The sequence below is a fragment of the Rhineura floridana genome, chromosome 9, assembly GCF_030035675.1.
Source record: "Rhineura floridana isolate rRhiFlo1 chromosome 9, rRhiFlo1.hap2, whole genome shotgun sequence".
In the NCBI taxonomy this organism is placed as follows: domain Eukaryota; kingdom Metazoa; phylum Chordata; class Lepidosauria; order Squamata; family Rhineuridae; genus Rhineura; species Rhineura floridana.
Window position 1 is genome coordinate 78,985,860 of NC_084488.1, and position 144,179 is coordinate 79,130,038.

General features: G+C 42.7%; 2 protein-coding genes and 1 pseudogene across 8 annotated transcripts; all 3 read right to left on the bottom strand.

Annotated features, from left to right (window-relative positions):
- Positions 1-3,308: 3,308 nt before the first annotated feature.
- On the bottom strand, positions 3,309-29,327 carry SLC25A31 (solute carrier family 25 member 31). The gene is made up of 6 exons (XM_061584294.1): positions 29,111-29,327; positions 23,479-23,606; positions 20,497-20,614; positions 11,491-11,645; positions 5,753-5,878; positions 3,309-3,601 (listed from the first exon to the last, which is right to left on the bottom strand). The coding sequence occupies exons 1-6, from the start codon at positions 29,325-29,327 to the stop codon at positions 3,401-3,403; spliced, it is 945 nt and encodes a 314-aa protein (XP_061440278.1). The 3' UTR covers positions 3,309-3,400.
- Positions 29,328-31,439: 2,112 nt separating this feature from the next.
- INTU (inturned planar cell polarity protein) lies at positions 31,440-81,054 on the bottom strand. 7 transcript variants are annotated; one of them, XM_061585080.1, is made up of 16 exons: positions 80,596-81,054; positions 63,458-64,044; positions 54,364-54,449; positions 51,380-51,583; positions 49,261-49,379; positions 48,690-48,779; positions 48,303-48,380; positions 46,722-46,896; positions 43,283-43,336; positions 41,600-41,662; positions 40,439-40,657; positions 39,452-39,916; positions 38,347-38,444; positions 35,403-35,592; positions 32,718-32,875; positions 31,440-32,353 (listed from the first exon to the last, which is right to left on the bottom strand). In XM_061585080.1, exons 1-16 carry the CDS (start codon positions 80,682-80,684, stop codon positions 32,242-32,244), a joined length of 2,787 nt encoding a protein of 928 aa, XP_061441064.1. In that variant the 5' UTR covers positions 80,685-81,054; the 3' UTR covers positions 31,440-32,241. The 7 variants fall into 7 exon arrangements, with proteins under 7 accessions (XP_061441064.1, XP_061441065.1, XP_061441066.1 ...); XM_061585081.1 differs by lacking the exon at positions 80,596-81,054 and adding an exon at positions 71,917-71,999; XM_061585082.1 differs by lacking the exons at positions 46,722-46,896; positions 80,596-81,054 and adding exons at positions 46,946-47,000; positions 71,624-71,832.
- Positions 81,055-97,944: 16,890 nt separating this feature from the next.
- On the bottom strand, positions 97,945-118,441 carry LOC133363668 (uncharacterized; annotated as a pseudogene).
- Positions 118,442-144,179: the final 25,738 nt, after the last annotated feature.

The following is a 144,179-nucleotide window of genomic DNA, read 5'->3' on the forward strand; positions in this document are numbered from 1 at the left end:
CCTGCCAAAAGCAAATAGCTGTGGAAAATAATTTAGCATTTTCCAGAGGCATTAGGTATCAATTGAAAAGAATGTCCATAATTGCCAGCTGATTGTGCTAAATTCTGCCTCCATCTGCTCCCATTTGAAACTGCCTCCACCTCTCCACTGCTATTTTGTTACTGGTGGGCTCCAGTAACTTTCTGCCCAGTGGGTTCAGGGGGTAGAAACTTTGAGAACCCCGGCTCCACTGCTAGATTCTTCCACAGAGTTTCACTAACTTTCTTGTGAAGGAGCCTTATGGATTTCCAATGAGCCATATCTCCAAGAGGAATGAGTGTGCCATTATCTAAGCCACCGTCTTTCTGAGACCTCTGTTGGCTTCCTTCAAAGCAGGCATATGGACACTTGGCATATTGAAATGACTGTAGTTCTGTCCTCTCTCTCACACGCTTTCAGGGTACTGCCAACTGAGCATCTGTTACCACTACAGGTTTACTCTGCAACAAAGGGATACACGAGGGGAAAGGATTCTCTGCAAACTTCTTGGCTAGCATATTGAGAATTCTCACACTGCCACCATCTGTTGAATGAGATCTCCCCACCCCCTTTTCTATTTTAAGATAGTAGAAAGGAACCATTCAGCTTGCAACATTACATGCTTTTCAACATTTGATTTGCATTTGGAAAAAAATCCCGAACAACCTTGACTTCTTTGAAGCCACCACATCAAGTTCATTATCCTTATTTGTCAAATGCTGGCCTTTCTACATTTTGGTTTATCCCCAAAGTCTATGGAACAGATATGACAATATTTGGATCAAGCTGAGCAAAACAATGTCATTTTCTAGGGTTTAACTAAATAATGGTAGCTTTCAACTCTTTCTCAAATACTTCAAGGCAGGGGTTGCCAACCATTTTGGACAAGGGACATGTTTTGAATTTTGAGAGTGCTGAGGGCACCAGTCACAAAATGACTGCTGTGGGGCTGTGGCATAACCCAACATGGCTGCTGTGGGGGCATGGCATACACAAAATTAGAGAGAATAGTCATTGCTGATTTTCCACCCTCAACTGCCAGGCAACTCCATGCATACCTTGGGAAGTCAGCTATGTCCTACTGGTCCTGATTCTGAAGATATGGGTGTTAAAGGCACAAGAACCCTGTTTTCCTCAATGCCAATCCTAAACCAAAGCATAGGCTGCCATCCTGTACCCACTTACCTGGGAGTAAGCCCCACTGAACACAAAGAGACTCACTTCTGAAGAGGACACATATACCATTGTACTGTAAGTTACCTATACAGTGAATTTTTAATGAGTCTCTGGACATGGCTCTTGCACGGCAGGGGACGTGCCTAAGTTCCTTTGCAAAGTTTTCACATTTGGGGAGGGGATCCTTTAACATCCACCACACTTATTGTGTAATAGTATTTGCAGAAAGTAATTTCTAGGGAGTAACCAATCTCAGATGAGCCCACCACAAGAAAGATGCATCCTAGTGGCTAGGAAAAAAGGAAGCAAACTACAGAGATTCCAAGAACTACTAGAAAGTAAGACAGTAGCAGGAAAATTTCACTAAAAGGGAAGAACAAAAGTTCTTTAGGACCCCAGGGATTCCTATTGCCTGGTGTCCAAACAACTCACTTATCAATCACAGCTCTGATTTCATTCATTGGCTAAAAACACCGAGAGGCAGGAGCAGCCATACTGGCTCATTTCACAGCAACTGCTTAGAAGGGTGCCTGCACATTATGCTTCATAACATTCTTTCTAGGTGGGATAGAGACTTACCTTTAACAAAAATGAAAGCTCAGAGCCAATGGAGTCCTTACTGGGTGCCATGGCACTTGTGGACACCAGTGTTGTGGCCCAGGTTGGGAGGGAAGGTTTTGAGGTGCCAGACTCTGACACTGAGGAGTGGTGAGGATGAGCTGGGGGAGGAGACAAGCAGCAGGGATAGTTCACAGAGCACGCAAATCCCAGTCACTGACACCTCAACTCCCCCCAATCCTGGACCCCCTGCTGAAGTGCAACCAGAACTTCAGAGACTACCCCTTTGGAGACTGTTCTGTTAGACACACCCTCATCACCTGCACCTGCAGCAGAGGCACTGCCTGTTTCACCTGACGTTTCCCAGCTGGGTGCCCCACAGGTTCTCACAGTCGAGCAAGCTGACCGCCCACCACTCTCGGAAGGGGAAGCTGAGAGCCAGCACCTGTTGCCCCATGTGCGTCGGCAGCAGAAGCGGGAGATTCAACAGACATTGAGGAGGAGCCAATGGCTTCATGCGAAAGCCAAGCCTTCTTAAGGGGATGCAGAGGAGGGGTTCGTTGCTGAGTCAACGTCATAGCGCTGCAAAGTCATGCTTAGAGTTAGTCAGGGAAAGGTTCCTAGAAAGCGTAGTTAGGTTAATGAGGCACACTGCTTTTGATGTAACTGTAACTTTAATAAAAAGAGGGGGGAAATCACAGCCGCGTCTGAGCCTGGATCTCTCGACTTCAGGCAGGACAACCGGGTTGGCAACCCCATTTCAAGGGATGTTCTCCAAGTCATTCTCTGCCCAGTTGTTCTCACATTGTAACATCTGGGTCACACTACTATAATGCCCCATACATGGGACTGCCTCTGAAAAACATCTGGAACCTTCAACTGGTGCAGAATGCTGCGTCTCTAGATTATTAACTGGAGCTCACTGACATGAACGCACCACTCCAGTATAAATAGATTGTCACTGGCTCCCAGTTTGTTTATGGGTCGATTCAAAGTGCTATTTTTGTACTTTACATTCCTAAATGGCAGAGATATCCACATGAACCAGCCAAACAATTAAGATCTTCTTCTACGGCCCTTCTTCCAGGAACCCTACCATCAGCAGGCAGCTGAATACTGGAGAGAGGGCCATCTTGGTGGTGATGCCCAGATTATTCATTTCCCTTCCCAGACATACCTTCCTGACACCTTATTTGGAATCCTTTAGATGTCAGGGGGTCTTCCCTATTCTTGTGACTTTAATGGCTCATAGTTTATTCTAATTTCCACTTGGCTGGAAAATTTGGGGTCAGTCTCCAGATCATTCATGAACTTTCAAGGACAGAGGTCTTTGTCTCTATTAGCTGCCCATCTGTTAAACAAAAATAGCAACAACCCTGGTTTAGACTTGCTAGTGAAAATGAATACATAGCAAACAGACAGACGAAACAAACCCAGGTATTTGAAAACAATGAACAAGCAATAAAACAAGTAAATATAACTTTATGAAAGGAAACAAATCATGCTTTAGCTGTTTTAGATTCATCAGAGTAAATTAAGAATTAGCAGATCTATGCAAAACCTTTGACTGTCATTACAGTATTCATCATATAATAATGAATGACAAATTTTTCAAAACAGTAGGTAAAGGAGGCTCCCATCAGTGGCTTTAGTCAGATGTTTGGCCTACTGTAGGATCAATATTAAGAAACTCTTTAATTTTGTCATATAGGACCAGCACCAAGGCACCTCCTGTCCCACGAAGAACATTTGAGAAGGCGCCCCGAAAAAAAGCATTTATTCCTTCTTGGTTGTATATCTTGATAAAGCAGTCAATGGTTCCTTTGTACTGACGTTCAGCCTCTCCACTCTGCATTCAAAGAATATTAGACAAAGTCAGATTAATGCTTAATATGTGGCAAATGTCTGCTTTGTAGTATTAGGCATTTTTATAGCAATTTTGCCTCTGTTTCAGGTATTAGAACCTTAATGAGTAAATACTTCCCTGAAGGAGTTCTCTGCCACTAAATTTAGCAAGTATGTGATCTTCTTAGTGATGCTCCTTTTAAGCTTCAGAGTTAAATAATGTCACTGCTTTCCTTAGGATGTTTGGAAGTATGCTGATTCTTGCACAATGTCTGCAGCATAGTTTTAGAACATTGTTCTTTAGTAAATTTTCACTAAACTTCACATTAGGGTTTTTCAACACCAGCTAATATTTATCTATTATTTATTTATTTATTACATTTATATACCGCCCCATAGCCAAAGCTCTCTAGGCAATCAATCCTAGATATCAATCTAGGAAATTTTTTTAGGTTTCCTAAAATTTGGCAGTAGGGCTTCCTCAAGGTTGGAGATTTAAAAATGTGTTTGCATCATACTGGAGAGTTTTAATTTCAGTAAATAAAAAATTGTGAGAGTTTTCTGAACTTTGGTGTTAACATTAAATATATGGTGTTTGTTTTTGTTTTTAAATGGATTTCCACTAAAGTTTATATTGGGAGAGTCAAGTATTGTTCCATGTAAATCTCTTAAGATTTTAAAAATCAATTTCTCCCTCTTCCAAATGGGCATACTTCCTCTTCTAAAGTCTCCAAAACTGAAAAGAAATCTAGAAGTAAGATTACTAACACTATATATATGCATGCATGCCAGTAGTTCTGCTTTCACTTTCAAACTGGTTATAGAGAATCTAATAACTGACAAAAGCAACTGTATAGCTATGAGGGAATACAAGGTTTTTTTAAAAGAAATTCCACTTTTAGCAGGATAAAAATGTCACACACACACACATGCTAACTAGTTCATAAATGGCAATTTCCCCTCGGAAAGATGACTGCATTTAATGACTTATTCAGCAATCTGTGTCTTATTTGCTAACATGGCTGCTCAGTGATAGAGCACATACTTTGCAAGCAAAAGTTCACCGGTTCCATCCCTGCCTTCTCCATGTAGGGCTAAAAAGACTCCTCTGTAAAACCCTGGAGGGCCGCTGCTGGTCAGTATGTAGTAGACAATACTAAGGTAGATGAACCAAAGATTTGACTGGGTATAAGACAATCTCCAACGTTTCTAGCATTCCAGGACATACCTCAGACCAGCTAGCTATATTTAAATATGCAAGAGAGAGAAATGGCCTACCACTACTTAAAAGCAAGTCTGCAGCAAAGGTTTCCCAAAAACCCATTTCAGAGACCCCCTCCTCATTTTTTAAATCAGCTTTAAAATACTGCACTCCTTGTTTCCCCCTCCTCCAAACCAGATATTTTCACCATATTCCTGGAGTTGCACAAAAATACATAAAGCGTTTTTTAAAACTTTATTTGCATCTAAAACAAACATCCAGACAGATCCACATTGCTAAAATACACACCAGAACTTGAGAAAAGCACATGGCAGAGCTTGCATTCTTTGCACCACAAAGGGAACAACACAGTGATTATTATCCTCTCCCCAAAATATATAATAAAAATAAGTAGCACTCTCTCTCTCACACACACACACAGAGGGAATAATATTGCTGCTATAACATGTAATCTGGTAAAGCATCTGGCTACGAACTTTACTGAGCAACACAACAGCCAAATGCATGATTCTGACTGGCTAGCTGGGCAACCAAAATCCCTGCCCTATCCCTATTATTATTATTTCATGCGTTCTGATAGGCTAAAACACACACCTGCCAGAGAGTAGGGTCCAAGTGCCCAGGGAAAATAACTTTTTTTTTCAGCCTAGCGACAGGTTGGAGGGGCCTGGTTAAGGCACTGTTTTGTGATTGGCTATGTGCAAAGAGGTGACTGGCCACATCACAGGAGATTGATAAAAACGTCTGCAGGAGTCCCTGAACTGGAAATCGAATATCAGTATGTTAGGGTGGGGGGAACAGCAGAGAGTACAGCTTTGAGATTTGTGGTAAAAACTTAGTATTTTCCCTCTTGCAATTCCCCCATGGCTCCAGCGAAGTCCCCTCCCATGCCTAGACACCAGCAATCATTGCTTTGTATAACATGTTGTTTACCTGCATCATCATGCGTCTCCTGACGGTGTCAAAGGGGTATGACAGAATGCCAGAAAATACAGTCACAGCTTGAGCAATTGCAAAAGATAACATGAACGATGTTTCTTTTGGATTTGGCAGTAATCCCTATGAAAAGAAATAAGAAGTCACTGAAATGCCTTGAAAATCTAAACAGAAAAACAAATAGTGTAAAATAATTGTATTGATTCAGCATTTCCTGTGTGCATTGTATTCTGAAGAATGTATTATTTCACATATTCAATGTAAGCGAAAAGATTGTTTTTTGCCTTTTTACTTACGCTTTGTAAGTGGTAGACAAACCTATTTTTTTTAGCAATTAACATAAAAGAATGAGAACCAATGTAGTTTAGTGTTGGAATGGTTTACTGGTGGTCTATTGACCAGGTCAGGCCTCCAAAGCAATAATATCTAGCCCAAGTGATCTTACCAAATTTTAACATAGGTAAAAAAATAAATATTGCTCATGTTCACTGTAGGGATGGGAGCGAATATTTGCTAAATCAGATTTATTACCAGATTTTGACATTATCCGACAATCCGCATTGTTTTCAGACCAGCATTGATTTCTTGTGATGGATTGCGGCTGTCATAGGCACATTTTTTTTAAAAAAAGATCAGCTCCGAATTCTGTGTTGTTGTCTTCATAATCAGCTTTTCTCTGAACTGATGCATTCTTAACTTAACTCAGTGGAAAAAGTGCCCACAGCATCAGCATTTTTATTAGCAATTATGTTATTTTTTCCTCTGGGAAAAAAACCCATGAAACAGCAATTGCACAAAAAAAACGAGAACAAAAAAATGGCATATTGGTACTGAAAGCTGGACTGTCAGAATTCAAATGGATAGGAACCAGCTACCAAACCCCATCCTTAGTTCACTCTCAAGGGGAAAAGAAGAAGCAATGTCTGCATGTGTATTTCACTGCCACTGTGCTTTTTGACAGCATCTTTGGGAAGCACATTCCTTGCTCAACACCTTCTATGAACTCACACCATCTGAACACACATGTAATGAAAATAGGAAGTAAAGTGTTCTGTGGCTGGATACACAGAGGGTAGAAATGACTGGGAACACCAGCAGAGAATTAAAAGAGAGAGCAGCAACTATTTTGATTATATCTGTAGTAAGATTTGGCTAGTGTTAAAGTTTGTTTGTTCCACACTATGGTTAGAGTGTCAGACTGGAATCTGGGAGGACCAGGATTCAAATCCCTGCTTGGCCAGGAACCTCACTGGATGACTTTGGGCCAGTCACCGTCTCTCAGCCTAACCTACTTCACAGGGTTGTGGTGAGGATAAAACGGGGAGGGGGAGAACCATATTTGTACACTACTTTGAGCTCCTTGGAGGAAAGGTGAGATATAAATGTAATAATAAAATTAAAATATTTTAATAACATTTGTAATAGCAAGTATTGCAGCATACTTCATATGTGAAGCATTATTGTTAGGTGATGCCAAATTTATTATACAACTGGGTCATCTGTGGTGGGGTTGGATTGTGTGGTCCCTGGACTAGTATCTGGACAAAATAATAACACTCACTCTAACTCACACACTCACACACTCACACACACAGAGTCTATAGAAGATGGTCATCCTTGGTCAAGTGGATGGAATATTGGACTATGTTCTGGAAGACCTACTCAGCCTTGAACTCACTGAGTGGCTCCAACTAAGGCTACAATTCTGAACAGAAACTAGAGTGCAAGCACCACTGAACACAAAAAAATTATTTCTAAGTAAACATGCATACAATTCTTCTGTGAGTCACTTATATTAACCAACTAATTAGTACAAAGTGCTATATCTACACATACTAGCATCCCCATCTCCAACTAATACACTGACATCTTGACTGCAAAGTCTGTCCCATTTATTTTAAAAGTGATAATAAATGCCCATATGCAAAGTAATGGACGTGTGAACCTGGTTTTTCATCTGAAACCAACAGGGCAATCATTGTGAGGGAGGGAGCTTCATATCACATTAGAGCTTTTGTTCCAGTAAGCATTTAGTAGATTGCGATGACTAAATGTTTAGAAATAATTAGCTTTAAAACAAGTGTTATAATTGACCGCTAGGTAACTTTGGGCAAGCCTTTTAAGTCTCACCTCCCAGTTTGTAAAATAGGATTAATAATATCATAGCTGACAAGGATGATCTGTGACAATGAATGAGATTATACAGCCACAACAGTGGCTGTATACTATAGCCAGTGGGGATTTTTCACATTCCGCAATGTTAAATTGAAAATACCCCCCATGCCATTCTGATGCTTCCCATAAACACATTTCAAAACAAAACCTTACAAATCTTATAGTCCTGAACTCAGAAACGCTTGCTTAACAACCTTCTCAATTTTCATGGTGATACACAAAACAGTCAGAGAGAATAGACAGTTCAAAGTGTAAAAATAGAGAAAAAAAACCCAGAGCCCTTTTGGACTTTTTTCTATCAGAGTTCTCATAATCTGTTGAAATTCATTAAATATCAGCCATGTTCACAGAGTACCTGGAATCCTAATACTGACATTGCCCCATACTCTGACCTTCATCTTCTGCAGTTTAAAGGTTTAAAAAATGCCTGGCTGATTTTTAATTAATTTAAGAAATTTTGGCTGGAACCCTATGATAACATTGGGCATGCTCAGTAAGAACCAACTGTCAGAGTTCTAAAAGCCAGACTCACAGCTTCTGGGCTTGGCTAATCAGGGGGCCACACCCACACCAGACTTTGATTTTACTTGAGACAGTCATGGCTTCCCTCAGAGAATCCTGGGAAGTGTAGTTTGTGAAGGGTGTTGAGAGGAGACTGAGAGAGCTTCAGTGGCCAGACTGGTTTAACAGTCAGCCACTCTGATTGAAGTCTGTGAGGGGAACAGGGTGTCTCCTAGCAACTCTCAGCACCCTTCACTAACTACACTTCCCAGGATTCTTTGAGAGAAGCCATGATTGTCCAAAGTGAAATAAAGGCCTGGTGTGGATGTGGCCAGGGACAGCTTTGGTTTAAATTTGGGTGGGAGGCTACATGTGCCTGGTGTAGAATAAAAAGGTGGGGGAAAGGCTAAAAAGCAATGATACTGTTCACAATGTTTTCCTATTGGAAAGGAAAGGGGCTTCCCCTCTGCCCAGTGACCACCCACCCAATCTCCTCCTCCCCCTGCCCCTCCCCCAGGTCAGTGTTGGACTACTACCTGGGAGACCAGGATTTGAATCCCCACACAGCCATGAAGCACACTGGGTGACCTTGGGCCAGTCACTGCCTCTCAGCCTCAGAGGAAGGCAATGGTAAAACTACCTCTGAATACCGTTTACCATGAAAACCCTATTCATAGGGTCAATATAAGTATGGATTGACTTGAAGGCAGTCCATTTCCATTTTCAAACATGATTGCACAGAAATAAATCCCACTGAACTCAAAAAGTATGCAAATGATCAACCCCCCTCCCTTCTCCTTCCTCCTAACCCCCTTGCCCTTTCCCTCCCCCTTCCTTTGCCCCTCCCTACCCATCCCCATCCCCTTCCAATCCCCTCCTTCCCCTTCCCCCTCCTCCCGCTCCCTTTCCTCATCCCCATGGTCAGTTTTATCTATCTTAAGCATGATTGCACGGAAGTAAATGCCATTGAACTCTATAAGCATGCAAATGATCAAACCTGCCCTCCCCTCCCCATTCCTTTGTCCCCCTCCAATACACTCCTTCCCATTCCCCCTCCCCCTCATGGTCAGTGTTTCCTATCCTAAGCATGATTGCATAGGAGTAAATCCCATTGAACTCAATAAGCATGCAAATGATCAGACCTGCTTTTCTCCTCCTTCCCCTCTCCTCTCCCTTCCTCCCCTCCCCTCTTTCTTCTTTCTCCTCCCCTGCCCACTCCAGCCCTCCCTCCCTCCCCGCCGGTCACTTTTACCTATCCTAAGCATGATTGCATAGGAGTAAATCGCACTGAATTCAATAAACATGCAAATGATCAAACCTGTCCTTCTCTTCCCCTCCCCCTCCTGCCTGCTGCCATCCCAGTTCTCCCCTCTGCATTTCCTCCCTGCCCTCCTCCACTCCCCATCCCCTGTAGTCAGTTTCACCTATCCTAAGCATGATTGCAGGGGAGTAAATCCCACTGAACTCAATAAGCATGCAAATGATCAATCCACTCTCAGCAAACTTGCACAGGATCCCATTTCTTACCTCCTGGATTAAAAAGCCGGGAAATTCACTAATAGGAAAAAACCTTGCAGTTTAAGAACATACCTATAGCCAAGAGGTATTTCTATCAAACTTTAAAAAGCAGGGAAATTGGGCAGCTATAGTGAATGCACCAGGGGAGCAGGAGACCTGACCTCCTCTCTGAGATATTGTACTGCCCTACAAATTTGTCAAAATGCAAACACAATCTGGGTTGGTCTTTCACAGTCCAATCCACTTCCTGTGTAGCTTGGAAGAATTTGGTAACATGTTGCTCTGAGCATATGGTGAGTGGTGGCAACACCTGCAACCAGCCCAAATATAATAGAAGGAAGACGTGTGCTGTGCTGATCTTGTTTTAGCAGAGAAGAAGCAATGTTATTAAGACAGTTGATAGAGTTCAGATGGTCACTTTAAATATGTCTGATTTACTTTGCAATTTTAGTGAAGTTTCCTATATGAAATCATGTTCTTTTGTTTCTGTTTCTGTGAAGATGTGAAGTACAGCAACGCTTTGCAAAAATTACACTAAAAAAACTCCAAACCTAATTGTGGATTTATTTATTTATTACATCTGTATACCGCCCCATAGCCGAAGCTCTCTGGGCGGTTTACAACAAATAATGGCACTGACTTCTGCAGAATAGTCTCCAGTGGACCTCAGGAGTGTCTCAATTTGCACAAGATATAACAGTGGGAGGTGAAATATATTCTAGCAAAATTCTAGGTATGCTCTATGTTTTTGATTGAGCCTGCCCACCTTGCCTTAAATGAAGTGGTTTAAACATAGTAGGCTGAAAACATGCAAATTTGTTTTTTTCCAACAGCTAGAGTCATTGCTGAAGTAGCAACATATTGGAATCAGTCTGATATTACATCAAACTGCAGTTTCAGATTCAGCTGTTAATGCACCCAAAATAGAAATAGAACATAACCTCCAATTTGAAACACAAACTGTCTTCACCATCATATGACATTGACCAATACAAAGGCTTTGAAATTAATAAAATTAAATTTGACACAGATTTCTACGATGAATAATGAGGGAAAGAAAATCTTCTAGTTTAGATTCTCTGTAGAAACATTAGTAACACAGGAAAGAAGCAAAGTAGGAAGAACACCAACAAACATACAAAAATATAATTCTCTGTCTTTGGAGATGGCAGGTGTTGCCACCACTCACCATATGCTCAGAGGCACATGTTACCAAATTCTTCCAAGCTACACAGGAAGTGGATTGGACTGTGAAAGACCAACCCAAATTGTGTTTGCATTTTGACAAATTTGTAGGGCAATACAGTATCTCAGAGAGGAAGGTCAGGTCTCCTGCTACCCTGGTGCATTCACTATAGCTGCCCAATTTCCCTGCTTTTTAAAGTTTGATAGAAATACCTCTTGGCTATAGGTATGTTCTTAAACCGCAAGATTTTTCGCGTATTAGTGAATAAATATTGTAAGGTACATATGTAATAAATATGGCATATAGATGAACCTTTTTTGTGATTGGAAAGTGTGAGTTTGATCACAGAACTTACTTTTATGGTGTCATAACATCCAAAATAGGATGCCCGATATACAATGATCCCCTGTACTGAAACGCCAAACCCTTGGTAGAGGCCAGTAACTCCATCTTTTTTTGCAATTTTAGCAATGCAGTCAGCAAGGCCTGTGAACTGTCGCTCTGCCGCACCTAAAATTAAAGAAGAAGAATCCCCCCCCCCCGCAAAACATTTATTCAGAGTGATGGGAATGGACCATTGGTCTCACCTGAAGGGTGATTTTCATAGGAGGACTGCCATCAAGCGGGTAACATAGCTCCACCTATCGTCCAAAGGCAAGAATGTTTTGAAGTCAAGACTAGGGGCATCAGGCCCCTCCCACTCTCCAGTTCATTCGCAGTGAGTCCAAAGACAGATATCTAAAAATGCAGGAAAAAAGGCCAACGGGCCTACCAGCAAGAACATAACACAATAGCAATATTCATAATAATATGACTCTAACCATAGCGATATAACAGTAATAGCAGTCTTGACTTCACTAGTAAATCTAAATATAATAGCATAACAGGAATATATAAAAACCCCAGAAAAATATCTAGGTATCCTCCAACTGGGAGGGTCGTGATGGCAGTCCTCCTATGAAAATCACCCTTCAGGTGAGACCAATGGTCCATTTTCCACAGGAGGACTGCCATCAAGCGGGATGCACCAAAGCAGCCCATAACAGGGAGGGACCACCCACATCCTAATCATCAAGAACCTGTTGCAAAACTCGCCTGCCAAAAGAGGCATTGGTAGAGGCATAACGATCTATTTTGTAATGCCTTATAAACAAATGTGGGGTAGACCAAACAGCAGCTCTGCAAATATCAGCAACAGGAGCGTTGGTAGCAAAAGCAGCCATAGTGGCCGCTGATCTAGTGGAATGAGCTGTTGTTTTAGATGGAACAGGAAGCTTAAGACTAGGGGCATGTATATTTTACTGTTTTTGTAATTTTATTGTATTTTATCCATGTTGTGCACCGCCCTGAGAGCCCCCGGGCTGTGGGCGGTATATAAATCGAATAAAATAAATAAATAAATAAAATAAAATAAATTAAGGGACTCATAAGCTAAGGTAATACATTCGCGCAACCAGCGGGATAAGGTGGACTTAGCTACTTTATGCCCCATAGAACGTGGATGAAAGGATACAAACAAAGACTCAGTTCTTCGTATATCCTGGGTCTGAGACAGGTAGGTCTTGAGAGCCCTCCGAACATCCAACGAATGCCAAGCCTTCTCTACAGGATGGGTAGGATTTGGACAAAAGGAAGGAAGAACAATGTCCTGGTTGCAATGGAAAACTGAATTGACCTTGGGACAGAAGGAAGGATCAGTCTTCAGCACAACAGAGTCCTTGTGAAAAACACAGAGATGGCGGGCAGAAGACAATGCGCCCAGTTCCAAAACTCATCTCGCAGAGGTGATCGCGATCAGAAACAGGACCTTGAATGACAACAGACGTAAAGGCACAGTCCTAAGGGGTTCGAACTGAGGGCGTTGTAAAGCCTGCAGAACCTTCGACAAACTCCATGAGGGAAAACGGTGGAATACAGCCGGTGAGCGTAGAGCGGTTCCCTTCAGAAAATGTTTGATGAACGGATGTGAGGCAATAGTAGCACCAGCGGAGGACACTGAGAGAATGGACGACAGAGTGGACGCATGTCGACGTAAGGTGTTGGGTCTAAGCCCCATCATGAGGCCCCTATGAAGGAATTGCAGCACCTGTTGTATTGTGGCCTGGGAAGGATTGAGGTTCTGGGACTGACACCACCTGGAGAATGCCACCCAAGTATGTTGATATATACGAGTGGTAGATGGTCGTCTCGAGGCCAATATAATGTCAATAACAGCGTCAGACAGGCCAGCAGACCTCAAATGTCCCCGTTCAAAAGCCACGCTGTTAGGTTGAGCCAATTGGGGTCCTGATGCCATATTGGGCCCTGGGATAAGAGGTCTGGCCTGACTGGGAGCGTCCAAGGATCCATCATTGACATGGCAAGGAGATCCGAGAACCATGGTCAACGGGGCCAAAATCATGCTATCAGAACCAGCTTAGCCCTCTCGCTTCGTGCCTTCCTCAAGGTTCTGGCTAACAGTGGTATTGGAGGGAAGGCGTACAATAGGCCATCCGGCCATGGTAGCGACAGAGCATCCACCGCTTCCGCTGTCGTGTCCAGGTATTGTGCGAAGTACCTGAGTAGCTGGCAATTGCGACTGGAGGCAAACAGATCGACTGAGAAGACGCTGAACCGATGCTGGAGAAGATGGAAAATGGTCGAATGAAGTTTCCATTCTCCCGGAAAAACCTGTTGTCTGATGAGCCAGTCTGCTGTCACATTCCAAATTCCTCTGAGATGTTCTGCTTTCAAGGATTGTAGATGTTGTTCTGCCCAGTCGAATATGAGGTAAGCTAGGTTCTGCAGAGAACGGGACCTGGTTCCCCCTTGTCTGTTTAAATGAGATTTCGCACACGTGTTGTCCGTTCAAATGAGAACATGGTCCAAGGGGAACAGAGACTGAAAATGGAGCAGAGCTAAGTGGACAGCCTTTAGTTCCAACCAATTGATGCTCTGAGTCTGCTCTGCTTCGGTCCAAACCCCCTGAACGAACTGGGAGTTGCAGTGGGCTCCCCAGACGAGGAGACTGGCATCTGTGGTGATAACAGTCCTGCGGGGTTCTCTGAACGGAGTGCCCTGGGTGAGATGTTGGACCCTCGTCCACCAGCGGAATGAAAGATGCAGTGCGGGGTTCAAGGGGATTGTTCGATGATTGGACCTGGCAATGTCCTGCTGAAACGGTAACAAAGCCCACTGAAGTTGGCGAGTATGAGCTTGAGCCCATGGCACAATATGGATGGTGGACACCAACATTCCGAGAGCCCTTGCTAGAAGCATGACGTCTGTGGTTGCGTGGTGCATCAGAGACCGTGCGATGTCTATGATAGCGGTTATGCGGTCTGGAGACAGGAACACCGTCGCCTGCAGGGTGTCTAACATCGCCCCTAGATGTTGTAGGCGTTGGGTTGGTTGGAGACGGCTTTTGTCGAAATTGACTAGTAGGTCTGCAAGACATGGAGCGTGAGCTTTAGATGGCGGTGAGCCAGCTCCCTGGAACTTGCCCGTATTAAAAGATCGTCCAAGTAGGGGTAGATATGCACCCCTTGAAGCCAGAGGTAAGCCACTAGGATGAGTAGCACCTTGGTAGATACTCTCGGGGCAGACGAGAGACCGAACGGCATTGCTCGAAATTGAAAATGCTGGGGGCCGAAGGCAAACCGAAGGAATTTTCTGTGGGCTATCCAAATAGGCACATGGAGATACGCTTCCTTTAGGTCGATAGAAACCAGGAAGTCTCCTTCGTGAAGGCTTTCTGTAATGGAGTGGAGGGATTCCATTTTGAATCTGCGATACTTTACGAAACGGTTGATGAACTTGAGGTCCAACACTGCCCTCCATGACATATCTCGTTTGGGCACAGTAAATAGTAGGGAGTACACCCCTTCCGACCTCTCTGTTGTAGGGACTGGGTCTATTGCCGCTGTGTCCAAGAGGTGATGTATGGCTGTTTGCATGATGCAGTGCCTGGATGGTGCCTTGGGACAAGGGGAGGGATGAAATCTGTCTGGAGGGGTTGCCCAAAACTCTAGTGTATAGCCATAACAAAAAAGATCTCTGATCCAGGCGACCTGAGTCAGACGCAGCCAATGGTCTCCAAACAGAAGCAGTCTGCCCCCGACCGGTTTCACATCAGTACTGTCTGTGCTGGCGAGACCCTCCCCAATATGAGGACGTTGAGGTACCTCTGCGTCCCTGGTACTGACCTCTGCCTGGGAAACGTCTGTTCCAGGCTCCCCTGGAGGAACGGAAATCATTGGTTCGGAAATCGCGGCCTCGTCCCCCGGGCCGCACTCCTCGAAAGGGCTGGGTCGTGCAGTATGAGGTGAAACGTCTGAAGGGCCTGCGATCAACGTTCCTGACAGTGGCCAAGACAGGCTTCCGAGCATCCTTGGGGTCAACAAATACTGCCTATAGGGCTTCCTTGCCAAAGAGTAATGAGCCTGAATAAGGTGCCCTTGATAAGTTAACCCTGGCTGTAGAGTCCGCTTGCCAGTGATGAAGCCAGAGGGTCCGCCGAGTGACTACCTGAGCTGCCACAGCTCTTGCTCCCAGCTGATTTGCGTCCAAGGTGGCATCAGCCACAAACTCCGCCATCTTGCGTAATTTCACCAGTGACCTCCTCAGAGAGACAGGATCAGGATTAGGATCATCTAAGAGGTCATCCAACCACATCATCGCTGCCCTGGAAAAGATGGAAGCTGATGCCGAGGCTCGCATGGAGAAAGCGGTGGCCTCATGGTTTTTGCGTAAGGCAAAGTCCAGCCTCCGCTCAGTGGCGTCCTTTAAATGTGAGTCCCCTTCCCTCGGCAAAAGGGATCTAGAGACTAGACTGGAAATGGGCTCATCTATGCCGGGGACGGCCAGTCTACTTGTAAAATCTGGAGCCAAAGAGTAAAGCTTGTCCGCAAGGGCGTTAAAACGGTGTGTTTGGAATGGGTGAGACCATTCGTCCTTGGCCAGTTTGGCAATAGGATCTGGCACAGGAAGGTAGTGCTCTGCTGGTGTGGGGGATTTCAGGACCCTGGCCCCTTTAATAGCGGGAGTGGTAGCTGCAGGTTGTGTAGATTGGAGACCAAGGGTGTTCAATACTCTGCGAGCAAGGGGCTGATAATCGGAGGCATCAAACAGGCGATAAGATGTATCCTCCTCTTGTTCCGACTGATCACTCCACTCGTCTCCTTCGGCTTGCATAGCAAATGATGGATCCTCCCCACAAGAAACGTCATCAACAAACCTGCCCCTGGCAATGTCAAATGGGTTTGGAGAGCATGATGGATCTGCCTCATTGCATGCATAGTGGCTCATATCATCGGGTTGTCTGCAAACACTCCGCTGAGGCATGGCAGTGACCTGTGACTGTGACTGCGTTTGAGAGAAGAACGACAGCATGTCTTGTAGTTGCAATATGAACTCCTGAGACAGCTGCAGCCCCGGTGTGGGAGATGGTTGCACTTGTAGAGGCAAAGATATGGGCGGTTCAGCAGGCTGAGAAGATGAATGAGCCCTAGGTGGTAATATGGGAGGAGGATAGCTGGCTGCTGGCTGGTCAGGAAACCCTGCAAAGTCCTCCTCGGAGGATGCAGCCGGAGAATTAAAGAGATTTGTTAATGGTTCTTGGCCCGCCTCCTCAGAAACCAGGACAGAGACGTAGTGTGCCCGCTTGGTTGTGCTGTGGCTGGATATATGCTTGGTTTTGGCAACCGCTTTGGTGTGCTTGTGCTTGGTTGCCTGAGCTGTCACTGACTGTTCCGCCATCATATATTTTCGAGGGGGTTCAGTACACGGCCACGGATGGGGCAGAATGTACAGACCCAACAGGCTCAGTACACGGCCACGGATGGGGCAGAATGCACCGGCTCAGATGGCTACATATACGCCTGCGGATGGGGAAGAATATACCGTTCCAAACAGCCTTAGTACACGGCCACGGATGGGGCAGAATGTATAATTTCGAACAGCCTTGGTACACGGCCACGGATGGGGCAGAATGTACAGTTCGAAACAGGCTTGGTACACGGCCACAGATGGGGCAGAATGTACAATTTCAAACAGCCTTGGTACACGGCCACGGATGGGGGAGAATGTACAGTTCCAAACAGGCTTGGTACACGGCCACGGATGGGGCAGAATGTACAGTTCCAAACAGCTTCAGTAGTCAGCCTCAGTCAGCAGTTTGAGTTGAGAGACCTGTGTTCTACTCTGCAGCACACACACAGAAACTGACAAAAAAGGCCTTGATAAGAATCCTTTACTGTTGTAAGGGTTAAACAGAAAGGGCGGGAAAAGTGGGAACGGCGCCGGCTAAAAGAGGGGGAAAATAAGCCAATCAGAAAAGCGTAGGGACGAGGAAGAAGCAATGGCGGTCACTGAAGAACACCAGTGAGCTGAAACAGGGCCGACCGAAAACACTGCTGCAGCAGAGCGGCGTCAAAATAAGCTCTACAGCTGTAGGGCTGAAGGACGCAATCGCAGCTTTAAGGGCCAGCCATGAAAATCACTGCCGAGGAGGCAGAACGGCCTGCAGAATCCCTACAGTCCTTAAGACAGTCGCAGCTAGCGGGGGGGGGGGCAATCGGCAAAGAAAGCTGCAAAATGGGAAGGAGCCGCAGCCGCAGGCTCCTGAGGTCAGTCGCGGCGAGTTTTAAAATGCCGCAGAACGAGCCGGGGAGGGAGGGAGACGGAGCAGCCCAACTAAATAAAGGGCCACTGGAAAGGCAAAAAGAGCTGCAGCCGCAGGCTCCTGGGGAGGAAAGACCAAGGGAGCCACCGCGAAAGTAGGCGGCAATCTATAAAATACACGAGACAGCGGAGGCACAGAGCAGGAAGCTGCAGCCGCAAGCTCCTGGATTAAGGCTGCGTCCGCCGCCTGAGGAAGAGAGAGCTGCAGCCGCGGTCTCCCAGTAAGTCGCCGTTCAGGCAGGGACTGAGGAAACAAGGGCGATGAGCAACCCCCCAAATAAATTCCCCAGGACAATAAAAAACAAAGACAGAAAAAGAACAATCAGTCCCACACACACTAAATTAAATAACAGAGGGAAGGAAACGACCAGGAATACATACACAAATCTCTATACCCTGTCACACAGATACACAAAACTTATCTACGCTATCTTATACTCCAACTTGCACAGACGAAAGGCAAGAATGAACTGAGGAGTGGGAGGGGCCTGATGCCCCTAGTCTTGACTTCAAAACATTCTTGCCTTTGGACGATAGGTGGAGCTATGTTACCCGCTTGATGGCAGTCCTCCTGTGGAAAATGCATTGGCATTTGTCACACATTTAGAAATAACAAAACCAGAGGAGAACTTTAGCTCTGACCATTTCCCACCAGGAACAGCGAAACTATTATTTATTTGAGTTTTATTCCATTCTTCCCCCTGAAGAAGCCCAGGGAGGCCATTTAACATCATAGTTAAAACATCTTGATTAAAACGTTCAAAAAATAGTTGTTCAAAAATTTGTATTTCAAAATAAATACAACAATTTCCAGCTGCTGAAACCCTACCACCTTGATGTACTAAATACCTGGGATGAACAGAGATGTTTTCAGATTACATCAAAATGAGGGTATCAAAGAGGTCAAATGCACTTCACTAGGGAGTTCCATAATTGGGGCACTGCTACAGAGAAGGCCCTGCTGCACCCATTGGCAGCATCACCAGCAAGGCCTCCCCTGCTGATCTTAAGACCCAGGCTGGTTGCTATTAGGGGAGGCAACCTTTTCAAGTCAGGATCATTCAGACCATGGTATTCCCAATCTCTATGTATGGATGTGAAAGGTGGACAGTGAAAAAAGCGGATAAGAGAAAAATCAACTCATTTGAAATGTGGTGCTGGAGGAGAGCTTTGTGCATACCATGGACTGCAAAAAAGACAAATAAGTGGGTGTTAGAACAAATTAAACCAGAATTATCACTAGAAGCTAAAATGGTGAAACTGAGGTTATCATACTTTGGACACATCATGAGAAGACATGATTCACTAGAAAAGACAATAATGCTGGGAAAAACAGAAGGGAGTAGAAAAAGAGTGTTGTAAGAAATCAAGAGGAAGGCCAAACAAGAGATGGATTGATTCCATAAAGGAAGCCACAGACCTGAACGTACAAGATCTGAACAGGGTGGTTCATGACAGATGCTACTGGACGTCACTGATTCATAGGGTCACCATAAGTTGTAATCGACTTGAAGGCACATAACAACAACAACAACAACAAAGCATTTAGGGCTTTGTACACTAGTAGCAGCACACTGAATTGGGCTTGCAGCTCACAAAGCCAGTAAAATGCTTTGAGGACCAGTGAAACAAAAAGATAGGTTATGTGAAGGTCTTGGAGAGCTGCTGCTAGAGAATATTGTAATAGACAGATAGTTTGATCTGGTATAAGGCAGTTTCCTATAGTGCTAGAGCTCTGAGCTGAGCATTTTATAGCTATAGAGAAGGGGGAGGATCTGAAGAATGGGAAAGGGAAATGGTGTCCTTTTTCCTTTCCATCCTTTTAAAACATCCCTGTTTCCTGCAGGGAGAGAAGTAAAACTTGCACGGCCTATTCTAATTCAGATGAGGATACTTATTACAAACTGTTAAGAGGTTGAAAAGGCTTGTTCCCTCTTCTTTCCCTTTCCATCTCTAGTTTTTTCCTACTGTACCTGTCACCTCAACATTCCATGAAGCACATCTTTTTCTTTTAATTTATACATTTTTATACTTCTTCCTAGAGCCCTCTGAGGAGGTAGAAAACACTCCCTTATTTTTGAGGGGCCCTCTTTTGCTTCTAACATGATAGATGCTCTACCACCCAAGTATACCATGAGAGAAAATGATGGCTATATTATTTATTATATTTATATCCCACCTTTCCTCCAAGGAACTCAAGATGGTGTATATGGTCCTCCTCATTTTGTTCTCACAACAATGCTGTGAGGTAGGTTAGGTTGAGAGACAAGGCCCAGGTCACCAAGTGAGCTTCATGGCTAAGTGGGGATTTTAACTCTGCTAACTCAGGTCCTAAAAGAAAGCAGCAATGAGACCTGGCTCATTTCTTTTGGGAGTCTATTCTAGGGGCCACAACCAAAAAGGTCCAGAGGCAGTACATTGCCGACTATTGGGTATTGGGTAGCAACAATTATAGAGGGTGGTTTCCTTCAGGACATACTTGTGAACTTCAGAGGCATCTGGTTAGCCACTATTTTAGAGAGGATGTTGGACAGATGGACCTTTGGTCTTATTGAGCAGAGTTCTTCTTATGTTACAAAAATATTCCCCTCCTCAAAGATGCTGTAACTCATGAATGTCTCAGTAGCAGATCCTAAAAAACTGAAACACAAACTGCCAGCCTGGACACACTGTTAAAATATTACTAATATAAAATGCTTACCTTTTCCAATGTCGGCACCTAACCGAGTCCGTGCAAAGTCTAATGGATATACTACACACAATGAAGTTGCTCCAGCTGCTCCACCAGAAGCCAGATTTGAAACAAACCACCTCCAGAACTGAAATGCAAAAACTCTTGACTTCAAAAACAGAGTACAGAGTACAACCCTCCATTTTTTCCTGATAAATACCTGAAGCAATGAGACGGTACTGAGAAGACACAGATATGAAATTTTGCTGGATTTTCTACATTTCCAACAGTCAAGTTCAAATATAAGTAAATGAATAGTGTTCTGTGAATTCAAGACTTGAGTTTCTTCTTGCAAATTTTCATGAGAAAATCCCCAGTGTGTTGACAAAATAAACTCATGATTTGGTGGTGTAACTTGGGCTGTGTGTAAAACAAGTTTTAGATAACATCCCAACACTAGTTCTACCCTGAAATTTGAACAACTGGAACTTCAGAGCGACACTGTGAAATATGAAAACTCTGAATTACAATTAATCAAGAAGTTCAGCATTATCACTTGTAGGGCAAAGGTGTTTTAAACAATCAGGGCAAAGTTGTTTTTTAAAAAATTATTATTACACTATGTATTAATTGGCACATATTACCAAATTCTTCCAATTTACGCAGGAAGTGGATTGGACTATGAAAGACCAACCCAAATGGTGTTTGCATTTTTACAAATTTGTAGGGCAGTATAATATCTCAGAGAAGAGAACAGGTCTCCTGTGCCCCTGGTGCATTCACTATAGCTCCCCAATTTCCCTGCTTTTTAAAGTTTGATGGAAATATCTGTGGGCTATAGGTACATTCTTAAACCGCAAGAGTTTTTTTTGCCTATTAGTGAATTTCTCTGCTTTTTAATCTGCGAGGTAAGAAATGGGATGTTGAGAAAGTTTGTTGAGAATGGATTGATCATTTGCATATTTATTGAGTTCAGTGGGAGAGGCCCTATTCCCCTCACTGCAATCATGCTTAGGATAGGTGAAACTGACCATGTGGGGTGGGGAGGAGGAGGGAGGACGGGGGGAAGGAGGGAGGACAGGGGGAGGAGGGGTATGGGAGCAGGCAGGAGGGGGAGGGAAGAAGGAGGGCAGGTTTGATCATTTGTATACTTATTGAGTTCAGTGGGATTTACTCCTGTGTAATCATGCTTAGGATAGGTGAAGCTGACCATGGGGGAGGAGGAGAAGAGGGAGGGAGGGCTGAAGTGGGCAGGGGAAGAGGGAGAAGGAAGAGGGGAGGGCAGGAGGAAAGGAGGAGGAAGGGAGAGGAGAGGGGAGGAGGAAGTCTAATATATTCAATATTAAATTTCTTAAATTAATTAAAAATCAGCCATGCATTTTTTAAAATTTTAAACTGCAGAAGATGAAGGTCAGCGTATGGGGCAAGGTGAGTAATAGGATTACAGGTACTCTGTGAACATGGCTGATTTTTAATTAATTTCAACAAATTATGAGACTACAGACAGAAAAAAGTCCAATAGGGGTTTGGATTTTTTCCCTCCTGTTTGAACTTTGAACTCTTGGTTCTCTCTGACTGTTTTGTGTATCGCCATGAAAACTTAAGAGAGTTGTTGAGCAAGAGTTTCTGAGTTCAGGGCTATAAGTTTTATAAGGTTTTATTTTGAAATGAGCTTATGGGAAGCAGCAGAATGGCATGGGAGGTATTTTCAATTTAACATTGTGGAATGTGAAAAATACTATGCTGGCTATAGTATGCAGCCACTCTTGCGGCTGTATAATTTCCAAACTGTTTCTTTATAATTCTGTATAATTTCCAAACTGTTTTCTGGGCATACTAGATGATTGGTCAAGTCAAACACGCATGGGGAGCTTTAGGAGATAAAAAAACCATTTGGCCTAATTTAGGGAAAGCAGCATGATACTGGGCTTTAAGTACACATGTCCTATACTAATAGCAAGCTCATTCTTTGAATGTATCCATACATTGCTAGAACAGCACCATCTACACACAAGGATAGGCTCCTGCTGGGAGGAAGAGCAGGATAGAAATTAAATAATAAATAAATAAATAAATAAATAAATAAATAAATAAAGGACGTGGTATCAACAGGTTTGGGTAAGCCCTGAGGTTTGCAGGAGTACAAATTATATATAAACACACAAACTTTAAGTGTGGTAACCAAAAATGAACCCAATGAGGACTGTGCATGCTCAGTGACCATGGAACACTGGCTGACTTGTGGGGGAGGGAAACAGGAATGAAATATCCTGGAAAAGGGCCTGGCGAACTAGAGCCCTGAACAGGAATGCTCAGCACTGCAATATTTTATCGCAGACCCCACTTGTCACGTATAGAAGACATTAAGGTGAGGGCCTCCTGTAGATACCATGTTATCAGGAGGTCCATTCTGCGCAACATAGGAAACGGACTTTTAGTGTGGCAGCACCTACCCTGTGGAATTCCCTCCCCATAAATATTAGGCAGGCGCCATCTCTGTTATCTTTTTGGTGCCTACTGAAGACTTTCCTCTTTCAACAAGCCTTTTAAGTTGAGACCTATCCCAGTCTGCGTCTGTGTTGGAATTGCTTTTTAATATTTTTTTTAAACCTTTCCCCCCCAAACAATACGTTTTTAACCCTTTTTATTTAAGATGTTTTTAAACCTTTTTTTAAAAACATGTTTTTAAAGTTGTTTTGTTTTAATGTATTTTAAGGTCTGTTTTTATGATGTTTCAAAGTGTTTTTAGTGCTTTTGTTTGCTGCCCTGGGTTCCTGCTGGGAGGAAGGGCAGGATGTAAATTAAATAAATAAACATAATTAATTGCTTGTTCATATCTCTGAATCTTAAATGCAAATTCCAATGCCTCTTTCATAAACTGCCTATTGGAACTTTTGCTAGTAATAATCCAAAAGGATATCCAAATTTATGCATGACTGAACCAAGCAAAAAGCTTTTGGGGCACATATGCATTTTTTTAAAAAAGAAAACAAAATGTTAGACCACATTTACCTGTTTATCTTTATCCACTCCAGCCATGAAAATCTGCTTGTATTTGTCCTTAAAAGCAAAGTTTAGGGCCTGAGTTGGGAAATATCGGATAACATTGGCAAGATTGCCACGCCAGAAGCTGCGAAATCCTAGGCAGAAGATTTAAAGATGTACAGTTGCATCACCTAAATGGTTTATATTGCTTTACTACATGTTTATGTGTAACAAATTCAGATCTTTTCATAGGATCCAAATGGTGCTTGCAGAATAAATGGATTCATAAAGAGTGTTGTGAAGTGACTGTGCAATTCTTTCCCCTGAAACCTAGTTCCACTTTATGTCAACCATCATCCCACTCTGGGCAGCTTTGGAGTCATAATTTGAAGTGTAATTTTGATGACTAGAGAAGCAAATCTATAACTGCTTCGCCACAGGTCAATCTTTGCATAGATCTGCTGAACAAACATTCTCAACACATCATTTTGGTTAGACGAATTAGTTCCTTATTATTACCGCTCGAAAGGTGAACTTGTTGTAAGACCTGATGGCTAGCTCTGAGACATCAGCTTAATATGTTACTGCCTCCATCCCATACAACTCCCCATCAAAACCATGTTAAAGGTTATTATGAAAGGCACAGAATATAATGAACACAATGTTACCAAATAAATGTGCATCTCCACATTGAGTATTGTATTTCTGATCAGCCCTTTTAAAAATGTTAAAAAGAGACAAAAGTGATCATGAGGTATAGAATGCCTTTCATAGGAGGAAACGCTAGAAGGTTTATATACAATTGTCCCAGAACAAGAAAAAGGTCAGAACAAACCCTGAACAGAATGGATGGTACAAATGCAACTGTGAGGCAGGAAGTTCAGATCATCCGTAGTAATAAGATGGATGCTGACACTTCATTAGCTAGAGCAGGTAAATAAACAGGAAACAGAATGCTCTGTCAGCACACCGTGATGTTAAAACTTGCTGCAGCATGTGTATTTGATCACCACCAAAGATAAAACCAATCTCAGTGGATGATTGATCTGACATAGTACAGCGCTTTTTAGTTATCCTTTCACCACCAGATGGGGTGCTAAAACCATTTTAATAAAGAACGTTGGAGTAGGTTTTGAAATTCATTGGAGGCATACATGCAGCAAATTTTTAATAACCACAATCCTTTTACTAGCCGAACAATAATTATTTTAGACATTTTTACAATTGTGCTGCCAAGAGGAATGCAGTGTGTTAGTGCCTTACTAAGTGATAACTGGATCATCAAAAGAAATTATTTTGGAGGCAGAGATTTGCAGAGACAGGAAAAGTGAAGGATTTCTGAAGCAAAAACTAGACTTAGGAGGAAAGATCTCAAGAAGGAGAAGATAGTGGACCTGGATTAAACTGTGTATGTATTTCAAGAGGAAATTCCAGCTGTAAAGGGCAGCACTGGAAAACAGAGGAAGTTCAAAGAAGGGACAAATTGAGGTGTTGGTGCCCCCAGAAGCAAAGGTTCCACTGCAAGAATGTAAAGAGAGCTGAAGAGTAGCTTGGAGCTAAGCACTAGGAAGTCTTGTGAAGAACAGTTAACTGGAAGGGAGAAGTAGGAAAGAACTATTGGAAAGATCTGAGAATCTGTGTGAGGTCAAAGAGAAGCATGTGAATTATTTTATAGGATGTATTTAGATCAGCGGAAAAGGGATTTCAAAAGAGAGTAGATATATTCCAGGCAAAATGTAGTCAAAGGATGGACAAACATTGTATCTGTAGGAACTAAGAAGAAAAAAATAGTAATCAATGGACAATCAATATTACTGATGGAAAATGCCTCCAGTATTTATTTATTTATTACATTTATACCCCGCCTTTCTTTTCATGCAACCCAAGGCGGCTTACATATGGTTCCCAGGCAGTCGCCCATCCAGGCACTGACCATACTTGACCCTGCTTAACTTCAACAGGGAGCTGGCCTTATGTGCCTTCAGACCATAGCCTGGGTATTGATTTCTGCAAACTTTCAGTAAGATGAAAGATAATTTTTACTCTTGACCACTACACTTCACTACAAAATTTTAACCAAAATGGCCCATTAAGTATTTCCAACAGTGGTTTCCGATCAAGGAGTTCACATGCATGCTTAGATCTACACACACCTTTGGACAAGGCTTACACTGCAGGACTGAGTACTGGAACTGAAAGTGACAGGGAGAGTATTGGTTCCAAGCTGATCCACATAGTGGCTGACAGATAGGGGTGCAGAGGAGAGTTGTGAATAAGTGACTACTAATGTCTTTTGTGTAGCAATTATTATTGCTTTTTCCTGATAAGAGCAAATAGAGTGTGATTCCGGATTGGTTTAATGATGCAGAAGACCATAAATTAAGGATATAACTGACAATATTTGATGGAGAACAGTAGTTATGTTCATTTTTGTGTTTCATTCATATTTTATTAAAGTTATATGACTGAATGACAGAGAACAATAAAAGTGTGAGCAGCCAGTAATCCATATTTCATTCTACTTATAGAACAAATAAAAACATGTGCCCAACATTTAGGGCTGATTCACACGGCAGGTAGACTTTGGATTAAAGACGCAGCTTTTCCCATCGCAATAGATTTGCAGGCTTCCCACTACCTTCCAATCCGCTGTTTTCCATTCACAGTTGTTGTTCCTATGGAAAGGTTTAGTATTGCTGTTTCCTTGTGGCCCTGCCCCCAAATTTACATGTTTACTCCCTCTGGAGTATTGCTAATGGAGAAAGGGAGGGTTTTTTGTTTCATTGTTTCTTGTCAATTGCAGGCTGAGGGAGACGTGGGGAGTGCAATTGACATGAAAAACTTTTTTTGTCAGTTTCATTTCCCCCTGACATATTTATAGCAACCCTCCTTTTTAATTAAGTACGTATGAAATGCAATTTTTAGTGGAAGAGCGTGTGTGTGTGCATGTGTGTGTGTGCGTGCATGCCTTCTGTCACATTGCTCACACAGTGCACAGTATTATTTTCTAATTATCTTGGGACAGTCGCTCCATGTGGAGCCAGACCTTGCCTTTCTCTTTTGCCATGTAAGACCAATGATTATTCCCCTTCTCCTCCTGTTCTGCTCGCTCTTTCTCCCCTCCTTTCCCCTCAGCCTTGCCTGGAAAGCAAGGTCTTAACTGTGGGTCCCTTCCTGAAGTTTCCCTTTTCTCTTTCAGTTATTGCTGATCTCTGGGAAAAGAACGGGTGATGGGAAAGTGGGCGAGAGAGAGAGAGAGAGAGATCAGCATGATTATGCATGTGTGCATGCTTGTGTGCAGCTGCTGAAGTTGTTAGTTATGCACTCTGGGGTGCCCCATTTCTATTGCGCCAGGGCATTGCCGCTGCCACCACACACTTTGCAGCCCAACATTTGCTTCCTTCCTGCAGATCGGTGGCGCTGTGCGGGAAAGTCACAGGGGTAGTTCAGCTTCGCTTTTGCAAAGCCCGAGGGAGTTTGGGTGGAAAGAGTTCGAACTATTCTGAAGTTTACAAAGAAGAAGAAGAAGAAAGAACAGTGTCAGTGATAGTAGTAAGTGCTAGTAACAAATCACTTCTTCCTGATGTGGGAGGACAGAGCAAGTCGTAAGTGGCTGTTTGAGCCACCAGAAAGAAAATAGAATTCATGGAGAGTTTACTGGGCAGAGAAAGAGGAGTATCTGAAAGTGATGATCCACCCCCAGCAAAGAACATTGGGGCAAAGCACCTACACATGAGTAATGCTGTGAAGTGGAGATGGTTTTTCCTTCACTTTTCGCATTATCCCCAGATTGATATACTGCGGATTTAAAGGGAAAAACTGCGTTCTATATTCTCTTTGCCTGCAGCATCATATGAACAATGCAAATTAAATGGGGATGCAAGTAGCATCTATCTCACAGTAAGTCACTGTGTGAATGGGCCCTTAGTATAACAGCCTTCAATTAGTAGTATTTTACACAAAGACAATTAAGGGCAAGAGTCAATCATCCTCAGAAGAACATATTCTATCATGTAAAATAACTGTAAAAGAGAAACCAAATGTTTCAAGGTAAATGCACAAAGACTTTAGAGTCTGAAAGTAGTCATCATGGTAAGAACTGCCAAATAATGTTTGAAATATTTTCAAAATACGTATTCCTTTACCAGCTCCAAAAGCTCACTTCAATTTAGGGATAACACATGATCACATTTGTATTGCCCTGTATCACTTTGCTGCCAAAACACTAGCAGTCCAGTCCTACACAGTTTTATTTATTATATTCCACTGAGTTCAGTTCAACATCTCTTAATGTTGTTTAGGACTGCAACCTAAAATGCTCAGAATCTCTGCTTTGTGATGCAGACTCCAAATAAATCAGGCTACATAGTTCTCTGGTGAAATAGACACTGAAGACATGCTTAATCGTTAACTACAAATTCAGTATACTCCAACATTCTATGCACACAGTAAAGAAACAGATACTATGCCTACTGAATGACAGAAGGTATATGTAGGTAATATACTTGAAACCAATTACTGTTAACCAAGTTATTTAGTGGACGTGCAACTTTCAATTTGCTACTTCCCTAATCAAATCAGCACCGTGATATGAATCCATAAAACAAACTGCTTACACTGAAAATTATTGTATAACTCAAAAAAATGAACATTCATGCTGTACCATTTATTATAGAATACACTTAACATTCGCTGTACATAGGGCAGCTTCTCAAAAATACATGCCATTAGCTGATAACATTATAATAATTATTTGGAGAAAGATAACCAGTTATGGAAACCTCAACTATTATTCCAGGAGATGGAAAAATATGATTTAAAGGAATTCAAGTGCTGGAGTTGGAATATAACAAAACAAATTTATATTACTACCCTATGTACTTACCTGGGAATAAGCCCTAATGAACTCAGTGGGACTTAGGATCAGGCTGCGTGTGTAGGGTAGTGAGAGTTCTTGTACTTCTGTTGGGTAAGAGGTAGGAGGATATATTACAGGGGAAATCCTTGCTTGAAGAATGAGGGAGTGTATTCCGTTAGCTGAAATGTGTAGAACATGCCAGAAAGAAGTTTTGTACAAGATTTATTCATTCTGCCCAATTTGCATGTGTAGAAAGGGAAGTATGAATTAAGGGAACCTGGGGAGATGGAAGCAGATGAGGTGTGTGCGTACAATAGGAAAAAGAGCCATAGCAGGATATTATACCCTATATGCTCTGGAGTGTGTATCTATTTGTTTGGAATGGAGACAATATAGGAATAATGGAAGTGGCAAGACCCTGTTTATTGACAATGGCATTGGAACCATACAGGCCTTTAAAATAATAATTGGAAAATGTGAAGACTGCAATATTGCTTAAGGATGCATATATATTTGGTACTGGGAATAATAGTAATAAGCATTTGTATTGTGATGAATGTTCAAGAGAGTTCCATATAAATTTCTCAATAATCTTTGCAACAATCCCAAAAGGTAGGCCAGTACCAAAAGATAGGCCAGCTGAGGAGGAGGTTGGCACAACAGAATTGTCTTTAAGGCCACTGATTTGCTTCATGCTGGAGGCAATATTTAAACCAGGGGCATCCTTGCTCATAGCTCAAGCTGTAAGCCTCTATACCATGCCAGCCCTTCAAGGAGGGCTATCCTTTGGGGAAGACATACCTTGCTCCTGAGGGATGCGCACAAAGCAGTCTATCATGCCTTTGTATTGCTGGTCAGCACGGATCTGTTTGGATGAGGCCTGGACCTGCAGCAGCAGTTTCACACGCTCAATGGGTGCTACTGCTGTCTTGGAAACAGCTGCAGCCACACCGCCTATCATGAGGTCTTTCCCAAAGGAAACGGGATCAAAAAGCTGCTGTCCCTCTGCGGCCTGCATGCTGCTGACTGGGTAGACACAGAGGCTTCAGTCGAACTGGACACTCTAAGTAGCATCACCCAGCACCAGGCAAGACTTCTAACTGCCACCGCTCAGAAAGAGCTAATGGATTCCCCCTCCCCCAACCAAATCAGTAGCATGCATTCTGAAGCCACATGACCTAGGAGGGTCCAATCACAACAGCCTCTCCTTGGGCATCCCTTCTTAAAAGAAAATTATGGGCCTTCTGGAGGTGGAGGTTAGTAGTGGTGGTTAGCAGGCTAGAGCTAGGCAGGACTTAGAAATGAGCAAGCAGACACCAGGAGAGGGACGTTGTCGGAAGAAAAATATATGGCTAAGGGGTGCTCAAGCTTCGCCTGCTAATCATTTCCCATTAAAATGAAAAGTGTGGCTGGCAACATATCACACAAGGGCTTATAGAATTAATATTAGGAAGAAAACATATCAGGCCTGCTTTTAAAACAGCACGATAACTGTAGGGCCTCTGCCAATTCCTTCTTAATTCAGTGCTTGTTGTTTTCTTGGAAGAAACCTTTAGAGATGGTGTGGGTTCTGCAGTGTCAGAAATAATTTAGTGTTCATGAGTAACTTACAGAAGAGAGGCCATAAGGTGTTTATTTTTATTATTTTGGAGAATTATGAGCTTGAAACACACACACACACACACACAGAGCTATTTAGATTGCCTGAAGCAATGATAGGGAGCCTATGACCCTCCAGATTTTGTTGGACTACCGCTCCCATCATCCGTGATCATTGGCTATGATGGGAGAAGCTGATGAGAATTGTAGTTCAACAGCTTCTGGAAGCCACAGGTTCCCCATTCCTGACCTAAAAAGATACATTTCTATAGAAAGAGAGGCGAGACAATGTATTTATGCAGTAATTAGAAGATATTAAAAATGTGTGCAAGATTCAGTAACAATTCCTGTAAATTGTAAATTTACAATTACAATTTACTTTGCAAGAATTTGAAAATCTGAATGTGGAAAAGAATTTGAGATCATTCTAGAGTTCCTGAGTGTCTTTATGTGGGGAAAAAAGTTTTCTGCTTCAGGAAAGAAAAAGATCCACCCCCCCACCCCCCACTCCATATAGGTGGCTGTTGCACAAGCTTTCTCCACTCCAAGATGACGATCAGTTAAAAGAAAATGCATCAAAATATTGGTATTATATTAACATTTTGTGTATAGATGTGGGAAGTATATGCCTTGACTCTCTTCATCTTGGATCAACATAGAATATTGGTAACTCCACAAGTGCAGAATCAGGGTTGTACTTCTGTTGTGTATAGTATAGTCCCACTATAGTCCCCTTGCACTCAGCAACATTTAAACATATTTAAAAAGATATGCAAAATTAAGAGTCATACGTCGACTTCAGGATAGGTGTTTCTTTCTCACAAAGACACTGTTTTACTTGCACTGCATCAAACTACTAGAATCCTTGTCTATAATAATCCACAACTGAATGTATATAGATATAAAGAAATCAAGGCTATAATCCAACAAACTCCTTTAAATGTATTCAGGGATTAAATGAAGTAGGAGTTTTTTCCTCCACTGATAAGCCCCATTCCCCTCAAAGAGAGTATAATAAACCAAACTGCTTCATTCAGTTATCCGCTGAAAACTAGACACCAGATCCAAATGAAGAAACTGATATAACACTCGGCATGTTGCAAGTTTATAATAATGAAAACCATGTTAAAAATGGGGAAGCTGGAAGAATGTAAAGATATGAAAGCTCAGCTTTAAAGTAAAATAGAAGATTGAAGGGTCATTTCCTCATTAAGGGCTCCCTGATCTGAATATAGACTGCAACAGGGGGAGAAAGGAATAAAGCCCCCTACTTCCTATGCCAGAGTCCCAGTCCAGATCGGGTCCCCTACATGGATTTATTCTTAAAAGGACATTCATACAACCATTGCATGAATGATTTCTTGTCTAATTTGGTGCTTAGATTGTGAATAAATTGTGTGACATGGCTTCTGCTTGTGCAGTGTTGAATGTAATCCCACAAGAAAATACAAAGGTACAAGGGAAATGTTGTTTTACAAATATATGCCTTTATTGTAAAAAAACATATATAAATAGTTTATATGAAGTTTTTGAAAACAAAATGGTTAATTTCTCCTGTTTGTGTGCCACAGAGCATCAGTAAATAGATCGATTTTACAATGTGACAAGTAATTTTTTATTTACATAACTATACATAATATCCTTTTATAGTATAAATTATTATTATAGCCCTTTAATGTAAGGTAGTCTCTCCCCCCCGTTCCACTCTGTAAGATACAAATCAGAAAAAAAATCCTTTGCTTTTCACTGAACTTATAATACCAGAATTCCAAACAGGTCACATACTGTGTCTTGTACACTATGTAATAATATGTTAAATGCTACAATACATGCGCTTGGTTGAAGTCCAAAAGAGCGTATGTGAAACTAAGTCCTCTGCAGCTGTTCATTTTCACAAGGTGCCCCATAAATCCCCCCCCCCGGTTAAACTGCATTTTGAACTTGAGGAAAGTTTATCAGATGTTTGGAGCTTATAACATGGGCACCTTGCAAGGAAGAAACTCAGCTATGAGAATACTGGTCCACATATGGTTCATGTGTACATACCATCCTTTGTAACAGCCCTTATGTGTAAAGTTTGTCGCTAAATAGTAAATCATCACAACTCGCTTAGATTTTTAAAAATTTTAAGAAGTCAGTCTCCTGAGAAAACAGATGATGACATCCAAGTGTTATTATAACTGTTTGAAAAATTATTACATCAAGGAGGCTATTCTAGAGGAAAACCTCCAAGAGAATTCAGGACGAAAACCATGGTTTAATTCATATTTGTCAGCCTTAGTGCCTTGGAAGGTTTGCAGTTCTGCTTATGATGGTTATATAGCTAAATGGATTTACAGAGCTAAACCAAAGGATAGTTTAAAAGCCAGTTCAACAGCAACCTCCGTAACAGAGTCATGAAAACAGACATAAAACTCCCGAGGCTTTGGATCTACGAAGAGTCTCCTGCAAAAAACCCACAAAACTTTGTTTCAGAACAAGATGTTTAGACGATTCTAAAAACAGTCTGTGTTTTTATAAGGGTTTACTAAAGAACTAAAAATAGAATAACTACACATCAGTACCCGCTGAGCTTTCAAAGTGTTCCTCGCTAGGTCTATTTATGCACATTGAATTGATCCTTTGCTATATTTTCAGTCCTATGTGGTACAAAAGTTATCTTAGAATAGATAGCTGCACTGAGGAAGAGACAGACCATCCTTGTGAAAGCTGCATTTGCTGAATTACAAAGTTGGGACAACAGAGAAGTTTTGAGGTTTGGGGCTATGTATGAAACAGGAAAACCAAAAAGGTATTATGGCTCACTTACCCTACAACCCAGTACATTATAGTTGGTGGGGGTTTCTTTTGGTCAGTCCAGTTGTCAGGAGAACATTCAAACAACACTCCATGTTCTTTCACTTGATGAAAGCCAGAATTCGCTTTTTGGGACTCTGAACATCTCCCAGAACCTGCAGTCTTTTTAGTCTGCAATGAATATGCACAAAATAAGTGGGCAATGAAATCTGAATTGGCATTATGGGCAAGGAATAGGAACATTGCTTTTACTGTCTGTGATAATCCACACATCACCAAATATTCCCTGAAATGTTATGATTAAGAGGAAGGTTTTACTCCTCTTGAGAAATAACTGTCTACTCAGCTACGCTGGTCTGATTCACACATCACATTAGTTTGTTTTTAACTATGGTTTAATGTGATATGCAAAGCAGGCCTCTGAGAAACAGCTGTCTCCTCAGCTCTACCTGTAATTTCAAAAATATTTTCAGACTCAGAGACATAATCTCTCTCATTTTTCTTCCAAGTATGTTTACTTCCAAAATGACTTTGCTATAGACAGAAAGAATCAAACTAGGCATGGTGCCACAGTTAAGGATATATAAATATTGAAGAATTATAAAGAAAATGATCAATAAATATACTTCTCAGCTGCATTTTCTGCTAAAAGCAGCTGAAATACTTTGCTTGAACCACATTTTATATACTTTTTTGCTCTTAGTTTATACCAAAAAAGGTTTAATCTGTGTTATTTTAAGACATTATATATAAGCACAGGTCTATTTTTTACATAACCACATGCATCAAACTTCACATAAAATTACATATAGTAAAACTGATTTAACTTTCATACATTGGTATTAGCAGTTGTGCTAAAACAGTCTCAACTAAGGGGAAAATATAGCAGCCTGGTTTTATTTATTTATTTATTTAATTACATTTCTAGACCGCCCTATAGCAGAAAGCTCTCAGGGCGGTGTACAACAAATAAAATCACAATTAAAATATGAGCAAGTGTGGAAAAATATATATATATATAGTACAATTATAAAACATTAATAAAATTGCCATTGAGATTTATAAATTAAGATCATATTAAGTTTAGAATGTTAAATTAAAATATTTAAAAATTTACAAAATTTAAAAAGCCTGGGCGAAAAGGTAAGTTTTTACCTGGCGCCGAAAAGATAACAGAGAAGGCGCCAGGCGTATCTCGTCTGGGAGGGCATTCCATAGTTCGGGGGCCACCACCGAGAAGGCCCTAGATCTAGTTGTTGATCTCCGGGCCTCTTTATGGGTTGGGACCCGGAGAAGGGCCTTTGACGTCGAGTGTAGTGAACGGGTAGGTACATAGCGAGAGAGGCGCTCCATCAGGTATTGCGGTCCAATGCCGTTTAGGGCTTTATAGGTAAGAACCAACACTTTGAATCTGGCCCGGAAACATATCGGTAGCCAGTGCAGCTGCGCCAGGACAGGTGTTATATGGTCAAATTTCTTTGTCCCAGTGAGAACTCTGGCCGCAGCATTTTGCACTAGCTGAAGTTTCCGAACCGTCTTCATAGGTAGCCCCACGTAGAGTGCATTACAGTAGTCCAATCTAGAGGTTACCATAGCATGGATAACTGAGGCAAGATGCTCCTTGCTCAGATAGGGTCGTAGTTGGGCTACCAGCCGGAGCTGGTAGAATGCATTCCGTGCCACCGAGGCTACCTGAGCCTCAAGTGACAGGAGCGGATCTAATAAGACCCCCAAACTCAGGTTCAGGTGTAACATCGGACCGTGATATCCAAAACTTCTCTTGATTTCATGATAGTCGTCTCAGTCTTTCTAAAGAGTTTCAATTCTGAGTCTCAACCTGACACAAACGGTTGCATTCAACTAACTCCTACTCAGAGTAGACACATTGAAATGAATGAACCCAAGTTAGCAGCGTCTATTAACTTCAGTGGGTCTACTCTGTGTACCACTAGCACTGAATACCACCCAAACACCTAGGTGGTATTAAATACTAGTCCTATTCAGAGTAGACCCACTGAAGTTAATAGACATGACTGATGTAGGTTCATTCAATAGGTCTCCTCTGAGTAGGACTAGCATTGAACACCTAGGTGTTTAGGTGGTATTCAATGCTAGTCCTACTCAGAATAGACCCATTGAAGTTAATAGACATGACTAACTTAGGTTCATTCAGTTCAATGAGTCTACTTTGATTAGAACCCATAGGTTTTTGTTACAAGAACAAGCCATGACAAACTCCAGACTTTGTGCTCCCCCTCCTCCTCCTTCCTGCAGCTGCTCTTGCATGTGAACTGGGGGATGATGTGTGTGCGCCCAAGACTTGCGGCTGCTCATTCTTGTAACAAGAAACCATGGTTTGTTGTCATGTCTGAACCAGGCCAGAGTGTATTACTTGGCACGGAATTGAAAAACTCTCTGCAAAGACTGGCTCTATCATTACAGAAATCAAGAGAAGATTTCATTAGTAAGCAATAATTTTTGGCATGGTACTGAAGTCAATGAATTAGATTTTTTTAAAAAGGGCATATATCCCCATTTTAAGAGAGGCTGCAATCCTATACTCACTCATCTGGAACAAAGTCCTGTTGAATTCAGTGGGGCTTACTTCTGAACTGATAAGCATAGGATTGCCTTGTTAGCCCCCACAATAAATAAATAAATAAAAATCCGCATAATAATGAAAAATAATGGTGCATACTTCTTTCATCATGGTCTGCTGGAAAATGGAACGGATAGAAAGGCAACAGCGATAGAAATTCTTGACAAGTTGGGGGTGGATAGTTCCACTGAGCTGTGCTACTTCAGCATGTGTTGGAGTGATAAAAATTCCATGCATTGTTTCTAAAGAAATATAGTGGAAGAGAGTGTTTTCAGGACCAGATGTCAACCTTCAAGAGCAAAAGAAAATAGTTATTTGACTATCTGCTTTTAAAAAATATGAAATTAAACCCTACTATGCAAAGCAACCCCCATAAGATACAACATAATAAAAACGTTTACAGGGCTTAACTTGGTTCTATAGAAATTAATAGTGAACACAGATGGTTCTTTATGGAACTAGTCTTGGGCCATAGCCAATTCATTGAAAAAACATACAAAAATATTCAACAATATTTACTATATCTAGTTGTTGGCGTGTGCGGTGATTTGCGTGTCAGCGCATTACTACTAAAGAGCAAGACGTCCAGAAATCCACAGACAAAGAACTTGGTTAAGAGTCTTTTACTCCAGACATTAAGGCTTACAGCATGCAAGCGGTTTCACTTTCCCCCACAACACCTCCTAACAAGAACCTCTCCACTCTGAAACAAAAACCCCCACGGAAGGCTGGCAGAACTTTCCCAGCCTATATCTCTGTCTGTTGCCTTGACAGCAGGTGTTGGCCTTGACAGGCCTTGCAAGCAGCTTAACCCCTGCTTTGCTCTTCCTTGCTTTCAGGCTTGATGGAAAACTACTAGTGACAGTCCTGCCTATGGGTCAACACTAGTACGCCACATCTAAAAGTTAGCATATTCCATAAAAAATTGACAACTGATAGGATATTTCTGTGTCTTTGCCTGAAATTGATTTCCAGCCATTAATCTCTATATCAGTCAGAGAAGAGAGGCTGTTACTTTTTTCAGCTACTAATAAAAGCAGAGGAGGCTGGAATCAATCTTAATAATCAATGAAGTCTGACTTCCATGCACTACTTGGGTCTGAGATATATATTTGCTACACAACTATGAAACACAGGAGCAATTTAATGAACTGAAATGGATTCAAATTTTCATTAGCAATTATACAACAATGGAATATGGGAATGTTCAATGCTATGCACATTGGAATCTATTACAATGTATTGGAATCAAGGAATTTAACAGAACTATGTAAAAGTTTGTTTTCTTTAGCTTGCCGAGGCATTCATTTCGCACATTCTATCATAAGAGGCTGGTGTCCTTTGTTGAGGCTTTAAGCTATTCTCCTTAGCTGAAATTAAGTTAAGTTTTTTGTAGGATTTGGCATTTGAGCCAGCTTGGAGCAGGAAGCAAAGTAGGGTGGTGGTGAGAGAAGAGAGATGGAACTGGGTTGCAAGAGGTCACAACTTTAAAGTTTCACTGAATTTGGCTAATCTGAGCAGGGACTCTCCAATGCTGATAGTTCATCTGCTGAGAGTAGAAACAACCAACTCGCCTGCTGGATTGTCTGGGGAGGAAGAGTGGTTTGAGGCAGCAGATGACATGAGCTTTTCATTCTACTTGTCGCTACCAACATGGGGCTAAAGGTCGCCTGTCCTTGTGTGCCGAGGCCCTCAAGGGTCCTTAGTTTTTTTTGGGGGGGGGGAGGAACAAGTCGATTCCCAGCTATGGCCCATGCACAAGACAATAGTAAGAACCACTCCCACAACCTCCCACATTGGAACTGGGTTTATCTCAAGTGATTACTCAACTGGTCAAATGTTTAAAGCATTAGTATATAAGAAATGTAACAAAAGCAGCTTATATTGATAACAATTAACAAGTTCTGTTTCCCCCCCATCAAATTAAATTCTAAACATTTATTTATTTAGACTATTTCTATACTGCTTAATATATAAAAAGATCTCTAAGCGGTGTACAGAACAGTAAAACAACTACAACAGGATTAAGATTTAGCAGAGGAAGTATTGATCACATCATAAGAAGCCACCAGGGACAAGATGAAATTGGCTTGCCTTTCAACAGATCAATAGAGTGAAATGCTGCCCATAAGTAGTAGTCATTTGGAATGTTTAGGTGTATTGTCGTGCATGTAAAGGATTTCCTCTTAGGTGTACACATTGTTATGATGGAAAGATGAATCCAAGTTAGCTCTCTGTCCTTCGCAGCCAGGAACGGAAAGCAAATTTACCTTTCTTAAAGGAGGGCTTATTGCTGAAGAGTTATTCCATGTAACATAGGCTGAGTTGTTGGTGACACACAATCCAAACAAGTCAAGGTCAAGCACAGGGAATCAGTTGAGGTCCAAATACAATCCAGAAACAAGGTCAGGAAATTGTCCAAGATCAATGTCAGGGATTTCCTCTAGCAGATTAGGGAGTATTTGCTCTAATGCCATGTATACCTCATCTCCTCAAATAGATTTTTCTTTGACTGAATCTTTCCTTTTCCTCAGGGAAATTCAGGTAAAAAGAAAAACCCAACTCTGCACAGATTTCTTTTATATTATCTACACCTATTGTGTGGGATCAAGGCTCTGTGATTGGATTATGATTCAATTATTGTAATAGTTTGCACAATATATACAAACAAGTGAACAGTTCGTGTTTTTACACCAGACTTCCAAGGAAATCTTAGCAAAGAGCTCTTCCTGCTGCCCTACAGAGCTTAACTGGGGACAGTGAAGGAAGCATGGGGAATTTCCCTGTACAGAGGTGTATAGTGCACTCTAGAAGAGAGAGAGTTATCCAATACCTGTGCACCTTAGTGCAATTATAAAGTTGGGCTAACATCTTCACAAGGACATTCATGGCTTCATAGATTGACTACTCTCAAATAAGCAATCATCTAACTAGCATGCCAACCTTATTTTTTATTTATTTGCATACATCCACACACAAAACAACAATGTAGCCAGAAGATATAGTGCTAAAGGAAAAACAAAAAACCACAGCAATGCCTTACTTCATAACATTATACAGATCAGCTTCCTTATCCGAAAAGTTCTTTTTGAGGGTTCCTAAATTAAATGGATTTAGAAGAACATTCTTCTTTTTAGTTACCTGAAAAACATGCAGAATTCAATGCTCACAGTATGAGTATGAATAGTCAGAGTCAAATTTAAGGTGTAAGTACCGAGGATGTTTTCAAAAATTGGTTTAGCAATTCACATGCTTTCTGAACGTATGCTGAACTGTCAAGGCTCAAGTGACGTGCCATGTTAATTTTGAAATATTTATGGTTATTTTATGTAATTTGGTTTTCAGAACCAACATGAACAAATCTTTTACCAGAAATTTATTTGTGCTGTTTATTGGAAAAGGATATAGGATTGTATTCAACAAAATGATAGAACAGACTCTCAGAAATTAATAGACATTATTAACTTAAGTGCATTGATTTTGCTGGGTCTACTCCAAGCATGGTTTTGTTGGATAGAACCCATACCTTTCAGCACAAAGCCATATTCTGCAGATTTGATGAATTATGCTGATCAAACTCAATTGATTTGATGGTAATTAGATTTAAATGTCATGCTTAATTCTAGTTGCTTATTTTGGAATTTAGAAATACTTTCAAGTTTATATTATACCACATATCTTTTTGGTTGAATGGTGAGGAAAAACTTTTGTAGGATAGGAGCTACGGGGTGGGGGAAAGCTACATGAAGGAAATCTGACCCCAGTGGGATATTCCCTTGAATACTGGCAAGAGCCAGGAACAAATTAATGACCTCATGCTGCAATGATTGCACACAGGGCACCCTTGAAACAAGATTATACAATTATGTCAAAAACTTTCCCATTGGAATATGTGACACTCCTGTGTTGCAAATTCATTTTTGGCAAGTCTCACTTGTTCCCAGCTGTGCATATGGGTGGAAAATGATTTAGAAGTTTACTGAAAGCCAGCAAGAATGGCAAAGCACATCATGGACATGCACCACTTCCTCCCCTTCTCACACTCAGAAGGTAATGCTGCAATTTGTTTTAGCTGTTTGTGCCAACACAGCAGTATGTGAGAAATAGTAAATAAGGAATTATTTAGGGAAAGAAAGAAATAACATTACCTTAAAGAGACTGTTACTTCCATCAAGTCCACCAAGACCTTTAGATTGTGCAGAATATGTATTAAGGTTCCCACTTCCTGCTTCAGGACTGTTACTACCATAGTCAGACACTCCGCTATTACTTAAGGGACTAGGCTTATGTGTCCTTAAGGTAGAATCACTAAATGGCATGTTTTTGTTTGCTGGGGAACTTATAGTGCCTGTCGTATACTGCAGTTTGTTGAGAAGAGACAAGTTGGCCAAGCTTTCCAGTTTGTCCCGTGATGAAGGGAGAAACCAGTCAACACAGGACAGCAGTGGAGTAGAAGGTGATTCCAGTGTTTCATCTATGCTGAGATCTATGCCATCCAACTGAAGGATTGTTGCTTTGACCTGATCTACATATATGCAATCTGGTCCTGGATTTCCAATGGCCTTGGAAGAACAACCTCCTGCTTCCAGCAAGACACTCAACACGAAGTGCCTCTGAAAGAAAAAGGGGAAAAGGTTTTTACTAGTGGGATTTCATTTTTCAATACCCATGGTTTGTGTAAAAATCATTTTTTAAAAAAATCAAGGCACTACAAAGAAAAAACCTAGAATGAACAAAGTCAAACTATCAGAATTCAAATCCGAGATCAAGGCAACCAATAGATAATGGACATCAAGAAAACACCCCAAGGAAAATGAAAGTTAATATTCAGTTTACAATAAAAACAGGGATGGTGGTGACCAAACTTTTCTAGAGGTAAGTACTGCAACTGAGAATGTCCCATATCATATTAACACCTACCTCATCTCTAAAGTGGAGTATATGTGCATGTGACTGTGTGTGCGCGCACACATACTTGAAGCAGAGCTTGACCAGACAAAAGTTATTTGAAATATAACTTGAGCTGAAAGGAAATGCTCATAAATGACATATGTGGAACATGCTCATTACAGCATGCATTTCATCACTTAACAGGAAAACAGCTTTATGCATACCAAAAAACCCACAAAACGTACCAGACCAACTGTGAGTAGAAAGTATCTTGCTTTAGGTTCTCCATATCCTTCCAAAGAAGCTTTACATCCCTGAAGATGGTGTTGTGGAAACACTTCTCGCCATATTACTAATTGAGCAATACACTGTTCTGCTGCCAAGGGCAAAAGGCAATAATGCCTGCTATATAATGCAATATCAAGTAAATCCTCCTTTGGCAAGTGACTACTAATTAAATATCCCTGAAGCAAAAACAAAGACAGCAGAGATTCAAAATATTATACATAACAAGTTCCTTTATTTTGGAAGTTTTTTTACATGCAAGGGCTTGGTTCGCATTTGTGAAATAAATAATAGTAGCCAAGGAATATTGTTACATTGCCAGTTCCCAAGCTATGGATCCACTGGATTCCCAAGAAACCCAACTTCCATTATTTTTAAAAACCAAACATCTACTCTTGAAGGCCGCAAAGTTAAATTTTAGAAAGGTAAAGGCACTGCTTGATCAAGTTTTGCCATTCCACACCAAACTGTTCCCACTTCTCTGGGCTTAGACTAAGGATGGGGGACTTGTGGCACTCTAGATGATGTTGAACTCCCATCATCCCCAGTCAGTATGGCCAATGACCTAAGATGATGAGTTGGAGTCCAACAACATCAGGAAGACTACAGGTTCCTCGTCCCTGCTATAGTGGTTTGCATGGTGCTCATGTTGTAATAATCTTTTTGGTGCATGGCTAAAATATTTTTGTTTACACAGGCATTTTAAACCTGTGTATGTTTTAAATGTTAGGGGTTCTCTCAGTTGCTTTATTATTGTCTTTCATCTTGTATTCTGTCTAGGAATTCTAAACAGAATGAAAGGCAGTATAAAAATGTTTTAAATAAATAATTTTAAGCAGGTGGAGAAAAACAGTCTGAAAACTACTCCCACCATCTTCTTTTACATTATATTATACTATTAAACTTACTAATGTATGTGCCTGGGGGATTTAAAATATGATGTGAGGTCTTCATTTAGTTAGAATATGAAGAGAATCAAACTCTCAGAAACTCCATAGCGGTTGCTTCTCCTTAATTACCACCTTTAGAAAAATAATCAGATTGTTCTTTGATTATAGCTGGCACTGATAATTTGGGGTTAACCATCTTTTCAAACACCATGATTTTTTTCAAAGTCTTACCTTGTAGAAGAGACATGAGCCCAAAATTGTATACTGCCGTCTCATGTCATAGTAATCTTCAGACTGTAAAACAAATGAAGTCGCCATTTCAGAATTTAGCTGATCCAAGTCAAACAACTTAAGTACTATGATATCCTTTAATTCCTCAGGATGTATTCTTTAATTGACTAGCAGTGTCTTCCAGTAGTGATACACATGCATTGCAGAAGTTCAAAACTTCATTCTAAAAGTTCATTTTTTTCACATAATTACCAGTTATGCCCAGCTGTTTATAATTATGACAATCAATTTAGATTAATTTTCAAAAGCTATTAGATTTCATATAAGAGAGTCCTTTTGGTTTCAAAGTTATAACACTTTGCTAATTTGAGCACTGCTCTTGCCACCAGAGAGACTTCTTCCACTACAAACAGCAAAACCATAACCTTTTATATTTAAAGTATTTTTGAAAACTAGTGAAAAGCCTTAAGAGAATGTGAGTAAAAGAGGTCTAATAATTCTGCTTTCTGTATGACCCAAATGTATATATGTACATTTACTGTTGACTAAACTGTTTCTATTTTAATCAAAATGAGCATTAACCATATGTTACTTCAGAAAAGTTAGATTACTTTTAGTGTATTTAAGTTGCCTGAAGCAACTTTTAAAGTTTACTGGAGGAACTGTAATGCTCTATTATTTCATAGAAATAATGTCTATAATAAAATATGTATGCAGTATAAATAAAGTAGCAGAATGATTACAGGGGACATACACACTCACAGAGCTAATGTCAGTGTATGTAGTACAGCCGCATATTATTTACTAGTAATATCTGATGCAGCAACAATTTACAGGGGATAGTTATAATAATCCTCAACTTTTCAAAATTATATTTCCTTCTTACTGTACCAATTATAATGCCTTCCAGATAAAAAAACCATAGATAATTATACTTCAAGTCATCCTATTGCCTGGGGAGAAATGCCAAATGGGTACTTTGTACTGGAGTTTCAAGTTCAACAGTTGAACTTGCAGTTTTTACACATACTTAGTAACTATAGGAACTTTGAATGGAAGCTAACACTGTAGCTACAAGAAGAAATTGAAGCACAAATGAAATATTTTCCAGAAATAAATATTGAAAAGGTAAAACAAAAACATTTCACTTTAGTACTTCTAGTCTAGGAAACTATGAACCACTGCTGGCTCCACTTTTCAGAATAGCAAGGCACCTCCACCTTGCTGTGATCACTTGGACTCATTCCCCTATGTCGAATTTTCTTTCCAGCCCAGAGGCAGAGTCAACCATGGACTGGCTCCTGCTCTTGTTTCATTCTCTCTCAAAGGCAATGACAGGAAGGAGAAGCATAAATCCTTGCTTGCTTGCCTTTCTCTCTAGGTGGAAGTCAGGTCTGCGCTCAGGGGAAGGGAAATAAGCAGGAAGTGGCTGATCCTCCTCTGCACTCCTGTTGCCATTCACTCATCCTCTCCCTCCGTGTCTGAGGAAGAAAGCAGCAAGAGCAAAGAAAAGGAACAGCTGGACCATGGGGCTTCCTATCTCAATCAAGGGCCCCCTGCTGTAGCATAGGTCTCAGTGGGCTTCCAGTGACAATCCTGACTCTGGCCCTGAACGCTTGATATCAACAGGTGAGCTCTGAAAGGCCAGATATGTGGGAATGTGCAATAAGAATATTTCCTTACTAGTTCTGCGAAGTCTGCTGCCTCCAAGTCACTCAGAGCTGTATCAATTTCTACCTGAAATATAATACCAAATGAAAACTTGATGTTTATTCTCAGTAATGGCAGAGCCCCTCTTGTGTCTTTCAATACTGAGACAATGCCCCATAGCCCATAGAATTTCATATGGCATTTCAGAACCCTAGCAAAATTAAGTATCAAGCTCCCACTGATTGCTATAATAAGGGCCAAAAGGATTAAATATAATCCTTGTGTTAAAACTTTATTTACCATGTGGAATAAATACAAAAGGAAGATTAGCTCTGGCCTATCCTCAAGCACAGCAATATACTATAGTGGTGTAATGAATGATATTACTTATCTGGGAAATTTATCGTTTGGAAAAAGTATAAGATGACAGAGACAGGTATATTAGTGAATAATGGACAATTTAAATCTTATGGAGAAATAGGTAACTTGATGGAACAACACTGGCCCTTGTACTCCCAGTATTTTCAATTTAAAAATATTATGAATAGTATAAGGACTAATAGTATAAGGACCATTACGAGAACAAACGGAATTTGAGAACATCTTAATAAAAGAGGAATTATCAAGATCTTTGAGCAGAACATTCAAGATAATGAAATTAAATGAATTACCAAATACATATCAAATTAAGTGGGAAAGAAATCTGGGCCATACCATTCCTTTAAATGCATGGAAATGGATATGGAAAATTCCTAAGCAAACAATAAGTGTCATATTAAAAGAAACAAATTATTTTCAAGTGGTATTTGACTCCCACGAGATGAAACTGAATATATCCAACAAACAACAACATATGTTAGAGATGTAAATACCTGCATGCTGACATTTTACATATATTTTGGTCCTGTTCAAAAATAAAACCTTTCTGGGTCAAAGTATTAGCCGAGGTAAGAGTCATAACAGGATATACCAGCAGACCCTTTAATTGTGCTTATTGGATATGTCTCAACAGAGAGATGGCCACTTACAATAGCTAGACTTACAATTACTTCACACTGGAAAAAAGTGACCCTCCATCACTATACGAGTGGATAGCAAAATGATGGGAACATTATCAATGTTAAAACCAACATATATCATATGAACAAGAGAGGACTGCCAAAAAGATAATCAATTCATAGAGAGATTGGCATTATTAGTGATGTATTGGTCAAATAAAGTACAAGAACAAGCAGAACCGCAAACTATGCTATGGACACTCTGAAAATAGAGAAACAGATATGGAATTCTGTAATGTAGGGGAAGGGTGAGTAAGGATTAGTGAGACTATCAGATCAGATTTTAGTATGCTTAGTGTTAATGCTGGTTGTCTCTAATAATTGTTACGTTTGGTAAAGTTTTATAACAATACATTTTGTCTCTTCCTTTTTTGTTGGTTGGTTTTGTGCAGTTTTTTCCCCTCTCATATTTATTTATTAAATTTTGGAATTGTTTGTTCAGTGAGACAATTGATTGTTTTGACCTTGAATGTGTATATCACCTCCTGTATCTTATTTGCATTCAACTGATAAATGATTTTCAATTTGTAATCTTATTTTTAATGTAACAAAGTTTAATAATTACAAAAAATCAGGGTCAAAAGAAAAGCATCTAGTAGTTGTATACTTCCCCCTTCACAAATGAAAGAAAAACATTCTGTCTCCTAAACCAACTGTTTTACATAAAAGACATTGCCAACTTCACTATTTTCATGGATAAAACAAGGCATAAGGTTCCCTTGAAATCTGGCAAAGCTTTAGTATCCAACTGAGTTATTAGAAAAATCTTTTTCACTCAGGATTAAGTTTTAGTCTCTATGGAAGTCTTCCAAAACATTCTTACACATTACCATTATTCCACCTAAGAAGTGTTAAACTTCCAGACTTCAGCATCTAGTGGGTTTTAGTAAGTTTAATAAAAAATAACTTTTATTTATAGACCCTGGCAATCATCTGAAAAGGTATAAGCCAAAAATATGTCCCACAGTGAATACAACTTAATTTGTAAGAAGGCTTGGGTGTTCCCCGTAGAGTATGTAAACAAGATGTCTTGGTAAGAAACACTAGTTTTAAACCACTGCTGCCAGAATTGCCAGCCACACAATTGGTGTTCAAATTGTTAGTTTTTTCTGTTCTAATATCTAACTGAAAATGCTTCCTGCCCCACAAAGGGCAATCAAATTTTCCTCAGTTTTTATAATGAAGAGTTGCTAACCTTCCACTTAATACAGTAGGGCCCTGCTTATATGGTGGGTTCCGTTCCGAACCCCCGCCGTAAAGCGGAAATCACTGTAAGGCAGAACCCCATTGACTTTAATAGGGTGCGTCGCACAAAAATGACGTGAAAATGCCGCAAAAGCGGCAAAATTGGCTTTTAAAGAGGGGAGGAAAGCTGCCGCATTAGCGGAATGCCAGTAAGCGGAGCGCCGGTAAGTGGGGCCCTACTGTAATGGGATAAGGCACTTTTCTGGTAAATTTATTATTCAAAAATATGATACTTTGCACTGCAGCAGAACCACTTCAAAAATATGCTTTTAACAGACCACATTTTAAAGCTACCCTTACCATTTTAAAACTACTTCTATCATGAACAATAAAGTTAGTCAAAATCAGGGGTATTCTGCAAAGAAGGGGAATTCCAATGTATCATTTGCCTATTAGGCAGAGCCAGATGGATGATGACCAGTATTCAGCAGCACATAGGAGGCAGCTCAAGGCTGACTTCCCACAAAGAAGTAACTTTTGTGTATTACAGCATTTCTACACAGAACACATAATACATTAAAAGATAACTGAGAAACATATAATCTATTAGAAATGTCTGGCTGGAAATGGGGGAGGGATTCTTATAGTGCACAAAGACAGTAATAGATGTTATGATAAACATTTTTTTCAAGTAGAAAGCAGTTTTCCTGTGGATTGCAAAGAAAATTTTAGAGGCAAAGTCCTGGTTTTCTGTAAACCACCACTGTGTCTCAACTTCAGGAGCCTAAGGGTGCTAATGTGCATTATAGGTGATAATGCTTTGCATTTTTCCCAATACTATTCTGGAAGCTCAGATCTGCAAGCTTTAAAATATTCTGCTGGCAATTACTCTTTTGAGCAAATGTTATGAGAACTGGGAAGTGAGCTGCTCATAGTGGCCCTTCTTACAAACCATTAGACGAGACATTCACTTCACATGGCTGAGTATTCAGAAACTCAAGCCCAAATAGGTTCTGAGCTACATATTTCTTTAGAGCTGTCCCTTAAAAACTTGTGTTCCTACTGGGTCACTACTGAAATTCATACATATGCTAGGTTGGCATATGCACTTTAGGCAAGAGTTGGACCTCAAAACATATAATGATTTCTGCATGCACCTAGGGAACTTTAGCTACCCCAATTTGATGTCTTCTGCTAATATTTTGCTAGAAAGCCACAAGCACGGTTACCTTAATTTCTTGTGGCAGCAACAACCACCGCACTCCTGGAAAGTTGTATAAAAGCGATGAACTGCACTTATCATAGTGTTGAGAATTAGGGAGTCTGGCAGGGTGGAGGGCTTGCTGGAAGAACAGGCTGAAAAAATGATCCAACCGAGAACCATTTCCTGCCTGACAAAAAGCACTGAGCAAACATAAACCAGAAGTTAGAACAAGAAATGTTCTTGTATAACCTGTGTGCGAGGCAGCAGATATTTTGTAGCTGGAAACCACAATTTGACTAAGCTTCTGGAAGGCAGAAAGGAGAAAAAAAAGAAACTGAATGAAGCAGGAGTCAGCCCAGTTTGCACATAACAGTAAACCATAGTTTCCCCTTTCATGCCATGTATGTCATAGTAAACCACAGTAAAACTTGGTTGGATATAATACACTAGCATGAAGCAAAAAAATGGATGAGATTGGCACATTAACAGTAAACCATTAATCATGACATTTAGAGCACGAGACTCAAATGGTATGAACGGGAAAGAAACTGGAGCAGGTTTTAGAATGTTGTGCAAGTCATTTTAACTAAGATTCTTTTCAGTCACTTTCTCTGTAAGATGCTTGAATTACAATTAACCCAGTAAAGACACAAACTTTGATGACAAGGACACATCTATGCTCTTCTACTACAATAGTGATGCTGAACAGGAGAAAAAAATCCACTTAGAACGTTTGGTAATTAAGTGGTATATAAATAGCTGAAATAAATAAAAATGCATCTTTTTCCCAATATGTTTTCTAAAATTTTACTTGAGAATATACTTTATAATATTCTGATTTTGGTCAGGTTCCAAAGAACCATACAACTAGTTCTGTGCACCTTTGACATCTGCCTAAGTTATGATAGGGTTTCATTTGACAAAGCTCCTGGTTGAAATGATAACTCTCGAATCCAGAAACAGGTGACTCTTATTGATCAAAATGTGCATAGGAAAACACCTTTGTCCCCCACCCCTCCATTACCCTCTCTATAGTTACAGCACCCAGTAGGACGTTGGGACTTTTATTTCTTAAAGTGGAGCTCCCTAACTCACATAGTAAAGCATTCAACAGAAGTTTGAGATACAGATTGGGAACCTGCTGTTCAAAGAAAGTGCAAACAATGTCAACAAGGCACATGCAAGAATTGAACAAGCCTGGAATCTCTTTCATCCCAGTGTTTTTGTTATCTGGCTTCAGGAAAATGCAGAGGAATAAGAGTAATTATGCTCAGAACACAGAATTGATTCTGCCATTTAGAGCTGAAGTAGGATAATATTTAACAAATTATGCCAAAGACACAAATCAGTTACACATTGTAGCCTGAAACTGTCTAACTAGTTCTGTACACCAAAAAGAGCTTTGAACTGGAGTTTCTTAAAACAGTATCACTATGCTGCTGCATGGCAAACCACTTTTGAACCTGTGAGTTTGCAAATAAAGGGACAGGGATTTGTCATCCTAACAAAAATCCTTCTGAAATCAAATCTCAAGCAACACAATATCATATTCAAACCACAGATATGCAGAAGGATTACAAAACAGAATCTGTTTAGGAATATTTACCTGTCCAGAGAGCTGTACATGAATGTTAGAGTTTGGACAACATCTGCAATCATGTTCCTTAGCTGAGAAAGAGGAACGCTGAAAATCAAAGTAAGTCCTCTGTATTATGTTAGCACAATTCTCAATGAATACAGATACAGCTGAATGAAATATCTTATGTTAGCATGCACAATCCAGGAAAAGTTAGTTGAAATGAAGTGTCACTGAAAGCAATGGAATGTCAGGTCTAAATTTAGGATATCCAGCCAACAATAATTTTGTTACATTATTTAAGAGAATATCGACATTTTCCCAGCAACAACATAAGAAAGCTGATGGCAAATTTCAGACAATATTTATATTTCTCTTTTAAATGTCATTTATAAAACATTTCTCTTGCAAGTTTACCTTTCAGCAGGGAGGCCAATTACAAGGAGGTTATCAGATTCCTTCCAGTAAGCAATATGGATCAGTTTCCCACATAAAAACAAAGATGAGCTATAAAACATCAACACACAAGGGAACAATCTATCATGAAATCATCTAATACAGAAATATATAGGATAGAGTACCTTCCCCATAATTTTGATTAGCTGACAGTAGTGGCTACAGAGCAAATTGCTAGTTCTGTGATTTTGAGCTTATAATTAGAGGAGGAGGAGGAGGAACTCTAACATCACCAGTAAAAAAGCAAGTTTCTTTTTCCTGATTTGCAATCTGGATGTTTTTAACGACAAAGTTATATGCTTTAATTTTTCAATCAGCATTTTATTATTTCCTTACATGCAAATTTCGCAAACAGCCAATACAATCGATGTAAGACAGTTAAACATTACTGATGTAAAACTAATAATCTGTAAAATGTGTGCCTACCAGGCATCTGATATACCTCATAGTTAAACCTTGTATATAAAATGATGAAGCCATCCAGTTTTTTAAAAAAAGGTCAGAGGTAATAAAATAAATAAAGTACTATTACCTGATAATATGAGTTGCTGTCATGTTTTCCAGTATGTCACACAGCGTGATAAATATTCCTCTTATACTTTTCATTTTTTGAGAAGCTTCTGATATGGGATATTGGTAAAGAATTTCTTGCTGTCAAAAATGCCAGTTTGTGTATCAGTTAAGAAACGATTACTGAAGAATTATCTGTCACTCAAGGCATGAAAGCTTAATTATAAGGGGTTAATAGTTTTCCAGAAATGTTAGATCTCCTATATGAAAAACTGCAAATAATGTGGCCTTAAATTTTTTCTAAGGGAAAAGAATATGATATCATATCAAAAGGTAGTTCTATAACTAATGTTTTCTCTTTCATTAAACTGTCAAGAATTCACATATGTACATTTCTAGAGACAGGACCTTTTCAGTTGTGGCTCCCTGATTTTGAAACACCCTCTCCAGTGAGACCTCCCAAGGACCTACATTGTGTCCCCTCAGATGCTAAGTAAAAACAATTCTGTTCTTTTGGGCTTTTTACAATTGTGTATGAGTTTTAATGCTGAATTTTATGGGTGATATCCAATGTTAGTTTGGAATAAACTGAAACATGTTACTTGCTTCAGGAAGTTCTGCCACTCAGGAGACATGATGCAATTTAGAAAAATCTTTGTAGCTTTTACCTTCCAGAAAAAAAAAATCTGGATAACATTGCATCACTACCTAAATATTTTAAAACAAGATTCAAAGTTAGGACATTTCAGATTTAAAAGTCAATCCTATGCATATTTACTTGGAAGCTAGTTTCACTGTGTCCTAGTAAGCATATTGAGGATTGCAACCCTAATTGTTATTCTTAGCTAATTCAACTATGTCCTCAATGTTCTTTTGCATTTTCTATCAAGGCAGTGCCAAAACCCTGTTGGGGAATTTTTCTTTTCAAAGAGATTAAAAAGGACCTTGAATCTCACTATTGAGAGAACTGGCAGCTCTGTGCTACTTTCATTCAGTTTAATTATCTATTTTTTAAAATGTCCTACTAACAGGATTTTATGCATCAATCGGTCTCATCAAGAGCAAAAATGGTCTTGTCTTATTACAGCACTGCACAAAATAGAGAAAAAAGATCTTTTTAATGAACAAAAGAACTTTTACAACGTTCATTTATGAAATATCTATACCCTTTCCCAGGAAAAGAAAAACAAAACAAAGATCTTAGCAGCAGCCTCTAAACATGAATGTGCTGTTATAACATGTATTGCTGCACAAGATTACACATTTTCAAAGCAAGCTGAAAGGGGCTATTGGATTTAATGAGTGCAAAGGCCAGGGATAATGAATTTAATAAAAGAAAAGAAATTGTAGTTATAAATACACAGGTTTTTTCACTATTCTATTAACTAGTTTGACAGTAAATACATTACATTTTAATTTTGATTATTTCTAATGTAATGAACTTTTCCTCCAATCAACACAGCCTTGGCACTATGAGAGCACTGAATGGAATTCTCGACATAGAGCTGAGCAGCTGAAAGGCTCCAAGAGTCTCCAAGAACTGGACTCTAAGAAAGCATCCTTTGTTGAAGGGTGTCTTTTCATAGAAAAAGGAGATAATAGTCTGCTGCTCTGTGGTAAACAAGAAACCGTGACCTCTGTGAAACTCATTCAAATTCATGATATTAAAACTGGAGCTATTTTATTAAAAGTTCAGAATTTGTATACCAGACATTGCTTATGAAACCTGAGTTCTTGGTTTAGATGAGCAGTAAAATTCTACTGGCATTGGTTGCCAGTGGTTGCTCTGTTAATGCGCATATCATATGAAACAAGTTCCGATACATCAAGTCAAAACAATGTCTTGAAATGTTCATATTAAAAATGCAAGACAATCCAGACATTAATTAAAAATAGCTGCATCTGTGATTTTATGGCAGATTAATTTTCTTCAGAGGTGTCTCTGCTTGCTAATATATTTTAAAGCATGTTTTACAACAATAAGGACAAGAAAGTTGCTATTTAAAAAAAATGAAGCTAAAATTCACACAGTCCTGAATATTAGATATTACCTTTTCTTGCTACTCATTCATTATTAGTGACTAGTAAGTTTCACAATTAGGATTTGCACCTTTCACTTTAAAAATAAAGTACATACCTACCTCATCCTTAGATGTATCAGAATCCAGTTTGAGTGAAAGGTACATAATAATATGTGGTACACTTTGGATAGACAACTGCGGGTCATTGTTATGGTCTCTCGACAGCATTTTGAGCAGGTTATTCATGGAGGATTGTGTCTGCTTATGTCTTTGCTGGGATGTTTCTTTTGACTCAAAGAATGATGTTTCAAATGTAAGTTTCACCTATTGTAAGAGTTAAAATATTTTAACATTTGCATAATTTGGGGCCCAATAGTCTTTCCCCTTGTAAGCTAGGGAAAGAAAGTTTTCTAATGAACACAACATTTGCAAGTTATCAAAACCGAAAAATCCATTTGATGTAAAGGAAATTTATATGGTCAATGTTAAGTGTTATAAGCTGGTTTGTTATAAGCAAGTAAACCATACTTGATGATTATATGCAGACTGTTATTTTGTTTGAACCCAGCAGACTAGTTAATCTTAACTATAGTTTGTTTGAAACAAGCCATAATTTATTGTGAAGGGAACAAGCTGCAGTTGCATGCTCCCACTTCCTCTGGCACAGCGGTGAGATTAGAACCCTTCAGATATGGTTTTGGTAACTGCAATTTAGCATTCTGTCCAAACCCTAAATGTGGTTAATCTAAACTATGGTTTGATGGAACAAGCCAGCTTCATAAACCATGGCTTGAAGCTGGCTTGTTTCAAACAGGCTATAATTAAGATTAACCAGCCTGTTAGGTTTGGGTGAAACAATGCAACAGCAACACTTAACTAAAAACTGACACGAAAGCTTCTGATCTTCTCCTTGCAGCCATGCTGGAGGAGGGGTGGGGGACTATGAGCCTGAGGTTACCTGTGGTTCATTCTCACCACAAAAAAATGACTTATTGTGATATCCAAAGTGGCCCTATGGATTTCTAGCTAACCACTGAATGATTTCAATCTGGGGCTCCCTTGGACAACCCTCTTGGGACCCACCAAGTCTTCCCAATTTTTAATTGAGATTTTTTGGCTTTTGCTGTTGTTTGGGTGTGTGTGGCAGATTTTATTGTTTGTATTTTATTTGTTTTTTTGGGGGGTGTAGGTGTTTTGCCTGTTTGAGATACAGTTCTGAGAATCACCAGTTCTGCCCCCCCCCCCGGTTAAATGGGTCTTTTATGGTGTCCACATTTTCTTTGATTTCCAAATGTGCACCAGGCCCCAAAACGTTGGCGACACCAGCTTTAAATTGATGATATTCAACCTTTCCAGATGCAAGACCCACCAAAGCCTTCTTTTTCTACAAAACTATCCCGGCCCCAAATTGCCAATCAGTGTAGACAATACTAAGCTAGATGGACCAATGCTCTGATTCTAAGGCACCTTGCTATGACTGTAAGATGACCACTACATGTAGCCCATGTACCCGCTAGTCGAAGACCAGTTCTTTAAACTGCTTTTAAATTTAATCCCAAAGTGTTAGAGAGTTGCTGATACTGAGCAAGGCATCACTGCTTGCATGGGGTTTATATGCAGATTAGGAATCTGCTAGAATTCTGCCCAATTAGGATTTGGTACTGAATTTTCTATTAATTCACTCATTCTCTGTTGTTGCAGATCAGATTTGTATGTAGTGATTTTCTACGGTTATTTGGGAAAACGTGGTTTTTTCAAAAAAAATCAGTATCTAAAATATCAATATTTAGAACGCTATTTATCATTCATTTATCAATATTTCATTTCAAAATATTGATATTAATATAATTATTTTTCTGAGGGGGAAAAAAAAGATTGGAAAAAGCAGGGACTAGCCAACAAAGAACAAAGTCTAATTGATACTGGCCTATTAGTTCGATGGAATGTTTTCAAACCAGCACCAGCCAAAGGATCCCACCCTTAATGCAGACAACACAATTGCTAGATCTGAGCAGCTTAGTTTGCTTATTAATAACTTTTTGGTATTAATTTGAAAAATAATTAATTTCTGCTTCAGTATAAGAATTAATTTCAGTTGCAAACCATCCAAATTAAAGTCCTCCAGAGGTTTACCTTCAGTGATCCTGTTTCTCTTTTTGCACAGCTTGTACAGTACAGGAAGAATAAGTGAAATATAACATTTTGGGAAATTTATAGATTTAGCAATGTGGGAAACAATTCATATTAGTAACAGCTGCTATGAAAGTTTTATTTGGAATGTTTGAGCAACATGCAAGTCACTGCTGCAATTATAAATACACAGAGAATTTACTAAGCAACATTGCCTCTTCCTGTTCAAATTGCCAGCATACTGCAGTAACTACAGCAACTCTGAGTTTAACTAAAAGAAGGCAGCGAACTAGGTTCTCACCGTATACCTTCCAATGTTTAACCTTAGTTTTACTAACAAGCACAGGCAGGCATAATACAATCCCATATCCATGGTCAAAAAATCAGCAGACATACTGAAATCAATGGACGATTTCAATGGGTCTATTTTTATGACAGGCAGAGCAATCCAAACTAGAGGAAACCCGATTAATTTACACCAGGGTAAATTAAGATAATGTTCCTTAGTCCTATTCCAAACTCTGTTCAGGAGTGGGCTATCGCTGGCTGAGCTGGCCTGAGCCTGGTAGAATGAAAACAAGCCTTTAAGATAGAGGTTCCGCCAAGGCTCAGCCAGAGACTCGCCTATTCCAAATTCCACTCATCCCTGCAGTTCTTGAGTTTGGATTGCTCCTTCAATTGTTTATCACCCTTAGAGTGGAATCATGTGCTTCCTTTCCTCCAGCTCTTCCACTATCTGGAACCAATTTCCTCAATCCTTTACTGCGGTAAAGCATTAACCATGGTTAACAAAGGGTTTTCCTTGTTACTAGAAATTCAAGCTGGCTTGTAAATTTTGATTACTCATTTAGATACTTTTATTGTACTCATCAGTAAAAATAAATAAATGTAAAAGCTCAGACTATAAGTTTGTATGTTTGGTCTTAAAACTTTAAATAAATAAATAAATAAAAACCACCCCCAGTGTAGCATACCTGTATGGGACCGGGAATGCAAGACAGAACCCTTTCTATATTTTCAGCATTTACATCAACATCATTTACTGCAACAAGAACATCTCCTGAAAGCAGAACAAAAAATAATGATTAAGAGAGCAGCAGGCAGACACAACATAAGAGACAGCAGCTTTTCAAATAACACACTATCCTAAACATCAAGTTGTGTTTTTTCCCCTTAAAAGTTGGTCAAGCTACCTCTATATATTTAAGCTTAATGGTTCAGTTATCTTGTTAGTTGTGTGTTGATAATTCACCCACATCATATGATGGATATGCCATGGACAAAATGGGGTCAGTATAATTCCACAAAGGGGACTAAAGTTTTCTTGGACTAATCATATAAAGCAAGGGTGGGGAACATTTTTGGCCTGGCAGGCCAGATCTTTACCTCCTCCACTGCAGAGGGACAACTCATCAATGAAATATGATGTCATAATGACATTTGACATTAGGTGATTGGCAGGTGAGTGGTCCCACCCACCAGTTAAAGTTGTCTCAATGTGTGGAACAAGCAGAATTAAACTCCTCACGTCAGCTGGTGCAGAGGAAGTTCAATCCAACGTTCTGCAGGGATCAGCTACGCGAGCATCTGATCCAACTGTATCTCTACCTGCCCCACACCTCACATATGCTGTCAGGTGTGGGGGCAGGTGGGTGTCGTTTTTGGAAAATGGTTTGGTGAGACAAATGGGAAGGCCTATTGTAAACCAGCTCTTATGAGGCAAAGTGTACAAAAATTCTTCCTCTTCCCCTCAATAGAGGTTTCTTATTTTGCCTCCTTGCACAAAAGTTTATACAGAATTCTGATTGACTCTTGAATTCATCTGTCAATCACATTCCTATTCTAAATACACAGTCATCACTGGAACCAACAGAGGCAGCCTTATTACAACATTGCTTATAGAATAATATGTGTTTTAACACAACTGAGATAGAAGAGCATTGTTACATTTGAATGTACTAATTCTTGATTTCTCAGGCAAGCTGCTACAAGGTAACAGCAAATTTCTCCGAGACATCCTCCAGGCCAGCTTCTGTACTTCTCTGTTGGTCCAGCAGACATTGATCCATTTGTAGTAAGTGCAGTTCAGAAAGCCTTGCCCCAAACACATATTGGAAGGGACAGAGATGGGACTGTAGGGCTCCTCTTTCAATTTCCATCAGCAGCCATTCCATTGGAAAGGAGGAGGGAAAGAAAGAGGAGACTGCAGGACCTCTTCATCTGCTTTGCTGAAAGACCAACAGCTTTTGACTCCTCCTCCCTTTGAAGTCTTTCAATTTCAGTTGGTCATTACAACAACTCTGTAACTTAAGAAATAGTGCCTGAGTTCGCTTTTTTCCTTCTCTCCCCCAAAACTATTTTCCTTTAATGTCATATATTTTTAGAGTGTAAGCCTGATGGCAGGACGAACTATCAAATCATTGAAATGTGTAAGCTACTCTGGGAATGATTTTTGGCTGAACAGAAGAATAAAAACACTTTATATAAAGATTATCAGTGCCTAGGGCCAATATGACATCATCTTGCTATTATAGGCTTTTTTGGAAAGCCGTCTGAGAAGCGTAGCATGAGCTGTCCCTCCTTTCCTTCTCCTCCCATTTATTTGCTCCTATGCCAAGACAAAATAGCCATAGTCAGTTTGAACAATGTCTGTTTTGTTACTGCTAATGTAAGTTGTGCACCTCCCAACCCTAATTTTTTTTAACAGAAACAACCACTAATCAAAGAGGCATCTCTTGAAAATTAGAGAGAAAATATAGAAATAAAGTTTCTTGTACTCAGCTGTGGGAATCCATTTTTATTTGTGTTTGCAGATGTAACATTGAATGTTTTCATTGTGGCTGGATATAAACTAAATACCTAAAATCTAAATACCAGAGTACTAGTTATTACCTTTCCTTTAAATGATTCCTTCATAATAACACAGTACAAGAGTAATTAACCCTTTTTTAAAGTTGTTTTTTTTAAATGTTTTTAATGCTGTCTTGTTTTAATGTATTTTAAGATCTGTTTTTATGATGTTTTAAAGTGTTTTAGTGCTTTGTTTGCCGCCCTGGGCTCCTGCTGGGAGGAAGGGCAGGATACAAAATAAATAAATAATAATAAGTGGTACAAAAATAATGACAGAAGTTGTAAGGGATGCCAATTTTCACTGAACACACAAAATCTCACTTCTTTATGAGGCTCTTGCAGCTCCAAACTTCTTTACCCACCTGGTTAATGGGCCAGGTGGCTTACTTGGAATACAGACAAATTAATGGGGGGAAATATTATTTATTGCCTGCCATCCAACAAGTGAAGAATTGAGTTTAGAATTTCTTGATGTACTTTAGAAGTTAACTGGAGTATAGGAATGCACTAACATACACTCATTATAAAGAAAGTTGTGCAATCAAAAATGCTTATCCACTACAGGAATACCTCTCATTAACGTATCTAATGGGTCCAGAGCGAGTACGTAAACCGAAAATGTACTTAAAGTGAACTACTACCTTTTTTCACTTACACCACCACTGTGCCACCTCTCCTTCACGAGGAGCCTCAAAGCCCTGCACTAAAGCCTCTGCTGCTGCGCTGCCTCTGCTGTACCTCTCAGCTGATCGCTATTGTGCCTGCCAGCTGATCGCAATAGCGCCTCCCAGCTGATCGCGATAGTGACTCCCAGCTGATTTGCGGTCGCGTGATCGCATCTCTTTCCACACCCCCACGCACCGAAAGAACAAGCCACAACCAAAGGTTAAGTGTCCGTTCTTGTGAAGTGAGCATACGTAAACAGGGGAATGGTGCTACTGTAAGTATGTCAGTACTCGTGAGTGTCCTTAAAGTGAAGGTCCGTATAGCGGGGTATTCCTGTACACACTTTATATGCAATGATAAAAACGGCTGCTTTTATATCATGAATAAAGTACATCAGTAGTTTTCACAAAAATTGGGCAAAATATGTTATGCCTCTTCAAAAATTAGAGAAAAGGAGGGAAATGTCAGTTTTCAGCACTTTTAAATGTGCTGTAGCTGTGCCTTTTTTATTGTATTGGTTTCAAATTTGGCACTTTCGTAGACCTCATGAGGTAGATCATGTATACCAAGCTCAACTGCTGACATCTTTATAAGCTAAAGAATTTTGAGGCTTATGACAGAACCTTGTTTTGCTACTTGCCTTAACTAAAGGAGCACTCCCATGTCCCTTTAATGATACTGAAGTATCATTTAAAGTATATTTAAAATAAAATTTTAAATATGGTGCACAACAAAAATATGCCATACAAATTTCAGACAGATAGGATAGATAGGAGTTGACTATTAAAAATTATTTCCATAATGAAAGAACTGTTTAGATGGTTGAACTATCTATGTCACTATCTTATATGCTAACAAAACCTTACCAGCTAAGTTTAAATACTGTAAAGTAGCTACTAAGTATGGTTACTAAAGTTGGCTAAACAAATAAGATTACCAGGTTTGCACACCTGGCTACTCAGTGCAGCACCAGCACAGGCTGCAGACACGGGGGGAGGAATTGCTGTAGTCTACAGAACTTCCATCTCTGTCCCCAGGAATCCACTCTGTCTTAGAGCTGGATGTGAGGGCCTGCACCTCGTGCCGAGCCAAGGGGACAGTAAACTAGGGTTGCTGCTGCTGTACCATCCACCCTGCTGCCCGGCAGCTTCTCTGACCGAGCTGGAGGAGGCTGTCTCGGCTGTCGCATTAGAGGAGTCCAGAACGATAGCCCTGGGTGATTTCAATATCCATGCTGAGGCTGGTGTTCGAGCTCGGAACTTCACAGCCTCCATGACCACCATGGAGCTGTCTCAAGTTGTCACCGGCCCGACACATAGGCAGGGCACACTCTCAACTTGGTTTTGCTCCAGATGGAGGAAGGGGTAGTCTGGAGATAAGGGGGGGTGGATGTCACCCCATTGTCATCGCCAGACCACTTCCTCGTTAGAGTTAGGCTTATGGCTTTGATCCTCCCCTGCAGGAGTGGTGGAGAGATTAAGATGGTCTGCCCCCAGAGACTAATGGAATCCACTGGATTCCTGAATGCCCTGGGGCAGTTCCCAGTAGACAGAGCAAGTGACCCTGTTGAAGCCCTTGTCATCCTGTGGAACAGCGAGGCGCATCAGGCTCTTGACACGGCTGCCTGAGTGCCCTCTCCAGCATTGTGGAGCCCGGTTTGCACCTTACTACACCAGCTAAGGGCAATGAAAAAAGGCTGAACGATTGCTAGAGGGCAAGTGGTGAAAGATGTGGTGCGAGACTGATCAGGCATGAGTAAAACATAACCGTGCCCATTGTGTGGCGGTGAGGGTGGCAAAGAAGGCCCACGTCTCTGCCACCATCACATACCCCAGTGGAACTTTTCTGTATTGTCTGGGGTCTGTTGACATCAACTCCAGGAAATGGAGTTTTAGACCCTTTGGAGGCCCACTGTGAAGTGTTTGCAAGGCACTTTGAGGGTAAAGTTGCTCACTTCCATAGCAATCTTGATGCCCCATCCACATATAGTGTAGTCCCCAGTGCAGTGTTCAGTGCAAGACGGAGACACTGTGGGTTGGTGGTTCCTGAGTTCGATAATTGGTCAGTTGCCTGTTTGGATGGGGTTCTACTCCCTCTGAAAGAGTAGGTTTGTAAACTGGGGTACTCCTGGATCCATCTTTGTCACTAGAGGCCCAGGTGACCTCAGTGGCTAGGACTGCCTTTTATCAGCTTTGGCTGGTAAGACAGCTGCGCCGTTTCTGGATCAGGATAACCTGACCGCTGATGCCCATGCACTGGTAACCTCCAGGTTGGATTACTGTAATGTGCTTTATGTGGGGCTACCCTTCAGATTGGTCTGGAAGCTGCAGCTGGTGTAAAATGAGGTGGTACGACTGCTCATGGGGGCAGGGTATCGCCAGCACGTAACCCCCGCTGATGAAAGAATTGCACTGGCTGCCCATTAGCTACCGGGCAAAGTTCAAGGTTCTGGTTTTGATGTACAAGGCCCTATACAGCTTGGGACCAGGATACCTGAAAGACTGAGTTACTCCTTATATACCCAGTCGATCATTGCACTCTGTACGTGAGGGCCTCCTGCAGATACCATTTTATCAGGAGGTCCGTTCCACACAACATAGGAAGCAGATCTTTAGTGTAGCAGCACCTACCCTTTGGAATTCCCTCCCCTTAAATATTAGACAGGCACCATCTCTGTTATCTTTTTGGTGCCTACTGAAGACTTTCCTCTTTCAACAAGCCTTTTAAGTAGAGACCTTATCCCAGTTTGCATCTGTGTTGGAATTGCTTTTTAAAGAAGTTTTTAAAGCTTTTTTAAAAACATGTTTTTAAAGCTGCTTTGTTTTAATACATTTTAAAGTCTGTTTTTATGATGTTTTAATGTGTTTTAGTGTTTTTGTTTGGCACCCTGGGCTCCTACTGAGAGGAAGGATGGGATATAAATTTAATTAATAATAATAAATTAAATTAACGAATGTCATAATTAGTCAAGGTGGCATAGTGGTCCACTGGATGGTCTTGGGAAAGTCTTGCTTTGCCCATCTCATAGTAATAAGGACAATACTGTATAAGTCCTGATCCAGCTAAGGTTACTTTTGACAAAATTCCACTGCTTTCCCTTGGACTTAGCTACAAGTAACTTTAGCTGGATTGGGGCCAGAGGATATAGTACATAAGGGAGGAAAGAAACACGAATAAAGAAAAAAGAGTGATTCAAGTTACAAATATGCGAAATCATTAACTTGCAGAACCCTACATCGCAAGAAGTAACTGGTAGATGCAATAGCAAATACAATGAAGTTTTAGCATTGCCAAACATGACTGTGCTAGTTTACTGTCTTATATAGATCAAGCTTCACTATGTTCATGGCTACTTTATCCTGGGCCCTATGCCCTTCCATGGGAATCTGTCCTGCTTGGAGGAGAGGCAGGATTGGTGCTGCTTCAGGGGTATTAGCACAGAGGCATAGAACATCATATCAACTTTGCTTTAAAATGTATGTATATTTCCACTGTGATTTCCTCTGGTGTCCAGTTTAACAAACAGCTTGTTTCAACTGCAGTGGCAAACACACAAAGCAAAGCTGGTTGCATGATTCTCATGCATGCATGCTCGCTCACTCTCATCTTCAGATTCCACTGAAGTCCGATCCTGCAGTTACTCCTGCAATACACTGGACAGAAGTTTGTTTAACTCTAAGACAAGTTTTTTACCCAAAATCTTCTGATTATATCACTTTGTCAAAATAAAACCAAAGTGTTCATTTTAAAAGCAATTTGTTAAAACCTTTTTCCTCATTCTAAATACACTACCCTAACATATATTTTATTTTTGCCAAAAAAACAAAATCTGATCAAGATATTTGACTAAAAAGAGATGCATTTGGGCTTAATTATAAGTTATCTCTGCCAATTGCAATAAAACCCATGACTTTTATATAACACACACATTTTGCTGTATGCCACATTTACATCTAAAAGTACCCAGTGTTCGCTGCACATCTATAATTTTAAAGTATTTTAAAAGGAAATTATATACTTGTATATGAATTGGCAGAAGATGCATCTCACTTACCAGTTCAAAGCTCAAGGAATGAACTATGATAGAAATAAAAACAGAATGTAATATAAAATAGTTGATAGTTTGGGATAAGATGTTATGCTTTCCAAACTTCTAATTTGCTTTCGAACAAAAATTAATTTTAATTCCTCACTTCCTTTTTTCCAAGTTGTCATATGCTTAAATTAATCTTTCATAAATGTAATCATTGATGCAATATTTATCTTTTCTGGCTCAGTAGCCTTCATAAGAGATCTGTTTTGGTAACATTCAGGAGAATGAGCATTACATGATAAGAGTACAGTATAACCAGCAGAGGTGCCCTTCCAAGAATAGCAAATGGAATTCAGAGGATACGTACACAAAAGGATACATATGTACATTGTGTGTGTGGGGTGTAATTATTTTAAAATGAACAGTTTTTACTATATGGACATGTGTGTCAAAATGCACATTACATCTCCTCATAATACAATGTAAAAAGCAATAAAGTATTATACATTAACATGCTTTATGAATGCTAGCAGAGATTTCCTGTGACAATATTTGCTCTCACATAGCCTGCTCAGAATATTCTCAATCATGTATGATCTTCCGTTTCCCCCTAACATCTACAGAGTAGTGGTCATGCTGTTTTTCATTTCCTTCTTTCTATGCTTCTCTCAGTCCTTTCTATTCTTCTCTCAGTTTTGCAATATTCAAGTGTGTGGTTCTTTGCAACATCCAGATCTTGATTTACTGTTTGGCTGGGAAATAAAGAGCCATTTCTGGCATCCTACCTATCATTTTTATTATTGTCTGTGACTACAAGGAGCCCCAACTTACTGCATTATCTAGTACTCTTATGATCCCTCATTACAAAATCAGCAATAGATTCTGCCTGCACAAACTACATAATGTCATGTCTGCAAACAGTAGCCAATTCTTTCTGGTTTATCATCTGCAGATCACATGCTTCGTATCACTGATACACAGAACACTCTTGGCTAGCATTATATGTGTTCCCAGCTTCTCACTGTTAGTATCCAGACTTTCAAAAACCTTTTGATAATGTATCTCAGCAAAGACTCCTGAGTAAGCTTAGCAGTCATGGAATAAGTCCTCTTATGGATCAGCAACTGGTTAAGAAACAGAAAGCAGAGAGTAGGAATGAATAGGCAGTTCTCACAGTAGAGGGAATGTAGAAAGTAGAGTCCCCCAAGGGCCAGTACTGGGACCTATGCTTTTTAACTTGTTTGCAAATGGTCTAGAGTGAGGGGTGAGCAGTGAAGTAGCAAGGTTTCCTGATGATACTAAATTGTTCAAGGTGGCTAAAACCAAAAGGGATTGCAAGAAACTCCAAAAGAATCTCTACAAACTGGCTGTATAGGCAGTAAAATGGTAAATGCAATTAAATGTAAGTAAGTGTAAAATGATACACATTGGGATAAGTTTCCCCCCCTAATTTCACATATACGCTAATGGGGTCTGGAGTAGGTGACTGGCGAGGAATGAGACCTTGGACCTTGTAGAGGATAGCTCAATGAAGATTCTGACCCAGTGTGTGGCAGCTCTGAAAAAGGTGAATTCCATGCTAGGAATCGTTATGAAAGGGATTGAAAATAAAACCACCAATATCAAAATGCTGTTACACGAATCCATACTGGGAGTACGCTTGGAATATGTGTACAGTTCTGGTCATGTCCCTCAGAAGGGATACTGTAGAGCTAGAAAAGGTTCAAAAAATGACAGCTAAAATGATCAAGGAGATGGAGCAACTCCCCTATGAGGAAAGATTATAACATTTAGGGCTTTTTAATTTAGAAAAAAAGCAAGTAAGGGTGGGGAGGATATGACAGAAGTGTATAAGATTATGCATGTTGTGGAGAAAGTGGACACAGAGAAGTATTTCTCCCTCTCTTGTAATACTAGAAACAGGGGCCATCCAATGAAGCTGAACACTGGAAGATTCAGGACAGACAAAAGGAAGTATTTCTTCACACAGCACATAGTTAAACTATGGAATTCACTCTCGCAACTTAGATGGCTTTAAAAGAGAATTAGATGAATTCATGGAGCACGCGGCTATCAGTGGTCAACTGAATACAAGTTGCTAGGAAACACAAGTAGTGGAAGCGCTGCTATACTCATGTCCTGCTTGCAGGCTTCCCATAGGCATCTGGTTGGCCTTGTGGGAACAGGATGCTAGATGGGGCCTTTAGCTTGATCTAGCAGGTCTTTTCTTAGGTTATTACTACAATGCATGCTAGGGCTGGAGAATTACCACCACCAGACTTTTGCTCTCAGAGAAAAATCATCCTAGGAACTAAGAAGGATCTTCTACTGTATTGAAATTAGAAAAATATTTAAATTGTGACTGATTTCCTAATATTTACTGTTATTAGTATTCATGCCACAGAGCTGAGATTCCTAAATCCATGGCAGGACCATGTGCATGCCAGCCAATTAGTAAACCTTTCACCTCCCACAATACTGAGAGGCACTGCCAGAATTGCATAAACTGTAGCACTTACCAATCAATATGTGACCAGACTTTATTGCTGAGCTGCCTGGTATCAAACCATGTATTATGAGTTTCTCTTCGTCAACACTTCTAGATTCAAAACTGTGTGGATGTTTTTCAGCTTTTCTCCATGGAGATTGATGGATAATCCCTATTAATGATTCCAGAAGCTTGAGTTGCTCCCCTGTCTCAGCATTTGATAGCCTCTTTGGATTTACATAAATGTAGACATTTTTGTACTGTTGCTGGACTACATTTTCCATCTTCTGACAGGAAGGGTGTTTCAATATGGATGCTGGGCCAGAGGCATGAACATCACACTTGCTTCTTGTTGTCTTCTTACTAGAACGTTTTGATAAAACATTTCTATATTTTAATATTTTAGTGAACTTTTCCAGTCTGTGTTCACTCTTTCTATTTTTTCGAGATCCATCATGAATAACCTCAGCTTCATTTTCACAAAACCTGACATGGTTCACCATAGGCAGATCCAGAGAGGTGTCTTGAAGGAGAGTTTCTGCCTCATCTTCACTCAGCTCTAGATAGAACAATTCTCCATTTTTCTGTACGCTATCCAACCATTCAGGTACAAGGTCACTGTGAAAGACAAGGGTAGTATTAGAATGACAGTAAAGGGTGAAAAGACTTACAGTGTGCTCAGGTTTGTAGCCCTCTGGAGCTTGTTCATAATGAACATAAAAGCATTTACAAGGAGGGGAACGGGATGAAGAACCTCAGTCTAAAGCAGCATTCACTAGACTTACTATTCAGTCTCAACAAAAGCATCCATCATAGAAACCAACATTATTGAAGCATTCTCTTCACACCCATGCCTGAATAAGCAACCACATGCATATGAGTGAGAGGTCTCCTTTTGATCAAAGGAGCAAGGCAGCTTCCCCCCTCTCCCTGTTCAGTCTAAGAAATGGAAAGAAAAGTATTTGCTGTGGCATTATGAACAACATGCAAATTAAAACTATATAGCTGGTCTACATTAGAGAAGATTTTCTATTGTTGCCACATCCAAAAAAGTTCTCTATTTGACCAAACTGAGAAAATTACTTCTGTGTTTTAAACTGATCTCATTCTTGGATTAGTTAAGCAATTCAATTTAGAAATAATGCAGATTTTCTGTAACATAAAGTGACAAGATTAAGTAGAAAACTATCAAGATCAAAATTCTAGGGTGCAGCAGCATCAGTGTCTGAGGGCCTATCTGTTTTAGATGTTTAAACAGTATCATACCACTTTAAGCAGTCATGGCTTCCCCAAAGAATCCTAGGAACTGTAATTAGTTAAGTGTCATGGCCCCTTCAGAGGACTCGGAGGAAGAGGCAGAGTTGGCAGATCCAGGAGAAGGAACTAGTGGAACCCCTGAGGACACAACTCTGGCCCCCAGCTGGAGAACGTCCAGGACCTGGCTGAAGCCCCTCAATCGGATTCTGGGTATGAACAGGAGGTTCCCCTCCCCCCTGCGGAAAGGAGACACCAGCGAGTAGCACAGCAATGAAGGAAGAGGTTGGGTCATTTAAGAACAAGCAGCTCTGAGCAGCTGGGAGACTAATCATGGGCACCTGGCTTAGGGAGTCTGTTATAAAAGGCAGTTCATGGCTGCAGTAGACTGCCGACTACAATGTCGGTTGTGACCCCTCGTGTGTAATGCTGTTGCTAGCCTCTAGACCTTTGGACTGGACCCCTGGCTTTCTGAACTCTGCTTCCCTACCTGGACAATGCTCTTGGACACTGCTACTGGTTAGTTTGTCAAGCTTTTCTTCTGCCAGCTGGTCTCTGTTATCTGCCTGGCCTTCACTGATTTATTGCCCATCTAACTGCCGGCTGCTTCATTACTGCCCAGCCCCCAGCCCTGAAGCTGACATTAAGGGTGCTGAGAGTTGTTAGGAGACCCCTATTCTCCTCACAGAGTTACAATTCTCAGAATTCCCTAGGAAAAGGGACTGCCTGTTAAACCGCTTTGGGAACTGTAGCTCTATGAGAACAGGGGTTTCTGAACAACTCTCAGCACCCTTAACAAACTACAGTTCTTGCTATGTGCTTTCTTCATCGGACACAGCAAGGTTGCTAGACAACCAGTTCAGGAAGTGCTGCTACACACAGCTTACACAAATAGGTTAAATGGCTGTCTATCCAAAGTCAGAAACTGATCAATTATCAAAATGGGAAGTGATAAACATGGACTTTCACAAGGACCTGTCATAACTTTATTGATGTTCAACGTTTTTATTATCAATTTGCATGAAGCAGTGACACACAAGTTCTAAACTTGTAGATGAACTAGTAACAAGTTTAAATGCTAGAGGCAACAGGATTAGAAGTGAGAACTGAGCAATCTCCCTTGCAAAAATTCAACCAATCAAACAACATAGAGGATATTTCATAAGTCATTTGATCAGAGCTTGGAAGTAACTAGTTACAAGTAACGAATTACTTGTAATTTATTACTTTTTTGAGTAACGAGTGGGTAACTTCATTACATTTTGCTGGTAATAGAGCGAGTAGTAACTTCATTACTTTTGAGGAGTAATTGTAATGTTTCCTGCATTACTTTTGCGCATTACTTGGGGGTGGTGGAGCAGGGGAAGTCTTCTGCTCCTCTGATTTGTGAATAAAAATCATGTGCTTCAAATTGGGCTTCTGTGCAGCGTTGTTCTTCCTTCATGCTCTATGGGTGCTTAGGAGGCGATGAGGGAGGAGGTGGAGAGCGAGACTGGGTGGAGAAAACAATTGTTTAAGAATTGACAGGAGTGGAAGGAGAAAAGAGCTGGAGGCAATATATATATATACAAAAATATGTGTGTTGGGGGTATCATCATTGCTGGGGGTGGGGTGAGGGGATGTGAGATCCTGTTATGCCATTCTGTTAATCTTATGGATAAAAAAAATATTCTACTACCCTCTGTTTGTGTGTGCTTATTTTTAATGTTGTTTTAGGCTACTTAGATGTGCAGCAGCCAAGGCCAGCACCTTGCAGGCAATTTTTTAAAAAGTAACTGAAATGTAATTGTAGCAATTACTTTTGAGTAAAAGTAATCAGTTACTTTCAGAGCAATTGTAATTTTAACGGTAATTACTACTTTTTGGGGGGTATGTAACTGTAACTGTAATTTATTACTTTTTAAAAGTAATCTTCCAAGCTCTGCATTTGATTCTGACATGAAAGACTGCTTATTCCCCAAATGCCAGATATCGTCATTATTCTAATCAAAGCCTCCAGAAGAATAGATTCCAGAGTTTCATAGCCTAATTGTTCCTACTGCTGGGAAGGTTTCCTAAAATTCATTTGTTGCAACATATATAGGGCTAAACTAGACATGACCCTGATTTGTGAATAAGATCTCTTATGATTTAGAGTGCTAGCCCTCCTATGCTACTGTAACCCCAACAACTGTTTGAAATATTTGTTCAAAAACTTTTAAAGCAAACCTTAACCACATCATACTTAATATGCTTCCCCATATTTAGGGGCCAGTTGTCCTGTGGCATTTCATCTCCCCCCCACACCACTTTTCACTTTTTAAAAAATGCTTAACTTACTATGCTATCAGGGTCCAATTTGCCCCTATTGAAATGACTGTAAAAGTGAAACTAGCAAATGCCAAAGCTAACTGACACCAAATAGGGGTGGGAAAGATAACTCAGCATTTAGCCTCTATGATAAATTCCATGTTTGTGTGGTTGTACCACTTCATGAGCACTAGTACAATTATTTTTCTTATAGTAAAAAGCCAGACAAACTGCAAGGGTCTGCTAGACCCCAGTAGTAAAATTTATCCTAGGGGAAAGATGAGCTACTTGTGGCCTTCCAGAAGATATTGGCCTACAACTCCCATAGGTCCTAAACACCGACCATACTGGTTTGGGCTAAGGGGAGCTGAGAGTCCAACAACATCTAGAGGACCATAAGTTCCCTCTCCCTGCCCTATGGGGTGAATTCTGCTCCATGTTGGCTTTATCTTCACACAGACGTTAACACACTCATAGTACAAACTTGAAACTAATACTTGGCTCTTTTTTGGGGGGCTATTAGACTATTTGGATACATCTGGCTTCCTCCATTATTTACTATATGCGAAATATGTCACATAGGTTTTTGTGCCACACTCTGTTTTTGGAATGCAATGCCAATAAAATCTATTCCCTCCCTCTTCAGTTAAGACTTATTTTGAAATACGTCATAAGCTTTGTTTCCAACTGGGACTATGGAGTCCATTTGACCCCAATAGCAGATTGATAGTATGTATTTTTTAAAAAGTGGTGGAGGGGGATAAGCCAGTCTTCATGGTCAAACTTGAATTAATGTCTCAAAAGATTATCTGGTTCATATTAGGCCACGCTTCTTTCTTTTAAATGCAGCTTTGCAAATGTATCCAACTAACTCATACGTATAGTCCTTTGAAACAATGACCAAGTATGAATTAGTTGAATACAACCCTACCATTTGTGCATAGTTAGGAAATTAAGGTTGCAATCCTAACCTCTCTTAACTGTGAATAAGTCCCAAGAAATTAAATCTGACACTTTTGCATAGACATGGTTAGAACTCCGCTGTAAGCCAAGAGCCATCCCCCTCCCCAAGCTCCCCTCATGGCTGTTTTTTGGGGGGGGATGGTGGTGGCTACAATACATATTTATATCTACATAAAGGAAGAACTTTTTTTTTTGTCAGAGACAACTCAGACAACCATGTACTGTGACCAGTAAAGCCTTACTCTTTGGATACTGAAATAGTTAGTTGGATATGGTACTGATCCAAGCACAATATCAAGTTTCATATTTGCTTGAAACCTACAACTTATTGTGTTATGCTGCTACTGGTGTGCTTTTATTCAAAGTCACCAATAAAAACATCTGTAGAAAGTATGTGGTAAAAATGTTACCAATAAAGACGTCCTGGAATTTAAGAGTATATAATCTGTGTTCCATTACTAAAGCCAGATAGAAAGCTTTAAATACATTAGGATTCTTCACTATTTTTTAGAGCAAGAGCAGGACAGATTACCAGGAAACCTGGGGAGGGACTGATGGTAATTAAAATCCTACTATGAATGGCAAAATCACAAGGAACAGAAAGGGATTTTCTATATGACTGAAAGAAGGGATAGGTTGGAAGCAAATAGCTTAGATATTTAAATGTACACACTGTTTCTGGGAAAGCCAGACTTCAGATATATACTGTGGAGAGGAGAGCCTGGCTGGGAATCCAGAGTCTGTGAGTTCAAATCCCCACTCATGTCTCCTGGGTGTCAAGGGCCAGCTAAAGATCACCCCCTCAGGGGTTATGAGCCCTACCACCTGTGCAGCCATGGGCAAGCTGCATAGTCCCAAGGAGCCCAGTTGCCCCCCAGCTGGCAGTTGCGGACAAGGAAGGGGCTGACTTGTGCAGCTGTGGCAAGCTGAGCAGGCCCTAGCCAGCTGGGGGAGGACTAGCCTCAGAGGGAGGCAATGGTAAACCCCCTCTGAATACCGCTTACCATGAAAACCCTATTCATAGGGCCATCATAAGTCGGGATCAACTTGAAAGCAATCCATTCCCATTCCATGCCAACAACCTTGGGATCTAGCACTGCTCCTGGAGGAATTGTATGCATTAGGACTTGATGTGGGGAGGCAAATAAAGGGAAATGTAGATTTAATATAAATTGTAATGGGAAGCAAAGGTCTGTGAAACAAAGGAGTGCAGAGAAGGAAGAGCAGCACAATGGGCTAAAAAGGTAGCAATGATACCTTTAACTCTTTCCTACTCTTCCTCTATCTCAGGCTCTTTACAGTGCCTATGATCTGTTGCCCCTGTTGGTCAATATGATAATTAGAAATAACTCACCATGATCTAACACAGTAGAGGCTACTAACCTTATCAGCGTTCCTAATACTGGTCTTAATGAGGTGCAAAAACTGTTGCTACATCAGGGCAGCCATGTGTGCTGTGTATGTGTTTGTCAGTTTGTGTTCTGTGCTTCAAAAAAACATTTCTATGACCTCTGTTGATGTCAGAGTATAACTGTCAAGGTTCGAGGCCTTGTGCAGCTATCGTTCAGCAGGCCTGTTTAGTGGCAGCTGTTTGGTAACAGATTCTGAAAACAAAGGAAGACAATCATTTTTAAGCTGGGCCTAAACCAGGTAAATTTATTGTAATTGGTCCGAGAAACAATAGACTCCAGCTGAAGGTTCTGGTCAGAGAGGACCTGGTAGTTAATGGTCAGTGAGGAAAGTCAGTTGATGAGGGAGGTATGAGGCAATGACCGGAGAAAGTTGAAGTGAATGCGGACAATAGAGGCCAGAATATTAAGCTATTCATCTCTGGTGCGATATCTATACCTTGCTGGTAACAATCAGAAGTAGACAGCCAGTGCAAAGAGGCTGCCCTGTGTAAGGATCTTACCAGAAAAAGGTTACATAAACAGCTTTTTAAAAAAAAAAAAAATCAGCTAAACTGTCCGAGCAACTAGAATGACAACAGGAGGAATTCTGAAGTCACAGGCAGATTGTGCCCAGTATCTGGACCGGGTTGTGAAGGAATTTGGCTGGGACAAAAGTCACTTAGAAGCTGGTGTCAGCAACAGTGTCTCTTGACTCCTTAGAAACTGTCAAATACATGCATGACCCCAATATAAATATCTATTCCATTTGTAAAAAAAACGTATCTTTGATAAACAGTCTTAATTAATAGTTCATCCTGTCTCCAATGTTTGTGTCTGTCTCATGCCTAAGCCTGTTATAGCAAGCTATTAGAAGGATTTAAAAGCATTCTAAGGGAGCTGGTGGCAGCAGATAAGGGTTACACTGAGGAACTCTGAGTTACTGTGGCGAGGAGTTCCATGGACCCTGAAACATAACAATTAAAGAATCACAAATATCTGAAATTGTATTCATACAAAGTGGTACTGGGGGAACTGTTTCTTTAGATCATGTTATTCTGTTGTACCAAAAACAAGAATTTTGTGGCACCTTAAAAACTAGCAAATTTATTATAACATAAGCTTTCATGGACTGAAGTCTACTTCATCAGACACCTGAACTGTAATCCTGAATTGGCAAGCATATACATGGTAGTGAGAATGCAGAGAAGTATTTCAAAGGGAAATGCAAAAAGTACAGGAACAATTCTATAATTGTCAGTCATTTCTGCATTTCACTAAAGTTAACTGCTAAGATATATATATCACTTGGTCCACCCTGAACCTGGATAATTGTTAGAAAGAAAAATGTTATGGGCTTGTGCTACCTGGAAGGTCCATTGCTTACATGTTGGAATTGTTTAGTATTTCACAAAATTCCTGCACACTGCAGAGTTCTCAGGCATGACCTACAGCACACACAGTTCATGCAGGCATTGATTTTCCAGAACTGTAAGGCTATGATGCACTGGGACTACTGAAAGCAAGCATCAGCACCCTGATTACCTGGCTGCTTCAGGCCTTGAGGCTAGAGAGAGGACATGTAACCCACCAATGACAGAAGTGGGATAGAAGAACATATGCAGAAACTGGACTAGTGAGTAAAGGCTTACATGTTGTACTTATACCCTGCCCTCTGTTAGCAAAGATTCAAGATAGGCAATTGGTGAAAGGGGAGGAAAATCTAATCACTTTCTGTGCTTGAGACAAGAAAGATACTTTGTCTGCAAACTAGAATGCAGAGGCCTCTGGAACAAATGGGAGCCCTGTCTTCGGCAAGCCTAGCTAAGGCATCTCCCCACTCATTCAAAATCAACAAAAATGACAGAAATAATCATCTATCTCATTATGATATATTGTAACGTGGTAGGGGGCATGAAAGCTGCCTCAATGAAGAGAGAGGAAGGCACAGAGATGATGATGCCTTTATTGCAAGGCCTTCACTCTCCTACCCTGCTACTGTCGTTCAGGAAGAATGGAGTCAGGGATATAGGAGCTTAACAAGTACACACAGTACATCTTTGAGGATCCTACTTCTGCAGGAATCCAATCCACTCAGTTTGTGATGGCTTATCTTCATGGGATGGGGGTGGAAGCATTTTAAGATGCCATAGACAGGGTCTCTATCTTTTCGGGGCAACACAGAATAATAATCTGGCTATTTATTTTATAGCCTAAACCCCAACATGTGGAAGTAAGAAACAAAAAATGCTGCAGCAACCGGCCCATATTACACACCCAAATCTCCCCCTCCCCCTCCTTACTCGGAGCTGCTAGACGGAGAGGCAGAGCATGACGTTCCGCTTTCTGTCGAAAGACGGCCTTCGCACTCGTCACATTTCTCAAGCGACTCTACCTCTCGAGGAACCCCAAAAGGCAACGACGACATAGCGAGGAAATAATCAGCTTCCTTAAAAGGCCCTGGCGCAATCCGCCGCCATGACAGCGAAGACCGAGAGGCAGCACGTGACCCACAGACGGCTCCCCTATTGGCGCACGTTAGGGAACCATGGTAACATAAGAAGCTCGAGGCCGAACTTGCTCGGTGGGTTTTTACCTGAGTTGAACTCTTCGCATAGTAAAGAACTAGGGTTGCCAGGTCGGAGCCATCCAAAAACCTGAGAAAATGGGGGTGGGCCCTAGTGACGTCATGGGGCGGGCCCTAGTGATATCATTAAGCATGATACATTGTATCAACCACAGTTGCTTGGAGCATGCCATTCAAAAAAAAATCTCTGGAGATTAAAATAGAAATCTTACCTAAAATAGGGTGTAAAATAAGGTCATTCTTTCTCACAAGCTTAGGGTGATGCAAAATGGAAATGGACTGCCTTCAAGTTGATCCCAGATAGGGTCTTCATGGTAAGCAGTATTCAGACAGAGGTGGTTTACTATTGCCTTCCTCTGAGTCTGAGAGGCAGTGACTGGCCCAAGGTCACCCAGTGAGCTTCATGGCTGTGTGGGGATTTGAACCCTGGTCTCCCAAGTCACAGTTCAACACCTTTAGGGAACATTTAATCTAGCTTCCTTGCTTCTGGCAAGAAGGGTTTACGTGCCCTCAGGCCAGGCCATTATTGGAAGAAAGGAGCCTAGTGTTGCAGAGATGTTAGATGGGAGCACAGATGGATGCTCCTGAAGGCAGCAATTATAAACATGCTTATTAAGGAACTAAGCCCCATAGAACTCAACAGGACTTACTTCTGAGTAGATAGTTTGGATTGTGCTGTTAGTAATGCTTGACTAGGGATCCTCTGCAAAGACATCCATATCCAAGCAGGGTTGACAACCCCCTGCCTGGAATGCCCTGGCCTTATCTTTTAATGTGGCTGCTCCAAACTTCTTTACAGATTTGACCCTTCACTTCAGAAAGAGGTCTGAGAAATGTGTAAGAGAAAGAAGATTCTCTACCCTTTCTGTCTACTCTGTGGGGTGCTATAAACTCACTTGGACAGCCAATCCAATTCCAGTGAGTAATAATTGACAGAGAAAAAACACCCATGGTTTAGTCTACCTTCACAGGCAGCAGCTTGGGAACAACAACTGCAGCCACACTTTCAAATATGTGAATTCTCTTTTACCATTAGTGGGCAAAAAACAAACCATCATGCAACCAACAAGGCACATCATCAATGGGTTTTAGGGGTTTAGTTGACCACATGGAACCACTGTTGTTGCTTCTATGGATGTAAGGGAGGAGGGTCAAAGGTACATGAAATGCAAACAGAAAATGAAAAAAGACAGTGATGCTTCCCTAAATGCAATACCATACCAACCACAGCAACACATACCAAAGGGTCAGCGTAACCCTTCAACTTCTAGGTAGAACTCTTACTAGGACATTAGGGACATTTCTTGGGAGGTGCAGTTCTGATGCCTTCTAGTTTACTTGCTTCTGGCAAGAAGGGTTTACGTGCCCTCAGACTTGGCCATTATTGGAAGAAAGGAGTTTAGTGTTGCAGAGATGTTAGATGGGAGCACAGATAGATGCCCCTGAAGGCAGCAACTGTAAACATGCTTATTAAGGAACTAAGCCCCATAGAACTCAATAGGACTTACTTCTGAGTAGATACGGTTGCAGCCATGTTAAGGACAAGGGAGGACATTCTAGGCAAAACAGACAAATAATTGGGTGTCCGAACAAATTAAACCAGAACTATCACTAGAAGCTAAAATGATGAAACTGAGGTTATCATACTTTGGACACATAATGAGAAGACACGATTCACTAGAAAAGACAATAACGCTGGGAAAAAAAGAAGGGAGTACAAAAAGAGGAAGGCCAAACAAGAGATGGATTGATTCCATAAAGGAAGCCACAGACCTGAACTTACAAGATCTGAACTAAATAGGACTTACTTCTGAGTAGATATGGTTGCAGCCATGTTAAGGACAAGGGAGGGCATTCTAGGCAAGCAGTTGGCAATCACAATTATACAATTACCTCTAGTATTAAGGTAAAGGTAAAAATGTGACAGAAATAAAACCAATAGCACCAGGTTACAAACAATTTTTTTATTAACAAACACTATCTTTAAGAGAACAAAGGCAGGTTACATCACCAATCAATCTAGTCCCAACTAGAGTAGAGACCCACTGAAGCAATGAAATTGCAGCTGGTTTTAGACATTTATCTCTCTTACAAAAGAGAAGTGGATGACATCCAAGGGATGTTTTCAACCATTATAAACATTATAAACAGTATTACTCTTTATAAAAGAAAAACAGAAAGAATGAACAAGGTGCTTTCACTGTAGGAACTGGTGTTAAATAACTAAACAGGCTGAGTTTAGAATTTGTACTTCTCATTTGAAACACAAGCTTTAAGCAACCTTTGTTCTTCCTTCACATATTTAAAAAACTCAGCACAGTTCATGCCAAAGTTTAATTTGACACAAAGCTCTGCTTTAACAAGGGAAGGTAACATACGGTTCCTGTTGTCAGTCCATACATTGCCCATTAGTGAAAACGCTCTCTCCACGAAAGCATTGCTTACTGGGATGGCAAACACTGCACTGACAACCTTCACCAGAATTCTTGATCTGATGCTCTTTAGCAACTGCACCCATTTCTCATCCAGAGGAAGATCAGATGTTCTGACCTCAGGCACAAACTTTTTAACCAGGCAAAGTTAATCAAAAAGTCCATCAACAGCCGAAGCTCTCTGGGAGGTTTACAGTAACTAAAAACATTAAAAACAAATATACAAATTTAAAACACATCTTTTAAAAACAATTTAAAACACAATTTAAAAAATTTAAAACAATTTATAAGCAAAAGTTATTATTAGACAAAAATTACTAAAGAAATTGAATATGGTTTATCAACAATGAGCATTTGACAGCTTTTATAGTAGTGTCAGTCTCACAATTAACCAGTATAGTTGTCTAAACAAGTCTACCTTCTGAGACTTTTGGAACTACATCATGCAAGAGACAAAAGTAGGGCACATACATTGACCATGGTGGGGGATGCTGAAGCTGAACTCAACATTACTCTTCATTTAACATGGATTCCACCTAGTTTGGAGTATGGTGAAACTCAGTGGGATCACATGGCAGGTAAGTAAACTGACTCCTTCCTTCCCTGGTCAATGAACAAATTGTTCAAGAAGCAGTGTATCATCATGTTTTGGGATGTTTTATTACAATGCCCAATACTAAGGTTGTAACCATATGTAACAACTACTTTTGAATAAAAGTGGAGAGGATTGAGGTGTATGTCATCCTATGTGCTAGCCTGCAGACTTAAAGATGTACTTTTAACTCGCCAACAATTAACTTTAGACCAGAAAAAGATCGTTCAATTTACTTTTTTATGGTTAAAGTATGTAGAAACCGCAATTAAAAAATAAGAAAAAAAGGGGTGGGGGAATGTTGCCAAAGCCATATTGCTCTAATAAAATTATGGCTCTATAAAAATGCAGCTTTCAAACAGGCCAGTTTCTTTCTGTTTTGATAATATTGAACATCTGACAGCTGGTAGTACACATGCTGTCATCATTCAGGGTTTGCAGACAGCAACAGATAACAGAAAGCTTTTTTTAAAAAAAAGAAGGGGAGAAGAAAACACAGACTATAGACTGTCTTGCAAAGTTTAATACATGAATTCAGATATGAAGCTAAAGTGGGGAATTCTACAGCCAGATTTAAATCTAACCTGGCAAGAAATAATTAAGTCCCTGGAGGATGGAAGCACTTAAAAACACACAGTAACACAAAGAGGAGAGAAGAACACAGGAGTCCTGCAGAAACAAATCCTTTCTGCCCTTAACTCTACTCTTCTTATGGCCCATGTATTTGTATGGAGGCAGCCCCAAGCTAACAAATCCCCAATTTTAGTTTAAGGCAAGGGTCAAGCACAGTAATACCCCAAGAAACACGCTTTCACCACCACGGCTCAGCCCAGAAATGAAGAAGTAAAGACAGTATCGCCGAGCATGTGCAAAGTTATTTCAATAAACAGCGCTTCAAGCACCTGAGATTAAGTTAAAGAGTTGCAGGTGCAAGAGTGTGACATCCAAACAGGCCCTCAAAGCCTTTCAGCACGCTTCCTTAACAGACGTACTAGAAGTGGGCCGGTCAGCCTACCTCCGAACCGGCTGGACTAAGGAGGAGGAGCCGGCCCAGCCTGCCCTCCAAGGCTCCTGCTGAGGCTGAGCCTGCAGGCCTCCGCATCGGCCCTGTCTCGGCAGCGGTTGCTAGGAGACGGGCGTCGCGGCTTGTCAGCCTCAGCAGGAGCCGTGGAGGGCAGGCTGGGCCGGCTCCTTTTTAGCCCCGGAGCCGGTTCCTCTGCTCCGGAAAGGACGGCCGCCGGCTTCACCCCTCCTGCTGTGGGCACCCCTGGGCGGCAGCGGCCGCGATGGGCCCCCCCAGCGGCGCCAACAGCAGGAGGGGTGAAGCGGCCGGCCGTCCTTTCTGGAGCTGGAGAACCGGCTGGACTAAGGAGGAGGAGCCGCCCCAGCCTGCCCTCCACGGCTCCTGCGCTGCGGCTGCCAGGCAGGCCGCAAGCTGCATGGGATGGGCCCCGGCCCCCGTCTTGGCCGGGGCTAAGAGGGAGCCGGCCCAGCCTGGGCTCCACTGCCACCCCACCACTCGCCTCAGTCCACCCACGGCAGCGGCTGCGGCCATGGCTGCGGCCGCGATCGCGATCGTGATCCCCCCCCCACCAGAGACTTCAGCAGCCTGAGCCCCAGGGTGGGGAACTGGCTCCGGGCCGGCCGGGGCTAAGAAAGATGGAGCCAGGCCGGCCCAGCCTAGTCTCTGCTGCTGCCACCGCTTGCCTCCACCCACCCATGGGCCATCAGATCACCCTCACACGCCCGGGCCCCGGCCACCTGTATGTTCTCTCTGTGGGTGGTGGTGGGAGCGGGCAGGGGCTGCTGCTGGAGGAGTCCCTCCCTCACTGTGTCGGCTGCTCAAGTCCTGCCTGCGGCCTGCCTGCCTGAAATTGTAAAGAGCGGAAGTCGGCCAGCCGCAGCCCAACGTATGCGTGGTCAATCGCGCATGCGTGGCTGAGGGGGCCAATAAAAAGCCGGAGATCCACCTTTTAAACTGAAGTATAGCCGGAGGCCGGACACGGCCCCCTTTTGCCAGACTCTCCGGCAGATTGCCGGAGACCTGGCAAGCCTATAAAGAACATAACCCCCTCCCCGCTGTTGTTCTCGATATTAACAGAAAATAGTCTCTTTTATATATCATTTTAAGGCACCCGCTATAATGATCTAGGGCCTACTCTGCTCAGTAGGACTTACTCCTAGTTAACGTGTGACGACTGTAGCCTTGCAGACCCATCTTTTGCATACTTTTTCTTCTGTAAATAAACTGTTCCACTCATCAGCTTCCTGGATAAATTGAAAGTAGTAATAGGGATCGTTGAACAAATGGGCAAATAACGTGTAATTTTAACAAATGCCATTCCTGGCTTTAATTCCTTCGTTATGGTTGTGTTGAACTGTGACTTGTGTATGCAATATTATTCCTGTTACATAGACGTTACTGTCTATTCCTCAACAGTACGTCCAGCACCAGGGTTTATAAATGAAACCATACAAGAACAAGAAGAGATGATGCCTTTATTGCACAATCTGTAAGAAAAGCTCACTGGAGTTTCCCTGCAGTATTTCTGAGTCTCTCTGTCTTGATTTCTAGGTCAGGAATTAAAGGCAAGTTATTACCACACTACCATTTGCCATCTTAGTCTGGGAGGAAAGCAGTGTGCATACCATAACCAACACAGTGAATATTAATCCCACTTACCTTTTGTCTGTATTTTCAGTATAGCAAACTATGGAAGTACTGGGCTGCAGACACACATTTTGAAATGACTCTGCCCAGGGCTGGACACATCTCCCTTTCCCACTGCTGAGTAGGACTATCCACAGCAAAGTATTGGGCCTGAGCCGACAGCAAAGCATTTTCATTGGACACACTTGGAGTGGCAACAGGTTTGAGGGCCAATCACTTTTGACATCTGTGTGAAGCTGACTTCAAGATAAAACAGGCTTGAGCTGCAACTTCTGAGGTTTAGAGTAAAAGGGGGTGGCGTTTTACTAGCATTGTGTATCCCCGCATTCAGAGGTACACAGCTGCAAGTGTACCTCTATCCTTAATCTGTCAAAGAGAAGTAAACATCCTTTACACAACAATTGTGTTTACTGTGGCTACAAAAGGGGCAGCCAACACAGTGCCCTCCAGAGATTGCTGGAATGCAACTCCCATCATTTCTGATCATTGGTCAGACTGGCTAGAGCTGATGGGAATTACAGTCCAACATCATCTGGAGGCACCACACTGGTGATCTCTGGGCTAGACAAACATTACTTCAGCATTTCTCGTGTAAAGTGTGATGGATCAATGCACATTCCTAAATGTGTATCCCTAAAATGTATGCGGATACCTGCTGAGAAGCTACAACCAATCTACAGTGTGCAGCTGGTCTTCATACTTTCTGTGTACAGTATTCTGCAGGAAACACCATTATAACACTGGTATAGGTACAGCAAACATAGTCTCTGCAGAAAGTGTGAAGCCATTGTGGGCCTGCTTCTGAGTGGAGTCTCTTCTAAGGTATGTGATTTCAGCTGATCCTTGTGTGGATCTTTGCTTGTCCAAACTGGAACACCAGGAATGAGGAGGAGTGCTAAAAGTTCTTGGATGAAATTCACACACTAGTTAATACCTATTTCCTCCAGTACTCACTCCCTCTTTTCTGCCCCCCTTCTGATTAATGATATATTTAGCTGATTAATGATATACCTACTGGGGTCTGCTTCGCCAGTGCATTCCTAGGGAACGTGCTAGTAAAGCAGACCCCTGCAGCCAGCAGAACTGAACTCTCCACTCAGCAGCTAGTGAGTGGAAGGTTCAATCCTACTGGGTGCTGCTGGCGAAGCAGACCCTTCATCCCACTGGTAACTTTGACAGGTGGGCGGGACTGCCACCTATCAGTCACCAGACACCATCAATGACATCAGATGATTGACACATGGGTGGCCCCCATCCATCTGTCAAAGTTGGCCTGCAGGGGTGGCAGGAGATATATGTCTGGCTTGCTTGACAAAACTGTTTCCTACTCCTGATACAGCACTAAGTAGCCATGAGGAATGCTGTCCTCTGGACAAGAACATTGAGGGAGAAGGATAGTAAGAGCTGTAGTGAAATCACTTGATGGCAGCTTTCAGAATGTGGTGTTAGCCCTGTCTTCTTTCAGAGTGCTCCTACAGAAAAGCTAGTTGTCTACAGTTCAAAATTACACATTTTCATATTATTTAATTTTGTGTATGGAGAAAAAGAAAAGAGTGTATCTCTAAAGAAAAAAGAACCAACCATTTTTGCCTTCAGAAAAATTACCAATCTGTTAAAGATGATGTCTCTCAGTAAGAATAAAGATAGTTGTGATAATTCAGTCTAACAGATATTTAGCTGCTAGGAAACATAGGTTGATACAGACACAACATTTTAACTCAGGATTTAAAAAAAATCCATGCATTTAAAAAAAATTGAATCATTTTACATGTGATTAATCTCTAGTAACTATCAGCCCATGATTCTGATTAATAATAATTAATCCCCACATCTTCCTCCACTCCTACGAAGAGTTGGTAGGGGGAGACTCCATCTACATGAGTACTTAAAGTACAGATTTTAAGAAAGATCATTACCATTTTCACAAGTATGTGTGTGTGTGTTTCACATTACAATGTGCATGGTGCTGGATGTGTGTTAAGTCAACATTAAGCCCAACAGGCCTGGTCAGTGACATGCAGGAACTGAGGGTGTGCCTCAGAATATATCACAGAACCCTCTGCTATATACAGAGGATTCTGTGACATTCAGGGTTTTCCACATGGAAATTGTGGGAGAACACTTAAGAATCACCACATTAATCAAAGGTTTGTGTGGAGGAAGATTAATCCTTGAGAGGGCCTGATATGACAGGGTGTATGATGCAAGTCACCCCAACTGCATGTAGGAAAGAAAGTTGAATCCAACCCACAGTTTCACTAACTTTTACTCAGAGGAGACTCATTGAAATTAATGGTCATGACTTACTTAGATCCATCAATTTCAATGGGTTTACTTTGAGTAAAGGTTAGCTGAGTACAACCCTGTACGTAGCTTATCAGAAAAGAGAGAAACTCTGGAACACATCTATGCTCCAATGCACTAAATCTAGGGATGGGGAACCTCTGTGCATGCCAAATGTTGAAGGACTCCAGCTCCCATAATTCCTGATCATTGTCCTTGCTGATTGGGTCCAGTAGTGTAGTGGCAAATTCAGAAGTGCAGGCAAGGTCCCTTCATGATAGTCACACCCCCTCACAGCCGCACTCCCTTTTCAACTTTCCCTCATCTCCCTTGCTCTCCATGTCATCTCTGAGTCTGCACTCCACTACCCTAGGAGCCAATCAGCATGAAATGGGAGGCTGTATGTTAGCTACTGAGAAGAGTCTTCTCAGTGGCTGATTCACCTCCTTTCATTCATCGAATTCAATCAGCACAAAGGACAAGGACTCTTCTCAATGGCTAACATACTTTCCTTTCATACTGATTGGCTCACACATAGGGACCTGGCTGGAACCCGGCTCTCATAAAAGTAAAGGGTCTACGACACACCCACCCACGACCCTGGACTGATGGGAGTTTGAGTTCAGCAACATCTGGGAAAGGCACTGGTTGCCACCTCTGCACTTTTCCCTAGTTGGGGAGGGGCCTGCCCCGCAAAGGTGCACACTGACCTGTGCAGCAGGATGCTCTGAACCGAATCCAAATCCTCCAGGTTCCTGGTGACAGGTCTGGGAATGCTGTGCTTCTTAACGCGGAACATGCCGCAGAAGCAGGCGGCGCCTTTTCCTGCTCATTCCCCGGGTGCAAAGCCGTGTCTGCTGAGTCCACCGGGATTCATGCAGGATCTTGCAGATCAGGCAAAGCTAACAGCGACCAGTTGGGACGTCAGCGAAACCTTCAATGCTTACTTAGCAGCCCCTGGCTCCGGGAGGGGGTGGCAGCTGGTTACTCCCCAAGCTCCGGCGTCTGTAGAACTCAGCGACCCTCGTCTCCTTCGGAAATCTGAGTTTCCCGACTTCTTTCCACGATCAAGGATCTCTGACCATCCGCAAATGGGAGAGAGCCCTAACCTGCGGCTACAGCCGCAATCTCTTCTGCCGAGGAAACTTGGTGGGCTGTTGCTCTAGACAGTAGAGCAGGTGGGAGCCTCTCCGCCCTCGCTCCCTCCTTCCTTCCTCCTGTCGTATTCCCCTGGGTCTTAAAGTCCCTGAAAACTAGGTAGGGACCAGGGCATTTTCAATCATGACACACACACCCAAAATGCAATCCTATGTAAGTGTATATGGAGGTCGGTCTCATACACAGAACTCAGTGGCATTTAAGCTCCGAATAAACATGCTTGATATCAGGATTCCAAAACAGGGCATCTCTAGTGTTATTTATGCACTGCGTGTCTGAAAGGTGTTAATGCAAATACAGAAAACAGTGTTACAAGTGCTTTAAACAAAAGTAATTACAGACTCAAACAGCTGTTATAGCACAGTGGAGAGGAGAGCCTGGCTGGGAGTCCAGAGTCTAAGTTCAAATCCCCTGGGTGTCAAGGACCAGCATGTCTCCTGGGTGTCAAGGGCCAGCAGCTGCATAGTCCCAAGAGCCCAGTTGCCCCCCAGCTGGCAGTTGCGGACAAGAAAGGGGCTGGCTTGTGGTGTTGCGGCAAGCTGAGCAGGCCCTAGCCTGCTGGGGGGCACTATCCTCAGAGGGAGGCAATGGTAAGCACCCTCTGAATACCGTTTTCCATGAAAACCCTATTTGTAGGGTCGCCATAAGTCAGGATTGACTTGAAGGCAGTCCATTTCCATTTTTCCCCCAATTACAGACTCACATATGAACATGTAAGTGCATATGCGTACGCCATATGGAATGTGTAAGAATCCACGGCCAGTCCCACATATACCCAGTCACATTCCATACCCTCTTACTGTCCCTATTTTTTTTTTTGTATCTATCCCTGGGTAAATCCATTGCTTCTGTTTTGCCTTGTGGAAAGTTGTTGTGTGTGGATCTTTTTTGTGTGTTAAGTGCTTATTCCCATGCACTAGAGGTCTTCATATTTCAACTTGTCCCCTAGGTCTGTAGAAGTTTAATTTCTGAAGTGTGTGTGTGTTTGGAAATGGGGATATGTATCCCTAAGTCTGCAGCAGAGGGTGGGAAGAGGGCCACTTCATTGGTGTAACTTGATAAGCAACTTTTGGCTCCCCACTGCCACCACCTCCTTGGAGCATTGCTAGGTACTTAAAAGGCTCATGGCACAAACTGGCCTCAGATGGTGGGTGCATTTTTTAAAAAAAAGTGGTTAAAAAAAAAGAAAGAAGGGACAGGAGATCAGGGGACCAGTGCAAGAGACCCAGGGCTTGCCTGAATACCCAAACCTTGAACCATTTCCATTTCAGTTGGTCATGAGAAGAACTTGTAACTATCAACTTGTACTTGAGCTTGCTTATTTCCTTCTCCCTCCTAATCCATTCCCCTTTTCTGTCATATCGGTTTACTTAAATTATAAACCTGAGGTCAGGGACTTTGTTCATCAGTAAGCTGCTCTGGGAGCCTTTTGTGGCTGAAGAGTAGGGTAAACATGTTTAAATAAATCTTGACTAGTGCACACAGAGATGTATGTAAATGTGTGTGCATGGATACAAAGCAGCAGTGAACTGATTTTTCCTATCATCCTCCATAATGTGTGACACCCCCTACTACAGAAGCCATTTCAGATTTGGCTATTGCAGAGTACTGCCATCTCTGTTGTCTTTTCAGAAGCTACTGAAGATCTATCCTCTTTCAACAAGCCTTTTAAGTAGAGACCTCTTTCCAGTCTGCATCTGTACTGGAATTGTTTAAGATGCTTTAAAATATTTTTTAAAATATGTTTTTAGTGTTTTATCACTTGTTGTTTGCTGTCATGGGTTCCTACTGGGAAGAAGGGTAGGATATAAATTTAATAAATAAAATAATAAATAATAAATGAAGAGCAGGCAATGAAAGTAAGGTGTAGTAACATGCAGCATTGTGGGTCTCAGGTAGTAATCCTTCATATGAAAATAGGAGTATTACAAGCACACTCTTGAAATATGCACATTCATATTTTATAGGTACACACCTTAAACCAAGCAATGTGTGCAGCATGACCTTAACAGATGTCTTTAAGGTTCTTTTGTGATGTGTATGTGAATTCTATTAATGCAGGATAGAATGTCATATAGGAATCAATTTTTCTTTTTTGACAAGCCAATGTGGCCTTAACAGCACTGTCACATGATGAAATAAATCTCAGTTGATAAATCATGAGTGTTATCCAACATTTTCATATTGACAGTAGGCTCACTGAAATCATTGGAAGTCCACTGATTGGGACTACTCTGACTTTGTTGGCTATCACCCATTTTAATTTTAGAAGATTCATCCACTAAGGATGCAATGCCTACCAGTCTGGGCGTAAGTACTATTGAACTCAGAAGGGTTTACTTCTAAATAGACACATATAGGATATTTGTGTTAGCAAAACCAGTAGTTTTGAACAAAAAGGCATGTTCTGTCTGATTTTACATGATTCATGAAGGTTGTCATCTTAGAAAATGCATTTTTCCTTCTGTGTATGAGAGAAGTAATAATGTTTCTTATATATATAATTTGCTGCTTGATTAGTTGGGGCATCTTTTTAGTTAATCAAAGCCCAAGGAGGAAAAGCTGGCTTAAGCCTTACCCTGGCAAGATTCTATCATGTGAAAACTCTGCATGATAGAACTGTTAGTTGCAAAAGAAAATAAGAAGTATGCATCATGCTGTGTTCAAACCAATTTCCCCAGCATAATCTCATAGCAGTCTTGGGGACATTTGTGGCTGAATGTCTGCGTATAAATCTTCTGAACAAACAATAAGTAAATAGTATCAAATTACATTTTGGAGGGGAGGCATAGTCTGTTATAGCTATGCTTCTCAAGATGCAGATCTCACAATATGTCAAATATTAAATATTTCATAAAACAGGAGATTATATTGTTTTATAAAATAGTAGAAATGAAAACAATATTTCTGCTTATTTGGGCAAAATTTAGGGTGTTGCACAGTATAAACTAATTTGAGAAAGAAAACTGGTGTATGACCTGCATATGAAAATGTCCATAGGCAGCAAACCTGAAATTGTTCCTGGCAATAAAATTTTTCATGGTGCTAGCATGACCTGGACACCTCTTCAAGCATTAGCTGAATGGTGAAGCATATTCTTTGTATGCAAAAGCCCCCTGTCCCCATTTCATTTATTGGCAACTCCAGTAAAAAACAACTTTTTTAAAATAAAAGAATTAAATAAGGGCCAAACTAAGCAGTACACTATCTGATTAAAAAAAGAATAGCATACTTTAGGACCTGCCATTATGGATTCATATGGAAAGCAGGATTGGGCCAAGATGATATGATTCTAAGACTGAGCTATTGAGCTACCGGGCCAAGTTCAAGGTTCTAGTTTTGGTGTTCAAAGCCCTATACAGCTTGGGACCAGGATACCTGAAAGACCGTCTTATCCCTTATATACCCAGTCAATCACTGTGCTCTGCAGGTGAGGGCCTCCTGCAGATACCATCTTATCAGGAGGTCTATTCTGCACAACATAGGAAATGGACCTTTAGTGTGGCGGCACCTACCCTGTGGAATTTCCTCCCCTTAAATATTAGAAAGGCGCCATCTCTGTTATCTTTTGGTGCCTATTGAAGACCTTCCTCTTTCAACAAGCCTTTTAAGTTGAGACCTATCCCAGTCTGAGTCTGTGTTGGATTGCTTTTTAATATGTTCTTAAACCTTCTTTTTAAAATGTTTTTAATCTTAAAAGATGTTTTGAAAGCTTTTTTAAAGAAACTTTTAAAAAGATGTTTTGTTTTAATGTGTTTTAAAGTTTGTTTTTATGATATTTTAAAGTTTTTAGTGCTTTTGTTTGCCGCCCTGGGCTCCTGCTGGGAGGCAGGGCGGGATATAAAGCAAATAATAAATAAATAATAAATGAAATAAATACCTCTGGTGGATGGCTCCTATCCTTCAGATGTACTAACAGTGACAGTGCTATAAGAGTGTACCTTTACTGCGAAGGCGCCTGTGCCACCTGGCAAGGAGCACCATTCGAGCCACACATTTATTTATTTATTTATTTCATTTTTAAACCGCCCATAGCGAATAGCTCTCTGGGCGGTGAACAAAACAAGATTAAAATACAATATTACAATAAAATTACAATAAAATCAGCAACAAGTTAAACGGAAAAAAAAATTAAATGAAACACATTGAACATTAAAATGCCTGGGAGTATAGCCAGGTCTTAACCTGGCGCCTAAAAGAAAGTACCGAAGGCGCCAGGCGTATCTCCACAGGTAGGCTGTTCCACAGTTCGGGGGCCACCACAGAAAAGGCCCTAGATCTAATAACAATCCTCCGGGCATCCTGATGAGTTGGTACCAGGAGGAGGGCCTTGGATATTGAACGAAGTGAACGGGTAGGTTCATAGCGGGAGAGGCGTTCCACAAGGTATTGTGGTCCCACACCGTGTAAGGCTTTATAGGTCAAAACCAGCACCTTGAATCTGGCTCGGAAACAAATAGGCAGCCAGTGCAGGCGGGCCAGGACAGGTGGTATATGCGCAGACCAGCGGGTCCTTGTTAACAACCTGGCTGCCGCATTTTGCACTAGCTGAAGTTTCCGAACGGTCTTCAAGGGCAGCCCTACGTAGAGCGCATTACAGTAGTCCAGTCTAGAGGTTACCAGAGCGTGAACAACTGAGGCGAGATCGTCACTGTCCAGATAGGGGCGTAGTTGGGCTACTAAGCGAAGATGGTAAAACGCATTCCGTGCCACCGAGGCCACTTGAGCCTCAAGCGACAAGGAAGGGTCAAAAAGGACCCCCAAGCTACGAACCTGTTCCTTCAAGGGGAGTGTAACCCCATCTAGAACAGGATGAACATCCACCATCTGGGCAGGTAAAGAGCTCACCAACAGTGTCTCAGTCTTGTCTGGATTAAGTTTCAGTTTATTAGCTCTCATCCAGTCCATTATCGCGGTCAGGCAACGGTTCAGCACATCAACAGCCTCACCTGAAGAAGGTGAAAAGGAGAAGTAGAGTTGCGTGTCATCAGCGTACTGATGGCAACGCACTCCAAAACTCCTGATGACCGCACCCAGAGGCTGCATGTAGATGTTAAAGAGCATGGGGGACAAGACCGACCCCTGAGGGACTCCACAATGGAGAGTCCAGGGTGTCGAGCAATGTTCCCCAAGCACTACCTTCTGGCGACGATCCGCTAAGTAGGAGCAGAGCCACTGCCAAGCAGTGCCCCCAACTCCCAACTCCGCGAGCCTCCCCAGAAGGATACCATGGTCGATGGTATCAAACGCCGCTGAGAGATCAAGGAGAATCAACAGGGTCACACTCCCCCTGTCCCTCTCCTGACAAAGGTCATCATACAGGGCAACCAAGGCTGTTTCAGTGCCAAAACCAGGCCTAAAACCGGATTGAAACGGATCCAGATAATCGGTTTCATCCAAGAGCGCCTGGAGCTGGCCGGCGACCACCCGCTCCAGGACCTTGCCCCAAAAAGGGACATTCGCCACCGGTCTATAGTTGTTCAAAATATCTGGGTCCAAAGAAGGTTTCTTTAGAAGAGGTCTCACTACTGCCTCCTTGAGACTACCAGGGACTACTCCCTCTCTCAAGGAGGCGTTTATCACCTCTTTGGCCCAGCCGGTGGTTACAGCCCTGCTGGCCTTCACCAGCCAAGATGGGCAAGGATCAAGGGCAGACGTGGTCGCCCGCACCATTCCAAGCACCTTGTCCACTTCCTCGAGCTGCACCAACTGAAACTCATCCAACAATGAAGGACAAGACCGCGCTCTGGACACTTCAATGGAGTCATCTGTCATAACATCAGAGTCTAAGTCCCGACGGATGCAAGCAATCTTATCCTGGAAGTGCTCCGCAAATTCGTTGCAGCGAGCTTCCGATGTTTCCTTAGTATCAGGAGGGCCAGAATGTAAAAGCCCTCGTACCACCCTAAAAAGCTCCGCTGGGCGGCAAAGAGATGATCTAATGGTGGCAGCAAAATATGACTTTTTTGCCGCCCTAACCGCTTTTACATACAACTTAGTGGAAGCACTCACCAAAGAATGACTACATCCGTCAGGAGTTCGCCTCCACCTGCACTCTAGCCTCCTTCTCTCTTGCTTCATCACTCTCAGCTCCGGGGTATACCACGGTGCTGTTTGAGTTCTGCACCGAAGGGGGCGCGCGGGAGCGATCATGTCAATGGCCCGGGTCATCTCCGCATTCCACAGATCGACCATGGCCTCGACAGGAGCGCCAGTGCTATCAGCCGGAAAAACTCCCAGAGCGCTCTGGAAAGCAACAGGATCCATAAGCCTCCGGGAGCGGACCAACTTAATAGGTCCCCCACCTCTGCAGAGGGAAAGGGTTGCCGTGAGTCTAAAGCTCAGCAAGCGGTGATCTGTCCATGACAATGGAGTAGATGAAAAACACCCCACCTCCAGATCACCATCTCCATGACCAGTGGCCAAGATCAAATCAAGAGTATGTCCTGATACATGCGTCGGGCCAGTAGCAACTTGAGACAGCCCCATGGTTGTCATGGAGGCCATGAAGTCCTGAGCTGCCCCGAACAAGACAGCCTCGGCATGAATGTTGACATCCCCCAGTACCACAAGTCTGGGGGATCTCAACAATACCTCCGAGACTATCTCCGTCAGCTCAGCTAGGGAAGCCATTGGGCAGCAAGGTGGGCGGTACACCAATAGTATTCCCAATCTGTCTCCTTGGCCCAGCACAAGATGAAGACACTCCAAACCAGTCGCCGTCTGGACAGGGTGCTTAGTGAGAGAGAAAGAACTCCGATAGACCACAGCAACCCCACCTCCCCGGCCCTCAGATCTACCACAGTGCCGCACCGAATACCCAGGTGGGCAAAGCTGGGAAAGAGCAACTCCTCCCTGCTCACCCACCCAGGTTTCGGTAATACACACAAGGTCGGCACCCTTCTCCACAATCAAATCGTGGATAAGGGTTTTTTTATTAACGACCGACCTAGCATTTAAAAGCAGCACCTGGAGATCCGAGAGCTGGCTGACAGTACAACCAACAGTCCTGTGGATAGGAGGAGAACCGGAACAAGGCACAGACACAACTTGTCTGGGACGAGTTCCCCTTACCTGGCACGTTCTCCTCCCAACGCCATACCTCCCATTACCCGTCACAACGTTAATTGGGCCCCCCGAAAATCTCCCTGCGAGGCCCAAGGCATGTTCTCCCAGGCACATCTTAAAATAAATCTAATACAGCAAAACACTTAAACAACATAAACACAAACACACATTCACTCAATCTCATTCACACAACAACATGAGAGAGCTGCCTGCAGCCGCCGCAGTCCAGTAGACAATGCCACATTCTGGCTATGTCAGAGTGTGCTCCCCCCCCACGCTACCTGCACCCCAAAAAGTCTTTAAGAGGAGCTTCTTTCCTGGAGGATTTGTTAACTGAAGTATTACTGTATTTTACAGATCAATATGTACTGAATAGAAAATCCAGAACATAAAAGAACAATCCAAAATAACATAGTGAACATATTAAAGAAAAAAGTGCATTTTCTTTTTTATGCATGTGTTTATATATCCCTAGCTGCAGAAAAGTTCCTTGGAGTGAAAAGAGCAGAAAGTTCCAAGTGAGTGAAAAATGAACACTCAGAAATATTTCTTGCTAATCTTTTAACCTTTGACATTGACAAGAATTATTTTTGTTAAGTCTTGAACACATAGACATGGGGTCATTAAGTCACAGAGTTAGCAATGGGGTGCTATTTTATTATATTTCTGCAGCATATAACAACATGCCCCCACAGCATAAGGGAAGGATGCAAAAGTGCCATATCTTAAGAGAGTGTTGAGCTTGGATTCAAGATACCTGGACTCAGATCACACTGTCAGGCTTTTTTTGAATGTAATCAAGTTCCTACATGGAAAATATTTCCATATAGGCAATACTATGTAACCCACATGTTGATCACGTGACAATCACATACAGAGATTTTTATTGTTGCCACATATGAATGTGTAGCATGTTCCCAGCATGTACATCTGCAGCCAATCATGGATTTCCCTAATCCATGCACAAAGCAAAAAACATTTTGTGTGATCACAAACTATATTCTGAATGCAAGTGTCTTCTTCATAATGTGTGAAGCAGTCCTTTGTCTCAGATTCACTGGACAGCCTCTGTAATTAAATTGTAAATAGGAGTAGCACTGGTGAGTTCCAAGTGTTGTTACAAGGTAAGAAGACACAAGCAAGCTAAATGGGTGGGATGATTCAGCTAAGTTGGAAAGTACTTTGTTCAAGTGGAAGGTAGGTAACAGTCCATCTCGACTTTTCTCTCAGATAAAGAAGGACGGGGACAGTGCTAGCATTGTACCTTTGCTACTGGCCAATTCTATATTTATTCTGGACGCCAAGGCAGGGAGGCAGGGAGTTCTGGGTCAGCGCTACTTAGGAATGGGGTTCACTGTCTAGTTCCAATCCGCTTATATTCTGATAGTCCTTTGTTTGATCGCAATCCACCCTTTTTTTGTTCCCACTTCCTTTGGTGCTTGCCGATTTGATCCACTGGTGGGTTTTTTTGCTTGAGATTTTTTTTGCCCATAATTTTAATGTAAATGCCTATATAAATTATCAGAGTGTTCCACATGGTTTATTTTTTCCTATTTTTCACACCTTCACACAAATGCATCAACTTAGATGAAATTACAAAGATAATTATGTAAAATTGGGGGAAAAATTGAAAGAAATCTGTGCCAATTACAGCCGCAGCCTGCTGCAAGAGATCAGTACCAGTCTGGAAAGATAGCGGGCTGTTGAATTCAGTCGGAATCTGGTACTGTCTCATTTAGCAGATATTCTCCCCCATCCCTAGTGCTATCAAAAGGTGCCTCTGGCCCTGTGCAGGGTGCACAAAATGTGCTGCTGATGGGCCTCACGCAGCCTGCAGGTCTTCTGTTGTGCACCCACCTTGTCCATTTTTTTGCAAGAATCTTAGCAACCCTCAGACACTAACCCACCGGAAATTGGCCAGGGATCAACCATCCGCCTGCCCGTGATAAAACATGAGAGCTGCAAACCTGTTTGTGCCACCTATACAGTAGGGCCCATCTTTTTGGCGGCCACTTTGGTGTTCTGCTAATACGGTGGCTTTCAATTAGAGTAAGGCCCCACTCATGCAGCACTTCTTCCGCTTTTATGGCATTTTTCGGGTGTCTGGAGCCATTTTATTGACGGAGTTCCGCTTTTCGGCGGGTTTCACTTTTCAGCAGGGGTCTGGAACGTAACCTGCCAAATGAGTGGGGGCTTGCTGAATTATTTGCCTGTGCCTTGGACTCAGACCACAGGCAAGACACGGAGGTGGGAGGAGACCTAAATAGACAGTGAAGCATACACTAGACTGGTATTCTGTATAGGTATGGATTTATGTGTTTTAAAATGGAGTCCACTCCTATTCAGCTTGTATTCCTTTAGCTAGCCTAGTAGCATCACCAAGACTCAGACCAAAAACCAGGCAATATTTTGGGGAAGTGCTCTATTTCAGTCTTTGGCATAGACCTTTGAAAGAGACAAAATTGCATACTTACAGGCACCTGCCAGGCTGCCAAGAACTTTTGCAGCCCCTCATCAGTTATGCATTCCAACATTATACACTAATGTATACACTAAGGTCATAACTAAATATCCTCCTCTGGGTGCCTGATCTCCCTAATCAGAACTGATATGGGCATTGACAGGGAGAGGGGGGGAATGTTCACAATTATAGAAAGCTCTCTCCAGAGAGACCTGCCTGGTGCCCCTCCTCTAATGCTTTTCTGGATCAGAGACCTTAATTGTTTTCCATAGGGTTATGGACAACTTTTTATAAAAATGCTTGTCACTGTTTTCATTTCTACTGCTATTACCTACTGCTCAGTTTTAATGGTTGCTTTTGTGTGTAACTCTTTCTTGCACTTGGTTTGTAAGTGTGACCCACCCTGGGAATATTTTATGTTGAAGGGCACATAAATAAAAAAGCAGAAGAAATAAAACAGTTGAAATAAAAATACATAAATAAAAAACATTGCAACCTTACTGTCGGTTGGTAGCTCATCTTCTGTCAGAGCCTCTGGGGAACTGGGAGCACTTAGGCCCAAACTAGATGAACATTAATGGTGAGAATGCAATTAATGTGTATGTTGTTAAAAATGTGAAGAGAAATTGTTGGATGGCACAAGAGGCGGGGGGGAGGGGGAAAGTTTATTCTTCTCTGCCCCCTCTCCATGTTTGCCACAAAAATCATTCCCCTGAAACCGCTCTTTCCATTGGGAGCAAAATCTTCATTGCCAACTATGGAGGCTTCCTAAAGGTGACATATTTAAGCGTATTGGCCTTCTTGGCTTGCCATACCAGGAACTGCTGAGTCAGCTCTCAGGTAGCATGTTGTTTATTTTCAGATCTATATTCTAAGCAGTAATGTGCTGCATGGTTTGTTGCCTCCACAAACTGTTTTATATTAAAGTTGTTATGCATTCTCTGTTTGGCTTCTTCTTCATGATACTTTACAGCCTACTATTTACACAAAATGGAGTGTAATGGAGAGGGTAGCATTGCACTCTGTAGCTGTAAGCCAGTTTTAATTAGCACTTTAAAACTACAGAGCCTAGTGTGAAGTAAAGGAGGGGGAAGGTTCATTTCCCTTCTCCGTGCACTCTAAAAGATTAGACCCCCCCTTTATATGTGAATGTGGCAAACAAGTGTTTAATCTGCACCAAGTGGCTCTGCACATCTAGTTTGGCCTTTTTTGCCCTTACTTGGCCTTTGCTTTTACATATTGACCTTTTGTGGTAAGCCCTTTGTTTAAAATACAAATAATTTCAGTTTAATTTGGTTCATTATTGATATGCCCTTTTTGAAGAATTAATAGATCAAGATCTAGGATGACACAGGATCTATATTCTAAGCAGTAATGTAAATTTTACATTTTTACTCCCTCTGGTTGCTCAGTTACTGGGCATGTGCAAATATTTTTGTCCTGTGTAGTATTTCTACTCCCTCCTGCCCCCCCCCACTTCCTGAAGTTTGGCGGTTGATAACCAGGCTTCAGTTGTCCATGCTCTGGTGACCTCCAAGTTAGATTACTGCAATGCGCTCTATGTGGGACTGCCTTTGAAGACGGTTCAGAAGCTGCAGCTTGTGCAAAATGCAGCGGCCAGATTGGTAACAGGGACCAGATGGTTCGAACATATAAAACCGATTCTGGCCTGCTTGCATTGTCTGCCTGTATGTTTCCAAGCTCGATTCAAGGTGCTGGTTTTAACCTACAAAGCCTTACACGGCTTACGACCACAATACCTGATGGAATGCCTCTCCCAACACGAACTCACCCTTACACTACATTGAACATCCAAGGTCCTTCTCTGGATGTCTACTTGGAGGGAAGCTGGGAGTCTGGCAACAAGGGAGAAGGCCTTCTCAGTGGTGGCCCCCAAACTATGGAATGATCTCCCTGACGAGGTGCACTTGGCGCCAAGACTGTTATCTTTTCGGTGCCAGGTCAAGAGTTTCCTCTTCTCCCAGGCATTCTAGCATGTGTTTTTCAATTGTTTTTTTATTTTTTTAAATTAATAAATAAATAATAATAATAAATTTTATTTTTCAGCCGCCTATCTGTCCGGGTTAGGGACACCAAGCTGCCCGGCTCACTGCTGTAATCTGAGCCTCCATGGACAGCTGGGAGTCAAGTATGACCCCAAGACTGCGGACCTGGTCCTTCAGGGGTAGACTTACCCCATCAAGCATCAGGTCAGTAATTCCTAACTTCCTTTTATCTCCCACAAGTAATACCTCAATCTTGTCGGGGTTCAGCTTCAGCCTATTCTCTCCCATCCATCCACTTACGGATTCTAGGCACTTGGACATGGTATTCACAGCCAACTCCAGTGAGGATTTAAAGGAGAGATAGACCTGAGTGTCATCTGCGTACTGATGGCACTGCAACCCAAAACTCCTGATGATTGCTCCCAGCGGTTTCACATAGATGTTGAATAGCATGGGAGAGAGGATAGAACCCTGTGGCACTCCACAATGAAGAGGCCAAGGGTCTGAAACCTCATCTCCCAATGCCACCCGTTGCTGCCTATCCGAGAGATAGGAACGGAACCACTGCAAGACAGTGCCTCCTATTCCTAATCCCTCTAGGCGGTTTAAAAGGATACCGTGGTCAACGGTATCGAAAGCCGCTGAGAGGTCCAGGAGGACAAGGAAGGTGTATTCACCCCTATCCAATGCCCTCCACATATCATCTACCAGAGCGACCAAGGCTGTTTCCGTACCATGACTGGTCCTAAAACCCGATTGGTATGGATCTAAATAATCCGTTTCCTCCAAGTGTGTCTGTAATTGCGCAGCCACCACCCTCTCAATCACCTTGCCCAAGAATGGTAAATTAGAGACTGGGCGAAAGTTGTTTAACTCTTGGGGATCCAAGGACGGTTTTTTAAAGATGGGCTTTATTACCGCTTCCTTGAGGGCTGATGGCATTGCACCCTCTTGCAAGGATGCATTCACCACCGCCTTGATCCCTTCGCCCAGTCTCTCTTTACAGCTCATGATGAGACATGATGGGCAAGGATCAACCAGACAGGTGGTCGGCTTCATAGTACAGAGCACCTTGTCCACTTCCTCAGAGAGAAGAGGCTGAAACCGATCCCAACAGACCGGAATGCAACTGGCCGACTCTGGCCCACTTCCTGTCTCCACGGCGAGCGGAAGCATGCTCTTCAGACGTTCGATTTTATCGGCAAAGTGTTTAGCAAAAGTATCACAGGAGATTTTAGAATGTTCCATGGGTTCCTGAGCAACTGGACCGACCAGGCTTCGGACCACTTGGAACAATCTCCTGGGACAACACTCTGCCGATGCAATAGAGGCAGCAAAGAAATTTTTCTTTGCTGCCTTTGTTGCCACCTGGTAGGCAGCTATTGCTGCTCTAACCCGTGTCCGATCGTCTTCAGTGCAAGATTTCCGCCACCGGCACTCAAGTCGTCTCACCTCCTGTCTCAGACCCCGCAGCCGTGGTGTATACCAAGGTGCTGTCTGAGTTCTGTTCAGGGGGAGAGGACGTTTCGGAGCCACCCGGTCCACCGTCCTGGCGATCTCCTTATTCCACTCCATCACCAGGGATTCGACCGGGCGACCTTCAGTCAGCTCCATATCCCCCAGTGCATTCAGGAATCCTTTGGGCTCCATCAGGCGTCTGGGGCGGACCATTCTAATAGGTCCTTGTCCCCTGCGGAGGGCGTGCGGCATCGAGAGATCTATATTCACCAGATAGTGATCTGACCATGACACGGGGTTAGAAGAATTCACCCCCATTTTCAGAGCACTATCCTCCCCTCCTGAGACAAACACAAGGTCGAGAGCATGACCGGCTACATGGGTAGGCCCTATATTACTAAGGTGCAGATCCCAGGAAGTCATGGTTTCCATGAAATCCCGAGGGGCTCCTGTGAGGACAGCCTCGGCATGTACGTTGAAATCCCCCATCACCACAAGATTGGGGGAGAGCAATCGCACAGCCGAGACTACCTTGAGCACCTCAGTCAGGGATTCTGTTGTGCAGCGGGGTGGGCGGTACACAAGCAGAATCCTAAACTGCCCTTTGGACCCAACCTCCAGTACATGCAATCAACAAACTTGGTCTCGTGGAGAGGGGGTCTGGCGAAACACAAAGATTCCCGGTAGATAACTGCCACTCCCCCTCCCCGCCTACCAATCCTCGGCTGCTGTGCATATCGGAAACCGGCTGGACACATGGCCTCAAGTATAGGAGCTGAGGCCTCATCCAGCCATGTCTCCGTAATACACACCAGGTCTGCGTCCTCATCCAGGATCATATCCTGGATGAGTGATGTTTTCTGTACCACAGACCTGGCGTTACACAACAGCAATCGAAGATTGGATGGAGTTCTGCTTCCCCCAGTTATCTTCTGGTGGTAAACAGGCCCGGAACAAGGGATGGATATTAAGCATCTGTCCCTAGTTCCCCGATGCCGGCTTGGCCTGCTACCCACGCCCCTACAGAATCTGCCGCCTAGCCTTTCAATATTGTGGCCCCCCACCACCCCCCACTAACCCCCTCTGATCTACACATAGCTCCCTCTGGTACGCCGACAGGCAGGCCTTCTCCTTCGGTACAGTAAAAACAGTAAAACAACCCCCCGCCAAAAAAAAAAAAAAAAAGAAGCAGCAAAACAAAACAAAAGACAAAAACCCAGGCCACCTCAGCCAGCCGGCTTATGTATCCCTCCAAAGAGGGACAGGTGATGGAAATTAGTCACAGCTGGCTGGGTACCTGGGACCTGGTCCTGCAGGAGACACGTCTGCCAGGCAGCAGTCCCACTGGGAAGGGTGGTGGAGGTGGTGTTCCAACAGCAGCGGCAACAGCAGGCTCTCCTTCCCTGGGTGGCGATGTTCTCTTTCTTCCTGCAGGCACTGGGTCTCTGTGTTTTTAAATTGTTTTTTGTGTTTTAAAATGTGTATATTTGTTTTTAATGTTTTTAATTGTAAACCGCCCAGAGAGCTTCGGCTATGGGGCGGTATATAAGTGTAATAAATAAATAATACTATTGCCAGAAGTGACAAAGGAAAGGCGCTTGTGAGTATGCTTGCAAAACACACAGTGGTCACATGAATGGTGCAGAAGCACCCCTTAGGACTGGCTGCTGTGAGCCAGAGAGGAGGCTACTGTTACTGTGAACAAGTCAGTCTTTAAGATTCCTTGAGCGTTTAAATGCAAATAAGGGATGTTTTGTACATCCTGGGATCTCTACCAAGTGCCAGTACTTTTTAATGCTGGTGCAAACATGTTTGTTAACTTGATCAAGTTAACATGTGCAAACATGTGCAAACATGTTTGTTAACTTGATACAGACAAGCCTATCTTGTGAGGGATGAACTCTGGTAACCAAGAAGTCTCATCTATTTAGCCTTCTTTTCTGCTATTTCTAGAATTGTTGCTGGATAACCTCTGTTACATAGTATACTCATTGCTTACCAAACCAGTAGTGGGAGCGCACTGGATGCAGAGTAAATGGAAGTGTGCACACAGCCTGATTTGTTTGTGGAGAGGTTATATGATATTGTGTCGAGCAATTGTTATCCCACACTTTCCAATGCTTTTCCCTGTCACTTTCATTGTAGCAAAAAGTCCGATTTTGGGAGGAAAATGATTTGTTGTTCAAGAGTGCCAAATCAACTTTAATTGTACAACTTGAATTCGATGGCATAAGATTGAATCCCACCTGAAAATAATGACAATCTAGAAGTGGCCCAGTGGTAAAAGCAATTGCATCCAGAATTTTTAAAAATAGTAGTTTGTCCAAATCATTAGTACTGGCTCACTTGTTTGTTTTCATTTTCTGCAACACCAAAAGAGCAACTAAGGCTGCAATCTTATTGCTATTTACCTGGGAGTCTGTACTGTTAACTGCATGGGGACTTACTTCTGAGTAGATATGTATAGAATTGTGCTGTATGGCTGTGGTCTTATGCAAAATACAGGAGAGTAAGCCCTATCAAACAAGCAGGGCTTACTTTTGATTAAACATGCATAGGATTATGCTGTTGTGTCACAATCCCGCACACATATTTGCAAGTAAATCCTATAGAACTCAGTAGAGCTTATTTCAGAGTAAACATCCATATGACTTTGATCAGCTTGCCATAAAGTCACACATCTATAATCCTTTAGAACAGGGATGGGGAGGTTGTGGTCCTCCAGATGTTGTTAGACTCTAACTCCCAGGCAGCATGCCAGTGGTCAGGAATGATGGGGGTTGTAGTCCAGCAATATCTGGAGGGCCATAGGTGCTCCATGCCTGCCTTGGAGGCTTAACTGCGAAAGCGTAAGCACAGATGAGAAGAATCAGATGATGAAATTCACAGTTTTGTTGTGCTTGAATATTACTGTTTTAAGAAGTTCTTAGTCAGCTTCATATTTTCTTTTTTTTTTTAAAGTGAGCCAGCACCACCTAGTGTTGAACTGAAATGCAAAACTTCAGTATAATGTTTAGACTTTTAAGAGTTGCCAGGGAAATTGGATATCATGCCGGAGAAATTACATATCCTATCTGTTAGGTTTGTTATGACTCCATCAGTATCTTTGAACAGATTATAGATGCTGCATATGTTTAATATTGAATAAGACATGGGATTGAAATAAGCATTTGATAGTGCTTGAAAACATATTCCGTGTTGTACAATGATAATTGATTACTCTTTTTCTTGAATGGGGGGGGATAGCAAGACGATATAATTAAGATTAAATTATGCAATAAAATGAATTCCATATTGTTCAGATGTTTATATATTGTAGTCTATCTATTGTGTGATTCACTGAATAAATGCTGCTCTTATACTGGTGTTTGTTGTGGTCTCCATTTGATAATTCTGCCTGTGTTATGTGTAGGGTTTTTTAAAAAAACGTAAGTGCTATTTTTTATAATTATTTCTAATAATATTGCTTTAAATGAGTAAGCTGTAAACTGTGTTGGGGACCATGGCTGAAATGTGCAATTTTAAAAATAAAACAAATAAATATGTATATATGTTATTGTGTTTAAGGTCACCACTACCTTGTAGAGACAAAGGAGACAGGGGAAAGGTTCATTTCCTCCATACATATACCCACAGTTTGTACATGTTCAAAGTGTCTGTCACATTTCATTTCAAGCATATGCAAAGGTTTCCATCAAGAATTTTTCTTCCATATCTAACGATTCCTGGGGACAGGTTAAATTCAAAAGTAGCATGCACCAAATGCCACAAATTTCACTGATAAGGTCTAAGGTCCTTAGACTCCTTCTGGGAGGAAGGGCTGGATATAAATTTAATTAATAAACAAATAATAAATAATAAGCAAGTGAGGTTTTGATATCCTGGTATACATAAATCTTCTACAGTTTTTATACCAAAGTCAGTTCTGCTTTTTTCAGTTCATTCTCTGTTAGAGGCTTGATGATGTGAAGGAATTCCATAAAGTTTAGTTCTTCTATCAAATGATGAGAACTTCCCTTGGTTGTTCAGGAGATAAGCATACTTCATCTTGTTGTTTTGAGACATTCTGCTGTAGTTAAATTGACTGCTGCCATTTAAATCCACTTGAAATTAGCCAGTCAAAAATAGTCCTGTTACTTAAAATCCCATTTCAGTAAACTCTTAAAAAAAAAATTTCTTATTTTCAGTAAAGGGACACTAGAGGGCATTAACAGTTCTATCTAAATTGAGCTGCTGTTCCCGCTATACTATATATAGTGCACATTAACCTCATCAGCTTTGCCATAACTTCTTTTCCTCCCTCCTTTAGTAGTCAGTAGTCATTCCAACATCAGCATCCCGTGTGATTGACAGTGCAGGAGGGAAAGTTAATATGCAGCCCAACTTTTAAATAATAAGTAAATAATAAATGAAATTGACTCAGGCAGAATGCAGAAATTCTAAAGCAGGGGATAGAGGAGCCTGTGGCCCTCCAGGCATTGTTGGACTGCAACTCTCATCATTCCTGACCATTGACTATGTTGTCTGGGTCATTCTTTTCCCTTTGGCTTGCTAATACTGTATGCAGTCCAGGATAAGAGCAAGTACTGTGTCACCACCTAGGGCTATTGCCTTTGCTTTGCTCTGGGTTTGCGGCCTATTGCCGAAATAAACACAGACACCATTCATTGGGTTAAATCATGGGCCACTTTATTAAAACAGAGTCAGTTATAACCAATGAACCTACAGAGGGACAATCAAGTGAGGGGGAATTCTGCTGATCCAGGCGAAGCCTGCTTGCAGCTATAGGGCAACCAAACCTTGCCTGAGCCTGGGGCTGCCCTGTGCCAGGCCCCAGCTCTGGCCACACCCTGAAGATGTGTAGGGGGTCCAACCCGCATCACCGCCCCCTGGAGCCCTGAAACTCCGAGCGGATGAGGCACGTTGGCCCCAAAAGCGGCCCGTGTTCTGCTCCCGGGCCGTATAGCCCTGAGGTGCAGGCTCCCGGACCGCCAATCACCCCCAAAGGTGCCTAAAGGTGTCACCTAGCTGCCCTTTCCCTTTTAACCTTTCCCCCACGCTTCCTTGACCAGTGACCATTAAACTATTAAGCCAAAACAAACCAATTAGCCTATTAGCCCCTGCAGGCACCCGTGCTAACCCTTGACCCTCCCCTACAGCCACAGTGTGGAGTAGGCAAAAGAAACCTGCCAGCAAAGTGAGGCAGGCAGGCCAAAAATTCCTAGTCGGCCCCGTAGCGACCAAATTAATCACATTGCAGCCAAGGGAGGGTCGGGCAGGTGCCGCCAATCTTGCAGTGAGGGAGGGCGGCTGGCGGCACGGCCTTAAATGGCCATCTGCCGCCCCGCCTCCTTGCTGCGTGCTACGTCAGCGCGCCTGCGCGCTGCTTGCATGCACACACCCCAAGATGGCGGCCCGGCTTTGGCGGCGGCCGCAAACACGCCCCTTCACCCGGTAAGTGGGCACGGAACGGGGTTGCGGCCTATTGCCGAAATAAACACAGACACCATTCATTGGGTTAAATCATGGGCCACTTTATTAAAACAGAGTCAATTATAACCAATGAACCTGCAGAGGGACAATCAAGTGAGGGGGAATTCTGCTGATCCAGGCGAAGCCTGCTTGCAGCTATAGGGCAACCAAACCTTGCCTGAGCCTGGGGCTGCCCTGTGCCAGGCCCCAGCTCTGGCCACACCCTGAAGATGTGTAGGGGGTCCAACCCGCATCACCGCCCCCCGGAGCCCTGAAACTCCGAGCGGATGAGGCACGTTGGCCCCAAAAGCGGCCCGTGTTCTGCTCCCGGGCCGTATAGCCCTGAGGTGCAGGCTCCCGGACTGCCAATCACCCCCAAAGGTGCCTAAAGGTGTCACCTAGCTGCCCTTTCCCTTTTAACCTTTCCCCCACGCTTCCTTGCCACAAAAGGGGGACAAGCCTCTGCTTAGTCTCCCTTTACCCCACACCCGATAAGAATCTGGTGCACACCCCTCTGCAGGTCCATCAGGAAGATGTCATTGCCCCCGTCAGTCAAGTGCACGCCATCTGGCCTGAACAACTCCAGCCTATCGTGCTTGATCTCTGGGTGGTGTATGACAGAACCCCCCAGGCCCTTGATGGCCCTCTGAATCTGTCTATTAACCTTCTTCTGAGCCCTGCCCATTCCCCGTGGGTCACCAGCACAATTCCACGTCCTGCGCGGCAGGATGTCAGACCATACCAAGTGCACCCCCGGCCAGCGCAGCGCAATGGCCTGGAGGTCACTACATGCCTGTTCGATCAGGGCCTTGCCCTTCAACAGGCCCAAGTCATTACCTCCCAGGTGGAAGACCAGCACCTGGGGCACCGCCCGGTCCACAGCCGACTGGAACAAGGTAGGCAGGAGACCGTCCCAACGCATCCCCTGGTGCCCAAGCCACCGCACTGAGGCCCACTGACTGAGCCCCAGCTGCGTTCCAATGCGGGACTTCGCCGCCCTGCGGCCTGCCCAGAAAATCATGCTGTGACCGCAGAGGAGGATGCTCACTTGCTCTGATCTTTCCCAGCAGCCTGCCAAAAATGACAATAATTGCCATTAGCTGCTGGCCTCCTGCATCTCTGTTAGTGGTCTAACATAAGTCTTATATGCATCCGAGGACCACCTGCCCACTGCCTGTAGCTGCCTCTTGGAAAAACCCAGGTGGGCGGCCGTGGAGGCTGCTCCTATCCGGAAGGAGTGTGTCCCGAACTTGCGGGCATCCACACCTAGCCTATGGAGTGCTGCCTTTGTCACCGACCAAAATTGATACTTGGTAAGGGGCTGGAGGTCCCTATGCCTGAATAGGTACCCTGGCTGCATCCCCCAGGCTGCCAGAAAGATGCGCAGGGCCCTCACCGGGCAGAGTTCCTCCTGTTAGCATGGGGATAACACAATCAGACGACCCTTGTGGTGTTGGTCCGTCTTTGACTGCCTGAGTCGCAGGCGGACCCCCTCTGGCTCCCAGCTGAGATCAGAAACCAGAAGGGCCCGGAGGGAGCCATCCGTCTTAGAACCTGCCACTACCTCGCCTATTCGGAAGGCCCCAAAGAACAAGGTGAGGGCCGCAGCATGGTATAGCAGTGCCTCAAAATGGGAAGAACATAGAACCCTCCACTGTCCCTGCAGACCCAACAGTAGCTCTGGGAAAAAGGGGGCGCAGGCATCAGGTGTGTGTGGGCGCTCACGGGACCACCCCTCCAGCATCCGGCGGACCCTAAAGTCACCGGAGTAGTCCTGGAAGCCCCGTGCTTTCCCTAGGAAGGATAGACCGGAGAGCTTACCTCTGATGGTCCTGACTGAAAGTCCCCTCCGCTTCCCTTCCACGCAGAATTCCATAAGATGCTCCATGGGGATGGGCCACTCCTGGGTGTAGCCTCTGGACTCCCTGAAGCTTGCCAGGTCCCTACCTGCCCCCTGGTAGCTGGCCAAAGTGCTGGGTGCCACAGACAGGCTTATGGCCCGTTCTGATTCGGTCCTCCAATCTCCCATAGCGCTGGGGGTACCACGTCCGGCTGAGCCCTTGCCCACGGCGCCAGCTGGTGAAATCTCTCCATCTGGTTCCGTGATAGAGCATCAGCAATACTATTATCAATACCCGGGACATGGCGTGCAAGGAACTGTATATTATAGCGAAGACATTGGAGCACGAACACACGAACCAGCCGCATAACGCTGGGGTTTCTAGAGGACAGGGTGTTGATGACATGCACCGTAGGGGGGTTGTCGCACCAAAAGTGGACTGAGGAATTGCCCAGCTTGTTGGGCCAAAGGTGTACGGCCACGACAATGGGGAAGAACTCCAAAAAGGTCAGGTCTCTGGTCAGGCCAGCCTGCGCCCAGTTCTGTGGCCAGCTGCCATGACACCATGAGTCATGGAAAATGACCCCAAAACCGCGGGAACCTGAGGCATCGGAGCTCACCTGTAGCTCCGCTTCCAGCAGGCGATCCCTTCTCCATAAGGAGACCCCATTGAATTCCTGCAGGAAGGTGGACCAAACTGCCAGGTCCTCCCGGAGAGCGGCAGTAACATGCGTGTGGTGGTGGGGGCGTGATAGGCCCTCCATGGCATTGTACACGCGCCACAGGAATGCGCGCCCGGGTGCTACCACCCTGCATGCAAAGTTCATATGGCCTGCCAGCTGTTGTAGTGTGGCCAATGTCACCTTCTTTGCCCGAACCACCTCTGAGATTTTCCCCTTAAGGGCCACCAGCTTATCCTGTGGGAGCCTACAGCACTGGGCCACTGTATCGATCTCTATGCCCAGAAAAGTGAGGGTGGTGGAAGGGCCCTCAGTTTTCTCAGCCGCGAGGGGAACACCCAGTTCCCCCGCCATCCCCGCGAACTGCTCCATAAATGCCTGACAGGTGCCCGAGTCTGCAGGGCCCGCAAACAGGAAGTCGTCCAAATAGTGCACCACTGATTGCCGGCCTGCCCGTCTCCTGACTGCCCACTCCAAGAAAGAACTGAAGCGCTCAAAAACCGAGCATGAGATGGAGCAGCCCATAGGCAATGCCCTATCCACATAATATTTGCCCATGAAGGCAAAGCCTAACAGCTCAAAGTCCCCTGGGTGCACAGGGAGGAGACGGAAGGCAGATTTGATGTCACACTTTCCCATGAGGGCGGCCATCCCGCAGTCCCTAACCATACGAACTGCGCAGTCAAATGACGTGTAGCGGACAGAGCAGAGGTCTGATGGGATGAAGTCATTTACTGACCCACCCTGGGAAAAGACAGGTGGTGTATAAGGCGAAATTCGCCTGGTGCCTTCTTGGGCACGAGGCCCAGCGGGGAAACTCTGAGTGAAGGGATGGGTGGTGCCGTAAAGGGGCCCAGAACGTGGCCTGCCATGACCTCCTTTCCAATTTTCTCTCCCACAACTGATTCCATGCCTGCCACTGATTTGTGGTTGCGGGACATGAAGTGGTGCCTGGGGCCCGAATAGGGGATCCGAAAACCCTCTGTAAAGCCCTGGAGCAAAAACTGGGCGTCTTGGACTCGGGGGTAAAGGCAGAGCAAGTACTGGAGTTCAGGGAGTTTAACTGGACTGGGGCCCCTTTCCTTGAGCTGCGCTAGCAGCTCCCAGTCTCCTTGCGCCAGCTGAGTCCCTGTTCCCACCTCTGAAAGGGCGGCCCCTGGGGCAGGCAGCGCAGGAGTGCGGACCCCCGCAGATTGCGCACTCGTGTCGGAACCTGCAGGGGGTTCTGTTAAAGGTTAGGTATGCGCAGGTGCCATGATATATTATTTTTGATGTCTGTATACTCATTAATCTTTTATGTAATATTGCAGTTGTGTGCCAGCTTTTATGCTATAAAAATGTCTCTTGTGCCCAATGGGAGTGTTCAGTCTGACACTAGCTACTGCAGAGCTGTGTGGCTGATCCACTTTTATTGGGAATACTTGGCTGTATGCTTGTAAGTTTATTTATTTATTTATTTATTATTTCGATTTATATACCGCCCTTAGCAAAAGTAGCTCTCAGGGCGGTGAACAAACAAAGTAAAATACAATATATCATAATAAAAACCACAAAAACATATACAAACAAACAACAAAAAACACAATAAAAACGAAATACAGCACAAATTAAAGAAAATACAGATTAAAAGATTAGAAAGGTTAAGAAGATTAGAAGATTAAAATGCCTGGGAGCATAAAAAGGTCTTTACCTGGCGCCGAAAAGATAGGAGTGTAGGCGCCAGGCGTACCTCTTCGGGGAGGCTGTTCCACAACTCAGGGGCCACCACAGAAAAGGCCCTAGATCTGGTAACCACCCTCCGGGCTTCCCGATGGGTTAGTACCCGGAGGAGGGCCTTAGATTCTGAACGAAGTGAACGGGTAGGTTCGTAGCGAGAGAGGCGTTCCACAAGGTATTGAGGTCCCACGCCGTGTAAGGCTTTATAGGTAAGAACCAGCACCTTGAATCTCGCCCGGAAGCAAATAGGAAGCCAGTGCAGACGCGCCAAGACAGGTGTTATATGCGAAGACCGACTGGTCCTCGTCAATAGTCTGGCAGCCGCGTTCTGCACCAGCTGAAGCTTCCGAACTGTCTTCAAGGGCAGCCCTACGTAGAGCGCATTACAGTAATCTAATCTTGAAGTTACCAGAGCATGAACAACGGAGGTGAGGTCGTCCCTGTCCAGATAGGGGCGTAGTTGGGCTACCAGACGAAGATGGTAAAATGCATTCCGTGCCACCGAGGCCACTTGGGCCTCGAGAGACAAGGAAGAGTCGAAAAGAACCCCCAAACTACGTACCTGTTCTTTCAGGGGGAGTGTAACCCCATCCAGAACAGGGTGAACATCCACCATCTGAGCAGGGAAGGCGCTCACCAACAGTGTCTCGGTCTTGTCTGGATTGAGTCTCAGTTTATTAGCTCTCATCCAGTCCATTATCGCGGTCAGGCAACGGTTCAGCACATCAACAGACTCACCTGAAGAAGATGAAAAGGAGAAATAGAGCTGCGTGTCATCAGCATATTGATGGTAACGCACTCCAAAACTCCTGATGACCGCACCCAGCGGCTGCATGTAGATGTTGAAAAGCATGGGGGACAAGACCGACCCCTGGGGGACTCCACAATGGAGAGTCCATGGTGTCGAGTGATGTTCCCCAAGCACTACCTTCTGGTGACGATCCGCGAAATAGGAGCGGAACCACTGCCAAGCAGTGCCCCCGACACCCAACTCCGCGAGTCTCCCCAGAAGGATACCATGGTCGATGGTATCAAACGCCACTGAGAGATCAAGGAGAATCAACAGAGTCACACTCCCCCTGTCCCTCTCCCGACAAAGGTCATCATACAGGGCGACCAAGGCTGTTTCGGTGCCAAAACCGGGCCTAAAACCGGATTGAAACGGATCTAGATAATCGGTTTCATCCAAGAGCGCCTGGAGCTGGCTGGCAACCACCCGTTCCAAAACCTTGCCCAAAAAAGGGACATTCGCCACCAGTCTATAGTTATTCAAATTGTCTGGGTCCAAGGAGGGTTTCTTTAAAAGAGGTCTCACTACTGCCTCCTTGAGGCTACCAGGGACTACTCCCTCCCTCAAGGAGGCATTAACCACTTCCTTGGCCCAACCGGTGGTCCCAGCCCTGCTAGCTTTCACTAGCCAAGATGGGCAAGGATCCAGAACAGACGTGGTTGCCCGAACCATTCCAAGCACCTTGTCCACTTCCTCAAGCTGCACCAACTGAAACTCATCCAATAAAGAAGGACAAGGCCGTGCTCCGGACACTTCAATAGATTCATCTGTCACAACATCAGAGTCAAGATCCCTGCGGATACATGCGATCTTATCTTGAAAGTGTCCAGCAATTTCATTGCAGCGGGCTTCAGATGTTTTCGTAGTATCGTGGGGGCCAGAGTGTAAAAGCCCACGCACGACTTTGAAAAGCTCCGCTGGGCGGCATAGGGATGATCTAATAGAGGCAGCAAAATAAAGCTTCTTTGCTGTGCTTACCGCTTTTGTATACAACTTATTGGTGGCACTTACCAAGGCATGATTGTATCCACTGGGAGTTTTCCTCCATCTGCACTCCAGCCTCCTCCTCTCATGTTTCATCACTCTCATCTCCGGGGTATACCACGGAGCTGTATGAGCTCTACACCGGAGGGGGCGCGCGGGAGCGATCAAAGTTTACTCAATAAATTTTAACTCTTTGTAAGCAAACCTCACGTCTGCATCTCATTTCTGGTAACCCAAACAACCTGAAGGTACACAATCTTAGATCAGCCTTCCAGGTGTTCTGGTGCCCTCCAGATATTTTGGATTGCAACTCTCATCATCCTAGGCCACTGGCCATGCTGGCTGGGATTTATTGCACATTTGAAGGGTACCAGGTTGGGGAAGACTGTCTTAAATGCTATAGAAAAGATCATTTTTGCACATCTGTACCTGTTTCTGTATCCCACACTGTTCTAGATAAAAAGACAATAATGGTCAAAGTCAGCCACCAAGCGGTTGATGACATGACCATGTTTAGTTCAAAGAGTCTTCACAGGATGGCACATATGACATAGTCTATTCAGGTTTTTGCCCTGTTGCCAATAATGAAGATATTCCACCTAAGAAAGAAGAAGATATTCAGGATGGAATAAAAAATGCAATGGCAGGATCTAAGGACCAATTAACACAATGTTTTTGTTTATGTGCTCTGACAACCAGGTGATGCACCTGCTGCTCATGCTTCATGTTATATGTGAAGGTGAAGTTGCATTGAGAGTGGCAGGGCAGAAGGCAGGGAGCCCAACAGTACGTGGAGCCAGAGTCAATGACAGGCGGAGGCAACTCATAAGTAAATAAGAAGACAGGCAGGTGGGAACAGACCAAGTTTGGTGGAGCAGTGCCCTGTTTGCCCTAATGGACTAGTTTCCTCTACTTGGGAACTGGGAACTGTAGTTTGTTAAGAGTTTCCTGGACAGTGGGATTGATTGTTAAACCACTCAGAATTATAGCTCTGTGAGGGCAATAGGAGTCTCCTAACAATTCCCTCTACCCTTTACAAGCTACAGTTCCTAGGATTCTTTGGGGGAAGTCATGACTGTCTAAAGTGGTATAATACTGCTTTAAATGTATAGTGCAGATGGGGTCATTGCACATAAAATGTAAGTTGTATTCTTTATCTGGCTGCTTAGGTGCACTGTTTACATTAGATGGGCAATACATATATCACCCTTCTAGCACTCATGTACCAGTCAAGGTGGCTTTCAACAGTTAGGGACTTACAAATCCATAATTGGGGATACAGAAAAACAGAACTGGATGGAACTGGAGGAGGAGTTCTTGAGAGAGTTGACAAAATGAGAAGGGAAAGAGATAGAATACTATAGGCAAGGACTCTGAGGAGGCAAAAGAGGCTAGGAGTAGATGAAGAGATAACACGAGAAGAGGTGTGACAAGGGAGGCCAACTTCGCACGGCCAAATTTCAGGTTTTGGTGGACTCCAGGCAAGAAACCTGTAGTGGGCTTCTCCCGCAAACACACACAATCCTTTCCTTCATACACACACAGGTCTTGGCTTGTTCACTACCATGATCATTGCAGTGGATGGCATGGTTGAAAGTTGTAAGAAGTACTACTGTATAGATAGGCTGGCTGGCCTGGAGCTCACTCCTTCCTAGGCCTCCCCTTCCTTGGCCGTGCTGGTGGTAGGGAGCAGCCACAGACTGGGGAAATCATAGCTTCAGTTGGGGTAATGGAGAATTTTTATATATCCACACATATAAACATAGATATAAGAAGATATAAAATCACAAGGAACTAAGCAAAAAAGGCCCACAGACTTTTGGGACCCCTACAATCCAGGCTCATAGAGAAGCAAGTTCAGCTTGAACTTCTCAACCCTTGAGATGAAGCAAGCAGGCCTGTGTATGATTAACTTTTGATTAATGAGCATATTGTTTATGAGCAAGCACGGATGTAGTAAGAATGCAACAAGTGCAGGATGTGCTGGTTAGATCTTCCCATGGTAAAGATGGAAGGTTTTAGTTAAAATTTTGGAGAATTCACATATTCCTATTATATGTTTTTTATATAGGTATAGATATATAAAATATATTCAGAGAACCCTAAAATCCTGTACCTAAGGCCTTGATAGCAGGCAATGATCAATTCACCTTGCTCCGAACTTCTGCCTGTGCCAAAATCAGCTTGTGTGTGACTGAGTTTAATTAATGAATATAGTGTTCAAACCAAATGAGCACATAATCTATGATTGATATATTATACTGTTTGATCCTGGGAAACTAATTGTTAGTGAAAGAAAATGGTTGGCAAGTATATTTTTGTTTTAGTATTCGATAGAGCAATAGCTCTGATTACTGGAGTAACTTTGTAACAGTATTAAAGTTAGGAATGAGAAAAACTCAGAGTTTTAATAGTGATTTCTAAAATAACCCAATGTGCTTAATTTCACTTTTGATAAATAGAATACAACTTTGGAAGTGAGTTTTCATGGTAAAAAGGTATTTTTAGATAGTTTGCCTTTTCAATTCTTCTGGGGCTGAGAGATAGTGGCTGGCTCAGAATCACCCAGTGCTTTTTATTAAGTGTGTGATTTTCAGTCATAGTCCAGCATTATAATCATAACTCTTCTCTATAGCTATGCAGTTTCTTTAAGCAGGAGTGGGATTTCTAAGAAAATATAAGAAATAAGAACCCCTATAGCAAACTAATAAAACTGTGGTGCTCATGAACTTCCAGTCACCCTAAGTTGACCGAGCCAAACCCAGCCTGGTATCGTTAAGGAACATGTTGTAATATCTCCAGGTGTACCTGGGTTAGCCTGGCCGATCAAGAACAATGGTAATAGAAAGTACTGGGTGCTTGAAAGCCCATTCACAATAGTAGAATGTAGTGCATGGTAGTAACTGGTTTCAACTGGCCTGGAAAAAGCATTAGTCATGGGGGACAGCAGAACAATGGTGATATTAGTAAGACAGACAGAAAATTGGAATAAGAAGTATATTAAGACAATTACAAATTACCTGTACATGTGTTAATGTAACTAGAGAGTAGAATTACCTAATGTTTTCTGATCGGTTTGGAAAGATTGCAGAGAGGAGGAACTGTTGAGTTATGTGAGAAGGAACTTGTGGGATTGGTGAACTAATGTCACATGCGTATTTAGTACTGTATAAAAGAGCCATGCAGACTGTGCCTCACTGCAATCCTATGCTGACCCTGCCTACCTTTTTGCTTCAACCTTGTGTCTTCAAATTTCTTGAAGGACCCCAGTCTAAAGAACCCAAAAATTCTTCAGCAGGGGCAGCTGCTGCAGAGTTCACTTCACATGCCCTCTTCTCCCCACCACAATAGGAGCAGTGGTGGGACTGACAATAAAGGCAGCAGTGGAGACACCATCAGTATTGCTGTGCCACCAGGCTTGTGAGACATGAGCAGGTGGGGGGGGTTCTGAGGAATGAGGTATCTGGCTTTCCCTCCATATTTAAAAGAATTGGTGGGCATTGCAACATGACACCTGCTTCCTACTGGCTGCTAAGTAGCTTCTGGAGCAAGTGAGAAATAAGAGCCTAACAAAGACAGAGGTACTTAGTGTGGTGCTTTGTGGTAGGCCTCTTGCTGGGCCAGACCTGGAGAATCCAGCAGCTGCCCAACTTTGCCAACTAATGAAAATGGGCCTGAGATACAGACCCCTTTCAAAACTAGGGCTTAGTTTGGCATATTAGTTCTTCAAATAACAAAGGGATAATTCAAATCTTATGGAAGTGGGTGTGAGCTGTTTACACATAGATGCAGTTAGGAAGGAACCATACGGGTTGGGCAAATTGTATGGTTCCTTCTCATGTCAGTATTGCCAGCTGATATCATCATCATCATCACCTATGTGTATGTCACCTTTCCATAGTAAATCATGCTCAAGGCAAATTCACTAAATTGCAAAATATAATGAAATTTAAACAGCCAAACAATTTAATGAAAATATCTCACTAAGAAAAATATAACAAAACTACACTCCCCTTATAATTAATCATATATATGTAATTCATCCATCCCATGTTATTCCTTCTACAGATATTGCCACAAGGAACTGGCTTCCATGTTTCTGTGGTAATGTATGAATTGTCTCTTAGGCATCATATCAAATTGAGTGGCAAAAGCACCTTGTGACTTCAAATAATGTTAATCAGGCCATTGCTCAGCTGGGGAGAAGCAATAAACAATAAAGACCAGAAGAATAGCCAAGTCAGGAATTCATTATAATGATACAGTCAGTATAATGATCTATGGAGATGGGTAACCTGATCATAGTGACAGCAATGTGAAAAGCGTTTAGCAGAGATGTTTTGAATAATTAGGGAGGGAAAACACTGTTGGAAGATCAGCAAGCAAAGTAGAGATTACTAGTGAACTACTTTCTGTAGAATAAGTCAGCTTCTCATTTTTCCTTGCCTTGGATAGAAAATATTTTAAAATTTCTTTTTTTTAATGAGAAATGCAATTAATTTTGTAAATATAGGTGTCAAAGCCCAGAGGATGTAAAAGCCTCACTGTGGAAATCAATCCTTTTATAACTGTACTTGTCTACACAGTTATACGCAAAGATGTTTCCTTGTCTCCTTTCATGAATATGAAATAGTAAAAGATGCTAATAAATTACTTATAAAAACAGTTCTAGAGTATATTTCTGATCTCTGTTTTCAGTTTAGCTTGTCAGTTTACCTCTGTATAGATAAAATGCCACCATATGTTCCCTAAAGGTCCTGCCAGCTGACCAAAAAATTATTTTCAGATTAAGAAATTAAAGATGCAATCCTGATCCAATGATCTAATGAAGTCAATGACAGAAGTGCCTTTGATTTCAATTGAGCCAAAGATTGCACACTAAAGCCTTGGCAAAAATTCAAGCCAGTTTCCTTCTATAAAAAAGGGTAATAGGGAATATAAACTAAATAGTATTAGTATTATTAGTATTGTATTGATTAAATTCCAGAAAGTGCAGAGACTTCCACCTTGTAAGATCAGTGAGAAAGAGATATCTATATGATACGATCATGACTAAGATGTCTATCATTTATTTAAATATAAACATGGCATTAATGAAATGCAACAGTTTGGTGTCACACTAGATAACTTTCAAATATTGGCTACATTTCATGGAGTGAGTTGAGATAAAACCCTTTCAAGATTTTTCTTTGCATATTCCTTTCTTCTCTATAAAACAAGGGGAAATTGCCTAGAATCTGGGATCTTGGCCAAGTAATGATAGACATATATTGGTCTGAAATAACCATTTTGTGCATTATTATTCATCACTGATGTGATGCACACAATAAATCAACTCTATCATTATCATACTGTTCAGTACAGTTACTTGGATGTAGTTTCACAGAGATCATTGGGACTTGTGTCTTAGTAATAGTTTAATATCAGAGTGTAATGGTATATCAGTTCCTACCTTTCTTTTCCAGAAATACTGGTAGCTCTGGATTATATCGGGTAGTAACTAATCTTCTGTCAAGTCTATATTACACTGACATTTGGTAAAGTGTACTACAAAGATTGGCAAAGTATCCTGCTTTACAGAAGTCAGTCCTTGATTTGAATGGCTGTCCAGTCTAAGTCCAGTTTAAAGATAAGAACCATAAGAAGTGGGGTGGTGGTGGCTTGTAGATGTCCATCAATGGCTACCAGCTGGGCAGTGGACTGAGCAAGACACACAGGTCACCTGATTACAATATTCTCATCTATGGTATGTATTGCATTTCTATTTAAATTATACCAATTATTTCTGAATTTGCATCTATAAAGTGTCATTTGCATAACATTTGCATATCTGTGTCCTCTTTTGTCCTTTTTTGTGTGTGATGCATTTCCTCTATTTTGGCCATAGGTAAGTGACCACCCTAATAGAATTCCTATCATGCTGCTGCTAATATATTCCTCCTGAAAGCAGGAAGTCAACTGCTATACACAATTGTTTGCTTGATCATTAGACATAGGAATCAGTCTCTGCAGATTGTATTATAAGTTGTAGAGAGCAAATGTGCTTCTATGGCATTTTGTCAAATGGGGCCCTAATTCTGAATCAACTATTAATGTATGTAAAAATGATTACAGTAGTCATTTATTTTACTGTCTTTCTTGCAGGGAAAATTAATCTCTTCAATAGATAGCGCTGGTATATGTAGGGCTAATTGCCATATAATACCAAGACTTTTACAGAAAGTAACCTTTTCCCTTTCTACGGTTATTTATTTATTTATTATTATTTATTTATTTGTTGAATTTCTATACCGCCCGACTAGCATAGGTCTCTGGGCGGTGTACAACAGAGGAATATAAATATACACAATAAAATCCAATAATTCAGTGCAAGGAACATGTATGTAGGCATCCACAAATCTAAAATCAGTTAAACATATTTAAAAGACTAAAATAGACTAAAATGCCTGAGAAAAGAGGAAGGTTTTATTGTAGAGAAAGGGCAAATGGAAGATCCATATTTTGAACCAGGCCAAGATTGCCTTACCCAAAACAGATAGGTTGGGTAACCCCATAAAAATGTGCAATAGTAAAAGAAAAGGCTGGTTGTCTTTGATTCACTAGGAGAGTTAAACATCCATGATCTGAAAAGAAAAACAAAAAGATGATGATAATGGTCTTAGTATCTCAGTCACATAGCAACTGTGTTGTATCCAACTGTGATGTTATGCTAGCAGAAAGCAGTTCTGTTTGCACAAGACATGGCACTTGATTTCACCCAGTTCACCTTATCAAACACAGTCTCCCATAGCACCCCAAATCCTGCTGTTGAGGGATTCTCTGGAACAGTATAGGATATGACATAAAGGGCCTCTGTAGGGGGGATGGGGAGCTGGTGGAAAATGAGTGCTTTACCTATATGGGCAGAAGCACTGTCTGCTAATACAAAACCAGGGTTGGATATAACCCATATTCATAAAACAATACTCCAATTTTGGAACAATTTTAACTAAAGATGTTCTGTCAATAATAAAGTAGCAAGAGGCCCACCAAAAGTTGAGCAAGTATATGAAAATATGGCCACAATCAGAAATGTGTGAGTTCTACAAATAAAACTAAAATGCACCTAGGCAATATATATTCTCTGGAGAAAAAAGAGGGGGGAGACCCCAAGATGCTGAAAAAAGGGGATTCTTGAAATGAAAATCCAAATAAGTTTTATTTTAAAAAAAGCCCATTTTTTAATAAAACTTATTTGGATTTTCATTTCAAGAATCCCCTTTTTCAGCATCTTGGGGTCTCCCCCCTCTTTTTCCTCTAGTTTTATCTTGGATGCTTACCACCCTCGTTGCTTAATATATATTCTCTGCCAAGAAAAACTGGTTTCTGCTACCTTATCTAAAAATGTGTAATTTCACTTATTTTGCACAATCTATGATGGTTACTATCTTGATTTATTTGGTTTTGTTAAGTGCGTGGAGGGGGGCAAAAGAGCTGGTAAAAGGCACTCCTAGCCACGGAGGTCACCTGGGCCTCTAGCAACAAAGATGGATCCAGGAGCACCCTCAGACTACGAACCTGCTCTTTCAGAGGCAACACGACCCCATCTAAAGCAGGCAACTGACCAATTATCTGAACTTGGAAACCACCATCCCACAGCGCCTCCGTCTTGCTAGGATTCAGACTCAGTTTATTGGCCCTCATCCAGCCCACCACCGAGTCCAAGCAGCGGTCCAGGGCTTGCATGGCCTCTCCCAATTCAGATGTTACAGAGAAACAGAACTGGGTTTCATCAGTGTACTGCTGACACCTTGCCCCAAATCTCCTGAAGACTGGTCCCAGAAATCTAAATTCTACCAAAGCAAAGGGGAAAAAAAAATATTTAGCTGGAATGATAAGTATACAACATTTAATATATACACAGATTAAATATATTGTAGAAAACAATATAAATACAAATACAATGTTGAAAATAAACCCACGAGGGGCAAGGCCTTTTTAGTGGTGATGCTATGATTCCGGAACACCCTTCCAACTAGATTGCATCTCTATGCTCCTTTTGTCAGAATCTGAAAACATAACTTAAAAAAAACTTTTAATGTTTGTTTTATTCTTATTTTGCCTCTGTTTTAGTCTTAGGCTGCAATCCTAAAGCCACTTACCACAGAGAGTAAGCCTCATCAGACATAGTGGGATTTACTTCTGAGTATATAGGATTGCACAACATGTTTTAATTGTATCTTGTGAGTTGAATGGCTGCCTTTGATTCTATTTCTTTGCTTTAATGGTATTTTATGGCTCTGTATTTTGTTTATATTGTTACCTGCTCTGATTACAAGAGTAGAACAGTGAGATAAAAATATATATTATTGTAATTATTACATTAAATCATGCATTTTGAAGTCAGAAATGTGTTCCCACTTTTTCACTTAAAATTGTCCACCTGCTGGTAAAGCGCAGTGCAAGTGTGTGCATGCCTCAAAGCATCAGTTCTAAGATTTCTTTGCCCTCATTCAGTTGGATGTGTCATATGGTCTTTGGCTGAGCCAGGATGTTTCTTGTTTAAAAAAGCCCATTTTAGCCAGACCCTCATTTTCTTTCCATAGTCTTGATTGGCCACTGACAATACCATTACAGGGTGATGCTAAGTAACTATGGTAAATGCTGTCTTTATCAATAAAGCTCAGATGAATGACTTGAGAGAGGCAACAGCAGATAAAGGAGTAAATGATGTCCATGGAAACCAATAGGATTTCCTCCAGCTGGTTGATAATAATCCTTACTAAAAGAGCTTGCAAAAAAGAAAGAAAAGTCCCAACCCCTTTTTGCTTGATTTATGTTCTCACGTATAACAGGTTTGTGTTCATTAATGCAGGCATGGAGAACCCTTTTCAGCCCAAGGGCCACATTCCCTTCTGGGCAACTTTCCAGGGGCTGCATGTCAGTATTAGGCAGACCAGAAGCAAAAGTAGGTGGAGCAATTAATGTAAGTTTAACCTTTATACAGTGGACTAGTTTCTCTACACACTTATACACTCCTTTTCATTCTTCATCCAGGCAAGCAAAAGACATTATCACAGTTCAATTTTAGTCAGATTTAAACACTCAAAGAGGGTGTGAAGTAGGGCCAGTGCAGTGACATGGCCTGGGGAGAGGGGCTGTGGTTATGAAGCAGTGTGGTGCAGAGAGAACTCCTAGGGCCAAATAGAGAGGCTGCATTTGATGTCTGGGGCCTGAGGTTCCCCACCCCTGCATTATTTCATCTTCATAGACCCTATGACAGAGAGCAATGAGTCACACTGCAATATTGTGAGGTTTAAAAAAGAAAACTATTTGGAAATGTTGGAATCAGATGGACTGTAATGCGCAGCCCACTAGGACATTCTCCTGGGCAAACACCCAAATAACAGGGAGCCATATAAGTGTTAGAAGACAGCTTCTTTACAACATAATGTATGACAACAGCATATGTATCTATTTGGACATACTGCTGGGAAAATTCAGTTTCCTCAGCCTCACTTGTATAAACAAGTTTACGTATTGCGCTGGTTTAATTTCCCACTGTTCTCTCCGAATGCTTTTAAAACCTCCTAGTAACTGGTGTAGTAGGCTTAGGCCTATACTAGAGAGAGGGTGAACTTTTAATTCAGATGGTTGGCTTACTAAAGGGATCTATGTACATAAGATAATACTGCTATTTACATGGGGGTCTTCAGAGTGCTTGATGACAGTTTTTGAAGTCTCAGGAGACGCTGTTGATGGTACTAGCCTTTAAGTGGCTTTCACCTCAGATCAAATTCCCTAAACCCACGCACCAGCCAAATACAACCACAACCCAGTCCACTACTGGGGACAATCTGCCTCTGAACCCCAAAGCTCCTCTGGTTGTACTTGGGGCTGCTTAGACAGTTTAGCCAACAAAACCCACTTGTGTAACCTTTTTCTGGTATGACCATTACACACTGGCTCCCTTCTCCTGATCTTCATCAGTCACATATTAGTAACACATTGGATATTAATATTCAAGCCTCAGTTTTCTCTTGTCTTTTTCCTCACACCTCCCTAATCAGCTCTCTTTCCCAACTCCTCAACTGACAGATCCCAACCAACTAAATTCAATGGTCCTCTTTGCTGACAGCACTCTCAATGGAACCTCTAGCCAATCAGAGTCTCCTGTCACCCAGACCAAGCAGAATTAATTTACTTGATCTAGCTCCCCACCTAACACATTCTGAAAGCAATCCCCCCCTCCCAGAATTTGTCACCCAGCAGTTACTGCTAAGCAGGCAGTAACAATAAAAAGCCTTGAACTTGAAAGGACAGTCATAGAGGTCACAAAATATGTTTTCTTCAAAACACAAACATAAACAGACCTATATACAACATTTCTCCATACACATGCATATTCTATGATGCATGTCAGGAGGTTATGAATTGATCATGGCTTCTTAATGTGTGTAACACAGCTAAATGGACAAGTGTATGCTAACTGTACATATAAATGTACATGAAATGTACATGTGATTTCTTACTTGAAAGTCATATCCATTAGGAAATTGTCATATGTAAAGATTACCTTAAGGTCAATTTATATGATTGCTTTTTTGGGGCTGACATTTTTATGTGGTAAATGGTCATATGAATAGACATCACAACCCTCCAGACTCATGATCAACTACAATTCATTCACATTCTTTTTCTTCTTTATTTCCATGTTGCTAAGTCCAGAGATCCACATATTTTGACCTGCATTGGTAGACAAGCATGATTTCTGCTTGACAGGGATCCTGCCCCTCACTCAACTTGGGGAGGGGTCAAGTCTCATCCCTGATGTAGCTCTGAGCTTTGGAGACACTCTGAAAGCTTCTGTAGCTCAGAATGATGTTGGGAGAGTGCAAGACGTTCTCCTGAGCCTGGAGAAAGGTAAGAGCTCTCTCTGACCTCATGTTGCACTTGTCTCTGTAGATTAAAACATGTGCTTATCAGTGGTGAGCTGGCAAGTGTACTTGGGACCCCCAGCTATTTTTTTAAAAAAAGGCTGCAAAGTTAACAGAAGAGGTGCTAATGATATCTTTCAGCATTTAGCTCAATGGACCATTCATGCTTCAAACTCTATTCAGACATATAAATGAATGATGATTCCTTGCATTTCTATTTAATAGTCCCTGATACAATTTTGTATAGTTAATATTTCATAGTTTGTACAGCCAGGTGATTTATGTGCACAAAAAACCTATTGCCCCCCTTATATTGTCAGCTGGATACAACACACAGATTTAGATTCCTTTCTTCTTTCTCTTTAATCTTTTAATCTCTCCTCAGAATCTCTTAATATCTGCCAGTGATTAATCTCCCTGTTAGAGCACACTTCTTTCTCCCAGCGCATGAGAAGACAGCTCGGCTCTGTTACTAATACATAATTTAGTTTATGCTTGTATGGCCATTATAATGAAATATAATCACTATGTTTTTTCTTTGAAAATGGAGGGATTTTCTTCTACTTTGCCTATGCATATTTTAGTTCAGTCACTCAGCCTCTTCTAGGATCTTAGACCTTAAAAAATACCTTTAATTTTTTTTAAAAAATGCTTTATTTCCTGTCAACGACACCTTTCTCCCCTTCCCCAATCCTGACAGCTGCAATGCTTTCAGACTATTTGGCTTGGTATTTCTAGGCACTCTTTAATAGCCCTCACTGAGTTGATTGTTTTTGTGTGCAGAGAACAAAAAGGGATTGCGAAGAGCTCCAAAAAGACCTCTCCAAACTGAGTGAATGGGCGGAAAAATGGCAAATGCAATTCAATATAAACAAGTGTAAAATTATGCATATTGGAGCAAAAAATCTTAATTTCACATATACGCTCATGGGGTCTGAACTGGCGGTGACCGACCAGGAGAGAGACCTCGGGGTTGTGGTGGACAGCACGATGAAAATGTCGACCCAGTGTGCGGCAGCTGTGAAAAAGGCAAATTCCATGCTAGCCATAATTAGGAAAGGTATTGAAAATAAAACAGCCGATATCATAATGCCGTTGTATAAATCTATGGTGCGGCCGCATTTGGAATACTGTGTACAGTTCTGGTCGCCTCATCTCAAAAAGGATATTATAGAGTTGGAAAAGGTTCAGAAGAGGGCAACCAGAATGATCAAGGGGATGGAGCGACTCCCTTACGAGGAAAGGTTGCAGCATTTGGGGCTTTTTAGTTTAGAGAAAAGGCGGGTCAGAGGAAACATGATAGAAGTGTATAAAATTATGCATGGCATTGAGAAAGTGGATAGAGAAAAGTTCTTCTCCCTCTCTCATAATACTAGAACTCGTGGACATTCAAAGAAGCTGAATGTTGGAAGATTCAGGACAGACAAAAGGAAGTACTTCTTTACTCAGTGCATAGTTAAACTATGGAATTTGCTCCCACAAGATGCAGTAATGGCCACCAGCTTGGATGGCTTTAAAAGAAGATTAGACAAATTCATGGAGGACAGGGCTATCAATGGCTACTAGCCATGATGGCTGTGCTCTGCCACCCTAGTCAGAGACAGCATGCTTCTGAAAACCAGTTGCCGGAAGCCTCAGGAGGGGAGAGTGTTCTTGCACTTGGGTCCTGCTTGCGGGCTTCCCCCAGGCACCTGGTTGGCCACTGTGAGAACAGGATGCTGGACTAGATGGGCCACTGGCCTGATCCAGCAGGCTCTTCTTATGTTCTTATGTTCTTAATGATTCCAAGTACAAAGGACTGTTATTCGAATACTCCTGTGAAGCACTGTGGCTTTGAGCTACATTTTAATAACCGTTTTAAACCTGACTCACTATCAATCTCCCAGCATTCTTTGCTGTACCATGGCAACACCAGAAACAGTCTCCTATTGCAGTAGTGTTGCTGTGGGATGTGCTGGTGGAAAAGGTGACAACCTCCACAGATTTACTCAGTGTATGGTCGTCCATCCTAGGGCTTTGTGTATGAAGTACTGTATTGTGACAGTGGGCTTTCATTGGCCATTGTGAAAGTTTGAATGAGAGGTGAAAATGGGATATCTTCTGTCCAGGAGACGATATGGTTTAGGCAGGCTACCCACTCTCAGCTTATTTGAGGGCACCCTGCTCTTTGGGGGGCTGAGAAGAAATATTTTCAAGCTGGGACTGATTGGCCTGCATGTGTTGGATTTTTCTCCTTCCCCTTGGGTATTTCCCCCTGGTTGGTAAGCTGACTCTGATAATCTGACTGTTTGGGTTGCACAACTTGCAGATTCTGTCATGGGGGGAGGAGTTAAGAAGGGGCCCTGTGCTATAATTAGGAAAGGAAAGAGCTGGAGAGCAATTTAGCTGCTTAATTTTTGCTACTCATTGAGCTTGCTGCTCCTTTCATTAGTTTTTTCATGAGAAACGTCTTCAGATGTTTGGAGAACAAGAGGAGAAAGGGTGTCAGTTTTTGAGAAAAAATGTGATTGAGACAAGATCAATGATTCTGAAAAGGTTTCCTACACAGATATCCATGATGCATGTATTTAAGAATCTGACTTGGGTTGAAAAATGTCAAACTGCAACTTCACTCAAAATATTCTCCAGGTTAGCTGTAAAATAAATCCTGAGCTATAAGCCTAAGCTTGCAAAGGAGTAAGTACCACTGAATTCAATACAGTTGGGTTTTGAATAAAAGGATTTAGGTTTAGGATATAGATTTTGGTTAATGTTCCTTTCCCCTTTCTATTCTAGGTCCTGATGACTATAAGCCCCAATAAATGCCACCTTCTGGCCTTGAATGTCATCTCAGCAGGAACTGCATATGGTTTTGGGTGCTGAGTTCTGTACAGCTATTTGATCACAGAACAGTGCACCGGATATCAGGAAACCCAAGAAAAACTGAAAAGATAAAACAGGAGTGTGTGCGCTGAGGACTATTTGTTGCTGACAAAGATCAAAACCAGAATTTTTTGGACACAAATCAAGGGAAAACAAAGTTTGTTTGGAAAAGAGGATAACTGAAGGGAGTGTGCCAGAGAAAAGGTCAAGAGGAAGTTAAAGGAAAGGTGACTTGTGTCTAGGGTTTCTGAAAACCTTGAATTAGCACATTAAGGCTCAATATTAATGCAAAGAGCCATCTGCTTTATGAAACACCTCCTATCGGGCTACATGTTTACAAGCAGTTGAGAAATTCTAGTCAAGCTTGCTGGACTGCAGCTTCCCTCCTCCCCAGTTCCTGCCTCGCCTTATTTCCAGCTCTTTAGCATCTGTCTTGCTCCATCCAGGTTCTCTTTCTGTTCTCCAGATTAGCCTTCCCCAGCCTAGTATCCTCCAGATGTTTGGGGACTACAGTTCCCACCAGCCTCAGCCAGCACAGCATCCCAAACAGCTGGAGGACACTAGATTTGGGAAGGCTGCTCCAAATTGGCACATATTGCTCCAAAGAACTGGATTTTCTGATATGGTGTCAGGCTTCAGTAGGGTGTGTGCTTCCAGTTACTGGGTATGATCCAAAGAGGCAAAGCCAGCAGTGAGAGAGCAAGCAAGCACTAGGAGGCAAGGGGGTTATTCAGGGCTAGGCTAAGGGTCAAGTTCCAGAGAAAGAAAATGAGGCCAAGAATCATCAGCTGCTGCCACTCATAGCAACAAGCTGCTCAGACTGATAGGCCAGTTCTGAGGCCAGAGCTCTATAGCAGGAATTGGCCGGTGGGCTTGTCAGACAATTAATACAGCCAAGGTGGTGCCCTTGCTCTGTATTACTTAGGCCTGTTCTAGGAATGCAGCAGAATGAGCAGGTATGCTGTTGAGGTGATAGAATGCATCGAAACCCTTTGCGTAGGAGGTCGCATTTTTGAATGCTCACCTGCATTAAGAAGTCTCTGTAGCAGGAAACAAAGGGCTGATGAAGAATCTCTCTCCCTGATGTTCACATTTCCCTTTTAGCAGCATATGTTATTTAAACGTGCCCAAGTAGCCAAAATTGATTACCCCACCTCCCATGTAGCCTGAAAGAGTCCATTTTATCACCTCAGCATTCTGCCACCTCCTTCCCAACCCATTCTGCTGCATGTATAAGATCATATAATTCAGACTTTAGATTTAGGGCAGTCTTGTAAAGAGGCTGACGTTGTTAGGTATCATGATTCCTGCAGCATCTCTGGGCCCATATCTGGGATAGCAGACTCTGGAGGAAGAAGAGGAGGAGGAGGAGGAGGCATGGGGTGGGGAGGAACGTAAAAGCAGAGCTTAGTGGACAGGGGCCCTCCCCCCCGAACGCAGCTGGCTTTGACTGTGATGCTGGAGTCCTGGGTCTCCCTCCCCTCCTTTAGGGGACAGAGCTGTGTCAGAGTCTGGGGAAGAAGAGCATCTGCAGCCTAGGGCAGCTGAATAGGATTTGGACAAGCAGGTAGGCTCAGCCCTGTCTCTCAGGACAAGGTGATGCCTTTGAAGAAGAGATGGGACATACTCACCAAGACACGGTGAAAGCCTACAGGTGAGATATTCCCACAGGACTAGGAAGTCTCACGACTAAGCTCATCCTGTCTTGGCTTTAAAGCTTGGCAGATGGGCATGGGAATTTGTTGGAACAACTAGCCGCTTCCATGTGATCTTGAAATTCTTTTCCCTGACCATGGATTCCTGAAACTTGGATCTTGCTCCTAGCCCAGGCTTTCCCTGCCATCCTGTTGCCTTGAGAGGTCTTGGACTAGAATAACTCTCTGCTTCTTGCTGAGTCATACTGTTACTCTGCTTTAATAAAGATTTCTTCCAAATAGGAGCCTCTGCTGTTGCATTTTGGGTAGAAGCCACGACACTAGCATGTTTACTAGTCTGTTGGGGGCTGGAAGAGAGAGCAGAGGAAGGGGATCATAGAATAGTAGAGTTGGAAGGGGCCTATAAAGTCATCAAGTCCAACCCCCTGTTCAATGAAGGAATCCCACTTAAAGCATACCCAATAGATGACTGTCCAACTGCCTCTTGAATGCCTCCAGTATTGGAGAGCCCACCACCTCCCTAGGTTATCTGTCCCATCGTTGTACTGCTCAAATAGTAAAGAAATTTTTCCTGATGTTCAGCCAAAATCTGGCTTCCCGTAACCATTATTCCATGTCCTGAACTCTGGGAGGATCAAGAAGAGATTGGTTTCTATGCTCACTTGCCTGCAAGCATGCAATTCCTTGTTGCCTATGATTTAGGAGATGTAAACCATGGTGAAAGATGTGGTGCTTTATTATTCTTTCATATGTTCAGTATCAAATCCTGGTATCATAAACAGACTGCTGAGGCAGGCCCGGAGTAAGCCAAGGTAAAGAGATGAAAGGAGAATCAGTTGGATCAACTCATTGTACAACTTCACACAGGTACAAAACCTTGCTAGCTTTTGTCCTGGGATTTGAAAAGCTGAACTGTGATGTTTTTGCAGGCTGGAGAGATGACACTTTTCCAACCATACGTCCCACTATGGTTGGGAAAGTGTGATCACAAGATTAGCATGTGCTGCATTACTGTTATAATTTGTTGAAACTTGAATATTTAAAGTTTAAACCAAGCTCCATTGATGAATAACTGGCATGCTAAATGGTTACCAGATGAAACCTTACCTTTGTTGTTAAAGTTTGTAATACGAATATATTGATTTCCCAAGTCTTACTCTATGCTTATAGTTACCACTAGCATTATAAGCTAAATAAATATTACAAAAACATACCTGACCGGAGCACTCTGATGAATATTGTAAAAATCCACTAACAGTCTGATGAATAATCCTATCTATCATAAATAAATTTATTCACACTACATAATACTGCTGATCCCAAAGCTTCCTGTTTCTTATCTAAACAGAAATTGGCTCCATGTGGTATGCTTATTATGAAGAACAAAATATATTATGATTATTATTTTACTTGCCAATTTATTTTAATGTCTCCCTACACAAGACTATGGGTTCATCCAGATGACTGCAAAATGTGTGACGCGCGCTATGTGTTCTTATTATTTTTCGGTCGTCCAAATGATGTCGTGCGGTGTCACGCATTTTCGTGGGTTAAATCCGCTCCTTCCAATACCGGCAAAAATGCGATTTGCTGTTTGAAATCGGGAATTTCATTGGGACATTTTTTTTCATTGGGAAACAGCAAACAAAAAGGCGAAAAGTGAGGACTATCAGCTGACAAACTGGATACGGAAACGGTGGATTATCCCGCTCTGTTTGGATAAGCCCTACCTACCAACTGCAAAACCCTAATGTAATATAGTAAGAGACAGCAACGTGTGCTGTCTGGACTATCAGCTGACAAACTGGATATGGAAACGGTGGATTATCCCGCTCTCTTTGGATAAGCCCTACCTACCAACTGCAAAACCCTAATGTAATATAGTAAGAGACAGCAACGTGTGCTGTCTTTTGGGAAAACCATGGCATTTCTCCTTTCCCTGAAACAGTTCATTTTATTACATTCTTCTTTGGAAAATGCTGTGGAAAAAGAACGAGGTTCTGGTTGAAATCTGTAAAACCAGTTTTTAGGACTCTGTCGTTTGACTTTGCATGATTAATTTTAAAACAAACATTCTGCTTTCCATTTTAGGATAGGTGATTGCTGGATGTGTCTGGCTGAAAACCCTTGGCGTTATATAGGCCTATAGGGATGGCATTTCATCTGTTTCAATGATGAATGCATATAGAACATTCAAGTTTGTAAAACTCCACTCTCTTAGGAACCATTGTTATATAGCTGACATTTATGAAGGACACCTGTGTAGTGTTTCACCATTATACAAACCTCTGTGCTGCCACATTTATCATTCCTGTTTGTGTCTAGGTCTGCAGTATAACCAGTGAAATAAAAAAGTTTTTCTCAGCAGCAAGACAAATGTTTTCAGAGCTTGATTTCTAGTCTTTTTAACATTTGTTGCACAACACTGGCTTCTTTCTAGATATTCTCACTAAACTCCATGAGAGAAAGCAGTGATTAAAATGATCACTTGGTATGTGCCAGTAGGTTATAGGAGCCTTATGGGGAGGGTTGCTAGACCACAAACACCCCTGCTAAGTGCACCTGGGGATAAGAGAGTAAATAGTTTTGACTTTCAGGTCAAGAAGTTGGAACTAACATGGGAATTCAACACAGTGCTTGGAATGAAGTAGTTCAGTTGAATGAAGTTCACTAAACCAGTTCAAAAATCTCTGCAGTACATCTGAAAGTAGTTCCCACAATTCCTGGGTGAACTAAAGGTGAATTAAGATTGAACTTTGAAAGATTCATAGTGTATCTTCACTTTCATTCCCCTCCCTCCTTCTTCAACATTTCCCCCATCCAGAGCTTAGAAGTAACTAGTTACAAGTAACGAATTACTTGTAATTCATTACTTTTTTGAGTAACGAGTGGGTAATTCCTTTACATTTTGATTGCAATAGAACTAGGAGTAATTTTACTACTTTTGTGGAGTAATTGTAACGTTTCCAGAATTACTTTTGGGCATTACTTTGGGGGGGGAGCAGGGGAAGTTTTCTGCTCCTCTGATTTGTGGATGAAAATCATGTGCCTCAAACTGGGCTTCTGTGCAGTGTCGCTCATTCTTCATGCTCTGTGGATGGGTAGGAGGCGATGAGGGAGGAGGCAGAGAGTGAGACGGGGTGCAATGGAGAAAACAATTATTTAAAAAAAACAGATAGTGGTGGTGAAGAATGGAGCGGAGGGGAAAAGGATCCGGAGGTCAAGAACATGGATAAAGGAGGAGAAGGAGGCAGCAGCAGAGTGAAGATAAAGAACTGTGGAGGTGAAAGATGACTGTGTGTGTGTGTGTGAGTGAGAGAGTGAGTGAGTGAGTGAGAGAGAGAGAGAGAGAGAGAGAGAGAGAGAGAGAGAGAATACTGTGTTTGCACTTGGCACACAAAGTGGCCTCCACTACCCTCTCTGGCTACTGTACTGCATTTGCAGTATTTTAACTTTTTTCCATCTCAGGGGAAAATGTTTGCTTGAGTGAGTGTCCCTTAGTTGGTGGCAGGGCAGGGTCTGGGAGGTGGTTAAGTGAGAGACATTATGCTGGCTGGCTGAGTGGGGGAGTGTTGCACTTGGTTTACGTGCAAAGATCTGAGTAGTGGCCTTAGCCTCCCTCCCCACCACCCTTACCAGCGGAGAGACCACCATTGCTATCTTATGAATAAAAATAATTATTCTACTACCTCTGTATGTGTTTGTTTATTTTTAATGTTGTTTCAGGCTACTTAGATGTGCAGCAGCCAAGGCCAGCGCCTTGTAGGCATTTTTTAAGTAACTGAAATGTAATTGTAGTGATTACTTTGGAGGAAAAGTAAAGTAATCAGTTACTTTCAGAGCAATTGTAATTGTAACAGTAATTACTACTTTTTTGGGCCATGTAACTGTAACTGTAATTTATTACTTTTAAAAAGTAATCTTCCAAGCTCTGCCCCCATCCCAGCAGAAGGTCTGAACTCTTAGCTCTCATTAAAAAAAAATTAAGTCAATTGGTCATCTGTAATGAAAGAAAGCAAAAGGTGGATACAACATTCTAAGGCTTGTTAGGCAGATATAGAGATGCTGCTGTTGCAAAGCATGCTTAATCACTCAATCATCATTGCTAAGCAATCAGAAGGAAGGAATGTGAAGGATTTCCTGGATCTTTCCTGCTGAAGAGTTTTCCTCTCTTCCAACAGCAAGAAGTACAGGAACAAAGCAAGAATATTTGCAGAAATGCTCCACCCTCCATTTTCACTAAAGTCCTGACAAAGCTACTATTACTGCTAATAACAGTTTTGAGGAGGAGTGATTTTTGTTAAGATTGCAGTATGTGGTGAAAGGGTTAGACCCCTTCCATCTGTCAACCTAATCCACGTTGTGACCCCCTTCCACAGCTGCTATTTTCAAAGAACCACAAACACACACACAAACGCAAGGACACATTGAACACAGCATGTATGTTGGCCCCAACAGGATTACCCTGGAGAGTCATAGATAACAGTGTATCAAAAATATTCCATGCCTTCCCCCATATCGGGGGGGGGATATGTTTAATATGTTTTAAATAATGTTTTTAACCCTTTTTTAAAGTTGTTTTTTAAAAAAATGTTTTTAATGCTGTTTTGTTTTAATGTATTTTAAGATCTGTTTTTATGACGTTTTAAAGTGTTTTAGTGCTTTGTTTGCCGCCCTGGGCTCTTGCTGGGAGGAAGGGTGGGATACAAATTAAATAAATAAATATATAAATTTCTACAGAGCTTGGAAAAGTTACTTTTTTGAACTACAACTCGCATCAGCCCAATCCAGTGGCCATGCTGGCTGGGGCTGATGGGAGTTGTAGTTTTTAAAAAAGTAACTTTTCCTATCTCTGCATTTCTCCTATCACTTAAGTCACATCCAGGCAATCAGACTAATCACTAGAGGACTAAGGCAGCATACCCACCATATATTTAAAGCACATTGTTTCCCAGGAACTGTAGTTTGGTAAGGGTGCTGGGGATTGTAGCTCTGTGAGGGGTAAACTATAGGTTCCAGGATTCTCTGAGGTAAATAATGTGCTTTAAATGTATGGTGTGTACATAGCCTAAATGTACTGAGGGCAGTGGGTGTGTGCACACTGATCCCACGTGCAAGGTCAACTGCACACCAGGCATGCCCCCTTCTCCTCTGACCTTCCCTTACTTAGCACTAGCATGGGGAACCTCTAGTCCATCATTTTGCATTCATTTCATTATTTATGTGGGTGGGATCATAAAATGTAGACTATGAATACCATAGTGCATATTGCATATGGTAGGGAGAAAGAAAGTAACTGGGACCCTCGCTATATCAGTGTTTGTTCATGCAGGACACTTTGACACACTCTAGTACTGGCTTGCCCAAACATGTTATGCTTTCACTTTTCTTTTTTTTGGCTTCATGGCTTTTTTATGCTACTCTTATCAGGATTCCAAGGTCTTAGCAAACAGTAAAACCCAGCACAAAGTTCCAAGCAGCTTATGCAAAAAATGACACAGAGATGACATCATGGCTGCTCTACTGTGTGCTTTAAACTCCACATAGCTGCTGGTTATGTAGGGCTAGCAGGGCTCAGATTAATACATAGCATAAATTCTTGAGTTCCCATGAATCTCAAATTATTCCATATAGCATGTATGGTCCGGGCAAATCCTTGAAAGAAGATGAAACTCAGATGGGGAACCTGACTAATAGTATTAAAACAGAAGCTATTGTAATACTTGACCCTGTTGAAGCCCTTGTCACACTGTGGAACAGCGAGGCTCATCAGGCTCTCGACACGGTTGCCCCCGAGCGCCCTCACTGGCACTGTGGAGCCCTGCTTGCACCTTGGTACACCAGTGAGCTAACAGCAATGAAACAGGCTGGACAATGGCTAGAGCGCAAGTGGCGAAAGAAGTGCTGTGAGGCTGATCGGGCACGAGTAAAACAACATAACCGTGCCTACTGTGTGGCGGTGAGGACGGTGAAGAAGGCCCACTTCTCTGCCTCCATCGCATCCTCAAGTAGCCGTCCAGTGGAGCTTTTCCGTATTGTCAGGGCTCTGTTGACATCAACTCCAGGAAATGGAGTCTTAGACCCTTCAGAGGCCCACTGTGAATTGTTTGCAAGGCACTTTAAGGGTAAAGTTGCTCGCCTCTGTAGCAGCCTTGATGCCCCATCCATATCTACTGTAGTCCCCAATGAGGTGTCCAGTGCAATGTCTGCTGCAATTTCTTGGGAACGGTTTCAGTTGATGCGGCCTGATGCTGTGGACAAGGTGCTTGCGATGATGTGGCCAGCAACATGTCCTCTCGACCCTTGCCCTTCTTGACTTATTAAAGCTTGCCGAGGGGGTCTGACCAAGTGGATCCAGGGTGTGGTCAAGGCATCATTACGGGAGGGAGTGGTTCCAGCTGCCTTGAAAGAGGCGGTGATCCGACCACTCCTGAAAAAGCCCACCCTGGACCCATTGGTTTGTGACAACTACCGACCGGTTGCAAATACCCCCTTCTTAGGGACAGGCCTGCCCTTAGCTTGTGCAGGGCCCAGGGCAAAAGCATAGTTGGGGGCCCCCCACATTCTTTCTCTCTCTATATATATATTGAGAGAGAGAGAGAGAGAGAGATATTTTATTTACAAATATATGTAATAATATTTACATATGAGGCTAACAACCTATTAAATACAAATATGATTACCTTCACTTCAAGTCCCAGTCCAACACTCTAAGCACTACACTGCAGTGGCTCATACCCTGTCATCTGACTTCCGTTCTCTCTGTGTACAGTTTATATATTGGTAGCCCATTGGTAGCCCAGCTACATCCCTACCTGAGTAAGGAGGATCTTGCATCAGTAGTACATGCTCTGGTAACCTCACGTTTGGATTACTGTAATGCGCTCTACGTAGGGCTACCTCTGAAGACGGTTCAGAAGCTACAGCTGGTGCAAAATGCGGCGGCCAGACTGCTAACAAGAACAAAGCGGTCTGACCATATAACACCTGTTTTGGCCCGCTTGCACTGGCTTCCAATACGCTTCTGGGCCAAATTCAAAGTGTTGGTATTAACCTATAAAGCCTTATACGGCGCGGGACCTCAATATCTGTCGGAACGCCTTTCCCGCTATGAACCGGCTCGTACACTACGGTCTGCTATGAAGGCCCTCCTCCGGGTCCCGACTCATAGGAAGGCCCGGAGGGTAGTGACAAGATCAAGGGCCTTCTCAGTGGTGGCCCCTGAACTATGGAATAGTCTCCCCGAGGAGGTTCGCCTGGCGCCGACACTATCATCCTTTCGGCGCCAGGTTAAAACCTTTCTCTACTCCGAGGCATTTTAATTTTTTGTTAATGATTGTAATGTTTGTAATTTGATTTTAGCCTTTGCTGTTTTTAGATTGTGAAATTTGATTTTAGACTGTGATGTTTTTGTATTATATTGTATTTTATTGTATCTATGTTCACCGCCCAGAGAGCTATTGCTAGTCGGGCGGTATATAAGTTTTAAAAATAAATAAATAAATAATAAATATACTACTTGAGGTGGGCTGTGATTGGGTGCTAAGTTACACCATAGCCTTAGCATCACCATTCCAAGATGGGCATAGTAGGAGGTTGGGGCAGATTTTGGTTCCCACTGGCTTGAAAACCAGCCCATCCAATCTACCATCTTGTTCTCACTGTGGGCAACCAGATGCCTCTGAGCAGCCTGCAAGCAGGACTGCTAACACCAACACCAGTAAGAATAATGGGTTGTATTCAATTGTAGCTTTGCAGTCGTGAAAAGCACTTCTACTCACAGAAGGCAGGACACCAGATTTCTGCCAATCCCCCCTACTCACTGCATCCCCCCAATGCCTCTCACCCAAAAAGCACTCCTGAGGGTTGGGTACTCTTTGGAACAGTATGGAATATGAGGAGACAGTTGCAGTAGATAGGGGTGGATTGATGAAAATTAGGTGCCCCGACTTTCTTGTAAGTGCTATCAGCTAGTGCAGGGGTGATGGACCTTTTTTCAGCCCATGGGTTGCATTTCCTTGTGGGCAACCTGCCAGGGCCCACATGCCAATGATGGAGGCATAAGTGGGTGGAGCAACAGATATGATTTGTACCTGCGTACAGGGTGCAGGCAAGCAAGAGGCATTATCACAATTCAAGGACACGTTCTCGTTCAATAGTGTAGTGGCAAATTCAGAAGTGGAAGGTCCCTTCATGATAGTCACAGTCACACATCCTCCTATCCTTTTTGTTTGTTTGTTTCTGGGTTGAGAATGAGGTCCTTGTTAATGCCTTCTCCCACAACAATGGACACCCCTAGCAGCCAATAAGCATGAAAGGGAAGTGTGCTAGCTATTGAGGAGAGTCTTCTAAGTGACTGACCCACCTCCTTTCACTCTGATTGGTTCCAATCAGCAGGAAAGGACAAGGAAGCATATTAGAAAACTTCTCAGTGGCAAACACACTCCCCTTTCATGCTGATTGGCTCACAATTGGAGACATAGCGACCCCACTGAGTCCCTGCTCCTAAAAACATTAAAGCATTGAAGACCCCTGTGACCCCAGATGACTACACCCCTGGATTAGACAAACTCACAAAAATAAGACTATCAATGGCTACTAGACATGATAGTTATGTTCTACCACCACTATCAAAGACAGTGTGCCTCTGCATACCCATTGCGAGGAATCACAAGTGGGGAAAGTGCTGTTGCACTCAGTCCTGCTTGTGGGCTTTCCATTGGGGCATCTGGTTGGCCACTGTGAGACCAGGATGCTGGACTAGATGGGCCACTGGCCTGATCCGAGAGGGCTCTTCATATGTTCTTATGTTTTGGTCTTTCAAAAAGAAAAACTCAAGATTTTTTTGGTCCGCAAACAGATGGAAGAATCATGGGGAAAACACTGAGGAACAGTGACTGGAGGAGCATGTCATGTGGATATGCCATTCAAAAAGTATGTGAATGAAGCATGGAAATTTCACATTTAGCATCTTGTGTGCAAGCCCCAGGCATTCGGAAAGAGGAGGGGATATGAAACAGGCAGGAGAACAGATGTGGCAACACTTAAGGAGTGTTTTCCACATCACCCAAACCCAGTTCAATACCACTTTCTACTGTAGCTACAAAACATAAATATTAATTCAACACAAACATAAACACACATGTGCCAACAGTGAAGTAGGATTATGAAACCAGGTAGGGGTGGTCTGGCCTATTCACTCTGCTGGAATCCAGATGTTATAAAAATCCAGCCCCTTAACCTGTGTTCCTGAATTGAGCAGGGACTTGGACTAAATGGCCTTATAGGCCCATTCCAACTCTACTATTTATGATTCTGTTATTCTATCCTTTGTTTCCAAGGCTTTCTCTTCAACCATGAGGACGAGTGACTCAGCAGCAAGGGCAATTCCCATCTGTGTGGGTATGCTTGAAACCTCCCCAAGTCAACACATTTCAAAACATCCTCCATGAAAAATGCCATCTGTTTCACCAGCATGCTTTGCACTGTAATCCCCCCCCCAAAAAAATTTCCTGCATCCATAACAAATCCTGGACTGTCAAGATAGCACATTCAGTGTTGTTGTTTTTAAACGGCTCTTTGACACATTCTGTCTCACATTCACAAGTGACACGCATACACCAGTATTGGGGAAAAAAAGGAAGACTTTGGAAGAAAATCACTTGCCAGACCTGCCCATAATCAGTCATCCCGCCCCGTAGAAGCAGGGAACACAACATACCAACTGCTGCATCGGGCCTCAAAAAAGAAAAAAGAAAAAAACCACACATCCAGATTAACCCTGATCCTCCTGTGACCCCAAGACACACCCCTTCCTTTGAACCTTTTGGCAGCTGCTCAAAGCAGCTACAGCCCGGGGTTGATCTAGAAGACCTGAGAGAAATGGGTAAAAGAGGGAGTGGAGGCAGAACCAGAGGGGCTTTAGGACCTGGCGAGGCTAGGTGGCTTTGCCCAAACAGATAGCAGGCTGCACACACAGAAACCAAGGCTTCAATCCAGTACACTCTTACCTAGGAGAAAGTTCCACTGAACCCAATGGCCCTTACTTCTGAGTTGACATGTATTGGATTGCAGCCCAAAGTGCCTGGGATATCTGTCCCTCTCTAGACTGGCAAAGAGAAGATCCACCCACACGACAGAGCGTCCCTCCGTTGGGGCAGGAAAGGAGTGCTGTTTCTTCTCTGCCTTTATAAGGCAGCTCCTGGGCACTGGGTGAAAACCGGAGCGTGTTTTTGCTGTTTGCAATGTCTACCTACTCCACAGGCCAAAGGCGGCAATGGAGCTGCGAAAGGCAGGTCGCTGCTGCTGGCGCTGCTGCCGTCACGTTCATGTTAGGCGAGTCTCCCTGCTGCTGCATAGCCGCTCCCGACTGCCCCAGACGCCACAGGGCACCAGCGCACCGCAGGTTGCGATGCAACAGGGCGCCAGCGGAGGAGCCCTTCCTGGCTCCTGCTTTGAGCGTGCTGCTTTCTCGCCTGGCCAGGGGAAGAAGAGAAGTGCGGCTCCATCCCGAGCAGACCCTCCCCGCCTGCGAGAGAGAGATGTTGGGGAGGCAGACTGGAGGGGGCCAGCAGATTGCTTAGCACGGGGCCCCCCAAAGTGTGGGGCCTGGGGCAACTGCACCTCATCCCAGTGCCTAGGGGCGGTACTGCTTAGGGAAGGCGATTGAGAGGGTTGTGGCGCAGCAACTGCTAGTACTCTTGGATGAAACAGATTATCTTGACCCATTCCAGTCTGGGTTCAGGCCTGGTTAATGCTATCATTATTATAGTACATGGCGCCTTTGTAGGGCCGAGTGAGCCTTTTGGGACTTTCGGCCTTCCTATTTGGATACTAATGGTGTGCAGAGATGATAAGGTTTGCTAGAAAAAGTCTACATCACCATAACCTAGATGACAGTGATTCCAAATGTCAGTTACGCATTCCTGGGTAACTCTGAGACAGGAGTTGCATTTATTTGAATTCAGTCTCATATCAAACACAAAGCATATGGCGTTATAATTAAAGAAGGGCATGCAAACTTCTGCAAGGAATTGAAGGTCTAGCAGATGATAGTGTGGCTGGATGGGTGGATGGCAATAAAGAGGAAAGACGGATCACTTTTCAGGACCTTATCCTCATTGCCAGGATCTTGGACTTTACTGAAATAGGAGCTGCCTTGACGGAAGGTTAGACTCTGTTTTTGACACAGAGGCTGCATTTTAAGATCCAGGCAGACTCTTCACCCTTTCCTGAATTTTATTTTATATCAATAACAAAACCTTTCTTCGTTGGGATTTCTGATAACAATTATCTGGAATCTCTGCACTTTAGGGGAATTGGGTTAGCTGCAATGAACTAGTAGTTGGTAAAGTGTACTTACTCATAAATGATTTCCTTCCCTTTTGCAGAAGGATATATGCAACAGTGAGATAGGAGGCAAGAGCTCTTCACAGGGGTAAGAAGAAACCCCCAGCATAAGCTGCTCAGGGACATGTGTTCCTTCCTGGTTAGACTCAAGGTACTACGAAATTTGCTTGCAGGCTACCTGGTTTAAAGGAAGTTTATGGTGTTATGGTGTTTTCCTTTTGGTTTCCCAATCCCATACTCCAACTCCCAGCTGACCTTCATGGCCTCCAACTCCAGGCTGGCCTTCATGGCCTACAATCTTCAATCTGTTTTCGTTATGGCAGTAATTTGCCAGGGCAGAGTGTAAAGATGCAAATTACAGCTGATTCACCACCAGTCTTATTGAATGGTTTCGGCTGTAAGGGGTTCATACCTGATAGTTTAGGTACCATGCGCTACACTTCATTTAACATGGTGCGTGTATGTGGCAGAGGTGCCTTATGCATTTATGCAATAGAGCATTGCCTATGGACTGCTATATTTCTTACATGGAGTGCTTCAGATCCTCCTGGCAGGGGGCAATTAGGAGACAAGTGGGCTTAGAAGCAGTAAAGCACTATCTATATGATTGGCTGTTCATGGGTATGGCAAATTTGGGGTGCATGTTAGCACCTGAGGTCACAGTTTATAGTATGGCTATGTAATTGGGGATTCCCTTGACAGTGGGGAGTTGTTCACCCTTCTGGGTATCAAGACTGACCCTGGGGCCCAGGGCTACAAGCTGCACATAGACATGTTTTCACTGTTGCAGACTAGGATCCTAGAGTTTTCAGAGTCCATGCAAGGTTTCCTTTCGGCCCTCCAGGTGTTAGGGGTCTTTTACGGGAGTCATGATGCCCTGGCAGGGATTGCACAGCCTTACTATAGGTTCAGGGTCATGGCTGCCTTATGCGCCGACCTGGCTGTGTGGCCCTTTCCTGCAGCTGCAGGCCTGGATTAGGGAAGGGTTAACTATGGATGTCACCTTTCATTAATTCTTTCCCGGTGTGTTTGATTTCAACATGGGCAGAGGGGTTCATTGGCCATGGGCCAGATTTCGTAACCACCTTATATTTAAGAACACTAGGATTAGGGCCGTGGATTCCATGGCCTCTGGCACACTCGCCAGCTACCAGAGAGCGGGTAGGGAGTCACCTGCTGAAATTCCTAATGGATGGCAGGAGAAGGGGCCTGTCAGTCTGAGCACTTAAAGGTAAGCTAGCAGGACTTTCCTTCCTAGCTAGGCTGGTGGTTTTTCCCTATGTAAGACGGACTAGAGATGTTTGGGGTGGACTGTACATTTGACCATGGGATCTGGAGAAGGATATTTATTCTCCCATGCAAATGAGGATCCGCTCACGAAATACCGGTTTGAGCTCTCGCAAAGTGGGCCTTGCAGGGGCTAGGGCATGACCCCTCAGAGTTGGGAATCCACTCTTTTTTGAATTGGTGCTGCTTCTATGGTAGCAGGGCTTGGGTTTTCCCAGGCAAAGGGCAAGCCATTGGACTCTGGTCCTCGGGCGCTTATAAGGGTTATATGCATTTATTGGCCCTTGCAAGTGAGGATCCCCTCACAAAATACCAGTTTGAGCTCTTGCACAGTGGGCCTTACAAAGGCTGGGGCATGACCCCTCAGAGTTTGAAATCCACTCTTTTGACATTGGAGCTGCTTCTACAGCAGCAGGTCTTGGGTTTTTTCCCAGGCCTAAGTGCAGGCCGTGGGACGCTGGTCCTCTGGTGGTTATAAGGGCTATATTTATCTATTCACCCATGCAAGCGAGGATCCCCTCACAAAATACCAGTTTGGGCTCTCACAAAGCGGGCCTTACAGGGGCTGGGGCATGACCCCTCAGAGTTTGGAATCCACTCCTTGGAATTGGAGCTGCTTTTACAGCAGCAGGGCTTGGGTTTTCCCAGGCAAAGGCGCAGGCTGTTGGACTCTGGTCCTCGGGCGCTTATAAGGATTATATGCATTTATTGGCCCTTGCAAGTGAGGATCCCCTCACAAAATACCAGTTTGAGCTCTCGCACAGTGGGCCTTACAGGGGCTGGGGTATGACTACTCAGAGTTTAAAATCTACTCTTTTGACATTGGAGCTGCTTCTACAGCAGCAGGTCTTCGGTGTTTTCCCAGGCCTAATTGCAGGCTGTGGGACGCTGGTCCTCTGGTGCTTATAAGGGTTATATTTATCTATTCACCCATGCAAGCGAGGATCCCCTCACAAAATACCAGTTTGGGCTCTCACAAAGCGGGCCTTACAGGGGCTGGGGCATGACCCCTCAGAGTTGGGAATCCACTTCTTGGAATTGGAGCTGCTTTTACAGCAGCAGGTCTTGGGTTTTTCCAGGCAAAGGCGCAGGCTGTTGGACTCTGGTCCTCAGGCACTTATAAGGATTATATGCATTTATTGGCCCTTGCAAGTGAGGATCCCCTCACAAAATACCAGTTTGAGCTCTTGCAAAGTGGGCCTTACAGGGGGCTGGGGCATGACCCCTCAGAATTTGGAATCCACTCTTTTGACATTGGAGCTGCTTCTACGGCAGCAGGTCTTGGGTTTTTTTTTTCTTTTTCCCAAGCGAAGGTACAGGCAGTTGGATGCTGGTCCTCTGGCTTATAAGGACTATATTTCCCCCCTTTTTTCGGAGGGCCTGGGAATTCTGCAGCCTAACCTGTTATAATTATTTCAACAGGTTGCTGGACGGGGACGGAGCAGACGCGCATCCTAATATGTGGCCACAGCATAGTTTTGGGGGCAGCCCGGAGGGCCACGAAATCGAACATGGGCTCACAGCTGGGCCTCAGTAGATGGGCTGCAGTACAGTAGCTTGGCCAGAGAGGAATGCGTTGAGATGGGCTCCTACCCACTTTTGTTCCAGCTAGGTGCTGTGTGGACAACTCCACACGTGGTGGTCATTCACCTCGGTGGTAATGACCTTGGCGTGATGCAGGGCAAGGCCCTCATCGTTCAGGCATGTATGGACATGCAGCTGATAAGGCAACAGTGGCCTTCGATACATCTGATGTGATCAGACACGCTTCCACATCTGATTCCAGCAAGGTGCTGTGCGGACGATTCCGCACGTGGTTCAAGGTGCTGTGTGGACAACTCCGCACGTGGTTTGAGGTGCTGTGTGGACAACTCCGCACGTGGTGGTTATTCACTTCGGTGGTAATGACCTGGGCTTGATGCAGGGCAAGGCCCTCATCGTTCAAGCATTTATAGACATGCAGCGGATAAGGCAGCTTTGGCCTTCTGTACGTCTGATATGTTCAGACATGCTTCCACGTAGGGAGTGGCGTGGGGTATGGGACCCATGGGCTATAGATAGGGCACGGGAGAAGGTCAACCAAAGGATTCGGTTGGCTCTTCTTGGGCATGGAGATTTAACCATTCCACATCCCCACATTCAGCACTGGCAAGGGTGAGCTTTACAGGGCCGACGGCGTTCACCTGTCTGACACAGGTAATGACTTATTTCTTGGGGACCTGCAGAGGTGTCTGCGAGAGGTGCTTCTCGGCAGTGGGGCAAAGGGGGACTAAATAGAGATTTGTCCCCCTTTTGTGGTGGAAAGGTGCGGGAAGGGAATAGTTAAGGACAGCTAGGTGGCCCCCTTAGGCACCTTTGGAGGTGATTGGCGGTTCCAGAGGCCTGTCTGTCACGGCTATGCGGCTCGAGGACAGGATATGGGCTGCCTTTGGGGCCAACTCATCTCATCTACCCAGGGGTTATTTGGCCCCGGGTGGGGATGACGTGGGAAGGCCCCCCTACTCACCTACAAGGTGTGGTCAGGGTAAGGGGTAAGCAGATGGGCTTGCCCTTACCCCAACGGGCTGGTCGCCCGAGAGCTGTTTGGCAAGCTACTTGCTCATAGACAGTTCCCACACCTAGGCTTCCCTCTGCAGGTCACTTTAAATTGGGTTTTTTCTTGCTGTAATTTAATAAAGTGGCCCTTGTTCAACCCAAGCTGATGTCTCTGTGTTTTATTTCGTCCCTTAACTGCAATTGGTCAGTTGCCAGCTTTGGATGGGGTCGTACTCCCTCTGAAAGAGCAGGTCCATAGTCTGGGGGTGCTCCTGGATCCATCTTTGTTGCTAGAGGCCCAGGTAACCTCAGTGGCTAGGAGTGCCTTTTATCAGCTTTGGCTGGTGAGACAACTGTGGCCGTTTCTGGGCCGGGATAGCCTGACCACTGTTGTTCACGCACTGGTAACTTCTGGGCTTGACTACTGTAATGCGCTCTATGTGGGGCTGCCCTTGAGGTTAGTCCGGAAGCTGCAGCTGGTGCAAAATGTGGCAGCGAGACTGCTCACTGGGGCAGGGTATCACCAACATGTCACCCCACTGCTTAAAGAATTGCACTGGCTGCCCATTTGCTACCTGGCCAAGTTCAAGGTTCTAGTCTTCATGTACAAAGCCCTATACATACATCTGGGGATCAGGATACCTGAAAGACCGTCTTACCCCTTATATACCCAGTCGATCACTGCACTCTGCAGGTGAGGGCCTCCTGCAGATACCATCTTATCAGGAGGTTCATTCTGCATAATATAGGAAACGGACCTTTAATGTGGCAGCACCTACCCTGTGGAATTCCCTCCCTTTGAATATTAGGCAGGTGCCATCTCTGCTATTTTTTCGGTGCCTTTTGAAGACTTTCTTCTTTCAACAAGCCTTTTAGGTTGAGACCTATCCCAGTCTGTGTTAGAATTGTTTAATATGTTTCTTAATAATGTTTTTAACCCTTTTTTAAATTTGTTTTTTTAAAATGTTTTTAACGCTGTTTTGTTTTAAGATCTGTTTTTATGATGTTTTAAGTGTTCTTAGCGCTTTGTTTGCCACCCTGGGCTCCTGCTGGGAGGAAGGGCGGGATACAAATTAAATAATAAATAAATAATAAAATAAATAATTAAGGGATACTATTCAAAAGTATTTGCTGTCATATTCAGCTGCTTATCTGAGGTGCAACTGTAACTAATGTAGCTTTCATTTTTTCAGGAGCATAACACAAGGGATTTTTTATTTATTTATTTATTACATTTATACCCTGATTTTCTTTCCATGATAGAAACCCACAGCGGCTTACATATGGCTCCCAAGCGGTCTGTCATCCAGGCACTGACCACACCTGACCCTGCTTAGCTTCAGCAGGGATCTGGCCTTATGTGCCTTCAGACCATAGCCTGGGACCCATTATTAGGAATGAGATTGAACATAAAACTTCCAATATCATAATGTTATACAAACCTATGGTATGACTAAACATGGAATACTGTGTACACTTATGGTCCCACCCCCAGAACTGGAAAAAAGTTCAGAAAAGGGCAACAAAAATGTTCAAAGAATTGGCGCAACTACCCTATGAGGGAAAGTTGCAACATTTGTGGCTTTTTAGTTTAGTTTAGAGAAAGTGAGTGAAACCAGCAAGATAGTCTCTTTTTTGTGAATGCATAGGATCGAGGGTTTTTGCATTCTCCCCATTGCCCACTGGCTATTCAAAGTCCTTATATGTCAGATGTTGTGTTCACCTAAGCTTACAGAGTTTTGACAGCAGTTGTCTGAATAGGCAGGCTAAGGTTGGAGCTCCCACACAAGATTTCTTGGGAGATATCAGGAAAATAGCTGGGAGTTCAACAGCAGATTGTCTTTATAATGCTTATAATATTTATTCTTTAAACATCAAACATCTTTACTAGTAATGCATACAGTAGCCTTAGCCACTGAGTCAGAATCAAACCAAAGTATGTTACAGTGTGTGTAGATATCTGAGATCCATATGGGTACATCTCTATAGTACATTTCCATAGGAATATATTTCAATACGTTTTTATTTCTTATTCAGAAATAAGTGGACCTCGGCAACAGCAGCACTTTTTGACCAGGCAAAAAGCACTGGTAGCTGGCTGGGTAAAATCCTCCTCCTTTTCTAGGAGTGTATCAAGGCTATGACCTTGCTTAACAGCTGCACGACCTTCATGTCTTGAGCTCCATCTCTTGAGCTCCATCTCTTGAGCTTCATCTCAGATGGCAGTTGATAAGCTAGCAATGACCTAACTAGTTGGTAAACTAGTGAGTTATAAGCAGCTCTTCCCTTTCTGGAGTTTCCATATAAAGCACCTACTGTTTTATCAACTTTGGTTTAAATAACATCATGACAGTTGGATGTTTTCCCAGAACATCTGAAAGGGAAGAGGAAGCAGAATGGGAAAAAATATTCTTTTTAAACTTGAGGCTTCTGAGGGGGTCCACACACCTTAACATATGATATTCCTTAGGATAAAAACACATTAATACATAGTTGAGGACACTTAGGGGAAAAATCAACATTAAATACATGGGGAAGCTTTTTTGTTTAGTTTAGAGAAGGTAGACAAAGGGGGACATGTTAGAGGAGTATAGAATTATGTATGCTGTGGATAATTTTTTTCTCCATCTCATAAATATTAGAACCTGGGACAAAGCTAAGCAATGAAGCTGATACACTCCCATCTGCAGCTGATACCTATTGAAAGACAGCGCAAGAATGAGAGCCAAGTTACAGCACTGATTCCTAGCTGCAGCTGACACCTACTGAGGACAGTGCTGAACAGTACAAGAGTTAGAGGCAAGTTATACCATCTGCCTGTCTTCCTCATTGCTTGTTAATTTGGCTTAGAATGAAAGAGAGATTTCAGTAAACATTTTTTTGGTAACTTCACATACATTAATCACCTTGGAATAAGGACAAGTGAGTATCAGGTAAGCCATAGAGTGGGGTGGGGAAGCTTCTTGATGTACCCTATCAATAGTACCTTCCCAAATTCTCAAGGCACAACAAATGTATTGCTTTGTTGGAGATCAAAGACTACAGATTCAAAGGAAATAGAATTTTGGTTGCTCCGATTACACATTCAGACAATGTAGCCATGTTTCCTCAAAGTAGGAGCCAGGCTGCTTCAGATAGGTAAAAGAGAAATGATTTCTTGTTGCTAACCTTTCTGTGTTTTCTTCTGTCAGGAGAATCCATTTATTAAACAACATGCCCTGGATATATTTGGGGGAACTAATCCGATTCTTTCACGAAAGAGCCACCCTCTTCTCCAAGCATGTGCGAAAGAGCCTGCCTGTTCTAATCTATCTCCAGGATGAAAGACAAGAGTTTGGCATTAATTAAAATGTGGAATATTTCCAGATGAAGTATGGGTTTTAATTTCTAGTAAGGTACCTTATTTAGGCTAAATAATTAATTAACTACTATCATAGTGGCTTCCTCTAGACCATCTGACAAGTTGAGATTCTAGATGTAGAGAATAGCCCTATTACTCAGTCAACAACAGGAACAATGATCAATAAGCTTTACTGGTAAGGTATAAAGAAAGAAATTGGAGGGATGTTATCCTTCCTTGTTACATAAACCCACCTGCCAGAATTTTTCTGATCTGTCTAATAAGGTTAATTGGTTTTGCAGATCTTCTTGTTCTGTTGTATTCAATAAATATAACAATTTTACCCATTAATTTTGACTCTTAAGACTTCTTTATGGGTTTGCTGGCAAATTTGTCATATGGACACTTTTTATGTTTATAGAGAAACTGCAGTTTCATCAAGTTCATAAATCTCAGGCTGATCAGTTTTCCAAGTTCTACAGAACAAGGCTTTCCCAAAATGGGGAGGTTTAGAGTCCAGATTAAGAGTGGACAGGATCAGTAGACATTCATTATTTACAGCTCAATTTAATACTGAAACAATTTTTCTGATCTTTGGAATTTAGCCATTTAGCCTACAATATTGGACACATTGTGTATAAATATTGGCACATTGTTCAAGTTTTGACAGGGTACCAAAGAGTTCCTCAATTTTGCTGAGCCCTCAGTTTGGCAGAACATAATATCTGTTCAGATATTATGCACAGGGAACCTTGTTTAAATGATCCAATTGGTCATTGTAAGTGTGGTCATTGCATGTGCTGTTCACAAAGTTTGGAAATTAAAGAAATATGTTTTGAAATCTTTTGCCAATCTGAGTCAATTTATGGTGTATATATGATGATGTGTCCAAGTTCAAAATTATGTTGGTCAGACCACTAGTCATGTCAAGTTGAGGATAACTGAGCCCAACTCCAAGATTCATACTAGAAATCTGGAAGCCCCTTTAGAAGCTATGAATTTTCTGGAAGTCATCACAGGCTGATTCTTTTTCTTTAGGAAGAATTAATCCTATTCCATACAAAAGATTATTCTTGGCCTTTTTAGTTTCCCAATGAGAAGCAGTTTGGATACACATCTTAAACACCATGACCCCCACTGTTTTAAATGACAAAAGTAATTTATCTGTATTTCTATAAGCAATTTCAAAAAGATTTCCCCAAATCTCAAAGAATAGTGCATGCAAAGGTATGGTTTCTTTTAAAAAGTAGTTCTACTCATAATGTATTGTTCTACTCAAATGTAATAGCCATTTTTGAGAAAAACATCTATTGGTGAATTATGGATTGGCAGCTGATTTCCATCACCTCAGTCACATTATTTATTTATTAATTAAAGTTTTTATGAGTCACACTTTTCATAAAGGTACATCAAGGCAACTTACAACATACAAAGACATGATAAAATTAAAAATCAATAATAATAATATCATTAAAAACAATTAAAAAACCATCAACAAACACTGCATTGGTTGGGGGAGGGGGAAGAGAAAACTAAGGTTAAAAGGCCTGTCTAAAAAGTTTGGTTCTCAAGAGATGCCTGAACGAAAGAAGGAATAGTTCCTTACAAACCTCTGTTTGTAGGGAGTTCCACAGGGCAGTGCCTGCCACACTAAAAGCTTGGTCCCTGGTGGAGGCCAACCAAACCTCAGGGGTGTGGCGAACCACCAAATGTGCCCCATCGAAAGATCTCAGTGATCAGGATGGAACATAGGGAGTCAGGCAGTCCTTAAGATATTTTGGACCCAAGCTGTTTAGGGCTTTGTGAATTAACACAAGTACCTTGAACCTGGCCTGGTAGCAAATTGGCAACCAGTACAACTATTTCAGCAGAGGGGTAATATGTTGCCAGCAATCTGCTCCTGTAAGCAATCCAGCTGTTGCATTCTGTGCTAGTTGCAGCTTCTGGACCAGGTACAAGGGCAGCCCCACATAAAATGCATTACAGTAATCGAGTCTTGAGGTTACCAATGCATGGACCACTGTGGTCAGACTATCACGGTCCAGGAATGGTCACAGTTGGCGTACCAGCTGGCAGAAAGCACTCCTGGCCACAGAGCTCACTTCAGCCTCGAGTGGCAGAGGTAGATCAAGGAGTACCCCCAAACTGCATACCCGCTTCTTCAAAGGGAGTGCAACCCCATCCAGGGCAGGCAATTGCCTAGCTCCTAGATATGGACCTACTCACAAAGCCTCATTTTTTTCAGGATTCAAGCTCAGTTTCTTGAACCTAATCGTCCCCGCCATTGCATCCAGGCACTAGTCCAGGGCTTGCACAGACTCTCCTGATTCAGATGTAATGGGGAAATAGAGCTGGGTATCATCAATGTACTGATGGGACCTTGCTCTGAAACTCCTGATGACCACTCCCAATGGCTTCATGTAGATGTTAATAAGTACTGGGAACAAGACAGCACCCTGTGGCATTCTATACTGTAAATACCAGGGAGCCGAGGAACACTCTTCCAATGCTACTTTCTGGACATGACCCTGCAGGTATGAATGGAGCCACCACAGCATGGTGCCATCAGTGCCCATCCAGCAGAACCAGTCCAGAAGAATACCATGGTCAATTGTATCAAAAGCAACTGAGAGATCAACCAGGAGGAGAGGGTTGCACTTCCCCTGTTCTTCTCTCTATAAAGCCATCCATCAGGGCAACCAAGCCTGAATCGGTCCTAAGCCTAGGCCTGAACCCAAACTAGAATGGAGCCAGATAATCAGTTTCATCCAGGAATGTCTGCAGCTGTTCCACCACAACCCTCTCAATCCCCTTTCTCAGATGATACATTTCCTGAGCAATAGCAACATATTTTTGTGTAGTAATACAATTGCCCCTCCTTTATAATTGGAATTTTTATCTCTGGACTATAGGTTTGTATTGTTATATTATACAAACTTCACTATGCCATATCAGAAGGTTTCATGATAACTAAGCAATCTTAGGGAGGGGCATTCCTCCATGCCATGTTGATCTTATTAAGGTTTTCTCTGCTACTCTTGGTTTCCCCCCATTCCATATGAAATTTATAAGGAGAGTCTGCTCGTTAGTATCTTAAATTACTCCCCCCCGGTTATTAAGCTAAGGACAATGCTTGAAAGCAGCATTGGATCAATCATCATGGAGAAGGGAAGATTTAACCAGCTGAAGAAGGGTTACCCAGCAGGGAAAAGAGGGCTGTGAAGTACCTCTGATCCCACCCACTGCCATTTCTGAGAGATTACTCCAAGAGAATTCTTGATGGACAAAGGTTGTCCATTCTTGGTCTCATTGCTGTAGCCTTTTCAAAGCTTTAGGACTGGATGCTGACACAGTGTATATGCATGATCCAAACTGTGGCTGGGGAACATCACAGTTTAAAAGAGCAGCAGGGCCACAGCAACATCAGCAACCCATCTACACAAGCCAGCCACTGCAGAAGGCAGCTGGGAGGGGCAGTCAAATCACTGTTCCAGCCTGGAGTCTGAATAAGGCTGATACCATCATGGGATGGCAGTGGGGCTGGTTTAGCCCTGCTCCTGAAGTCTTGGAGATTATGCATAATAACTGGAGAATGTACAAAATTCAGGCCATACATACACATTTCCTGGGCATTATGTACAATGACTGGGAAATGTGCACAGTTCCCTGTTCATGGAAGAATTATATGCACATTCTCCATGAGACCTGGTGAATGTGCGCAATGGCTGGTTATTATGTACATTAACCACTCAACTTACATTCTTCTTAGCTTATAGAACGTGCAATGGAAAATCAGTGGAGGTTGCTCCATTCAGGCAAGTGAGGTTGCATACAGACCATAAATTTAAAACACATTATTTCCCCCCAAAGAATCCTGGAGACTGTAGTTTGTCCTTCACAGAGTTACAGTTCCCAGCACCCAGTATTCTTTGGAACAAATGTGCTTTTAATGTATTGTGTATATTCAGCCTGAGGCACTGCCACACCAACCTCAGCTTGCCCTCAGCCAGTACACACTTGCCTTCCTTCTTGCTTACATCCAGTTCAGGGAGTGGTACTGCTTATCAGCTTTCTCCTTCTTACAGAGCAATCCAACTCATGGGAAGCTGGCAGAAGGGGTGCCGGCAGAGGAGGTGCTGGAGGGAAGCTGCACTGCATCCATTTCCCATTTGGGAGTCTCCAGGCCAGCAGAAAGTTGGCTCCTCTGGGAGTTGCATGCATGAGGAAAAAAAGGAAAAGCCAGTTCTCACAAATGTCTCTACCAGCGAGTAAGCACTCCCCACTGACTTCCATTAGAATTATTTTCTTAGACTGACCTTTTACTCGGCGCAACTTTGGCCTGGACCACTCCAAATGGGAGTTGGATATTGCGTAAGCCCCCCCAGCTCCTCCTCCAACATGCCCCTAGAACACCCCTTTTTCAGGCCTTCTACCAGTTTCTGCCAGCACCCCTTCTGCTTGGCTGGGTTTCCCTGATGGATCCCAAGGTCCCAGCTCCACTGCGGTGGCAGGGCTTCTGCTGGCAAAGCTGGGACCCTGCCAGCTCAGCCAGGGGTCTGCCATATCCCACTCCCCTCAGCCCAGCGTAAATATGAGTTGGATCGTGCCCTGAGTCAGTGTTGCACTTGAACAACTAAGCAGGAAGGAGGAAGGATACAAAACTAGATTTAGTGGCCTTTGTCCATCATTGTCACTGGCTTCATCTACCGTTGGCCTT

Bases quoted from the DNA above. Each gene is read 5' to 3' on its own strand.
- SLC25A31 (XM_061584294.1), bottom strand. From the start codon at position 29,327: ATGCAGGCCGCAGAGGGACAGCAGCTTTTTGATCCCGTTTCCTTTGGG. The intron at 20,615-23,478 runs GTAAATGTGGTC...TTTGCATTTCAG, and splicing joins GAGTGGATAAAGATAAACAG to TTCTGGAGGTGGTTTGTTTC. The intron at 5,879-11,490 runs GTAAGTTCTGTG...TTCTTTTCATAG, and splicing joins GATGTTATGACACCATAAAA to GGATTACTGCCAAATCCAAA.
- INTU (XM_061585079.1), bottom strand. From the start codon at position 71,748: ATGTCGTCGTTGCCTTTTGGGGTTCCTCGAGAGGTAGAGTCGCTTGAG. The intron at 49,380-51,379 runs GTAGGTATGTAC...CATTTTTGACAG, and splicing joins CTGATACATCTAAGGATGAG to CAAGAAATTCTTTACCAATA. The intron at 40,658-41,599 runs GTAAGACTTTGA...TTTTTGCTTCAG, and splicing joins GCTCATGTCTCTTCTACAAG to GGATATTTAATTAGTAGTCA.